This window comes from Schistocerca cancellata, chromosome 3 (assembly GCF_023864275.1).
Source record: "Schistocerca cancellata isolate TAMUIC-IGC-003103 chromosome 3, iqSchCanc2.1, whole genome shotgun sequence".
NCBI classification, from domain to species: domain Eukaryota; kingdom Metazoa; phylum Arthropoda; class Insecta; order Orthoptera; family Acrididae; genus Schistocerca; species Schistocerca cancellata.
The window spans coordinates 561,887,720-562,031,898 of NC_064628.1; the positions used below are offsets into that span (position 1 = coordinate 561,887,720).

General features: G+C 41.0%; 1 protein-coding gene across 1 annotated transcript; it reads right to left on the reverse strand.

Moving 5' to 3' along the window:
* Positions 1-6,909: 6,909 nt before the first annotated feature.
* On the reverse strand, positions 6,910-102,418 carry LOC126175414 (cholinesterase-like). Its single transcript, XM_049922212.1, has 11 exons — positions 102,302-102,418; positions 98,209-98,343; positions 93,170-93,446; positions 76,820-77,005; positions 59,015-59,217; positions 56,731-56,881; positions 53,951-54,132; positions 47,770-47,899; positions 15,725-15,857; positions 8,570-8,751; positions 6,910-7,182 (listed from the first exon to the last, which is right to left on the reverse strand). The coding sequence occupies exons 1-10, from the start codon at positions 102,362-102,364 to the stop codon at positions 8,583-8,585; spliced, it is 1,629 nt and encodes a 542-aa protein (XP_049778169.1). The 5' UTR covers positions 102,365-102,418; the 3' UTR covers positions 6,910-7,182; positions 8,570-8,582.
* Between the last annotated feature and the right edge of the window lie 41,761 nt (positions 102,419-144,179).

Here is a 144,179-nt window from a genome sequence, read left to right on the forward strand (position 1 = left end):
TACTACATCGCTCAGGCACCACCGTCGATCCCTACGACCGGCCCAGCCAACTCGATACACCAGAACTGCTCGCTACTACTTACTCCTACTGCCACACAGATTCTCTTATGGCTTACATATCGCAGGCAGCGCGTGAGCAATCCATCGAAATAACTTCTGCTCAAGTGCGCTAGCAATAAATTCCTCAGTCATGGATCTCTTACAATATGATGGCGATAATGTTTGAAGACCAACACTGACGCATATGAGCAACCTACTACGCAATTCGTTACTTTGTCATATGTGGAAATTTAATACCAAAATCATTCTATGGCCTGAAGAACACTTCAACTGAGTTCCTCGACATTTGCGATCTTGATTCGAACTTTTTGACTCAGGGCAGCATGATACCCTTTTGAAATTTGTTAAAACTAAGACAGTGGGCCCAGCAAGCAGCATGTTGTTGGTCAGAGATCTAGGTGCTGTTTGGTGAGATGTGCATGCCATATTAGTAGATAACTATGCCGCCAAAAGACCATTTGACTTCTATGCTTGTCAGATGTTTGGAAGTCAGCAGTAATGAGGGCAATGTACAGAACAGTAGGGTTCAAGGTTGAATGCAGTGCAACACCACGATAGAGGCTATCAAAGGCACCATATGAGAACTTCGACTTGGAAGGCAGCCTTGCGCTCATTTGAAGTTATCCAAGGCTTTTACGACGCAGTGAGCAGTTAACGCTAGCAGAGGCTATAGAGATCGCTCTGACAGAGGAAAGCGCTATAGCCTCAGCCAGAGAAAAGATGGTAGAGGCAATGGTGGTGTGCTGCAGGGCCACGAAGTGCTTCACATGAGGAGAGCCAGGTCATACGATGTGAGACTGTCGCACAGATAAAGGAATTAAGAAAGTAGTTCTTGTTGCAGAAATAAACTACAGGGAAACTGATCGACAGCGATTAGTGACGTGCTCACAATGCAATTTACCAAGTCACAGAGGCCCATGTGTGGAGCATAACTCGATAACGCGCTTTAAATGAAAACGAAGCCTTTATAAAGCAAAAGAATGCCCAGAGAGCGCATTCCATATATGAAAGTAAAAGACAGGAAAACTAAGTAATGGCGAAAGAAAGCAGCCTTACCTGGAAAGATATTAACAGTCGATTGTGGAAACAAAAATGAGTATAAAACCAGACTGTCAGGAAGGCACCAACATTGCCCGCCACGAATTCCTTTCCTGTGCTAACCTCTTCATCTCAGAGTAGCACTTGCAACCTACGTCCTCAATTATTTGATTGACGTATTCCAATCTCTGCCTTCCTCTACAGTTTTTGCCCTCTACAGCTCCCTCTAGTACCATGGAAGTCATTCCCTCATGTCTTAGCAGATGTCCTATCATCCTGTCCCTTCTCCTTATCAGTGTTTTCCACATATTCCTTTCCTCTCCGATTCTGCGTAGAACCTCCTCATTCCTTACCTTATCAGTCCACCTTATTTTCAACATTCGTCTGTAGCACCACATCTCAAATACTTCGATTCTCTTCTGTTCCGGTTTTCCCACAGTCCATGTTTCACTACCATACAATCTTCAGAAATTTCTTCCTCAAATTAAGGCCGGTATTTGATATTAGTAGACTTCTCTTGGCCAGAAATGCCTTTTTTGCCATAGCGAGTCTGCTTTTGATGTCCTCCTTGCTCCGTCCGTCATTGGTTATTTTACTGCCTAGGTAGCAGAATTCCTTAACTTCCCCCCATGAACCATGGACCTTGCCGTTGGTGGGGAGGCTTGCGTGCCTCAGCGATACAGATAGCCGTACCGTAGGTACAACCACAACGGAGGGGTATCTATTGAGAGGCCAGACAAACGTGTGGTTCCTGAAGAGGGGCAGCAGCCTTTTCAGTAGTTGCAGGGGCAACAGTCTGGATGACTGACTGATCTGGCCTTGTAACAATAACCAAAACGGCCTTGCTGTGCTGGTACTGCGAACGGCTGAAAGCAAGGGAAAACTAAGGCCGTAATTTTTCCCGAGGGCATGCAGCTTTACTGTATGATTAAATGATGATGGCATCTTCTTGGGTAAAATATTCCGGAGGTAAAATAGTCCCCCATTCGGATCTCCGGGCGGGGACTACTCAAGAGGATGTCGTCATCAGGAGAAAAAGTAGTAAAGGAGTTTTGCTATTTGGGGAGCAAAATAACTGATGATGGTCGAAGTAGAGAGGATATAAAATGTAGACTGGCAATGGCAAGGAAAGCGTTTCTGAAGAAGAGAAATTTGTTAACATCGAGTATAGATTTAAGTGTCAGGAAGTCATTTCTGAAAGTATTTGTATGGAGTGTAGCCATGTATGGAAGTGAAACATGGACGATAAATAGTTTGGACAAGAAGAGAATAGAAGCTTTTGAAATGTGGTGCTACAGAAGAATGCTGAAGATTAGATGGGTAGATCACATAACTAATGAGGAAGTATTGAATAGGATTGGGGAGAAGAGAAGTTTGTGGCACAACTTGACCAGAAGAAGGGATCGGTTGGTAGGACATGTTCTGAGGCATCAAGGGATCACCAATTTAGTATTGGAAGGCAGCGTGGAGGGTAAAAATCGCAGGGGGAGACCAAGAGATGAATACACTAAGCAGATTCAGAAGGATGTAGGTTGCATTAGGTACTGGGAGATGAAGAAGCTTGCACAGGATAGAGTAGCATGGAGAGCTGCATCAAACCAGTCTCAGGACTGAAGACAACAACAACAACAACATTGACTTCGTGACCATCAATCCCGATGTTAAGTTTCTCGCTGTTCTTATTTCCACTACTTCTCATAACCTTCGTCTTTCTCCGATTTACTCTCAAACCATACTGTGTACTCATTAGACTGTTCATTCCGTTCAGCAGATCATTTAATTCTTCTTCACTTTCACTCAGGATAGCAATGTCATCAGCGAATCGAATCATTGATATCCTTTCGCCTTGTATTTTAATTCCACTCCTGAACCTTTCTTTTATTTCCATCATTTATTTCCTCGATGTAGAGATTGAAGAGTAGGGGCGAAAGGCTACAGCCTTGTCTTACACCCTTCTTAATACGAGGACTTCGTTCTTGATCGTCCACTCTTATTATTCCCTCTTGCTTGTTGTACATATTGTATATGACCCGTCTCTCCCTATAGCTTACCCCTACTTTTTTCAGAATCTCGAACAGCTTGCACCATTTTATATTGTCGAACGCTTTTTCCAGGTTGACAAATCCTATGAAAGTGTCTTGATTTTTCTTTAGCCTTGCTTCCATTATTAGCCGCAATGTCAGAATTGCCTCTCTCGTCCCTTTACTTTTCCTAAAATCAAACTGATCGTCACCTAGCGCATTCTCAATTTTCTTTTCCATTCCTCTGTATATTATTCTTGTAATCAGCTTCGATGCATGAGTCAGATGGTATGTCGCCAGACTCATATATTCTACACACCAACGTGAATAGGAGAGTGCAAATAAGCCTACTTCGTAGAATTTGTCTGAGAAGCGTTGGAAAGCGTAATGCAGCTGAATGTACTAGGATTCGGGGAATCCCTAATATGGTTGCGAGGACACAGGACACCGTAACCAAAATAATGGTTCAAATGGCTCTGAGCACTATGGGACTTAACATCTGTGGTCGTCAGTCCCCTAGAACTTAGAACTACTTAAATCTAACTAACCTAAGGACATCACACACATCCGTGCCCGAGGCAGGATTCAAACCTGCGACCGTAGCGGTCACGCGGTTCCAGTTTGTAGCGCCTAGAACCGCATGGCCACACCGGCCGGCGACACCGTAACCCTCTGATTATGAATGGGGATTGGTATGCAAGCGAAGCAGTGCTTCCTCTTAAGTGGTAGGATGATCTTCCGTTTGACGCGTTGGTGGCTCGAGACTATTTCAAGGAAAATAGAGCCGTAATTAGTTATGCCTCGGAAGCCTGTGGGTTCTTGGCAAGCGTATTCAAATGAAGACTGATCAAGGATGGCAGTTAGGCATTAGAAGGCGGGGACTCTCTAGTACGATTTCAACAGTAGGGGAAAGAGAAGGTTCTTTCCGGGAAAACCTCACACGCGGAGTGAAAAGTGCTCCAAGCCACGAAGACGGACCCACAGAGTTAGCTCCCCACAACAAAATTCAACAGAAAGAGAAGGCGCTTTTCCGGCAGCTGTGGCCGAGCGGCTGAGGCCCTTCAGTCCAGAACCGCGCTGCTGCTACGGTCGCAGTTTCGAATCCGGCCTCAGGCATGGATCTGTGGGAAGCCCTTAGGTTAGTTGGGTTTAAATAGTTATAAGTGTAGGGGACTGATGACCTCAGATGTTAAGTCCTATAGTGCTCAGAGCTATTTGAACCATTTTTAGAAGGCGCTTTCGAGGGAGGCTCAAGCGCGAAGTGAGAAAAGCCTTGGATAGAAAGTCATTAACAATCGAAATCCTGCATAAGTCAGCAACAGGAACTGCCGGAGAGAGGCAAAAAGGAAGCCAATTGTTAGCAGTGTTTCAACACTAAAAATCGTATGCTGTGAGGAAAGAGTGTCACGAATAAAAATAGAGACGCCGACACAAAACAAAAATTAATAAAAAAATTGATCAATTTACTGAAAGATAAGTATGGCAAAATACGTTCGGACAAAATGAAACGTTAAAATTCGCATTTACACGGATATAATGCGCTTATAAATGTTACTGTATCAGTACTGCTTATCATATCTAATAAATAGCTTTTCACCGCTATTTAAAAACATCTTTTATAATTATTAGCGGCTCCCTTGGGTCTGGGTTGCCAGGCAAAGCTTTTCGAAGGAAGGGCTGAATATAGGAAATAAACACTGTAAGCTGTCTTTTGATAATTAGCTGAGATTTTTATTTTCTCTTAAAAGCAGCCAACGCATCGTGGTAGCATACGAAATGCTCATGTTTTCAGTGCCCAAAGCTCAACAATCCACTCTCCCCAAACTTCAGTCTTCAGCAGGTGAGAGACCTTCGGGAGTATGTTCGCGCGCTGCCTCTGCGAGAGAGAGAGAGCAATAAAGTGCCATCGATTCTGTTTTTGACATTGTAGCGGATAGATATTGTGAAATGGCAACAGATTTGCTTATTTTGGTAAGTTTCAAAATCAGCAACTTTCTAGCTTTATCGTCGAATTATATTGTATTAGGAAAATGGGAGGAATTAAGATTATCACTGAAAATAGAGTAACAAATGGTGGAAGATTTAGAAATGCTGCTCTACTGCAGTGATGGGAAAAAATTTCGTATCCACCAACCACCGTTAATAGTTTGTGAGAGAAGTGATTTTAAAAATATGTTAAATGTAATTGAGGTTTGATAATGGCACAGTATTCTTTGTTACAAATTTTCAAGTAACTGCCGTTATTATAAATCGACTTGTCGAAGACGTCTCGGAAAAAGCAGGCTGTAGCTATAGTCAACAGACACCACAACAATGACAGTAAATTTCAGTCTCAGTCTATAGTGAGGAGAGAATGTGTATAATGATCCAAAAGAATTTCCTACTTGTCTTTGCTCTGAGTATATATGAAGACAAGCTGTCATGTTAGAAGTTTTGTATTAGAACTTAGAAATTCCAAGCGTGTAATGAGTAGCTGAGGTTCTAAGAAGAATGTTTTGCTTTACCCAAGCCTGTGTACACGGTATCACAACAGAGAATAGAGTGAATTGAGATCGTCCGGATGAAGCCAATGAGAAGGAAAATCCACAGTATCTTACCTGTTACTTGGACAGAGGCATTGTGATTAAGAGTATGATGCAAATGGCGTTAGGCGTCACTTTCATATGAAACTATGATATGCTTCTTTATTTCATAGAAGAGTTGGACATGGTCCTGAGGAATCAATTTTGTTGATACACAGAGAATCAACATGTTTTTTTATCGCTGAGAACAGCGATATTAATAAAAGTAGCTCCTGATACTTTTACAAAGACATGCAATCTAAATGAGCATTTTTGTGAAGAACGAATCAGTGAAAACATTTTCTCCTTGCTGCTATCCACATTTCTGTATGGACTGACACCCAGTGTCAGAGAATTGCATGCCTAAGTATTTATAGTGTTGACGGAATTTGACATGTTCACGAGCTACTCGCGAATGTTCCAAATGCCTACCGTTGTTTGTATTGTCTGAACCGACAATAGTAGCAGGTTTCAAAATGGAGAGCATCCGTCAATGAACCTGGCTCCCCTCAACTGTAACTTCATTCGTACTAAAAGGTTTAGACAAATCTCTAGCCTAATTTGAAAAGGACACTGAGCGTACGTTGAACATACAGAAAGAATTAGGTAACTTTAAAACATATTAGCAAATTTTCATTTACCTTGTTTATTATGTCTGTATATGCTGGAAAGTATGTCAAAACGTTTTTACACTTCACTACTCTCAGGTATTTCGGCACCACATTTCTTTTTTAAATTCATACATTAACTTTAATAATGCAATTGTTCTTCACCATTCGAGAATACTTGGTGGTCAATGTAATCAACCTTTTGTGCCTTCCATTCTATAATCTTATCCTCCACTGGTAACTAAATAACTATTTACTTAAAACAAGATATGTGACTACATTTTCAATAAATTGCTAACTTTAATTTAAGAAGTTACTCTGACGGGCAGCATTAAAACACTGCATAAGACCGCCAGCGACGAGTGCTGAGGTATGTCGTATTTCCAACAAAAGAAGAAACGATCTGCGCAATCATTGGCCGTGTAGACCTATTTATTGTTTCTGTGCTGACAGTGCTGTAAATTAACAATCAATCATCTTGGTCTGTCGTCTGCAAAGGTTGTTCACAGACAACTCGTTTCAGTTGTATCGTGTAACAGTAAATAAGAACTGACACTGTAAATTAATGCATAGTGTTTTTATTAATAATTTCTTCAAGTTCAGACATTGAGGAACTGAAAACAAATCTGAGGCCAATAGGTTTTTGGCAGGTGTAAGTATTCAGCTTCACTTGTTGGTGTCCTCCGAAATTTCTTTGCATTTCTGAGATGAAGGTGTGAATTATACGTAGAAATGTCTACATCCACATTTCTGACAAACTTAAAAGTATGACATTCCCGATTCAGTAGATATGCATCACAAATTTTGAATCAAATTCTTTGAGAAATCCATTTTAACAGTCATTATTCACCCATAGTGTGCTGTTTTTTCCTCTTCTTCTGTGTTAGCGAATGTCTGCAAAAGGAAAAAAAAATAGTATATAAACATTTGGTGAAAATTAATTGGCTTTGCGGCAATGTCGGCCTATCAAATAAAATAATCGGCGGATTCACAATACTTATAAATACGTGTTGGAGAGCACATTCCACTGTAGTGGAAGCATAGAATGAGACTCTTTGTAGTCAAGACAGAAGGCGGGTCGAAATGATTTGTGAGAGCGATCTTCACCTGAACATACTGAATAGAACAGACAAAGAAAACTGCAAAATTTTTAAAACAGGATTCAAGAAAAATTCTTAATTCACTTTCAAGGAGCAATCCGGATTCATGAGAGGGAAGACCTGTTCATGACACAACTAGCGTGGTTAAGTTTATGAAAAACGTATGTAGTACTGTAAGCAAACACATATAATCTTCGTCGATTTCATTGAAGATTCCAATCGTGTTAAAAGACGCAGTTTCTTCCAAACACTTGAAAGCATGAATTTTTCTTAAATATTTAACAGACGTCATGAAGAGCAAATACGAAAAGTCACATACGTCTACCGGCGGCAAAACTAATGGAGAGAGCATCAATCTATCTAGATTTAAGGCAAGGGCAGTATTTTTCATAACTAACTGTGGATATATACATAGCCGAAATCCTATTGAAAATGCAGACTATATACTATTCCAGAAAATCCAGATTATATACTCGCAGTGGTATAGCAGATGACGTAATTATTTTTAACAGAAAATGGTTTTCAGCGAACACTGCATCAGTATCAAAGAATCTGTGCTTTAAACAAATTTTCGCTGTTTGCCAACAAAAAAAGGCGGTGGAATTTTATCGGAAAAGTAAAATTAAGTCTAAAAATGGGAAAGTAATGGAGCAGGATGCATTAAGAATGTGGAGTATGGTGATGAGATTCCTCAGACGTTGCCAGATACACAAGTCAAGATCGTTAAGGGAATCGCGAAATACGATGAGAATATTAATAAATGTCTCTGAATGAGAATAAGTATAACTACAAAGAAGGAAATACCTAAAACACATCACTAGTATGGAGGACGAGAAATTACCAAAAATACTACAAAAATATAAACATATAGGACGAAGAAACACAGCTAGACCCAAAATTAGACGGAATGATTTACTGTAGTTCTTGTAAGTTCGCATCAAAGTCAAATTCTAACACATAATGAAAATTTTGATGATGAGTACATCCCAAGCATACGTAATAATACACCGCCAATTGTATGAGTACTTCCGCTGATTCTTTGATTTAGGGGTTTAGTCAAGACTTCTTCGTAATTGTTCCCGCTAGGATCTTCGACTACAATTGTTCCGACACACGACCAAACGGTTTCACCCATCGTTAACAGTTCACCAGAAAGATTTTTTATCCATGTCGGTTTTTACCTCTTGTGGTGTATCACAAGGTGTCGGGAAACGGGAGCAGTGGCACGTTCTCACGCCAAAAGTCCATGCGCTCGCCAAGCCTGTCGTGTGCGAGCGAGAAGTTGGCCTGCATCAGCAGGTAGCTGCGGCTGCTCAGGTCGTACGGCTCCCACACCACAGGGTCCGCCTCAGGGGTGGGGTTCCTATTCAGACACACAATAGATGCACGATAGCACATCCTCAGAGGTAAACGCAAATAAGACAAAAAATAATTTACTCATAACATATTCAAGAGTGATTACATTAAGGTATATCTCTAATATGGTCAATCCAAAGATATTGAGCAGTATAATTATATATTATCCCATGCATAATCAAATTATGAGATATGACTTTCTATATTCCTGTTTTTAAACAGGAAACACAAACTGAGTTCGCGTCAAGAGATGTGGGTGTTGCAATTCATGTGTTAACGTAAGAAAAGAGATCTAAGCTCTGTAGTACACCGTAGAGCAGTGTCCAGTAACTGGAAGAAATCTCAGGTCGTAAACATTCCGAGCTGCACGTTCGTTTGACGATTGTATGAACTGTTTATTGGCTCATTAAGACTTTGGACCAGTTGTTAGCTATCGCACTGATCTTGCATAGGACTATTTGTAGACAGCGTTAGTGGAATACTTACTCCCGAGATATACATATCACTGCAGTAACTTCCATACCTGTACACCTATGTGACACGTGTCCTCTCAGTCGTGACTCTTTAGCATGACTTTCTAAACATACTTTAATGAGAATCGATCGTAAAATTAATATTAAACAATTCATGATAAACACTAAGTTCTCTGCCTTGTGTTGATAAAATGTCTCAATGTCCATCTCTAGTCCGTACAGAATACATGAGCACACAAGTATTCATCATTTAAGTTGGGTTAGCCACTGCCGCTTAAGATTTCCTATGTACGTCATAAATAAAAGTATACTGTTCCGTATTGCAAAATATTAATCAAGCAGCAAATAATTCTCGCAGTATTCGCGACAACGTTTCTGAGCTTCTACTCATACTTGTTCATTCCGTGAACTGATTCCGCGAATTGTCTACTTGCCCTTGTTGTAGGCGACAAAACTGCACATCACTGCCTAGCCGAAAGGGCATCCCCGTGCCACCTATGATCTTGAGCCGGCAAAGATGATAAGGTAAAATTCGACAGATCGTACGGGTATATACTCTTATACAGTATGCAAGATTGGTAGGAGAGGTGATCCGGAAAGCTTATGTCCATTCTCATTTATATCTAACTCTTACATAATCCTGGAACACATTCAGAGCTCAGACATAATGAGGTATATCAGACTCAATATATGAAACCAAATATGTGACATTTAAAATACAATACCAGGATGTATAATACAACATGCAGATGCGGTGCCGCCTTCTTTTGTATTTTTACTCTGTCATAATTTTTGTATAAATTAATGCACAGGTGTTGCTTCTAGTAATTATATCTTATAAATGTTTTATGTGCATTAGATTTATGAAGTTCTTAGTGGCAGCGTGTATCCTGTTTACGATCTCTCATTCTTACCAGCAGCGGCGTGGCAGTGCCATCTAATGAGGTCAGTACTAGCACACGATGCTGTGGTGCATTATGCTAACTACTTAAGCCCCATCTTATTCTATTATTTGCTCCTGTGAAGGCGTACACGGTATGCGGGTTTGGAGTCACTCACGTCCATCTAGAAAGGTAAGGCCTTATCAGAAGGCTTCAGCAATATGATTACATTCTGAGTGTTCTATCATTGATCAATTCTCTTATCCGTTTCTAAGATCTGTCTAAAAGATCCTCCTAAGAAATACCGAATTAAGGTATTTGCTCTTTCCGTATTTGATCTGTTTATACATGCTTTTAGTTATCCAAGTCTGCACAACGAGACCGCGATCCTTAAATAGATGCATTTGTTCTCTGTTTTCTATGTATATAAGCCTGAAGATGCCGAAATAAGGGGAAACTCGTAGCTGATAAATACAGAAAACTAAAATTGCAACGAAGACTGTTTTCAACTAATACTATTAAACACTGGTTTACCAATTCATGCCACAGATAGATTGGAAGAATTTCTGTTGTCTCTGTAAGGTAAAAATACGATTTCTCCCATTCGAAACAAAAAGAAAACTCAGAAAGTAATCAGGTACAATCAGACAGGATCAATATTACAACAGAAATAAGGTAAACATTTAAAGAAGAAATTGAGACCAGTAAACGAGTCAAATGAAACAAGGCACTGGAGCAACAGAGAAAAGACTAGTATTGGCCAACTATAAAAGAGCGCACATGAAGAAACACTAGAACAAACAGCCCAAAAATGGAGGAAACGCAGATGTTAAAGAAACACTGGAACAACTCAGTCAACAAAGAAAATAAACATAAAATATAATGCCGAAAATCAAAATGCATTTGAAAAATTACATCGAAAATTATATAATAAATTTGTATCAGCCTTTCTTTCAGGATTTCTTTCAAAGAAGAAGAAGGCAAGGTAGGATTAAATAACAAGTGGGTGCGTGAAATGTTAACTAATTTCAGACAAGTTCTTGTAAACTCTCCAGCTACAACAATTTAACTGAAACATCCTTCAACACCAAGAAAGCATGAGGAAGATTTTCCACCAACAGGGATAAAAACTCATTAAGCCATAAGAACACTCAAAGACAACAAATCACGCCGAGCGCAGTGGCTGCGCTGTTTGAGGCGTCATGTCACGATCGGCGCGGCCCCTCCCCCCGTGGTTCGACTCCTCCCTCGGACATGGGTGTGTGTGTTGTTCTTAGCATAAGTTCGTTTAAGTTAGTTTACATAGTGTTTAAGTCTAGGGACCGATGACTAAAGCAGTTTGGTCCCTTAGTAATTTACACACATTTGAACATTTTGAAAAACAAAGCACGTGGAAAACTCCTTACAGCAGAATGATTGAAGTAGTCTCAAAACAAGGTTATAAATGTACTACACTTGTTTTTGAGAACAATTGCAAAATAAGAAAAAATGCCAGAAACTTGGAAAATAGCAGTGCTCCAGCCATTACTTCAAAAGGGAGACAGCCAAATTTCACCAATTACAAAACTATGTCAGCTCTGCCAGTGATATACAAAATATTATCTAAGAGATGAGGCCCCGTCCAGGGAAGTTCGGCTGCCAAGTGAAAGTCTTATTTCAGTCGACGCCACATTGGGTGACTTGCGAGCAGGTGATGAGGATGAAATGATGATGAGGACAACACAAAACACAGTCTCCGAGCGGAGAAAATCTCCAACCCGGCCACGGATCGAACATGGCCCGTTGCACAGAAGGCGAGCACGTTTCCAACCAGCCAAGAAGGCGGACAATATTACCAAAAATTACCCTGGACAGGAACTTAATACAAACAAGTGGGAGAAGATCAGGGTAATTTTAGAAACAAAGATGTAGCACAGGACAGCGTTTTTATTTAAAAGCAAACCTATAACAGTGTCATCTTTACTGAATTCTCGAAAATATTGGTTCAGTAGACAGAGAATCACTAAATTAAACCATTAGAAAATTTGGTGTTACAGCAAAGTTAACGAACTAATTCTTGAAACTCTAAGAAATACGACACCTAAAGTTAAATCTATGGGATAAGTATCTCAATCACTGGAACACAATTTAGTGATAGACAGTGGATGGCTTAACACCTTTACCATTCAACCGCGTTTTAGAAAAAAACAAGGAGATCTGTAAAACATTGTACATAATAATCTGCAATTTGGGGCTAAAACTCACTGAAACTCAGCCAACAATTCTAGGAAGGAAAAAAATGTAATGAAAGTATACTACCTGGTTTTTGCAGACGATTTTGCTATACTTTCAGTTAATCTTCTTGAAAAACGGCTAACAGAACTGGTCTCAAAATATCAGTGGGAACGATTCGTAACACGCATAAAAAATCTAGGAAAGAACACACACAGAGAAACAAGTAAAATAAAGCGATCTAGCTGATTTAAGTATCTGGGAGGAATAATACAGTAGAACTGACTGGAAAAATTGTCAGTAGGAATGACAGTTAATAAAATGGAAAAAGCGTAGGGTCAGAAAAAAGATATCTCCAACAAGAAAGGCTTATTCAGAAAAAGAAAAGTAAAACACTGCATCACTTCGATATGACCAGAGTGTTTGTAAACAGGGTACCCCAGGAGGAATGGTCAATATCCGACTTTGTGACAGGAACCTTCAATCGAAGCCAAAGAGCGTAATAGACATGGACTCTGGAATACATAACTTAAGAGCTATGAGCTCTTGTTCAGTTTGAAGAGGTGTGTTTCACAGTAGCGAAGACGAACAAGTTCTCATAGCCCTGAAGGTATGCACTCAAGAGACCATGTTTACTGGACACTTTTTCTTGTTTTGGTCTGTAACACAACCTCTCAAAACGTGGAAGACAAAGAGCTTGCAGTAGAAGACATTTCTTTGTCAGTATCGAAGGTGAAGAAGTACCGATAGCTTTCAAGACATGTGTTTTAGAGCCAAAGTTTACTAGAATTTTTTGCTTCACATGATCGTTCCTGTCATATCCCTGAATATAGACCATTCATCATTGGACACCATATACATCGACAGTATCACAGATAATGAAAGCACTGAAGAAAAACAGTAAAGGCTCGGAAACAGCAGAAAGAAATTTTAAAAAATGAAGTACTGATTTTAAAAGACGTTCAAGCCATTAGAAGTAAGCAGTAAGAGAACATGGGGAGAACACGAAGGAGTACTGGAAAAACAGAAAACAGGGAAGACGACGAAATGAAGTTGTTACGTGATCCTAATTGGTCAGTAGGAAGATGTAAAAAAGTTTCTGTCCGAATGCTGCATTGAATGGTGACCAAACCGTTATCTACTTATGGAGAGAAATCCTGAAAGCCAGAGATAATCTTGCCATAATCTGCAAGGTAGCAGTTCCTCAATGAGTAGCACCATCACTCTATAACTCCTTACCCAGGCTGTGCAACGAAGTTGCTGTTACAGTAACATTAATTACTTGGTATTGATGCTTTTACAAGTAGTAACTAACGACAGTATGTAGTTAATCTAGCAGAAAGGAATAATTTAATTATCGATTATGTGTTGCTTATTAACCTCATTTATAGTACCATCTAATCCCATTACTCAACATTGTAAGTCTCTGGTCGTCTCACACCAACTGACAGCTACTTGGGATGGTGTCACTGACACACCATTAACAGCTTTCATTTTCTAATTTACTTCTTCAATTAATTTTATAAATATTATGTAATTCGAAGTTACTAAACCTTTTTTTGCATTCTCCCTCGTTTTTAATAACCCAGCAGTACACATTACTTTCCTATATTTGTGCATTTACAGGGAATTATTTCTTAGGACGAGTGTTTAGATGCTTTTTACAGAGTGTACCTACTTCACATGGCGGCTCTTCTCCTGTGATTTCTAAATTTTCAAGTTTGTCGTCCTCTTAACTGTTCTGTGCCATTACCGTGGTTTTCCTTTGCTCTTTGCCACTAGTTACCTATTTAAAAATGCTTCTGTAATCTGTCGTTTTGCAACCGGAAGTATTTTCTTAATAACTGAGGAATTTTTGGGTATGTGATATAATAATGTCTTCGTAAAATTAGAATCGTTGTTATTTTTCATGGAGTAAAATACAAAATCGTAAACTGGAGTGACTCCCTTCTAGTTTTAATACATGTTGAGTTTTTAAACTGTAAGGTATGTATTCACGGGGACGTACAACTCGTTGAAAGTGTCAAAGATATAATTATCTTTAAATAATTATTCAACAAACCCGCATGTGACTGCATCTGTGAACGTGTTTTGTGCACTCCTCCATTTTGCCAGTAATGAAACATGTATTTGACTCAGCAATCAAGTTTAAGAGAATAATGCCGTTTGTGCAATGGCATTAAGGTGGTACTGAAAAATTTACTTTTGGCACTGAAGTTTACTTAATGAAATTATATCTTGACTTGAATAATGCCAGTTGTGGAATGGTACAAAATATTTATTTGAAATAACTTTGCTCTGCTAACTTCAGTTATACCAAAATCGATTTCAAACCATGAACTGCACACATATATTGCTTAGAGGCCTCATTTTCTTTACGTTCTTTCTTTGGTGGGTAACTTAACTTTACTACTCATTTTCATATTCGATACAAGCAAAGGATGTGGATTATGATTGGGCCTGTTAGATTTAAACACAATGTTGATCTCAATATATATATTGTTAAAATTTTAAGTTGTACACAAACTTACCATTTACAACATTTTTGAAGCACGAATTACTCTTACAAAAAATTTAAAAAAATGCTTACTGCGTCAAACCTTGCAAATACAAATCCTAACTCTGAACGTTATCTAACAAAAACCATTTTGAAATAATTATATAGCTTCTCCCATTAACCTGCTAATGTTTGCTCAGTGTAAGCTGCGCATTGCGAGTCATACCTTAAAGCTATGACCACACGTCGACTTCCTCCGGGCACCTGGCTGCGACTCCTCTGTTTTCTACTGCACGCATTCGGCTCTCTTAACCATCAAAGATCCTCCTACACAAAGATATTATACTCATTCCACCTTTCGATTGACAACTATCGACTTTATTTTCTGGATCTACCCTGACCAGACCTTAGCACATACATTTCAACGTGAATGGCGTTTGTAAATATCATTTGTTCCAAATTCTTTGGTACAGTACGAAGTATCCTGCCAAGCAGCTGACGGAATACCGTTACAGTAAAGGACTTCTTTTTTACATTGTGCCACTTTTGAAGCTTTTGCTTTCCAAGCAATTTTCCCGACTTTTCTGTCCTCCATCTTTATTTTATTACTGCTAACGTGATTTTCGGGTACGAAGTTCCAGGTATCAAGTGAGTGAAAGCTGGGATGATGTTAATTTCTTGTCTAAAATACAATCATCGTATTCCATCGGTGAAATGAGTCGATATGGGGGACAAATTCACAGCTCTGAACCATAGACTTGCTGCGTTCAGACTGGTGATGGTATTAATCTCAAATTCACCTGCTTCCTCCAATTCTGCCAGTATGCTATTGCTAGTGACTTAATTGTTGATAAAGCGCACTCTAATTACGCGATTTTAGTTTTCAGATTCCCAGTTTTAATCAACAAAAACACTTACCCATATTTTGCAAAGTTCGTCCAAACACGCAGTGTATTCCTGCGCACTTTGTCTTCTTCTGATTCAGGATCTAAGTTATAGTCTTTATCTTTTCTCATGAAAAGAAGAGCTAGCTCTCCTCCGTGTGAAACTCCTGAAAAGAAGAAAAGAAAAATGGCACACAGAAAAGGTACGGTTATGTTCACATTGAAACTAGTGTACTGGATATGGCAGTATTCTGACAAAGAATGACAGAAACAAACAATAGACTTTCAAATTTTTCTCTCTCTTTCCACAGAAACAAATTAAAAATTTGTCCCCCATGATCTTACAAAAGTGTTCAGGGGTTACCATTGTTACAAGGAAACCCTTCGGCGTCATTCCTACCTCGCTGGAATAAAGAATCAGCCTCTATCTTGGGATGGATCACAAACAGACCATCCAAAGCTTCGTTACTGAAAAACGTATCCCGCATCTTTTGTCTTTTTAAAAATATTTTTCTTACAGAAGAGTTCTAATTGTGAGATTTCAGATAATTTTACTTAACGTGTAGAGTAATGACATACTCTGAGACAGAATTTAATGTACTTGCTTTAACCGAACTATTTTTAAGCTAAAATAGAAGAAAATAAGGTGGCCACTATTCCACATGGTATAAACAGGTGTCTTACCACCCTATGGAGAGGCTTGACTTGACTTGGGGAAACTAAAGAGGGTCCATTAATTACGTCATATACGAAAATACACTGACGAGAATGGACAGTGTAGCACCATGAAAATTTTATCTCTGTCGAACACTATCTTACTGAAATTCACGCATTTCGAAGTCTGTGGGACATGTTGATTAAAATTTGATCTTTGCACACGCTTATTTGCTTTTTTTCTATTTTTGGCACAGAAAAAAGTAATTTCTATCGATGGAGAAGAATTTGGGTACGTTATGGTTATTTTGTGTCTAACGTGCTTCCATTGCCATGTGAAAATAGCAACAGTGCGTGTACAGAGGACGGGATAAGAAGTTTGTCGTCATGTTTCGGAATTCGACAAGGGTCAGTTCATTGCCATAAGTAACATGAAATGTAATATGCCAAAATATACACGGCGTTCCTCACGATAAAGGGAAAAATATGTCACCCAACACTGTTCACCAATTATTGTTGTAGATGGAGGGACGGAAACTCCACCCTTCCATCTGCTGCAGTTTTGTACAACAGCTCGAAGTTAGTGGCATCCTGCTATGCTGAAACTCCGCGCCGACAAAGAATACAGAACGAACCAGCAGTCGACCGCTGAAAGAACGATCGTCGATCCCTATGTATTAATATTTGTATTAAGGATTAAAAATCCTCGAAGCCAAGTTCGCAAATAAATTTTTACTTCGGCTGCTTAGCTTCACATCGAGCCGTCTTCAGGCCTCGGGTATATAACTGCACATAAGAATGTAGCAATGTACAACTGCTTACAGGAAACTAAATTACAGATCCAAAATAAAAAAATGTACATAAAATTTTAGCAGAGTTCAAAAATAAATACGAAATTGTAATTACCGGATACATACTATAAAAATTTCTTGAGTAGTGCAATTGCTGTAACGGCATAACATATTCTTGGAATATTTTTATAAATGATACCTTCCATATAGAATGTATACGTAAAATAGCTTTATATCGTTTGTAACCAGTCAAGTAGAACGGAGGTCTTAAAACTGAAAAATGTACTTTCAGATAAGGAGGAAAACTTATTGACATAAACCAAAACAACCCTTTAGAATGAATATGCATGTAAAAGGTATCGTGTTGCCAAATGCGTCAAGTCGTTAAAACTTAGTAACTGACACATTTTATTTCATATTCGTGTTATCTAATAACAGCTGTCATCATAGGTAATTTATTATGAAGTGTTGTTGTTGTTGTTATCTTCAGTCCTGAGACTGGTTTGATGCAGCTCTCCAAGCTACTCTGTCCTGTGCAAGCTTCTTCATCTCCCAGTACCTACTGCAACCTACATCCTTCTAAATCTGCTTAGTGTATTCATCTCTTGGTCTCCCTCTACGATTTTTACCCTCCACACTGCCCTCCAATACTAAATTGGTGATCCACTGATGCCTCAGAACATGTCCTACCAACTGATCCCTTCTTCTAGTCAAGTTGTGCCACAATCTTCTCTTCTCCCCAATCATATTCAATACTTCCTCATTAGTTATGTGATCTACCCATCTAATCTTCAGCATTCTTCTGTAGCACCACATTTCGAAAGCTTCTATTCTCTTCTTGTCCAAACTATTTATCGTCCATGTTTCCCTTCCATACATGCCTACACTCCATACAAATCCTTTCAGAAACGACTTCCTGACACTTAAATCTATACTCGATGTTAACAAATTACTCTTCTTCAGAAATGCTTTCCCTGCCATTGCCAGTCTACATTTTATATCCTCTCTACTTCGACCATCATCAGTTATTTTGCTCCCCAAATTGCAAAACTCCTTTACCACGTTAAGTATCTCATTTCCTAATCTAATTCCCTCAGCATCACCCGACTTACTTCGACTACATTCCATTATCCTCGTTTTGCTTTTGTTCATGTTCATCTTATATCCTCCCTTCAAAAAATTCTCCATTCCGTTCAACTGCTCTTCCAAGTCTTTTGTTGTCTCTGACAGAATTACAATATCATCGGCGAACCTCAAAGTTTTTATTTCTTCTCAATGGATTTTAATACCTGCTCCGAATTTTTCTTTTGTTTCCTTCACTGCTTGCTCAATATACAGATTGAATAACATCTGGCAGAGGCTACAAACCTGTCTCACTCCCTTCCCAACCACTGCTTCCCTTTCATGTCCCTCGACTCTTATAAGACCCATCTGGTTTCTGTACAAATTGTAAATAGCCTTTCGCTCCCTATATTTTACCCCTGCCGCCTTCAGAATTTGAAAGAGAGTATTCCAGTCAACATTGTCAAAAGCTTTCTCTAAGTCTACAAATGCTAGAAACGTGGATTTGCCCTACCTTAATCTAGCTTCGCGTTAGTATTTTGCAGCTGTGACTTATTAAACTGATGGTTCTGTAATTTTGACATCTGTCGACACCTGCTTTCTTTGGGATTGGAATTATTATATTCTTCTTGAAGTCTGAGGGAATTTCGCCTGTTTCATACATCTTGCTCACCAGATGGTAGAGTTTTGTCAGGACTGGCTCTCCCAAGGCCGTCAGTAGTTCCAATGGAATGTTGTCTACTCTGGGGGCCTTGTTTCGACTCAGGTCTTTCAGTGCTCTGTCAAACTCTTCACGCAGTATCGTATCTCTCATTTCACTTTCACCTACATCCTCTTCCATTTCCATAATTTTGTCCTTAAGTACATTGCCCTTGTATAGACCCTATATATACTGCTTCCACCTTTCTGCTTTCCCTTCTTTGCTTAGAACTGGGTTTCCATCTGAGCTCTTGATGTTCATACAAGTGGTTCTCTTATCTCCAAAGGTCTCTTTAATTTTCCTGTAGGCAGTATCTATCCTACCCCTAGTGAGATAAGCATCTACATCCTTACATTTGTCCTCTAGCCATCCCTGCTTAGCCATTTTGCGCTTCCTGTCGATCTCATTTTTGAGACGTTTGTATTCCTTTTTGCCTGCTTCATTTACTGCATTTTTATATTTACTCCTTTCATCAATTAAATTCAATATTTCTTGTGTTACCCAAGGATTTCTACTAGCCCTCGTCTTTTTACCTACTTGATCCTCTGCTGCCTTCACTACATCATCCCTCAAAGCTACCCATTCTCCTTCTACTGCATTTCTTTCCCCAATTCCTGTCAATTGTCCCCTTATGCTCTCCCTGAAACTCTGTACAACCTCTGGTTCTTTCAGTTTATCTAGGTCCCACCTACTTCAATTCCCACCTTTTTGCAATTTCTTCAGTTTTAATCTACAGGTCATAACCAATAGATTGTGGTCAGAGTCCACATCTGCCCCTGGAAATGTCTTACAATTTAAAACCTGGTTCCTAAATCTCTGTCTTACCATTATATAATCTATCTGAAACCTGTCAGTATCTCCAGGCTTCTTCCATGTATACAGCCGTCTTTTATGATTCTTGAACCAAGTGTTAGCTATGATTAAGCTATGCTCTGTGGAAAATTCTACCAAGCGGCTTCCTCTTTCATTTCTTAGCCCCAATCCATATTCACCTACTACGTTTACTTCTCTCTCTTTTCCTACTACCGAATTCCAGTCACCCATGACTATTAAATTTTGGTCACCCTTCACTATCTGAATAATTTCTTTTATTTCATCATACATTTCTTCAATTTCTTCGTCATCTGCAGAGCTAGTTGGCATATAAACATGTACTACTGTAGTAGGTGTGGGCTTCGTATCTATCTTGGCCACAGTAATGCGTTCACTATACTGTTTGCAATAGCTTACCCGCATTCCTATTTTCCTATTCATTATTAAACCTACTCCTGCATTACCCCTATATGATTTTGTGTTTATAACCCTGTAGTCACCTGACCAGAAGTCTTGTTCCTCCTGCCACCGAACTTCACTAATTCCCACTATATCTAACTTTAACATATCCATTTCCCTTTTTAAATTTTCTAACCTACCTGCCCGGTAAGGGATCTGACATTCCACGCTCCAATCCGTAGAACACCTGTTTTCTTTCTCCTGATAACGACATCCTCTTGAGTAGTCCTCGCCCGGAGATCCGAATGGGGGACTATTTTACCTCCGGAATATTTTACTCAAGAGGACGCCATCATCATTTAATCCTACAGTAAAGCTGCATGCCCTCGGGAAAAAATACGGCCGTAGTTTCCCCTTGCTTTCCGCCGTTTGCAGTACCAGCACAGCCAGACCGTTTTGGTTATTGTTACAAGGCCAGATCAGTCAATCATACAGACTGTTGCCCTTGCAACTACTGAAAAGGCTGCTGCCCCTCTTCACGAACCACACGTTTGTGTGGCCTCTCAACAGATACCCCTCCGTTGTGGTTGCACCTACGGTACGGCTATCTGTATCGCTGAGGCACGCAAGCCTCCCCACCAACGGCAAGGTCCATGGTTCATGGGGGGAAGTGTATGAGGGCAGTATTGCTGTCATTAGTCAATACAACGATCAGGAAACACAGCATTTCAAATAGACAATGTGTAAGTGCTACGGCGTAAAGTCAACACCGGCAAGCCAGTCGGTAACCACATGGAAAAGACGGCTGTGAGAAGTCAGCCAACAGCGAATCTTACGCTAACCGACCTCCCTTCCAGAACACAACGGGACAGCTACGGCACCTAGGTGAAGAGGACATAAGCGCCGTGGCCGACTGGTGACGCCCCACCTAAGTAGCAGCGTCAACGATTGGCAATAGCAGCTTCAAGATTAGCCACTTGATTAGCAGCTTCAGTGCTAGGCAATTCGATAGCAGTGCCAATGACAGACACTTCGTTAGCTAGCTCTACGTATCACAGACTTGTATTTGTCTATTCTGAAGAAGAGAAATTATTTTGTTTGACGCCCTTTGCTTGCGACACATTGGTCAAAGTTAAGTATTGTAATTTTCCTATTTTAATAAAACTCATTAATAAAAGTTGTTTGATTGTTTGTCTAGCGAAGCGAGTAGGCAGGATTCCTAGCCACAACAGTAAGCAAGTATGGCCACTACTGAATTGAAACGAAATTGACGACCACTACGTTCGATAGGTTACTTGAGGCGACGATAGCTAGACAGCACTGGCAGACGACTACATAACTTACGTAAAATCAAATAGTCTAAAAAAATAATGTAACATAATTGTCTAACAAAATTTAAAATAAATAGGGGCATAAACCTATTTACAACTGAGTGAATGACAACTTAATTCGATCTTTACGAATGCTAGTTGCTTTCAGCATACGCTTTATATTTTGTGCTCTTTATATGCTCGTGGATGTTCAGATATGTAAATAAGAGTAACAATAATATAATTGTTCTACGATTTATTATTCAGTAACTCCCAATAACTCAGGTCTCGCTTCTTCACATCCAGCCCTCGAAGAACCAATTTCTATAGTTTTTTTCAAATACGTATATATTACATACAATATGGAGAGACAGGGATATAGTATTATACTTTGTCTTAACCAGACAATGTGAGCATATCATTTCCTGTGTTGTACTCCTTTTAATCTAGGTTTCGGACAACATTACCCTATAGAATTAAATGACTACAACGACTCATTATTGAGAACTACATTCTGCATAACATACATAACACATAATTACGTACTCTACTTGTTTTTGCTTTTAAGACCGATAGTGTGAACCTTCTGGTCGAGAGTGCTGTTGTAGGGAAGCAGCCTACTCACGCCTTATAAAATTCACATCAGTCTTTCCATTGTGTGCCAGCCTAGTCCGCTTTAGCTAGCTCTGACGTCATAAGTATTGCGCAGTACTTTAAAATGAAGTAAATAACCTGAAACGTGTCTAGCGTGTCAGGAGTAATACAAAATCAATATGTGTTGGATATCAGTTCAATAACTTTAATCATTTTCGAAATTTGGATGTTTTTCTGTAAGAATCATTGGCGCAACAGAAAAGAGCTAGAAACTTAAAAATTTATATTTCGATTCTTTTCCATAATAATTTAGTATAAACAGTATTATGGATCTCACAAATTAAAATTTTAGTTGAAATTCATGATTTTCTGGTTTTTGTCTTAGAAATTAAGGAAGCGAGATAAATTAAGTAGGCGAATAAATAAAGCTGGGATGTTTCAATTTCAGTAGAAGGGAGATCCGCTATAATCATAAAAATGTGAGAAGTTTCAACAGAATAACTATAAAACTATAACTATAGCGTATCTCCAAAGAGCAAGTTCAGAGCTCGTCTACCGCGTGTAGTGTGATTAAATTAATTCTCTCGCCCAAAATATTTGACTTAGCCACGTCAGACTTTTATTATGATTACTTACTTGTGCGCTGATTGCACAATTAAATTGAAAGCTTCATTGGCCATCAGCAAAGGAAGCAATGATTTATTCGATCACTTAAAGTGGAGCATTACTAGCCCAGCGGCTAGTCGGGAGAGCAGATTTGATCAGGCATTCCCTTAGCCGTCCGCACATCGGCTTTATATGTAAGAACGCTGCGCGAGAAGAAAGAAAGGCCCCAGTTCTCTCCTGACGCTGATTAGCGCACCACCTGTGCCGGGATTCGCGTCGCGTCGGTATCGTTGATATAAACAGCCTCGGATGCAGTAATAAGTTACTCAGGATACGCGTAACCATGAAATCATTTTCGAGTGAAGCGTTAATTTTGGGGTGACGTTAATGATCTACCTTTAGTTTGCGTATGTCGTATTTTCACGTGCTGCCGCAGGACAGACATTCTACCATTATTTAGCGTGGCATTTGATGAACATTATCATCAAATTAGGGCGAGCATTCACTTAAACATTTAATTTGAACAGTTATAGTTGCATCAGTGCATTAGACTCTGAACTGCTTTGGTAGTTGGGTTGTGTGGATTGTTTTTGGTCTGTGACTTTAAGAATATAGTGAACATTTTAGAGAGAATCGTTTTTAATTATGAATCCCAGACAATCTCCTAATTCCTCAGAGCTATATGCTGTAGCTATATATGTATTTCACAGATGAAGTGGGCACTAGGAATTCTAATTACAGGCTTCACGTTTTTCTAATCACTTTCTGGTTGCCAATATTGTAGTTACAGAGCCAGTGTTGAGAACAGCAAACAACAGCATTAAATAAATAATAGGAACATTAACAATTATTCCACCCGCCGCCCCACATATTGTGCATTTGTCGGGAAAGAAACTGAGTAAAAGTGAAACTGATTTTTAAATATTCAGATTCGGGAGTGAAATGCGACATGCAACTGAGCAATGGAATAGTGATAGACAGTGTTACGTGTGCATGTGGACGACGCAATTGGATTAACAACGCATCTGGATTGACGGAGTTGGCGCTGAGTCTAGCTGCACTGCTGGCATCGCAAGAAGCCAGTTTCACCTCACCGCAGTCGTCCGCCGGAGCAACCGGAGCCGTGCCTGCAGTTGCGGGCCACGCAAACACACAGCAGCTGTCGAAGTTCCGTCTGCAGTTCAATGCGCTGCGTCGCATCAGTAATCCTGGTACGCCGCGCCGGCAACGCCATACGTCGTGCAGAAGGAACTAAGTTAAGTGAAAAGCTGTTAAATTTTTTACTAAGCTGCACTAAAAGACTGTCGGCGATGGAACTGCCAGAAGAAACTAAGGTTAAACTAAAATCAGAACCTATGTCTGTTGAGGGAACTGTAAATCCAGACAACGGTTCAAGTGTAAATATGCATGAAAATAGTAATGTTAAAGTGAAATATGAGATATTGTCTCCTGACAGTAGTGTGAAAAGGAGCAATGATTCAATAATAGAGCACAAATAAAGCACAAATCAGAAATTGTTAATTTATTGGATGATAGTTTATCTGATGAGTTAAAAACGAGACAGTCATCAGAGGCGGTAGAGTTTAAAAAGGATAAGTTAAATATGATTGATCAATCAGATGTTTCATTTCGTTTTGATGATTGTGGTATTGGAGCTAGTTTTTCGTCACCTGAGTGTGATAAAAAGCCAGCTAGTGAGCAACCCAAAGATACTGGGGCTATTGATTTAAATGTAATATAACAAGCAATAGCTGCCAGTAATGCAAAAATGTCAGCCAGTAATGCTAGAATGACAGCTGAGTAAAAATCTGATATAATTGAGGTAAATAACAGGATTGTGGCCAGCAAAACCAATTTTAATAAACGGTTTGAGGCAATGGACAATAAATTAGAACCAAATAAAGCTGAATTAGAAACTTCCTTCAAGACTGGCTGCAATAAGTTGAAAGAGGATCTGGACAGTTTAAATTATAAAACTGATTACAACCATGAGGATATTAAGAAAAAGGTTGCTCAACAGTTATCTGAAATGTATAAAATAGTAAAATCCGAAGTTTCTGAGGTTCGCAAAGACTTCCAAATGGAAGATGCGAAGCTGGAGCACAAGTTAACAGAAAAGATCGAGGCGGAATCTGAACTGTGCTCAGGTGGGTTTAAAGATGTTAATATAAAAGTAAACGTATGTCAAGCAGAAGTAGATGCAATCAAAACTGATACTACACATATTGTGCAAAGAGTAGATAATGTCGAAATGAGAGTAGAAAATATTAGTACTAACATTGCTAACATTGAGAGTAAAGTAGCTTCGGTAACTTCTGGTAGTATGCAACAAGTTGTAGCAGCAAACGCCGCTTTTATCGGGTGTCGGCAGTTCTTGTGGTTCGATCAAGATAAAAATATCCACTCGCTAGATTTCTGGAACGATTTTGAAGATGTGGTTCCACCAACTTGGTCTGAACGAGAGAAAATCTCATTTATTAGAAGCCATTTAGCGGGTGACGCCATGCGTTGGTCAGCTGATGTTATGTTGAAGTGTAAAACATTAGCGGAATTTAAAACAGGTTTCATTAATGAGTATTGGTCTAGCAATAAGCATAATGGAGTGTTGAGGGAATTTTGGAGTGGAAAACGCTTCAATGCAGGCAAGAAATCTATTAAAGAGTTTGTCAGGTCATGGATCTCACGTTTGTCACATTTGGCCGAAAAGCTAAAACCTGAAATGATAATACTAGGTCTTGAAGCCAAACTGCCATGGTATGGGCAAACTAGAATTATATCTGCCCCTAGAGACAATCTTGATCGTTTCATTGAGTATTTGGAACGTGTAGAGCATGTTGCTGCCAATGAGGAGCAAGCACGTAATAACAGAAATGGTAATAACACTAGTAGTAATTTTAAGAACGAGCAGAATGACAATGTAAACATCACAACAGTAGGTTTTCGCCATCCTAAGAGAGGTAGGAATTGTAGAAATAATTATCAGAACCAACAATGGCATCCAAATGATAGTAATTTTGTTCCGAACAAAATTATGCAGTTAAACAACAGTGCGGAAAGCAATGCTGTGCCAGTTAACAATAATGGAAATAAAGGAAACAGTAGTAGGCCGAGGCAGGAAAACTAGTTCCCGTCTATGAGGGCACTGGCGCTCACCAGGCGGTTACTTTTCCTAAGCCAGTAATTACAGTAACTGGTAAGACAGATCAGAATACTCAGACTGAACATGTGGATGAGGGGTCGGTAGCATCTAAGGATACAGCAGACATATTAGATCACTCACAGTATTTAATAGATACCATGTTAGAGACGCTTTCTAAGTGGGAAGAGAAAGAGAAGGCGCAGCAGCGTAACGGTAGGGGAGAGCTACAAAATACTGAATTGTCAGGTGAAGAAGCAGTAGAAATTCATGCTTATATTTACGATAAGGATGATGTGCTCTTATCTAAAGTGCCTGTGCAGGATGTTGATACTGTACTAATAGATTTAGGACAGGAGGTAAGTGAGAATGTAGAGGATAGCCAGTTGTGGGTCGATGAACCCAGTAGCTGTGACCAGTTGTCACCTGAGAAGGAACCTGACGATAATAGTAAAAGTGGTTTAGCTGTAACTAGTGTTATGCCCGGTCTGGAGGCGCCGAATCGCTCAGACTACAGTAATTTGGGTCATGTTCAGCAAACTAAATGTAATGAAGTCGTGCGGTGTTTCGATTTAAAATTAATAGACCGACTGGAAAAGGCAGCTGAAAATGTAATGCAGGAAACCCCTACACAATTTGACCTAAATGTAATGAAGATAGATGTCGATCACTCTAGTTGGAGACAAATCCAAAAGGAACTATTGGATGAGTTTGAGGAACCACCTGTACAACCTAGAATAATCCACCCTATAATAATAGTGAATATGTTGGGTATCAATGTACGTTGTCTCTTAGACAGTGGAAGTGAGGTGAGTGCGATATCTCAGTCCTTCTTTGATGCATTACCTAGTAAAGAGAAGCTTACCGTAATGAGGGTATCAGGACTAAGAATAATTGGTGCTACTAGCAAGGTGTCAAAAACGGTAAAACAAGAAGCTTTGCTGCCTTTTAACATTAACGGTAATTTAATTGATCATCCATGCTTAATTCTAAATAATCTCACTATTGAGGTTTTAACTGGCATAGATTTCTTGTCAAAATATCAGTGTGTTGTTGACTTTGAAAGAAGCCAGTTAAAAATGGTCTTGCCGATAACAGGAGTAATCACGGTACCTTTTATTGACAAACATGTAGTAACTAATGATGAAACTTGGGAGCTGCCTATACGAGTTCTGAAAAATAGAAGGTATTGGGACGAAGGTGTTAATCTTAGTAAAAGTAAGCTAAACATAGAAGAAGAAGCAAGAAGCAGCTGAGATCGATGTTCGTGCTTTTCGGCTTCTATAGGCGTTTTGTTAGTGATCAGGCTTTTAATGCGTCCTGTCTTCACCTGCTGAAAACGAATACCCCATGGGTTTCGACAGCAGAATGCCAACAGGCGTTCGAGGTGCTTAAACAATCTTTCATTAATTGTCCTAGTTTACACCATCCTGATTTTGAAAAACCATTCTGTATGTCTGTTGATGCTAGTGGCTATGGTATAGCTGTGGAGATATTCCAAGTAGAAATAGAGAACGAACAAGAAATGCACAAGAATATAGCTTTCGCAAGTCGATCTTCACAGGCAGCAGAGAGAAATTATGGCATCTCAGAACTGGAAGCATTGGCAATTGTATTTGGGGTACAGAAATTTAAGCAGTATCTATTAGGTCACAACATCATTGTTTACAGTGACCATAAGGCGTTGACCTTTTTAAAGACCTGTAAGCTGAGGAATGCTCGTTTGATAAGATGGTCATTGTATCTCCAGCAGTTTGACGTTGAGGTTAGATATATTCAAGGGAAAGACAATCTGGTAGCTGATGGGTTATCTAGAAGTGCTGAGCTATGTGATGACGCGGGAATTGTAGCAACTGACATAAGTTAAGTGCGAATGTTTGCGTTGCACGAAGTAAAGGAAGAAAGTGCATTAAAGAGGGTGATTAAGAACTTGAGACGTGAGCAGAATGCAGATGACCAACTGAAATTAGTGAAGAGCTATTTAGGAAATGCGAATATCCTAAGGTTTTGCAATACTATTGTCTGCATAAAGGTATTCTGTTTAGAAGGAAAAATGTAGGAGTTTCAGAGTGGAAGCTGTGCTTTCCCTCACAACATGTAGACTTACTAATCGACTATTTACACCTGAGGTATGGGCACTACGGTGTAAAGAAGTGCATTGCCAAATTAAAAGAGAAGGTTGTGTTTGACAACATGTACCGCCGTGTTGTCAAGCGTCTAGCATCTTGTGTAGTGTGCCAGAAATTCCGTGTTGCTAACACCAGAATACAAGGGGATATGCATTCAGTAGAGCCAACTGAAACCCTAGAATTACTGGCTTGTGATTTGTTTGGCCCTCTTCCTGCTTCGAGAGGTGGGTGAACCCATGTTTTTGTTGTTGTGGATGGATTTAGTAAATATGTTAAGCTATACCCAATTAAAAGAGCAAATGCAAAAACGTTGGTAGAAAAGTTGGAAAAAGATTTCTTCGTGAACGTTGGCGCTCCGAAGAATATGCTGTCAGACAATGGGCCTCAATTTACTTCTGATAGATTTAAAGAATGTCTGGATAAAGCCGGAGTGAAACATCTGAAATTATCTGCGTATTTCCCCCAAGGAAATATGAGTGAACGTATTATGAGAGAATTGAATAGGCTTTTCTGGACTTATTGTGCTCGGAAACACTCAAGTTGGGCAGAGCACATGAAGTATTTTGAGAATGTAATTAACAACTTAAGGCATGATGCAACTGATTTTGCGCCTTGCGAATTGATGTTTGGCCAAGAACCGCACAATGTGATTGCAGATATGGTAGAATTCCCTATTATAACGCAAATATCCACAGACGAGAAGTTAAGGGCTAGGGCAAATATAAGGAAAAGAACATTAGAATGAAAGAAGCGTCATGACGCAAAAGCTGTACCCACCAGTTTTGAAATAGTTCAGTTAGTCCTTGTCAAAACCAAGGAAAAATCAAAGAAAATAAATGCAGAAACAAAGAAATTCATGTTCGTATACCAAGGACCTTTCAGGATCATAGGAAAACGACATACCAATGCATATAGGCTAGAGTACCCTAAGAGTAAAAAGCTATTCGGTCTCAGGAACGTGATCGACCTAAAGAAGTTCATAGGTAGTGAATGAATTCTGTAGGGAGGAGGTTGTTCTGTAACCTCTACACAGTGTGGTAGCTGTGCAGTCCCATCTGTGTGAGATCTTCTTTCCTTTTCAGGTCTCACTCATTCTTCATCTTTCCTATCCACCAAAATTTCGGCTCTTACTCTCAAATACTAAAATCTTCCGGTATGACTATCAAGCCAGCATTAAGCTAATGAATTCTGTAGGGAGGAGGTTGTTCTGTAACCTCTACACAGTGTGGCAGCTGTGCAGTCTCAGCTGGGTGAGATCTTGTTTCCCATTTCAGATCTCACTCTGTCGTCATCTTTCCTATCCACCAAAGTTTCGACTCCTTCTTTGCAATACAAAAAATTTTCCGTCATGGCTAGCAAGCCATGAGTTCTGTAACCATTCTATCCACCGATTAGTGAAGAAAATACCTAATGTGACAAACCTAACAGTTACGTAAACAACAGAGCAGTATGATGTAATTAAGATACAAATGTATTTGAGTAACAAGTATGTATAGAACCCTGGTAATATGGTAAGTACAAAGTGTTGTTTTATTGGAAATGGTCCCACAATAATATTAAAAAAGATATACAAGTTCGTTTATAAGCAGGATCTGAAGTGGCAATGAGACCTAGTGTATGCATTAGAGCTAACTAATAAATAGTAAGAGAAAGTGCTTAGTGTTATGAAAAATAGACAGATAAGTTGTAAAAATGAACTCACCTTGTGTAGCAAGGAATAGCAGTGTAATAGAATTGAGTAGAATTTGTGGTTGAGACGTGAAGGACACGTCCCTGAAGTATTTATAAGGTTGGAGCTGGCCACTATTTTGGTGTTGGGTGTGCAGTGACACACCTACGTGTATTGAGGTTATGAGCTGGAGGCGTGAATGCGACCATATGTTAGATGAGACAGAGCAGTTCATGGTGTCCTATAGGTTTAAGGAATTTAGCATTACGCTCGTCCATAATTACTTAATGCACTTTAGTGGTAGGTCGAGAGAGATTACCTGTGGTTTCAGCGTCCGATCGAGTGGAAATGGATTGCCACGTGAGCAAACTGATCATCTGCAATACACTATAGATATGAAATAAATGTGCTATCCCATGCTTTAAATTTTAATGGAGTGAGTATTACTTAAGTTCATACACTAGCAAAGTAAGTAAGTACATAATTGCAGATGTGGAACTGACACAGCAGCAGAAGACCTATAAGTGGATTTAGTAGTCAACTAAACGTAGTTTGTTTTGAACACTCAGAACTGTACTATTACCATAAGTTAGTCACATGTACAAAGAGGCTGAGAAGACAACTGCTAAACAAATATACTCATACTATCTCTAAGAATAAGGTAATCGAAGATGAGTCAGCTAAGTAAATAAAATACAAATTTATCAAGAAATTACCGAGCATTGGTTCAGTGTTCTGGCCTAGAAATAGTAAATTAAGATTAAATAGGATTCATGATTGTATGCTTTGAGCATAAATTTTCTCTAGTATGTGACTAACGGCGTTTCGAGCCATTTTTTACCGATTTTATGACAGTTAAGTAACCGCGAGAGTAAAATTGAAAAAGTTCTGTTAACTTTGTTCCAGTGACATATTGAAAGATAAAATGTATATTTCCCCATTTCATTGTGATCCACCCTTAGATATTAAGTGAACAGAGTCTAAGCATTCTTTTTGTTTGTTCTACAGGACAAACCAGAAAATGGCAGCCTGGTAGCTGCGTGAAAGCGTGGAGTGACTTGGACACAACGCAAAGTGACCCCTCCCCTTTCCCCATGTAATTTAGAGTGAACATGAAGGACGCACACCATAGCAACTTCCCCTCCTCTACCCTTGTGAATGGAAGTGTGGAACGCCAGCCAAAGCGGCTATAGCCACGTGTGTAAAAATTAAATTGTCATGATTTGTGAAATTTTCTTTCAGTTTAGAAAAGACTGCTAAGATATAATTATCTGTTTATGTATAATGAATAACTGTGTTCTTTTCTTTGAATTTATGTATGTAAAAAAATATTTACAGACAATTTAATGAATTTAAGATTTTCATAATTTTACAAATTTTCATGTGTTTGTCTGTCTAAGGCAATATGTATGCCAAAGCGTTTCATTGATTTTTGCTTAAATTTTGAGTGATAATGTTGCTTAAGAGGCAATGAACATCCCAGCAATTTAAAATAAGTGAAGTAGGTAATAAGTTTTCTTTTAATATTTCAATATGTTTACATTTCAATTTTAATTTTTCATAGGGAGTGAATCTGTACTCTTCTACATCAGTGGTGCAACTATGCTAGTACCAGTGGTCACGTGAACATTCTCATACCCACAGGCGACGTTCTGGACGTCCATGCAGCACAGACGGCAGTTGCAACACACGTAAGATGGCTTTTGAGCCCACACGTGTCAATACTTACCATTGAAAACTGGATATTAGCAGTGGGACTACAGCATGCACACCTGTAGCCTGTCTTACATTCACGTCGCAGCATCGACGTGCATGGTTCGACTGGTACCGTCAGAGGACAACTTGTAAAATGGAATGGTGTGCCGTAGTCTTCATAAGTGAAAGTAGATTCAGTCTGCATGCGTATACTACAGACCTCCTGAGCCCCGTCAAAGACACACAGTCCCCATCTCAGGTCTTATGGTTGAAGGACTCGAGGCTGGCATACACACATACATTTCAGACACGACAGTCACAGTAGCTTTTAGTTTGGGAGAGAAACCACACAACAGGATGTTGGTCCCTTCAGATGACGACCTAGCCTATGTCGGCCAGTGACCGCCTGTGTAGCGGACAGCGTGGGCCCGAGTGAAAGGGGTGAACAACCCCGTGTTCGGCTTAAAAGCAAATTCCGCTACATTGTGTGGGAGTGGCCAGCCTATGCATTCTTTACACATAGCACGCAGTTTCAGAGATTTTCAGAGGGAGACAGCAAACGCCAAAGGTACAGGGTTCTAGATTGGTCGCCTTAAACGAAACGTCATTCTCCCATTTTAGAAGAGCAATGCTGATTGGTAGACGATATTTCTGACGCCTTGAGCTGAAGGAATAATGGAGGAGACCGAAACATATACCCCTTCACGTCTGGCGTGGAGAGGCCCCGTTCCGTTGTCGCTCTTGGAGTGAGGAACAAGTCTCTCCTCAGTACTTTACTGGGAGAGCACTTCTGTCGAGAGCGAATCGAAGTGCTACTCTATATTGAGTCCTTGCAATTAAGCGTTGTTCACTGTGTTTGCCAACACACTTATTGTGCGGTGTGAATGGACAGAGTTATAGTTAAACGTCTGCGAGCGAATTTTTGAGTGGCATCGTGGCGGACTGGTTATCTGACCAGTGTACCACGCCAATAGTTAGACCAGGGGTGAATAGGAATCCTTGACTTCATCAAGGCATAGGGAGAGTGATTAGCGAAGGTCAATCCAGATAGAACGAGAGTTATCTTATTTATCAGCAGCGAGTGGCGCAGACAGCAGTCATCACAGCTTATGGTATTGTGCGCTACAGCTATTGCGAGCCCCATATTTCCTCCACAACAGTACACTTCACTGCATTTCACACGTGACAGCCTCGACCGTACCTAGCAACATTCTAAGGGATAATTATTCAAGTTGAGTAGGCGCACCTCTCAGCCATTCTGCCAAGTAACAACCATCTTAAAAAACTTTGTGTAGAAATTTCATTAGCGAATCGTATCCTTGAGAGATAACTTCACATTCAGAAAAGAACCAGGATATAACTTGTTCAATTCATAACTAAAAGTGCTATTGTGATTACTCAGAATTTTTGCAAAATAAATAATAACTTTCGTTAGTTTCATGTTTTTCTTACACTAATTAGCACTACTCCAGTACCCAAGGATCCCACTAGTTACGTAAGAAATTTTGTGAATTGTTGTGTCATTTCCTTATAGCGGACGACTCCAGAAGATATTTATTGCGGAAAGTTTTTCAGGCATTTCTCTTTAGAATGTTAGGAGCGTCTGTCTGACTTCTGCAGTAGTGTGGGGATGGAAATTGCATCTTGCAGGAGCCACAGGGTAAAGGGTACATCTCAGATTAATCCACTGCGCAGAAGAACAGATTAACGCCACACCTCAGAGGTTTTTCTATTGTTCTTGCAACAGGTGTTGTTTCCACAGAATAATGCTCTCCCGTTGACTGTTCTCGAAACACAATGTGCTCTGAAAGACGTGCTGACGTTTCCCAACGTGCTGAAGCTTCCCTAGACAGCTAGAGTCACCAGACCTGTCGCCAGTCGAGAACGTGTGGAATAAGGTGAGACTCATGAGTCTGTCCTTCGAATAACTCTTGCAGAACTATGTGAACAGGTCGCGTAGGTGTGATATAACGTATCCCAGGACAGTGTTCGTTATCTGTGCTATTATCTGGATTCAGCGCCTGCATTCCCATCCGTGTTTCAGCATGAATCGATACCCAGTACCTCATAACCGCTTGTGCTATTGATACTATTGATGTTATTGATGCTATTGATGTAGTAATTTCTTTTACTCCATACGCACTGTTGCAACAATAAATATTGAACTATCGCAAATTCCGTATATATATCCTTTTTAGTAATTGACTAATCATTTATTTCTTACTGCCACCATTATGATGAAAATCGTTTACCGTTATTTAGACCTCAGTTATGGTATATAATGTTGTATGTAAACGATCTTTCTTGTGCTTCAGTTTGTTATGGAGATTTGTTGTTTACTTTCTTAAAAATAGTGATGTATCGGCTAAGGCCGATAAACCTTTGTAAATTTCCAGTTTGATAGAATTTTACGTGAAAATTGGATCCCTTCGCTTATATTTTAGTAGGCTCTTATTGTCATGTCATGTTTTTACCCGTGAAAGCCCTGTTCGTTCAGTTATAAGATGTACTTTACTTATGTTAATTATTTACTTATAAATACGTTTACATTCTGTATTTCCTTTAAATTTGATTAGAATGTTAAGATTTTACGTACGTTACATAGTCGACTGCTAGCGCCATCTATCGATCATGGCCTCAAGCACCTTATTAATCTTAGTGGCCGTCAGCCCTTCACTGCAGTACTGGCCACACATGTTTACGCGATGTGTATTTAAAATATGGTGTTTCTTGGTCGTTGTAATGGTCATCGACTGCAATACTATTCTCATACACCACACTGTAGAAACATACCTGTGATGATCACTGTTGTGAGACAACGCAAATACTGGTAAGCTGTGTCAGTCAACGCCTTTGGTAAGACGATACCTTTTACATACATATTCATTCCAGTGGATCGTTTTCATTTATGTAAATATGGTATCTCTGTCCCACTATCATTTCCTCATGGTAATGTTCGTTTTTCAGTCTTAGCACCTTCGATATACTTGACTGGCTACAAACGATGTAAAGCTATTTTACCTGTATGTTCTGTATGGATATCGTCATTTCTAAAAAAAAAATATTTTAACGGTGTGTTAAGCCGTTGGGGCAGTTGCACTAATAAAGCATGTATTATCGTATGTAACCTGTAATTATTTTTTTGTATACTTTAGAACTTTTCTACGATTTTATGTACAGATTTGTATTTTGCATCTGTAATTTGGATTCCTGTAAGCTGTTGTACGTTGTCATATTCTAAAGTGTAATTATATATCCTACATCTGAAGAAGTTAAACTGAAACTAGTAAACACAGTAAAATTTTTTTGCAATAAAGACTTGTGCGATTTTCAGTTCTTAAAAATTACTACAGATCGCTTGTTCACAGCGTTGCAGTGTCAGTTATCATGAATTAATTGTTAATGAATACATCTTGTTCTGTTTTTATGTCGAATTTTAATGGATTCTGAGTTTTATTATGGTTTAGATCTTGGCGTTGTCGAGTTGGTCCCTTCTTTTAGTCAGGTTGTACCGCAATTTCCTCTTCTCCTCAATTATATTCAGTACCTCCTCATTACTTACGTGATCTACCCATCTAATCTTCATCATTCTTCTGTAGCACCACATTTCGAAGGCTTCAATTCTCTTCTTCTATAAACTATTTACCGTCCACGCTTCACTTTATACTCGATGTTAGTAAATTTCTCTTCTTCAGATACGCTTTCCTTGCCATAGCCAGTCTACATTTTATCCTCTCTATTTCGACTATCATCAGTTAATTTGCTACCAAAATAGCAAAACTCATGTACTACTTTATGTGTCTCATTTCCAAATTTAATTCCGTCAGCATCATCCGACTTAATTCTTTCATTATACTCGTTTTGCTTTTGTTGATGTTCATCTTATATCCTCCTGTCAAGACACTGTGCATTCCGTTCAACTGCTCTTCCCGCTCCTTTGCTGTCTCTGACACAGTTACAACGTCATCTGCGAACCTCAAAGTTTTTATTTCTTCTCCATGGATTTTAATACCTACTCCGAATTTTTCTTTTGTTTCCTTTACTGCTTGCTCAATAAACAGACTGAATGACATCGGGGATAGGCTACAACCCTGTCGCACTCCCTCCTCAACCTGTGCTTCCCTTTCATGCCCCTCGACTCTTATAACTGCCATATAGTTTCTGTATAGATTGTAACTAGCCTTTCGCTCCCTGTATTTTACCCCTTCCACCTTCAGAACTGGAAAGAGAGTATTCCAGTCAACATTGTCAAAAGCTTTCTCCAAGTCCACATATGCTAGTAGCGTAGGTTTGCCTTTCCTTAATCAATCTCCTAAGATACGTCGTAGGGCCAGTATTGGCACACGTGTTCCAACATTTCTACGGAATCCAAACTGATCTTTCCCGAGGTCGGCTTCTGCCAGGTTTTCCATTCGTCTGTAAAGAATTCGTGTTAGTATTTTGCACCCATGACTTATTAAACTGACAGTTCGGTAATTTTCACACCTCTCGACACCAGCCCGTTGGACACTATGAACCGGCAGTATACCCGTGGACTGTTCGAGCAAAAACATAAGTGTCCGTCGAAGCTCTAACATTAGCCAAAAACTGAATTTTGGTATGTGCAACCGTTCACGAAATATAATGGGTGTTTACATCTGATGTGACTCACGTTCTATAGAGAGGCCCTGCAAGGGAAATAACGTGTAACCAGTATTATGAAAACGGAAGAGAAGTACATAAAGTTGATGTGGGAGTTATGATTTTTTCTTCGAGTCATCATCAGTCTTCTGACTGGTTTGATGCGACCCACCACGAATTCCTCTCCTATACCAATCTCTTCATCTCAGTTTAGCACTTACAACCTACGTCCTGAAGGTTTTGATGGATGTATTCCACTCTCTGTCTTCCTCTACAGTTTTTGCTCTCTATAGCTCTCTCTAGTACCTGATGTCTGAACAGATCTCCTACGAGTTGTGGTATTATTACAACACTGAAATAGCAAAGTGGAAACATGGCAACTGAAACATTTTCTTAGAATTAATAAAATTCTTGGGAGAGCCATCCATGACAGAATTATTTTACCTTATGTGCGAAGTATGTGAGACAGGGGAAATGTCCTCGGACATTTGGATGAATAGTAATTCCAAGAAGACAGGTGCTGACAGGTGTGAATACTAGCTATCTGTAATTCACGGTTGGAAAATGTTGATACAGTTATTTATTGCAAAATGGAAAAATTGGTAGAGGCTGACCTTGGAGAAGATGAGTTTGGGATCCGGAGAAATGTAGAAACGGCCGATATTCATTTGTCGTTGAAGATAGGTTAACGAAAGTCAAACCTAAGTTTATAGCATTTGTGCATTTAGGGAACAGTTTTGACTATGTGGACTGGACTACAGTCTTTGAAATTTTAAAGGCAGCAGGGATAAAATATAGGGACAGAAAGGTTATTTGCACCTTATACAGAAACCATGTGTGTGAATTCCTTGGGGACTAAACTGCTGAGAGTTTGGATCCCTAGACTTACAGACTACTTAAACTAACCTATGCTGAGGACAACACACACACCCATGCCCGAGGGAGGACTCGCACGTCCGGCGGGAGTGGTCGCGAAATCCGTGACATGGCGCACCCAACCGTGCGGCATAGAAACCATACTGCAAGTGTAAGAATCGAAAGAGATGAAAGGGAAGCAGTATTTGAGAAAGGAGTGAGACAAGGGTCTAGCCTATCCTCGATGTTATCCAGACTGTACATTGAGCAAGCAGCAAGGAGAACCAAAGATATCTTTACGGAAGCAATTAAAGTTCAAAGAGAAGAAACAAACGCTTTGATGTTTGCGAGTGACATAGTAATTATGTTACAGACAGCGAAGAACTTGGAAGAACAGTTAAACGGAATGAATAGTGCGTTAAAAAGTGTTTATAGTAAGGACATCGACAAAAATATGAAAAAGGTAATGGAATTTAGTCAAAGTAATTTAGACGATACCGAGGGTATTTGGAAATAAGACAGTAAATGCAGTATATAAGTTTCGTTATTTTGGCAGCAACGTAACTGATTGTGACAGAAGCACGGAAGTAATAAAATGGAGACTGGTAATAACAAGAAAAGCATTTCTGAAAAAGACTAATTTCTCCACATATGTATGCGCTGATGAGACAGAAGCACCCTGTCAACAGTTACACCCCCTAAATTTTCCGCTTGTGTAAATTGTGAATTTACGTCCCTGTTTCAAAACAAAAAATTTTCTCTTATTGTTTAACACTAACTCTCCTTTAGCCGCTAAGTCCCCTATCCGTGCAACCCATCTTTCAAAGGGAGCATTTGTCTACCTTTTCAATACTTCCTCAGTCACCATTCCGCTTGAAGGGGACGGTTGTGCATATTATCTACTGTTTAGAGGAGTTTGAGAGTGTTTTATTCATATTTGGATTACCAGATTTCCCTTCTCTCAGCGTCAGAGTTGACTTATACTTGCAAAACCAGCCGCATGACTTTCGAACTGGGGTCAGCCGATGTCGCAGAAGCAAAGTATGACCAGATACTGCTAATTATGGACCCTTTACCAATGTCGCCTCCAGCACCCAATAGAAATGTGGAAGAGACGTCAATGTGCCTTTGGGGATTATTGATTTGACTGCCAACCCGACAAAATGCACTTCTCTTCCTCTCCTGTCCCATTCTTTGGACTTCCGTGAATCGTAAACCAGCTGTGGTTGCTCCTATTAGTAGCTGATGCCCTGTTCGCCTACGTCAGGTGCGCCCCTTGTATTCTGAGGTATATTGAAGTACGATTTTTTCTCTATTCGTTTGCCTGTTACCATCTGAAAATATTGTATATTGTTACTGGATGCACAAACCCTCACCCTACCTAATGTCTGGAACAGGAAATTTTTTGTGTGTCGGCAATTTGTTACAATTTTGTTGATGCTGATGTGTAACTGAATATGAGATAGCAATCTATGGTAGCAATTTGTTACAATTTTGTGTAACAGTGGTGACGTATGTGGCAATTTGTTACAGTTTTGTTAGATATGGTCAAATAGGATGAAGTTGACAACTGGGCTGAAGTTGACTGAAAAGTTTAAAAAACTTCATGTTCAGAGGACTTATTTTTTAACTTTTTTATAAGGGAAAACTTTTATTCGCCTGACTGACGTAAAACAGCTTTGTAACCAAGTCTTATGTGAGTCGTGCATTGACCCCTCGCAGTGTATGCAGCAGCACTTGTTTATAACAGCCTAGTGACAGAGTGAGGGAGTCATCGTTGAGGTGTCTGTATATTAACTTACGAATTTGTCATACATGCTGCAGTTTGTTCCACGAAACAATTCAGAACATAAGAGTTGTCAGAGTGCAAATGCTGTAAATGCGTGCAAATATGAATCAGGTGAGTTGAAGATACATAGCCTGGATGTTTATAATTACAAGTTCCTGTCAAACTGAGGTTGACCGCTGGTATGAAGCTGATTGAAAGGTTAGAAAAAGATTCCAGATGTAGCAAACATACTGCAAACTACACTCCTGGAAATGGAAAAAAGAACACATTGACACCGGTGTGTCAGACCCACCATACTTGCTCCGGACACTGCGAGAGGGCTGTACAAGCAATGATCACACGCACGGCACAGCGGACACACCAGGAACCGCGGTGTTGGCCGTCGAATGGCGCTAGCTGCGCAGCATTTGTGCACCGCCGCCGTCAGTGTCAGCCAGTTTGCCGTGGCATACGGAGCTCCATCGCAGTCTTTAACACTGGTAGCATGCCGCGACAGCGTGGACGTGAACCGTATGTGCAGTTGACGGACTTTGAGCGAGGGCGTATAGTGGGCATGCGGGAGGCCGGGTGGACGTACCGCCGAATTGCTCAACACGTGGGGCGTGAGGTCTCCACAGTACATCGATGTTGTCGCCAGTGGTCGGCGGAAGGTGCACGTGCCCGTCGACCTGGGATCGGACCGCAGCGACGCACGGATGCACGCCAAGACCGTAGGATCCTACGCAGTGCCGTAGGGGACCGCACCGCCACTTCCCAGCAAATTAGGGACACTGTTGCTCCTGGGGTATCGGCGAGGACCATTCGCAACCGTCTCCATGAAGCTGGGCTACGGTCCCGCACACCGTTAGGCCGTCTTCCGCTCACGCCCCAACATCGTGCAGCCCGCCTCCAGTGGCGTCGCGACAGGCGTGAATGGAGGGACGAATGGAGACGTGTCGTCTTCAGCGATGAGAGTCGCTTCTGCCTTGGTGCCAATGATGGTCGTATGCGTGTTTGGCGCCGTGCAGGTGAGCGCCACAATCAGGACTGCATACGACCGAGGCACACAGGGCCAACACCCGGCATCATGGTGTGGGGAGCGATCTCCTACACTGGCCGCACACCACTGGTGATCGCCGAGGGAACACTGAATAGTGCACGGTACATCCAAACCGTCATCGAACCCATCGTTCTACCATTCCTAGACCGACAAGGGAACTTGCTGTTACAACAGGACAATGCACGTCCGCATGTATCCCGTGCCACCCAACGTGCTCTAGAAGGTGTAAGTCAACTACCCTGGCCAGCAAGATCTCCGGATCTGTCCCCCATTGAGCATGTTTGGGACTGGATGAAGCGTCGTCTCACGCGGTCTGCACGTTCAGCACGAACGCTGGTCCAACTGAGGCGCCAGGTGGAAATGGCATGGCAAGCCGTTCACAGGACTACATCCAGCATCTGTACGATCGTCTCCATGGGAGAATAGCAGCCTGCATTGCTGCGAAAGGTGGATATACACTGTACTAGTGCCGACATTGTGCATGCTCTGTTGCCTGTGTCTATGTGCCTGTGGTTCTGTCAGTGTGATCATGTGATGTATCTGACCCCAGGAATGTGTCAATAAAGTTTCCCCTTCCTGGGACAATGAATTCACGGTGTTCTTATTTCAATTTCCAGGAGTGTAGAAGAAGAGGGATTTCTTTATTTCTAAGGTGACACGTCGGCGTTCAAAGTGCAGGGAAGACATTTTTTGTGTTTCATTCTTTGGAATTTCATACAGCAAATTAGTGCTTAAACTTTATTTGTGTGATACTCTAAAATTAGTACCAGGTGATTATAATTAGAGTGCTGCTAGTACCAGATGTCCTCTTTTCGCTTTAAATATCATTTGACAGTGAAGTTTGGTAGATGTTCTAATGTGTTAATACAAAAACGACTTGCACTGAAAAAACAGTTCCAGTTGTGGCCACCAGGTGCAGATCTATTGCAGTGAATGCAAGAAAATGCATATTATGATGGACTAGGAATGGAACATGGGCAGAAAAATAAAAACAAGAGAAAAGGCGTAATGTTGACTTTACTATTAATTGACATTTACGCAATTTGTTCAGTATGAGCACCAGAGATGTTGACTAGAAGCTACTTCTGTAAAATTAGATTATTAACAGTTGCTCCAGCAGTTTGTGTCAAATCTGAGCAACATGTTGATGCATTCTTCTAGATATGTGAAAAGCCAAAAATTGCATGGATTGAGATTGTGCCATATATCTGGAAAACATCTGGAGATAAAATGTTCATAGAAGGTTACATTAAGCAGAGGGGGGGGGGGGGGGAGTTACATGAGGTATTCCACGTCTCATGTAATAACAGTGGCTTCCATACAGTTGCTGTCTTCCAAATCAGGAATCTCATGCTGGACGAGGAGGTCTCAGTAACATGCTCACATCATAGCTCTCCTCTCAGACCGTCTGACGTATACTCTTCAAAGAAGAACAGAGTGAGAATAAAGATGGTTGTGAATCCATACCACACAGTACCATACGACAACGGTGCTTCATACGCAACAGTACCCAGAATTGGAAATTCTGTGTGTTCACTACTCCGAATAGTATAAAATGCGCCTTGGTGTTGCATAGAATATTGCTCAGCCAAATGTCATGAACTTCGATTCATGGCAGAACCTGAAGAGAAAATTCAGAACATTGTTGCAAACTGTGACGTTTCCGTTGCTGCATCTTCTTGATCTTGTATGAGTAACAGTGTAAAATAGACCGCAAAACTTTCTGTGCTGTTGACCATGGGGTGGACAAGGCTCGTAACACTGCTTGTGATGCATGGCTAGTCACAGCAGCACCTCTTCAATAACTTAGAGCAGGACCGGATGCGTTCCTCTTCCAGGTAACACACCAATCTCAACCACGTTTTCGAATTTATTATCGCCTCCTTTAAACCATTTAATGGCATTGGGGCTTTGTTCAGAACTTTCAGTTGGCGATACTCTCTCAATGCAGCACTCTAATTGCTGCCATTTAAATAAAAACAGAGTCTCTAATGGAGCAAAGTATATCTTCTCGACGGCCATACTCTTCACTCACGTTATGGCTTGTCAAATGATAGCATGGATGTCACACCGTCATAGAAACAGTACACAACGCCAGATTTACACCTGGTGGCCAAAATTGGAACTAATTTGCTTTCCAGTGTTAATCAGTTCAACATTAATACATTAGCATATCTACAAAGTTTGGCTGTCATACGATAATTACGGCACACACTGCACCTCCGTGAGTAGCAGAACATTAATTATAACCAACCAGATTTCAAATATAATTATTATTCTATATTTATTTTTCAATTACTGATAAAGTTTCAGAACAATTAAAGTCTCCCTGTAGTCGTAAAGAATCCATAATTATCATATAAAATACAATCGGTAAAATTCAAACCCCAAGCGATGTGAAGCGGACTGAAGCAACATGTTAGAGCAATGGGTAACAAAGACCAAAAATTTTATTACCACAGCTAAGTACCCATGCTCTGAAAGAAAAACCACTTCGTTAATTTAATTGAATTCAGAAATGTCTAAGATTAAATTCCAATCTTGGTCATCCTCAACCTATTTGACAGTATTTATATGTAACCAAATAAATAACAGCAATGTATGGGACGCGATGTGGCACAATTTTGTGTAACAATGTTAGTGTATAGCCTATTTGTGACAATTTTGCTGTAACGTGGGGCAGTTTGTAACAGTTTGCTGTAAGCTGTTGATCCATGTGGCAATTTGCTAAAATTTTATTGTAAAAGGAGGCAATATAATAGAATTTTACTGTAAATGTGGATAATTTCTTACGATTTTGATCTACCATTAGGCATTTTATTACTATTTTGCTGTAATCTGGGGCAATTTCATTAAATGTTTCTTCAAAATTGGACAGTTGGTTACAATTCTACTGTAAAGTGGGGCAGTTTGTTAACATTTTGCTGTAATATGTGACAAATTTGATAAAATTTGCTGACCATAGGACACTTTGCTACAATTTGGTCGTATCACGAGCAATTTACAATAGTTTTTCTATAACATGGTGATGTGTGTCAGAGCATCATGTAGTCGCCGCTGTGTGATTGCACAGGTCAGTGTTATCAGTAGATGACAATAATAATTTTTGTAACGCAAGATAAAGTTAGTAACGTAGCATTGAGTCCCTGTTGTCATGAACTGACTCTGAATGCAAAGCAACCCTCGTGATTACCAATATGAATGTTTATTTCTGCATTCCCCCCAATGAACCATAGACCTTGCAGTTGGTGAGGAGGCTTGCGTGTCCCAGCGATACAGATAGCCGCACCGTAGGTGCAACCACAACGGAGGGGTATCTGCTGAGAGGCCAGACAAACTTGTGGTTCCTGAAGAGGGGCAGCAGACTTTCCAGTAGTTACGGGGAAACAGTCTGGATGATTGACGGATCTGGTCTTGTAACACTATCCAAAACGGCCTTGCTGTGCTGGTACAGCGAACGGCTGAAAGCAAGTGGAAACTACAGCCGTAATTTTTCCCGAGGGCATGCAGCTTTATTGTTAAATGATGATGGCGTCCTCTTCGGTAAAATATTCCGGAGGTAAAATAGTCCACCATTCGGATCTCAGGGTTGGGGACTACTCAAGAGTACGTCCTTATCAGGATTAAGAAAACTGGCGTTCTACGGATCGGACCGTGGAATGTCAGATCCCTTAATCGGACAGGTAGGTTAGAAAATTTAAAAAGGGAAGTGGATAGGTTAAAGTTAGATATAGTGAGACTTAGCGAAGTTCGGTGGCAGGAGGAACAAGACTTTTGGTGAGGTGAATACAGAGTTATAAATACAAAATCAAATAGGGGTAATACAGGAGTAGGTTTAATAATGAATAAAAAAATAGGAGTGCGGTTAAGCTACTACAAACAGCATAGTGAACGCATTATTGTGGCCAAGATAGACACGAAGCCCACGCCTACTACAGTAGTACAAGTTTATACGCCAACTAGCTCTGCAAATTACGAAGGAATTGATGAAATGTATGATACGTTAAAAGAAATTATTCAGATAGTGAAGGGAGACGAAAACTTAATAGTCATGGGTGACTGGAATTCGATAGTAAGAAGAGGAAGAGAAGGTAACGTAGTAGGTGAATACGGATTGGGGGTAAGAAATGAAAGCGGAACCCGAATAGTAGAATTTTTCACAGAGCATAACTTAATCATAGCTCACACTTGGCTCAAGAATCATAAAAGAAAGTTGTAAACATGGAAGAAGCCTGGAGATACTGACAGGTTTCAGATATTTTATATAATGATAAGACAGAGATTTAGGAATCAGGTTTTAAATTGAAAGACATTTCCAGAGGAAGATATGGACTTTGACCACAATCTATTGGTTATGAACTGTAGATTAAAAACGGGAGAAACCGCAAAATGGTGGGAATCTAAGGTGATGGGACCTGGATAAACTGACTAAACCAGAGGTTGTACAGAGTTTCATGGAGAGCATAATGGAACAATTGACATGAATGGGGGAAGAAATACAGTAGACGAAGAATGTGTAGTTTTGGGGGATGAAGTAGTGAAGGCAGGAGAGGATCAAGTAGGTAAAAAAGACGAGGGCTAGTAGCAAACCTTGGGTGACAGAAGAAATATTGAATTTAATTGATGAAAGGAGAAAATATAAAACTGAAGCAGGCAAAAAGGAACACAAACGTCTCAAAAATTAGAACGATAGGAAGTGCAAAATGGCTAAACAGGCATGACTAGAGGACAAATGTAAGGAAGTTGGGGCTTATGTCACTAGAGGTAAGATAGATGCTGCCTACAGGAAAATTAATGAGACCTTTGGAGAAAAGAGAACCACTTGTATGAATATCAAGAGCTCAGATGGAAAACCCAGTTCTAAGCAAAGAAGGGAAAGCAGAAAGGTGGAAGGAGTATGTAGAGGGTCTATAGAAGGGCGAGGTACTTGAGGGCAATATTATGGAAATGAAAGAGGATGCAGATGAAATGGGAGAAATGATACTGCATGAAGAGTTTGACAGAGCACTGTAAGACCTGATTCGAAACAAGGCTTCGGGAGTAGACAACATTCCATTAGAAGTACTGACAGCCTTGGGTGAGCCATTCGTGACGAAACTCTACTATCTGGTGAGCATGATGTATGAGACAGGCGAAATACCCTCAGACTTCAAGAAGAATATATTATTCCAATCCCAAAGAAAGCCGTTGTGGACAGATGTGAAAATTATCGAACTATCAGTTTAATAAGTCACAGCTGCAAAATACTATCGCGAATTCTTTACAGACGAATGGAAAAATTGGTAGAAGCCGACCTCGGCGAAGATCAGTTTGGATTCCGCAGAAATGTTGGAACACGTGAGGCAATACTGACCCTACGACTTATCTTAGAAAATACATTAAGGAAAGGCAAACCTTCATTTCTAGCATTTGTAGACCTAGAGAAAGTTTTTGACAATGTTGACTGGAATACTCTCTTTCAAATTCTAAAGGTGGCAGGGGTAAAATACAGGGAGCGAAAGACTATTTACAATTTGTACAGAAACCAAATGGTAGTTATAAGAGCCGAGGGGCATTAAAGAGAAGCAGCGGTTGGGAAGGGAGTGAGACAGGGTTGTAGCCTTTCCCCGATGTTATTCAATCTGTATATTGAGCAAGCAGTGAAGGAAACAAAAGAAAAAATTCGGAGTAGGTATAACGCCCATGGAGAAAAAAACGTTAAGGTTCGCCGATGACATTGTAATTCTGTCAGAGACAGCAAAGGACTTGGAAGAGAAGTTGAACGGAATGGACAGTGTCTTGAAAGGAGGATACAAGATGAGCATCAACAAAAGCAAAACGAGGATATTGGAATGTAGTCAAATTAAGTCGGATGATGCTGAGGGAATCAGATTAGCCAATGAGACACTTAAAGTAGTAAAGGAGTTTTGCTATTTGGGGAGCAAAGTAACTGATGATGGTCGAAGTAGAGAGGATATAAAATGTAGACTGGCAATGGCAAGGAAAGCGTTTCTGAAGAAGAGAAATTTGTTAACATCGAGTATAGATTTGACAGGAAGTCGTTTCTGAGAGTATTTGTATGGAGTGTAGCCATGTATGGAAGTGAAACATGGACGATAAATAGTTCGGACAAGAAGAGAATAGAAGCTTTTGAAATGCGGTCCTATAGAAGAATGCTGACGATTAGATGGGTAGATCACATAACTAATGAGGAGGTATTGAATAGAATTGGGGACAAGAGGAGTTTGTGGCACACCTTGACTAGAATAAAGGATCTGTTGGTAGGACATATTCTGAGGCATCAAGGGATCATCAATTTAGTATTAGAAGGCAGCGTGAGGGAGACCAAGAGATGAATACACTAAGCAGATTCAGAAGGATGTAGGCTGCAGTACGTACAGGGAGATGAAGCAGCTTGCACAGGATAGAGTAGCCTGGAGAGCTGCATCAAACCAGTCTCATGACTGAAGACCACAACAACAACAACAACAACAACAACAATATTACTGCAGTTCAGTGAAATGTCATGATGTCAACTCTGTGAAGTACCACACATTAGTCCCTTTTTTGTATGAGAACATTACTGAGCTGTCCTTTCACTAAGTTATAAGGGCCCTTACACATATATATTACTTAATTGTGAAATGGTGAAGGCACTTAAGCAGAAGGCCTTCTCTTCAGCCAGCGTCCCACTTGATTGCAAGTCTGGAAATGGGAGCATAATATCTTTCTCAGATGTATGCAAGCTTGTGTGTGTTTGCTCGTATGTGTGTGTGTGTGTGTGTGTGTGTGTGTGTGTGTGTGTGTGGGTGGGTGGGTGCGTAAAATTTACTGAGGAGCCGAAATTTTAAGTGTTTACATAATAGTAATAGTAATAAGTTACTCCAATTACGTGTCTTTTGTGGTGTGTGCACACATGAGAGATGAAATTTACTGACAATGCAGAATTTTACATGCTTATTTGCATTTTTGCTATGGAAATACTCTGAGTTACACCCAGTATATATTCTGACGCTGAGTGCACATATGTGAGATAAAATTTATAGACCAAGCTTAATTTTATAAACATTGTTGGACATAAGAATTTTTAGGGAAGTACAAGCTCTAAGTTACATCATCGTTGTCTGTTTATTACGTATCTTTAATAAAGAATCGAATAATTTAGAACTTGACGAAAAATTCACATCATTCGCATACTTCTGAACTTGGTCAAGGTGGTGGCAACATACTAATGGCCCTCGTAATACTAGGCTTTCATTGTTTTTTTCGTTTGAATGCTTGGGCAAATATTGTGCTCTATTTGGGGGGGGGGGGGAGGGAGGAGATGAGGGATGAGGAGGGATTAAAGGGGCTATCAGGAGGGTTGGGTGTATTGTGACGTATATATCCAATGTCAATGATCGTATTCATGGCTGAATTGTATCCTGAGTCGCCATTGCATTCCTGTCAATGTTATTATTTACATAGATAACACCGGCACAATATAGATATGGCAGATTGGGTTTAATGTCCCATCGTTAACCACAAAAGTCTTCATTTGAGTGGAGACGGTTGAGAAATTATATCAGTTGTGTCTACTTCAATAGAACTGTCCCAACACTTGTGTTCATCAGTGCTATAAATCCAAGCCAGGATAGCCAATTAAGATTTCAGTGTGATAAAAGAGTCGTGAGAGTATGGAAGGTTAATGTGTCTTGCCAGCTTGTGGAAACTAATAACGTAACTAAGACCTAATAACGTAACTAACGGAAAACTAAATATGAGGAGAACAGCGAAACATTGTTTACATTTTGGTGTGCAGCTAAACAAAGATATTAGTGACCTTGTGATTTCTGAAGGAAGTGAGATGGGCAGGAGAAGCAGAAGTTCTGAGCAAAGCCGTCAACAGCCGACACTATTAGTCCATTTATACATAGCTGATCTCTTAAACCATCCTTGAGTTGATTGTTGTAATCGATACATGGACGGAAACTTGAACGAATAGTAGTCTTCTGTGAGCTAAACGTGTACAGAGGTAAAATTTGAAATTTTCCCGGCGAATCAACTGGTCAAAAAGAATTCGGGTTTGCAGCCGGTCGTCGTGAAGTTTACGAAGGCCGGCTGCAAACCCGAAATCTTTTTGCCCACGTGTACAGAGGATTGGCAAAACTATCTTCAGAGGTAAACAGTATTAGGAGTAAAAACCGACATCATTAATACAATAGGCAGTTACAGGTAACATAACAATTCGTTTACTTACCATATGGGTTAGTGAGCATGATGTCTCCTCTGTAGTCCACTACATAATAATAGACTGTCAGGTTGGAGACCTCGACGACTTTTCTAATGAAGGCATCATTGGGGTCGCAAAAGGAGATGTCTTCATTGAACTGCGACAGTGAAACAGTCTTTTTATATTCACATCGAAAAACACAAATAATCTCGATGAATGAGCTGCGAATATTTTTCATAGCAGAAGGACAGAAAAGATGATAAATAAATTTGAGAAAAAGTATTTATGGAATTTGCTGATTGAAACCAAAGGATCATTACGGGTCTAGCGTCACTTTGCTTTTATTAATCAACGCAGTTCTTCCCAGTAGTAGTCTAAAATATTGACCTGACTCTGTTTGTCTCATATACCTGTCCTGTAAAGTCAAAAATCATACACTGAAGTCTTTCACAGGTGGTTTTCTTAGCTAGTGATAAATATTCCTAATTGTATTTTTATGGTCCACAAAACGTATTTGTTGGTGATGTTTCGTCCAGAGTTGCTTTGGACATCCTCAGACCTGCTCGTGGAAACTTACTGATACGTAGAGAGTAGCTCTACAGAATCGACAGGTAAGATTCATCATTTCCAGACGACAATTCGAAAGGTTAATTTTACTTTTGACAAGAAATTGTTAGATCGTGCAAACATACACCATGCCCCTGTTTTACATTATTCTTGTTGCTCTTCGACGTCCGAAGAGTTAGTCGGCAAGAATTGTTGAAAGCAGGAGTACCTCATAAAATGTCCAACGCAGGTCTGGAGGAAACTTTAGCAACATAAATATTTCTTGGACCATGAAAATATAACTCAGAAAACTCATCAGTAGGAAAAGTTAAACATTTCAATGTTTTCATTCTGATGAATACCTGACAAATGGATATAAAAATGATACGTCATCTAGGAACGAACCTAATACTAATACATTGATAACGATCACCCCAGTGGAGATAAATTGCCAAGACTGGATTTTATATGACTCTATAAAAGTGCCAAAATAAAACTGTGCTTTTTCTTTGAAGACCGGTTTTATGCAGTTCTCCACGCTCGTCTATCCAGTGCAAGTCTCTTCACCTCGGAATAAATTCTGGAATTTGAAAACTTTTCAAAAAGGCCTATTGTAGCCAAGCCTTGGTCACCCTCTATTGCTGTCAGTAAACATAATTCCTTCCAGTACTATTGTTTTAGGCCTAAGGATGTGTTCTGTCGAACGGTCCCTTCTTTTATTCGCGTTGTGCTACATGTCTCTTTTCCACAGCAATTCGATTCGTTACCTCATCAGATTTTGTTATATCTACTCATCTAGTCTTTAGAAGTCTCCTATAGCACAAAATTTCTGTATAACTCACCCTCTTCTTGGCTAAACTTTACTCGTAATAGTCTACGTTTCACTTCTGTACAAAACTGCACTCAAGATAAACTCTTCAGAAAAGACGTCCTGACACTTAAATTTATACAGAATTTTGAGGATGTTCTGTTTTACAGAAATATTTTCCAGCTACTGCCGATATGCATTTTGTATCCTCTCTGCTTCAGTCCCTGTCTGTTATTTTGCTGCCCGACCAGCAGTACTCATATGCTATCTAAGTGCCCCAGTTCCTAATCTAATTCGCTCTGCATCTTCTGATTTAATTCGACTACATCACATTACCACTTATCTTAAATGTGTTCCTCCTTTCTAGGCACCATCATTGCCGTTCAACTGCTATCCTTTCTCCTCTCTGTGAGAGCTACAGTTTTTTCTATACGTGGTAGATTAATGGTGTTGATGCTCAGCCGAGATACTGATGCATTTTTACGCACTATATTTCGGCGACAGACGTAGTAATATTCTTCAGATAGTGCGAACTATGGTGACACACCTACTCGCTTGCTGAATTCATACCAAACTGTGAAGTATGGTTAGTGTCGCGGCACTATTTATAGCCGAATTCGGCTCCAGTTACACGCTGGTTCTGGTGACCTTCAACTTTTTAAGACTGTAGATTGATTTGTGTAAAAGTTGTAGATAAAGGTTCCCTCTCAGTAACATATGGCTGCTACTTTCAGAATTTCAAAGGGTGTACTCCAGTCAACACTCTCAGAATCATGCTCGAAGCAGGAAAATGCTGTAAATGCATATACACCTTCCTTTAATCTATCTTCTAAGATTAATGCCAACTCGTATTTAGCGTCCAAGTCTGTCTTCTAAGATAAGGCGTAGGGTCTACATTACCTCACGCTTTCCTGTATTGTTCTTGAAACCATACTGACCTTCCTCTAGGTTATTTTGTAAATAATTCTTGTACTATGCTACCATGCGTTGTTAAACTAATAGTTCGGTAATATTTATCTTTTTTAGCTCCTACCCTCTTTGGGATCGAATTTATTCTACTCTTCTTGAATTGTGAAGGTATTTCTTCAGGTTCATATATGTTGAATATAGGTGGAAAACTTTTGTCTTGGGATATTCTCGCAAAATACCAGTAATTCCAGGGGAATGTCTATAACTCCAGCTACAGTGTTTAGACTTAAGTCGTTCAATGATATTTCAAACTCTTTTCGCAATACTATATTTCCTACACCCTCAACGTATACTTCTGTCATTTTCTAAAAATTGCCTTCAATTCTCTTGTATAACCATTTTATACATCCTACCACATGTTGGGTCTTCCCTTCTTTGCCTGGTACTTGGTTTCTATCTCTTGATAGTATCCTTCTCTTTTCTCAAAGGATCTCTTTTATACCTTATTAGTGGTATCTATCTCTGCCTTAGTCATGCTTGCTATTCACCGATAAATAGCTTTGGATATCACCTCTAGCCATTACTGCTTTGCCATTCTGCGCTTCCCATCAGTGTCATTTGTTGTGTTTTTATATTTTCTCATTTCACCAATTATTATCAACACGAGTATATCAATGTGCTTCTACTGGGCCTAGTCTCGATGAATAGATTCTCACTTGCTGCTTCAACTATACTGTCTAGAATTTTTAGTATTTCTATTGTGTGGTTATGATCGAAAGATTTAGCACATAACACGTTGGAACTAGTAAGAAAACGCAATAAAAGATGCCATTTATCTCGTCAACAAATGTACTGAATAATAAAGTGTTAAATGCCCGATTGAGCATGGTAACAACTGGCCGCGGTGCCAACTACAAGCTGTTAGGCGGCGCCACTACCAAATTTATATTGGTGTACTAACTGCACATCAAACATTAAATCGCAAGCATGTGAAAAAACAACACAAGAGTACATTAATTGATGTGAAGCAGCGAGCACATTCACTCTCGATATTTAGTACATAAAAATATGAAGAGGTGTTTAGTAGTGAAGTATTACGTCTGTATTCTCATTTTTCTGTTATAAAATACGCAGTGAAGTTCAATGATCACTATCTTTTACAGGGAATTCCCACCCCTTGTAGGGAATCAGGGCAATGCTTTAATTCAAAGCTGTGGTTCAAGTTGGAACTTGTAATTTATCTGCGGTCTGTGGTCGACATTGTTACTTGGAGAAACGTTCAACCTTTCGTGCACAATGTTTACAGTCAAGTTGACAATGATACCCCGTGCTATGTGATCGAATAGTATCAAGGTTCGAAAGTACTATAAGTAATCCATGGCCATGATCGACCAATCAAAGTGAAGAATAATATCCGGAGTAATTACTTGCTGAGCAAGTGAGCGATAAGAATTTCGTCATGATGCGTGAGGACCCTCACGTCGACTTTCTTGTCGTAAATAGCGTACTACATCTACATCTATATTCATACTCTACAAGCCACCCAACGGTGTGTGGCTGAGGGTACTTTACGTGCCACTGTCATTACCTCCCTTCCTGTTCCAGTCGCGTATGGTTCGCGGGAAGAACGACTGCCGGAAAGCCTCCATGCGTGGTCGAATCTCTCTAGTTTTACATTCGTGGTATCCTCGAGGTGTATAAGTAGAGGGAAGCAATATATTCGATACCTCATCCAGAAACGCACCCTCTCGAAAGCTACACCACGATGCAGAGCGCCTCTCTTGCAGAGTCTGCCACTTGAGTTTGCTAAACATCTCCGTAACGCTATCACGCTTACCAAATAACCCTGTGACGTAACGCGCCGCTCTTATTTGGATCTTCTCTATTTACTCTGTCAACCCGACCTGGTACGGATCCCACACTGATGAGCAGTGCTCAAGTATAGGTCGCACGTGTGTTTTGTACGCCACCTCCTTTGTTGATGGACAACATTTTCTAAGGACTCTCCCAATGTATCTCAACCTGGCACCCGTCTTACCCACAGTTAATTTTATATGATCATTCCACTTCAAATCGTTCCGTACGCATACTCCCAGATATTTTACAGAAGTAGCTGCTACCAGAGTTTGTTCCGCTATCATATAATCATACAATAAAGTATCCTTGTTTCTATGTATTCGCAATACATTGTATTTGTCTATGTTATGGGTCGGTTGACACTCCTTGAACCAAGTGCCTATCCGCCGCAGATCTTCCTGCATTTCGCTGCAATTTTCTAATACAGCAACTTCTCTGTATACTACAGCATCATCCACGAAAAGCGGCATGGAACTTCCGACACTCTCTACTAGGTCATTTATATACATTGTGAAAAGCAATGGTCCCATAACACTCCCCTGTGGCACGCCAGAGGTCTTGAACCGTTCATTAGCTGGAAATGTTTATGTTTGGCTCTAGTTGGAGACCACCTGTAGCTATTCATGGACTTCATCTTCCCAAAAAACGAAGGAATTGTCTCCAGGCTGCAGTTGTACTAGATAGGTTTGAAGAATATTCTGGAAAATCGAATGATATGGCTACCCAGATAGGCCAACATGAATCTCATCGAACTTTTATGGGAAAGAGTCGAGCGGTCAGTTGATGTACAAAATCTCGCACCGGGAAGACATCCGCAATCATGATGGCTAAAGAAGCAGCATGGCTCAATGTGTCTGCAGGTGACTTACAAATACTTCTTGAGGGCATGCCACGTCGAGATGCTGCACTGCGCCGGGAACATTGTCTCTCTTATTCGGCTGTCACTTTTGGCCTCTCAGTGCATAATCGAAAAACTGCGTGCAATGAATTTCTTTTATTGGGGATTAACTGTTACCTTCAGCAGTCCTATAAGCACTAGTTTTGCAACCCTCCTCTATACTACAATATCCTCACCGCACAGCCTCACGGAAATTCAGCGATGTCCGTCAAATGAAATATATGTATATATAAATATATGAAGTGAAAATTAAGGTTCACATAACACTCCCTTAGGCTACGTCTGATGTTACTTTTAGACCTGACGGTTGTGCCACTTTAAGAACAACGTGTTGACTACCGTATGGCAGAAATTTCTGTAACCGGTTACTAAGCTGCTCAGGTGTTCCGTAAGATAGTATTTTATTCACTAAGGCAGCGTGTAATTGTATGCAATATCTTCCAAACATCGTTGTTAATTGCCTTTTAAATTTCACTGACGAAAACAGCGAACACAGTTTTGCAAGATGGTTATTTGTGGAATCCAGGTATATCCGAGCAGAAAAATTATCGATCTTCCAGAAGATCGTAACGCGGGATCATAAAATTCGTTCCATAATTCTACAGCAGACTGTCATTAGCGATTCTGGTTTACGCACACGGACATATCAGGCAAATAACCGTTCTTAGAGAACGAACCTCATTGTAATAGCTTGGTACAATCTATGTTCCAGCGAGGTAACCCACCTGCTGCTAGAGGGGATACAACTTCTTTTTTATTAGTCTACGTAGATACTTGGACGTGTTCCATGACTTTACCTGCGTCATTTTCCATCTCAGTGAGTGACTTTATAGATGTTTCTGATACGTTTTCTGTCTTTACGTGAGATGAAAACATCATATGGTTGTTCGACACATCGGTAGTAGGAATATGGCGTTTGATTTCACTCGGTGATTTTCGTACTGGAGTGCTTCAGTTCAGTTTGGTTTCATTGAGTTTTTGTTTGTCGACAACGTTTTGGCTTTCTGTAAATGTATGATGAAACTTTCTTTGAATATGTAGCCTTCCCTTTGACAGTCTGACTGGAAACACATCTATAGTGATGCGGCAGTTGTATACTCAGAAGTCTAGCCTTACATCACAATGAGCGTATTGACATTTAATAGACTACTAAGATAACTAGAAAGCAGTGGTAGCAATAACCAACTCACATAGACCAGAGGGTCAGGATTATCGGCTGAAATATTGTTGTTTCCGAAGTAAAAGCCCTTCAACTCGTAGGCGGCTTCTGTCTGCTGTTCCACAGTAGGCAGGTGCAGACTGGGACCCACCACGCCTGCAAAGTCTTCGTTTAGATTGGCGATGAGCTCCGAGTTCTCAAGTACGCCAGATCCTGTGACAGAACAATGAGCCATGAGTTAGAGCGAAAACCTCCAATGGGTGGTATGTAGGATTTACAGCGTATCAGATATATTTCAATGTTAAAGCAAATGAATCGCATTCTCTATCACAGAATCTGGAAGATATATTTTTACAAAGCACTTATTTATGAGAATCAAATTAATAACTGCAATATTTGCTATTAATTACGTTTGGCAGTGGGATAAGGTACTAAAAATATGCAAGAACTTATGTTCTTTTAGTTACCTTTCAAAACGTTTTAATAATTTGCCCGCGGCAGATGTGAATATCCCCGTAAGCCCAGTCAATGTGCAAAAGAAAGCGACGGTAATAATCATGTGGCATTAGTGGACTGCAGGTCTCTCGGTGTTGTTTAGCAGCGTAGGGGGAAATGACTTGTCCACTCCCTCGTGATATGTGACTTCTGTAGCTTAAGTTTGTCTGCGGAACCGTTGTGATTCATTAAGTAAAAACGTAGTTGAAAATGATCGAGGATACTGCTGAACTTAAAGACAACTGGGCTATTTTGTGAGTAATAAAATGAGGCTTGGTCACGTCTCTAAGAATCACACTGGTAACACTGCATCTGTTTCATCTATAGAGACAAATGAAGACAAGTTATAGTCTAGTTATTGAATACTGGCCATTAAAAAAATTGCTACACCAAGAGGAAATGCGGATGATAAACGGGTATCCATTGGACAAATATATTATACTAGAACTGACATGTGATTACATTTTCACGCAAATTGAGTGCATAGATCCTGAGAAATCAGTACCCAGAACAACCACCTCTGACCGTAATAACGGCCTTGATACGCCTGGACATTGAGTCAAACAGAGTTTGGGTGGCGTGTACAGGTATAGCTGCCCATGCAGCATCAACACGATACCACAGTTCATCATGAGTAGTGACTGGCGTATTGTGACGAACCAGTTGCTCGGCCACCATTGACCAGGCGTTTTCAATTGGTGAGAGATCTGGAGAATGTGGTGGCCACGGCAGCAGTCGAACATTTTCTGTATCCAGAAAGACACGTACAGGACCTGCAGCATGCGGTCGTGCATTATCCTGCTGAAATGTAGGGTTTCGCAGGGATCGAATGAAGGGTAGAGCCACGGGTCGTAACACATCTGAAATGTAACGTCCACTGTCCAAAGTGCCGTCAATGCGAATAAGAGGTGACCGAGACGTGTAACCAATGGCACCCCATACCATCACGCCGGGTGATACGCCAGTATGGCGATGACGAATACACGCTTCCAATGTGCGTTCACCGAGATGTCGCCAAACACGGATGCGACCATCATGATGCAGTAATCAGAACCAGGATTCATCTGAAAAAATGACGTTTCGCCATTCGTGCACTCAGATTCGTCTTTGAAAACACCATCGCAGGCGCTCCTGTCTGTGATGCAGCGTCAAGGGTAACCGCAGCCATGGTCTCCGAGCTGATAGTCCATGCTGCTGCAAACGTCGTCGAACTGTTCGTGCAGATGGTTGTCGTCTTGCAGACGTCCCCATCTGTTGACTCAGGGATCGAGATGTGGCTGCACGATCCGTTACAGTCATGCGGATAAGATGCCTGTTATCTCGACTGCTAGTGATACAATTCCGTGTGGATCCAGCACGGCGCTTCGTATTACCCTCCTGAACCCACCGATTCCATATTCTGCTAACAGTCATTGGATCTCGACCAACGCGAGCAGCAATGTCGCGATACGATAAACCGCAATCGCGATCGGCTACAATCCGACCTTTTTCAAAGTGATGGTACGCATTTCTCCTCCTTACACGAGGCATCACAACAACGTTTCACCAGGCAACGCCGGTCAACTGCTGTTTGTGTATGAGAAATCGGTTGGAAACTTTCCTCATGTCAGCACGTTGTAGGTGTCGCCACTGGCGCCAACCTTGTGTGAATGCTCTGAAAAGGTAATCATTTGCATATCACAGCATCTTCTTCCTGTCGGTTTAATTTCGCGTCTGTAGCACGTTATCTTCGTGGTGTAGCAATTTTAATGGCCAGTAGTGTACCTGCGTCGATGTGCATTCGATCTCTTTATATCTGTTTCACGTACTATCCAATATATATCTAATTATTGTGAATATATGGTGTATATTTTGAGCCCTTTGCTCTCAGGTGCATTGTGTATTTAAGTTGGCTTTTAGGAATGATGATCCAATTTCAGAAGGGGACTTTTAAGGAACGCATAATACTGACCGAAAATTATTAAATAGATTACATCGTTCATCCTGCTTTATTAAGGGGACGATACTGTTGGTGACAAATGTATTATAATCCGTGGTTTATTTAGAACTAGTAAGTGTGTAAGCATTAATGTACTAGGCCGATAACCTTGCTGTAAGTCCCATAATACCTGGAATGATGCTGAGTCACCTCAAAAGACATTTAAGACTCGGTAGATTTTTCATGTCTCATAGTATAAAAATAATGTACTGCCTTTCCCGGCTACGTTTCCTACGTGAGTTTAATACTCGTCCAACACTGATCAATAACGCACAGGTAGGGCAGCAGATGCTTTGTCAGCTAAAGCTGTTGAGATAAATCATGCACAGAATACGTACCGGACTCCGCAGAAGTAGTGCCTGTCATGACGGGCACTTTGCTGAAACGGCCGTCGATGAGCATCTGGATAGGGGAGTCAGAGAGGAAAGCACCCTCCATGTCGGGCTCGATGTTTGGCGCCCAGAGAACGCTAATAATGTGTTTCTTCTCCTAAAACCGAAAACCAAATTGTAGTTCTCATTTAAAATCTTAGAGAATGAACTGTTGTTGGACACCATGACCAGTGCCAGTTACCTATCGGCATTCTATAAACTTAAGAGATTTGTCAAAGCTCTGCTTAGCAGCAAATGTTACTTATCGTTACTCACGTGTTACTAAGACAATTTTGTCATGTAGAAACAATCAGTAGCACGAATGCGCTTGTTTGATTATAGAGAGTGTTTATTGCATCTAATTATTCGGAAATACAAGGAATCTGGACGCTGGGTAATGTTTTTCTCCATCAGGTCACTGGTTAACATTTGAGTTTACGCTTGCATTTGGTTTTCCCTGCTGGCTGGGAACAACTTCATGTCATTGTTGCACAGATTATAAGTAGATCAAGAAAAATTAGTACTACGCAGTAGCAGATGTCAGGACATACTATGAGCTGTCAGGCATTAGTCATACGATCATGTTTAAGAAGCTGAGGAAACAGACTTGTCGTAGGTCAGCTCTGTGTGTTAATAGGTGTTGTGACTCAAGAAATTACTCCACACTAGGTTACTGTCTTTGAAGAAATCATTTCGTCACATTTGAGTTCCTATTGAGAAGTGTTACCGTTAACCGCCCTATGCCATCTAGCAACGACCGCTGCCCTTCACTAACTTTTCACTAAAAATTATGCTATTTGTTATATATTTTATTGAAACACTCTTATATAAGACTTCGTTTATTTAATTTACGTCCGTTCCAATTTAATTTTCATTTTAATTACTTGCTGTTCTAACCAAAACATAAAATAAAATATGAGAAACAGGACGTTATACGTATTACCGAAGTGTAATCGTCTTCCGTCTTTATAAGACTAATTTTACAGCCACCACAATTTATTCAATTTTAGAATGATTTCTGTACTCAATTTATGTTCTTTGAACACTTCGTTAAATTCTGATCAGCTTCAGTATGTCAGCAGACGATTACATTTTTCATTTGGTTAAACATTTCTAAAAATATTTCTTTTCATACGATTAGAATATTTTTAAAAAACTGTGCTTTTAAATGGAATTCATTTTAATTACTTTGTAAGATTATTTGTTCATTATGCATGAATCAATAAAGTCTTGGATAGCTTTGCATCCCATATACAGGGTGTTACAAAAAGGTACGGCCAAACTTTCAGGAAACATTCCTCACACAGAAATAAAGAAAAGATGTTATGTGGACATGTGTCCGGAAACGCTTAATTTCCATGTTAGAGCTCATTTTAGTTTCGTCACCTACGCTTCCACCTACGCTCAATGGAGCACGTTATCATGATTTCATACGGGATACTCTACCTGTGCTGCTAGAACATGTGTCTTTACAAGTACGACACAACATGTGGTTCATGCACGACGGAGTTCCTGCACATTTCAGCTGAAGTGTTCGTACCCCTCTCATCAACAGATTCGGTGAGGACCAATTCCATGACCTCCACGCTCTCCTAACCTCAACACTCTTGACTTTCATTTATGGGGGCATTTGAAAGCTCTTACCCCCGGTATCAAATGTAGAGACTCTTCGTGCTCGTATTGTGGACGGCTGTGATACAATACGCCATTCTCCAGGGCTGCATCAGCGCGTCAGGGATTCTTTGCGACGGAGGGTGGATGCATGTATCCTCGCTAACGGAGGACATTTTGAACATTTCCTGTAACAAAGTGTTTGAAGTCACGCTGGTACGTTCTGTTGTTGTGTGTTTCCATTCCATGATTTATGTGACTTGAAGAGAAGTAATAAAATGAGCTCTAACATGAAAAGTAAGCGTTTCCGGACACATATCCACATAACATATTTTCTTTCTTTGTGTGTGAGGTATGTTTCCTGAAAGTTTGGCCGTACCTTTTTGTAACACCCTGTATAACTGGCTGAAGTACGCGTGACAGATTTGAATCCTGCCATTTTTACATGTTACGACTTGTTACAGTGCAGCAGAATGAAAGCTGTATCGTGTTTTTACTATAATCTGTTAGTGTAATAACTAGTAATGTATTTTATTTTACTTCCGTTCCAGATTCTGAAGATGGCTATTGCACAGCCAAAACCGGTAATTTTATTCCAAAATCAACACTATTAAATAGAAGAAGCGGCGATTCTACATACCTCATCTGTCTGGATGAGTGAATCGTCTACCAGAAGATCAGTAGAGTTCACAGATTGTAGGAAGTCGAGCAGCTGTTGCGAATCATTCGTTGTGTAGCCGAGTGCGGCCCCTAGTCTAAGAGTATGAGTCCGAGCTTCTTCAATTGTGCGCGGACGTACGGTGATGAAGTTTCCACTCTGAATGATGGCTCGTGAGAATAGACCTGCAAAATGAAGAATTGCACTCTGTAATTTAGGGTCTACGCTGGTAAAAAGGTCCGTAAGCAGTGCAGTCAGAAGAATGTGAGCTATTCACCTTCCTTCTGGCTTACAGAAAGTAGGCACGAAGTGACGCTACTCTTAAGACATTAGGAAAGTAGATAGTTATTCAATACAACTATTGTATCTCACCACACTGCCACATCTTCGTCCCTACACGGCTTTTTATATGCTTCTAGTCTTCCTAAAGTGTAACGAATTCATGTTTTAGAAAAATACTGGCTATCCCATGCAAGGGTGATCCAGTTCACTCGAACCTGTACCACTAATGAATCGGGCTCTTGAACGCGTCGCTGTGTCAAATAAATAAAAGCTATGCAAAGCAAAATCAGACTCACAATGGTGGTGGGAATAGTGACACTGAAGGTCAGGGTCACCCATAATCTATCATTCCATTCCTGTTCTACATGCTACAGTAGTTTCTCTGCCGTGATTTGCCTCTGATTCAGTGAATGATGTACACTTGGTTCCTAGGTATCATTTCGGAAGGTGATGTTTTGTTTAGGAAACCAAAGGTTTGTCTGGTCAATATAGATGCAGTTGTGTTATATTTAAAAGAACAGCTCCCGTCGCTGTAGCTGGTAAATGAAATGTTGGCCCCATAATGTCACACATGATTCCGTTAATTAATAACCCACAACCTCTTAGCCCTAAGTATCTTCCTCGTGTGGGCTTACATCGTTCATACCAGTTCTCCGCCACAGTTACATTGTCATACAATGTGTACACCCAACGTAGAACTGCTCGCTGGAAGTATAGGTTCGGTTTCATCACCTCCTTTTGACATGGTTGACCCTCTGTTTTGCCCGTGAACATATGCATGGCAAATGCCCTTTCTCCCGTCTGGATCTCAAGTGCAGAATATATGGTGACCACCCCACTTTGACACTACTGTATCTCTCCCTCGGTCACTGGTGTCTGCTGATTCCTATTTTCTGCTATCAGTAACAAAACTCCTTCATTTGCATAAACTTTCCCACTAAATTTTAACCTTACAGAGATCGTGCTACATCTTACTATGTGTCTACAATGCCGTTGGTTCTTAGGCCGAGGAATCGTCGTAAAGTAAATGAATAAGACTCTGTGTCCGTATGTTTTAAGGGTGCACTGAATTGTGCAAAGATTAAAGTTGTTGGTGATGTCATGCATTATTATAGAATGCATGTTTTCCACCACTGGAAACTTTCATAACGTGCACAACTGGCTGCATTCATGCTGCGTTCCACAGTTGCTCAATGACTGTAGGAAGTCACGTTTTGACTGTTAGGCTCGGCTATAAACTGCAGTTGTGGCGGTAGTTCTTGCTGTACTTTCCTCAGTCTATCCAGATGTTGCTCAGGTGACAATAGGATCAGACCCAATTATCCATGAATTCTGTCATGATTAGCTTCTTGGAAGCCCTTTAACGCCACTCTTACATCTCAAATACTACGGTATTCCCTACTGACTGCAGAAGTAATGTTAAATTTATTCTCAAATCCACCACTTGCATTAGTGTTTGGACGACCTCCAAATACTGGTTTAGAATTCTAGCTGATGCTCTGCCATAGTCCATTACCACTCTAATTAGTAGTCGACGCATACATGTGTTATTCAGCATGCCGCTCTCCAAACTCACAATCTGCTCTCGCGCCTTCCACTGTCCTATTTAGCTCACTTCCGACATCTGCATCCGCTGCTCTGGCATCTATGCATCCCTTTCTCTCCATCAGCAGTTCATGTGGCGCTACCCCCTACTGCTGCATGCATTTGCTTCCTCAATCACGCACATGCCACGAACGACTTCTTTTAACGATTTGACACATCATTAAGTGCTCCATTACTGCTCGTTAACTGTTTCAAACCCGAGAGTACCTCTTCCAAGCCCTTTAATTCGTTTTGTAGTTCCCACAGACTAAATAGCGAACAATGTCCACTTGTGGCTAGTTGATACCACAACATGCTGCCTGATAATGAAACTCCTCCATCCAGGTGATTGTTCCAGGAGAAGAGGTACAACACTGCCAAAACTGGCATCCTCACTTCCTCACCCTCGCTGAATGTCGCTCTGAGGACTGGAACCATTACCATTCCCCTCCTCCTAGAAACATGTTGTCTCCGATCAGCATCTCTCACACAATAATTCAAGATAATCCTTACCATAACTTGCACATATGATCCTACCCAAAACGATTTACACAGTACGGTTGCAAGAATAATAATACAACCATTGACTGCCTCCTAGGAATTAAAGTACAGGTCTTCCTTTTCCTGTTGTTCACTTTCCTCTTTGTCTTTTACTCTCTTCTTTGGTCTTACCGACATTCCCCCTCAGATCTATTCTGCTGCACTCTTGAATGGCCGTAAGGGTCAGACATGTACGATCGTTGACGTTATTGATAACTGTAGCTTCACATTCACAGGTGACGTGGTTTCAGTCTCTTGGCTCAAGCCCTGGTATTGTGTGAAAAGCTCTTTTTTTGCTCTCTTTCGTAGTATATGGATTCACAACAGCACCCACGACTGACTCACATTGTATTAAGGTAAAGTTCATGTGCGCTTTGCTGCACTATCCTGTATCTCCATTGCTTTGGTGTTTGTATTTTGGACTCTCTTCCAAACTCCTCTCACAGTTCTCGTAAACTCTCAGACCCACTCTCCACTCCTGCACCATTTCTGCTTAATCAGATCGTATGGCGATGTCATCGTTTTACTATACACCGCCTCTAATGGTGTGAACCCTGTGCTGGTACAGCACTGTGCTCGACTGCACTTTCGAATTATAAGCACTCAGCACAAAAGATAAACACATATCCCTGTCTATATGGGGGGAGTTGACATTATAACTAAGCGTCCTCTTGATCGACGAATCCGCTCCGTCCTTCTGTTTAACTGAGCATGAAGTACACAAGTCCTTCATCAGGTCTGACATGAAGTTCATTTCTTGATCCGTTATTATCTTGCTTCCCAAACTTCTCTTGATCCATTATTCTCGTCTCTTGCATCCCAAACTTCAATAACGATCTATTCACTAATGCTTGCATGACTGTGACTGCTTTCTGGTCCAAACTCGCCACTATCTCCATGTAACGAGAAAAATGGTCTGTTGTACTCGGCACAAATCGATTCCTTGCTGGTGTCCGGTTAAACAGTTCTAACAATGGGGATGGTCTCCAAGTAGTCGGGCATAGCGATTTCCAGTCATTGATCGGTTTAGTTGGACCAGCGGACCCAGTCATTCCATATAATTACAGCCTATACCACCAGCTTTCACTGTGACTTGTTGACAACTTACATCCATGGTTTCGTGGGTCAGAGCCACTCTCGAATCCTACCATCAGCTCTTACCAACTGACATCGAGATTCAGCTGAGGTCACAGTTTTCCAGTCGCCTAGGGTCCATCCAATATGGTCACGAGGCCAGGAAAGGCGCTGCAGCCCATGTCGTGCTATTAACAAAGGCAATCGCGTCGGTCGTCTGCTACCACGGCGCATTAAAGCCAAATTTTGCCACACTGTCCTCAGGTAAGTTTGTCTTAAGTCCCACATTCATTTCTACGGTTAGTTCACGCAGTGTTATTTGTCAAATGGTTCAAATGGCTCTGAGCACTATGGGACTTAACTTCTGAGGTCTTCAGTCGCCTAGAACTTAGAACTAATTAAACCTAACTAACCAAAGGACATCACACACATCCATGCCCGAGGCAGGATTCGAACCTGCGACCGTAGCGGGCGGTCGGTTCCAGACTGTAGCGCCTAGAACCGCATGGCCACTCCGGCCGGCCGTTATTTGTCTATTAGCACTGAAAACTCTATGCAAACGCCGCTTCTCTCGGTCGTTAAGTGAAGGCCACCGGCCACTGCGTTGTCCGTGGGGAGAGATAATGCCTGAAATTTGGTGTTGTAGGCATAGTCTTGAGACTGCGGATCTCGGAATACTGAGTTCCTCAACCATTTTACGAAATGGAATCTCCCATTCGTCTAGCTCCAACTGCCATTCCATGTTCAGTGTCTGTTAATTCCCGTCGTGTCACCATAACAACATCTCGTGAGCATAAATGAGAGCTCCACCAATTCACCGCCCTTTTGTGCCTTGTGCACGCGGTACAACCAGCCATCGCACATGTGCATATTGCTAGTTCATTACTTTAGTCACCTCAGTGAAATTAAAAGATTTATTTCAAGATTTTTGAGAAATGTACAGCTCATCGCATCATTACATGCTCCTTTTCTGTACTTTTTTCCTTGGTTATTAGTGTTTCGGTGTTACCCTCCTGTCACATATTTGAAGTACTCACTTTTTAGATCATATGCTGATTATGTACACTGAATAAAGCTAAACGGCTGTTGTTATATTCGACATCCATCTTTGTGTTCTTAAGATGGAAAACGAATATGGCAAGAGCCGTTTGGCTTTATTCAGTGTACACAATGAGCGTCTGATGTAACAAGTGCACACACATATTATATGATCATTTGCCTACAGTTATTATTTTGCTGTGTTTAAAATAGTTTGGTAATGATTAATTTAATTTTTAGGGTTCATTACACCATCTGAAGACGAAAATTTTCATATTGTTGAAACCTAGGCAAAAGGTTCCAATAAACCTCTATTTGCAACTAATTTAGCTGATGTTTTCAGTCTATCCAAAGATCGATAATAATGAATTTTTGATATGCGCCTTCGTTATTTGTTGCCAGCCGCGGTGGCCGAACGGTTCTAGGCGCTACATTCCGGAACCGCGCGACTGCTACGGTCACAGGTTCGAATCCTGCCTCGTGCATGGATATGTGTGATGTCCATAGGTTAGTTAGGTTTAAGTAGTTCTAAGTTCCAGGTGACTGATGACCTCAGATGTTAAGTCCCATAGTGCTCAGAGCCATTTGAACCAATTGAACCTTATTGGTTTGTGTGATTGATAAAATTCTAACGCCAAGGCATAGTACAAAGCTGTGAGTTTACTAGCGAGAAACAGCGATCTTAAAACCAGTAATTTGAAAGAGAATGTGTTGTAACACGCTGATAAACTTAAGTGATGCTGATGTGACAATGAAAGTCACATATGTCGAACGTTTCGAAACGGAAATTTACGTGAAATACTCATGTGAACTGACTGCCAAGGAAAAGAAACTCGCTTCACAGCAATATTTCTACGAGTCGCGCATTTTGTTTATGGAACAAGAGTTCCGCTGCTTCCCAAATCACAAGCTGCAGACAGTCCATTAGAGTCGCCACCTTTTGTTTCCTGTCTGTCACATTAAACAGGCTTCCGGCTCCCTCCACTACACGTTGCCACAGCTTCCACAGTTTTCCGAGGCCCTAAACAGAGAGAAACTACAGTAAACATAGCATTTATTTAGTGTCAACAGCAATATACAGCACTTGTAATATAGCGCTATGTCTGTTTATAGCGCAATGTGTTTTAGAGTTGCAACTTGTAGGCAGTTAGGTTGTTGTTGTACTTTGCATTTTTGTTAAATTTTACAAATAATTATCATCTAGAATGATGAGACTAGTAGTTTTGAGGAACCGATTTGTACAGTACTTGCTAGGAAGAGATGGTGATGACCACGCGCCGACTTACAAAACGAAGTATCACCACAAAAAATACTTCCGGAACTGCGAAGTTGGTGCCAGTGAACTAGAGGAACAACTGTTTGATGTCATTTCACATGGTATTTCGCAAGACGTTATTGACGTTTCCCCAAATATAACTTTTTAAACTCATGCTTCTGTGTCAGCAGATATAGTCGATATGGACAGCGACAGTAAAATATCAAATGTAAGTGCTACTAAAAGTCAAGATCATTTGACAATGTTCCAGAGGGATATCTGTGCAACGAGTCAAAATGCGTTGGAAGTGTACAAAAATACATCTAAGATTCCAATATGCAACGTGAAAAGACAACAAAGAGTTACAAATGAGCTATCAGTCAGGCCCAACTAAAATACAATACATCAATCAAAATATCAGTAAGTTTACTAAGAAAACCAATCAAAAATTAGTTACATTCAAACCGGAAATCCATATAGAAATCTAAAAGTTAATTAATGAAAGTGAACACAGCAAAAATCGGTAAATGGTGCAGAGCTTAAAGAATCGTCTATTGCTGAGCAGACATTAGAAGCTCGTGAAATCAAGATAAAGTGTATGGCATCCAATGGAGTTCATTTAAACATAAACACATTATTAAATTAATTATTAAAATATGATTCTAGTCACAAGAGACGGGATTCTGAAACAGAGAATATAGTCAAAAGTCACATAAAGCTCTAAAGTAGTGCAACGGGAAACTAAATGCAACGAGAATGTAGGTGAGATTCATCTCGAACTGAACGCAGTTTGGGGCAAAACTGAAAGCAGAGTAGTTTAGGAATTAAAATCAATTAACAGCAAACTGGTTTCATTCCACAGAAACAGCGACTAATTATGAAAAGCAGACGAAGGCAGAAATCAAGCATCGGCTTGAAGTTTGGTATGCACTGAGGGGACGATACGACAACTTAGAAAATTTTTGCAATTATCTCACAATTAGCAAATGTCGTAGCTTCTCGATCAGAGGAACAGACGTTGCATTTACTAAACAATCTGATGGCAAACTACTACCTGAAGTATGTGATGACAAAAAGCGTACTGTCTATGTCACAGCAGATTCCAAGAAGAAGCTCTGTCGAGGGTGATGAGAATAGGGTCACAATGTACAACTTATGAAACCAAAATGAATACAAGTACAGCAACGTACAAAACAGCAGCAGCTATGAAGAGTTTTTCCTAACTTATTTGTAATACAACCTGTACTTGCAAGACCTTCTTCAGGAAACCTATTTTATCTACATCATTATGATGACATTACAGGTAAAAACATTTAAAAAATTAACTGAAACGTGTAAAACTAATGTTAACATGAACACTGGATCAGTTAGATGGACTTGCTGGCAACAACAAGAACATAGAAGTTTGGCATAATTTTTGAGTGAATACGGAATGACGAAACGATCCTAACGATAGCGCCGCGCAGGGAAAGAGTAACACGCCGTCACCAGAGGGAATGACGCACCACCGACACAATATATCCGTCTTCATTCTTGGGAAGACAGGTCGCAGCATCATAATAACCAAGCAGCCGCGTAACTGTTGCTACAGTCCTCTAACACCAAAATGAAGAGGTCATAAGAAACCGAGGAAATGTCAGGATCATGGTGGTAGTGATGAGGAATAAAATTTAGATACGTAGCCTCATGGTAGTAACAGCTCGTTTGTGAGTATGTAATTGGTAATTATAGGGCCCGAACTACATTATTGTTTTTTCTGTTGTATATTTCTGCAGTAGAGTCCACTCTTCTACTTTCTAGATATCAATCAAGAAACCCTTTAATTATAGACCAATAGCAAGCGTGAGAGGATTTCAACGTACAAAACCCTATTATGTAGTGAAGGAAGCTACGGAGCCCAGCGAAGAGAATCAGATATAACTCCACATTACTTCAAAGATGATGCTACAGCAGTACCACATAATTTAAACAATAGCGTGACAGTAATCATACGTTATCCAGAAGATTAACCCAACACAAGGTCATGGGGATTACGCATTGAGAAAACAAATTGATTTTGCTACAAGCTTAAAATCATTGTTGAATACATTATTTCCAAGAAAGGAAGCTAACGTTTACCTATTGCTATTAGCAGGAACGAATTATTATTTTCAAAGAACATTAACAAGAGATGTTACGTTAAAGTCGAAATAAAAAGAAACTTAAAGGTTATTTACAATTTATTTTCAAATTTTGCTAAGAAAAAGATTAGAAAGGTAAACAAACAGACCGTTAGTTTGTCAAAGGGTAACATCCAGCTGATTATCATGGCCAGACAATGCAGGCTATACCATGGCACTCTAGATTCTGTTATACTTGCATGCGTAGAATGGAGTGAGTGCCCTAACCTCTCCAGAGTTTATTTAGCATGCAGGGTGATTCCGTGACTATGTTATGATCTTTCACGGATGATGAGAAGGGTAACTGTACCCATTTGCTATAAGGGGCCCTCGTTCGGAAACGATCGAGTATAAAGTTATAAGCAAAAAGCGTTCGGATACCTCTGATGGTGGACCTCTTCAGCCGAAAGGTCTTTGCTTCCATATTTTGGGAGGAGACAGTATGCACCAAAACTGGAAAAAAATTGGTTAGTAAACATGGGCTCTGAATACCATACTTTAAGTGCTACGAGCACTTATTCGGCAGAAATGTGTTTCACACTAGCGAAGATAAACAAACTCTCTATTCCTTCTTGTTGTTAGCGTATTCCATGTGTTCCTCTCTTCCACGATTCTGTGAAGAACGTCATTTATTATGTTTTCAATTCACATCTCGGACGCTTCGATTCTCTATTTCCCGTATCACACTGTCCATGATTTACTGCCATGTAATACTGTACTGCAAACATACAGCCTCAGAAATTTCTTCCTAAAATAAAGGCGTATATTTCATGCCAATAGACTCCTCTGGACCAGAAACATCCTCTTCGCCTGTGATAGTCTGCTTTTTATTTCCTGTTTGCTTCGTCCTCCATGGGTTATTTTGCTTCCTACGTAGCAGAATTCCATACCTCCATCTATTTCGTGATCATCAATTTTGATGTTAAGTTACTCGCTACTCTCATACCTGCTACATCTCAACACCTTTGTATGTTTCCGCTTTATTGTCAGTCCACATTCTGTACTCATCACACAGCTAATTCTGTCCAACCTGTCTTATAATTCTTCTTCACTTTCGGTGAAGATAGTAATGTCATCAGCGATACTTATTGATATCATTTAACGGAGAATATTTATTCCACTCCTGATCCTCTGTTTCATTTTCATCACTGCTTCTTTGACGAATAGGTTAAGTAGTAAGAGCGAAAGACTGCATCCCTTACTACATCATTGTTAATCCGACCTCTTCGTTTTTTGTCTTCCAATCTTACTGTCCCCTATTGGCTCTAGTACACATTGTTCATTGCCTGTCTTTCCCTAATGGCTTATTCCTATTTTTCTCAGTATTTCGAATATCTTGCTATATTTTACATTGTCGAATGCTTTTTCCAGATAGACATATTCTGTGAAGGAGTCTCGATTATTCCTCAACCTTACTGCTACTATCAAGCGCAATGTCAACACTACCTCTATGGTGACGTTAACTTTCCTAAAGCAAAGCTCATTGTTATATAACAGATCCTAAGTTTTCTTTTTCATCCTTCTCTATTTTATTCTTCTCAGCAGCCTGGATGGATGAGCAGTTATGCTGACTGTCAGATAAATCTCGCCTTACCTACCCTTTAGTTCTTCGGAATTGTATGAATGACATTTTTCCAAAAGTAGTATGGTATATCGCCAGTCTCATAGATTCTACGCACCAACCTGAATAGTTGTGTAGCTCACACTTCCCCCAAAGCTTTTAGAAATTCCGATGGAATGTTATCTGTCTCTTCTGATTTATTTGACATCAGTTCTTCCAAAGGTCTTTTTAATTCTGACATTGGATCACGTATGCCTGCGATATTGACACCAACTTCTTCTTCTGTCACGTCATCAGACAAATTCTCCTCTCCGTAGAGGCCTTCACTGCATTGTTCCTACAGAACTCTTCTGCGGTTAACAGTGGAATTCCCACTGCACTCTTAACGCTATCGCTGGTTCTTTTAATTTCACCAAAGGCTGTTTCGTCTTTTCTGCATTCTGACCCAGTCTTCCCGAAGATGATTTCTTTTTAGATTTCTTCTCATCTTTCCTATACCTATTTCGTCTTTGTTGTCTTGGCCCTCTATCTATTTCATTCCTAAATGACTTATATTGCTGTATTCTCCTCTTTCCATTAACATTTTTGTTCTTCTTTCTTTTGTGTATCAGTGGATATATTTCTTCTGTTACCGAAGCTTTCTTGGCAGTTACTTTCCTTGCACGCATGTCTGGCCAACATCCGTGACTGCCCTTTTCAGACGTCCCCTACTCTTCAACAGAACTGTGTACTCTGGTATTTCTTATCGCAGTATTCACATTATTAGCGAACTGCAAACGTGTCCCATCAGTCGTCAGCACCTCAGTATCACTCTTCCTTCCTCACTGATTCTTCCGGGTAACTCTCTTAAACCTTAGACTAATCTTCATCATTAGTAAATCGTGACCTGAATCTATATCTGCAACCGTGTACACCGTAGAATGCCGTATCTGATTTCGGAATCACTGTGTGACTACGATGTAATCTAGCTGGAATATTTCCCTGCCTCCGTGTCTTCTCCAAGTACACCTTCTCCCCTTGTGATTCTTGAACAGAGCAATCTCTATCAGATTCTGAAATTTATTGCAGAACTCAATTAGTCCTTCTACCCTATCATTACTACTGCCAAGCCCATAGCTGCCCGTAATTCTGTATTCTGTTCCTTCCCTAGAATCGTGTTCCAATCCCCCGACGATTATTACAATTTCCGGTTACGTATTGAATTATCCATTTAATATCCTAATATACTTTTGGCATCGCTTCGTTTCTGCTTGCGACGTTGGCATGTATACCTGAACTATCGTTGTCGGCGTTGGTTTTGTTATGGAATCTGATGAGAACAGCCCTACCATTAAAATGTTCTCATAGTACTACTTCTGTTATACCACAATATGCCTTTGTTCATATTATTCTATATTCGCCTGACCGGAAATCCTTATCCTCATTTCATTTCACTTCACTGATCCCCTATGTGTCTAGACTGAGCCTTTCCATTCCCCCTTGCCGGTTTTCTATATTTCCTGTTGCGTTCTAGGCGCTTCAGTCTGGAACCGCGCGACCGCTACGGTCGCAGGTTCGAATCCTGCCTCGGGCATGAATATGTGCAATGTCCTTAGGTCAGTTAGGTTTAAGTAGTTCTAAGTTCTAGGGGACTGATGACCTCAGATGTTGAGTCCCATAGTGCTCAAAGCCATTTGAACCATTTGAACCTGTTGCGTTGAAGCTTCTGACATAGCATGCTCCAACTCGTAGGATGTTATTACGTCTTTGGTAGTTTTATCTTCTTCTGACGGTCACCTCCCACTAGCAGAGCCCTTCCACATATCAGTGGGAGAGTCAACCGGAATATTTGGTAAAGAGGTCATCAGGACACTTCTCAGTTTCAGATGAGAAGCTCTGTGGATAGACTTTATGTGTCTTCAATTCAGTGATTTCCATTCTCTTCTGCACCCTAATGCTAGTGATCATTGCTGATTCCTGAAAGACAGTTTCGCTCACCAAGCCCAATAGAGTGACCTGAAGGTCTGTATGGTGTTCCGCCTTCTTAGACAAGGCCGTTGGCACAAAGAATGTGAATGGCTGGCTCTGAGTACTATGCGACTTAACTTCTGAGTCATCAGTCGCCAAGAACTTAGAACTAATTAAACCTAACTAACCTAAGGACATCGCACACATCCATGCCCGAGGAAGGAGTCGAACCTGCGACCGTAGCGGTCGCTCGGTTCCAGACTGTAGCGCCCAGAACCGCACGGCCACTCCGGCCGGCAAAGACGGTGATTTATTGTGGCGGATGTCTCGGCTGCTATTGGTGAATATTATTTGATCCATACACCGAAATTTCACGATCCTACATCTACTAAGATACTCAGCAAGCCACAGCACGGTGCGAGGTGGAGGGTACTTTGTACTAATACTAGTCATTTTCTTTCCTGTACAAAGCATGCGAAGTAGCTGTCACGATCAATTTCGTTAATTAGTCAATGAATTTGACATCAATGACATGCCTGGTGGGTGGAAGTTAGGGCTAGAGAACATGGACATGTTCCACGAGTTGAGCGGCTACAGTCATTTTTTCGTTGTGGCGTTATCTTTTAACGAAATTTCAGTCCCCAAGCTACACAGGGGGAGATGACCATCGGAATAAAGTCAGCTATATTACTGACTTTATTAAGTCGTACACACTATAAACGTGATATTTGCAACTCCTATGTTCTGCTACCTAAAACACTTCATATGTGACCAAGCATTTGGTTACTTTAAGTGAGTTCGAAAGTGAGGAGTGATCCTGTGAGAGAGGTAGAGCGTGCCCTTAGCACTTCGTGATGCGGCAAAAATGAGTTTAGTATTCTAGTCTTGTTATGTAGGACATGGCAGTTATGTTGGCTGAATAGCGAAGTAGCCAGTATACTGCTTGAGCTGTGACAGAAGCGAAAGTACGCGTTTCATGAGAAAATTCAAAATGACGAGTGTTTGCACTGCACGATTATTCCCCCCCACCCACCATGTAAATTGTTCTGGTTGGAATTCCCACAGTCTGGTTTGTGTCTTGGCCTCCATGGTTCCCTGCAAGCCTGAAGTAGCTCAAGTTTCGTGATCGTGAGTGTGTGCAATCAGGAGGCATTTTTCTCCAGATATGTTTCATGTAAGGTGAGAACGTTGTGGTGGAGAACGGTGCTTGTGTTCTCAAATGTCAGTGCACAAAAGACCTCGAATAAATTTACTGCTACGATCTACTTGTGACGGAAATTTAATTACTTGATTTGCTTTTGTCTTCGCACATACATAGGGGTGGACCATGTCAGTCATTGTAATATGATCACCGATGTCACGTGGGCTGCTGGGATCCTTTGCTATTCGTCCGTGGGCCTGGATGCAAGGTTTATGGATACTGTGGCAAGCAGACACGTTGTCGCGATGGTTCCAGTGAAGTCCAGGAAGGGACTTATTTTTCTAGCACGTAGCATCTCTTTGAAGCTGTTAATGGGTGTGTATTTTATAGAGTCTGTTTGAGGTATTCATGCTAGACAGAGTGGAATTTGAAATGTTTAGGCCTTTGTTAGCGATATTCTTGTATGTGATATGTTATTCCCACCATCAAACGGTTGCACTGTAATCAGGGCAGGACATCACGCCTGATATTTGTGGCAGTAGAAAGCTAATAATTCGTACAACCTCTTCCCTGTTGGCACAACTGCGCAAGTGGTTTCTGTCTCCTGATGCTTTGTTTTTGGATTAGCACAACTTTTGGTCTGTGCTCCACATGAGCCAGTCCTGTGTGCGGGTAAGTCTCCCAACCTGTGCCCACGGGAAACCGACGTGTCCAGCGCGGCTGAGATTCCTGGTTTGTTTGCCCTGTGGTGCAAAGATGTGATTGAAAGACTTTTTTTCGCCACATATGGGCCATGGTGGGAGAGAAGGGTGCTTGTGTAAACACTAGCCAGTCTACATAAAACCTTGGACGTATGACGTGTGTTTGTCCTGCAAATTGCATTATTCCGCACAATCAATCATTTTGATGAGATAGGTCCTGCCAAATATGCAAGCGATCAATCAAAAGGACCTCAATAGTTTCGGAAAACATTGGCATCAATACAGTAAGGATTCTGACATAACTGCACTACTATCAGAAGTACGATGCGGGATGACATCATATTAGGGGAGGTACTGCAACTTAATTATTTCCTACCAGGGAGGAGCCTTATCTCCCACAATCTGAATATGGAGTAATATGCTATTGACATTGATTTGAATTTTCTGTCGTGAGATCCTTCCTCGCTAGCACAGACTGAGTCTTTCTGCATCAGTTTCCAGATGGAGTTTGGAGGGTGAAGTGAGGGAGGGGAGGGGATGGCTGTGGGATTTCCTAGGACTGGTGGCTCAGAACTGAACAAGTGCGCCTTTTCACAGAGTGACAGTGGGAGAGGAGTGGGAGAGGGAGGGGTGGGGGTACCTGAGGACTGATCGTCCCTAATTGATCATAACTTCACTTAGTAGGCTGATAGGTTAATGGGACTGAGAGATGGAGGGGTGGTTTGATTTATCAGTTTAATTAGTTAGCATATCAATCTGATATCACGAGTGCACCAGGATCGGCTTTAGTCCATCCTCTCCCTATGGTCATAGATCATCATCATTTAATCTTTTACCAATTTGTCCATTTCAGTCCAGTTTTACTAAAAATTACTATCCCTCTAGACATTCATCAATTATGTCTTGTAAATCATCTAAGAAATCCCTCTCCTTATCAGGCACATCGTCGATAGGGATGTACATCCCAAATTAATTCCAATTTTCTTCCATGAATTTTTATTTTTAGACTTATTGTCGTTTCATTCATTCATTTCCAATTAACTATTCTTTGTTTCCATTTTCTTCTAATTAGAACTGCTATGGCTGCTTCTGCTCTGTCAGTTTTTTCCACATCAACCCAAAGCAGAATTTAATTACCAATTACTTCTTGTCCAGATTTTTCTTTTTTCTTTTTGCCGTTACCAGGATATACATTTGCAGTACTTCCATTTCTTTAATGAATTTCTTAATTTCTCCTGCTAACCCCTGTTTATTCCATGTCCCACAAATCAGTCCTTGTTCTTAACCAGAATTGATGCCTTTTGATCTGTCAGGCTTTTTATTTTCTTTGGGAAACATAGCAAAAGTTGTTTATGCTGAGGTAGGATGTCAAACCCACGGCAAACCCACAACCTGGAGTACCGGGATTTTCCCTCAGTGTTTACTCCATTGGAGAGGCTGTTCCCCCTGTACTATGTTACCAGTTCAAGAAGGATAAACATAGGGCTGAGTAAAGGGAAATATGAGACGTTGTATGACACTCTTTGCCTGAATCCTCTGCAAGAGGCTTGTCTGGCATACGAGACCCTACCATAAGCTACGCTACTACCAGTATTGCTCTCTGCTTCATTGGAACATGCGAACCTTCTTGCCCGCAGGCAGAGTGCTACTTTAAGTCGATGTCTCCTCGAGAGAACATGACAACACTCGCAATTATGGACGGCTATAGAGACAGTATCACTCAATATTCCTGCAGTGGACTTCCTGGCATTTATTCAGTCCGTACCTCATCGAGCTGCTGCAATACGCCAGGCAAAAGGACGTCCGGCACAATATTAGGAGGCATTCCATGCCTTTTTCACGTGAGTATATTTCAGTACTGGCAATAAATAAGCCACATTTACTACAAACAGTTTAAATGTGGAAATATTCAATTTGGAAGGGCTTTGCGATTGCAACATCTGGTACTACAATCAAACTTTAGTCATCAACACGTGCTGCTTATCTATAATTTTTTGTCACTAAAACAATACGGAAGCCTTGTGTATTTCTCGAAAACCTTATGGAATAATTAATTTATGACAACAGTGCCACATGTGGTTTGAACTCAAAAATTTACATATTTTGGTTGCAAGCATATCTGATCGGTACCTTGTTGCACCATCATCTTCAGCTATGTTTAACCTCTGTCTTGTTCCATCACTGTCTTTTGTCGAGTTGTGATTAATGTACTTATTAAAGGAGGTCTCCTAGCGTATTACGAATCGATGCAGTTTAAGTGCTGTATCATAGTTAAAAGCACATCAAAACAACTCTTTCTTCCTTCCTAAATTATTGTTTAGTCATTTCGTTTCGCTTTTGGCTACTCTGAATGTGCTTTCATTTTTATTTTTATCTTTTTCTTACACTGAACATTTTGTTTAGATTTTGGTGTTATTTGATAGTTGCTTGTAGAAAATGCAGTCTGTAATCGATTCAGAGAGTTCTGCACTGTTCTGCTGATTGGTAAATGTCGCAGAATACTTCAAATGTTCGATTTGTACATAACTTCCGTTACATTTCCTTTAATTGCAAATAAAAGACAGTCTTATTGTGTTAATAGCATCGCTTATATTTTCTACTGTAGTACTCGCTAAGATGGTGTTCGCTAAGGTGTAGCATTCCTCAAAATCTTGTAAAACCGCTACGTGATATGATTTCCTTCTATGAACCGCCAATTACGTACTCACATTTAAATGACACCCTTTACATGTTTTGGACGTGCAGATACTATTGTCAGACTTGAAAAGCATCATAGAACCACTCAGATGTAGAAATATATAATTTGAGGGTGCACTGTATCTGACATCATGTGTGAGCCTAAAAAGCTGAATTACTTAAATTGTTTTATTTAGGCATGAAAACAGCATTGGGCACGTAATTTCAGAGCTACAATCATGTTATATGCTAAGTTTGACAAGTGTGTGTGTGTATGTGTGTGTGTGTGTGTGTGTGTGTGTGTGTGTGTGTGTGTGTGTGTGTGTGTGTGTGTGTGTGTGTGGAAAATAACATTGTGGCACTTAATGCAAGAAATGCCTTTGTTATATATCTGCCGTATTTTTTGAAACATTTTAAACTTGTAAAGAACATTGTGAAGTAAATCAAACTTTGCACATCCACTAGTGCTGCGTAACATGTACATATCTAGATTATTGTGTATGTGTATGTATGTATGTGTGTGTGTAGCTAATGTATTTTAAATATGCAACGTTTATGTAAGATGTAAGTTCTTACAAAAAAAAAAAAAAGACAGTAGACTGGCAGCTGCTTTGGATGGCTACTCTGGGGCTACATTTTGCTACATTTTGATTTAATTTTGATTTACAGTGAAATGCCGTAGGGTGATTGGTTGTTTAGTTTCAATATTATGGGAGAATAGATGGAGACGAGATGGGAAGGGGGAGGCGGAGGGAGGGGGAGGGGAAGGTAAGATCTAGGTTTGTTATTTGATGATGGTGAAGTCATTGCTACACAATCTTGGATTGTGACGTCATTGTCCTACCTGTAGGAAACTCGCATTAACACGTACACTTAAAGTCAGTGGCATTTCTGTACCGTATTTGAGGGCAAAGGGAGCCAGTAATCTCCTCCATAGATACACTACTGACACATAAAAGGACCTAGGATCACTCTCTGCTTTGCTATAAGGAACAAACTAATTTGCAAGATTCGACGAGAGTGGGAAAGAACTTGTGACGTGTATCAGTGCTACATTCTGCACCACCCCATGTGAACTATTACATAAGAATCAAGGTGACAGCACTTTCAAGCCTTTGACAGTGGTAAGGTTGCAATGTGTGATCCGTAGTTGGCTGCTTGGTCTCTGGTCGTAGGACGTGTTGTGCTGGTTGGATGTCTTCGAGCATTTAGGGCAACGGGTATGGCTTTCCATTGCATTGTCACATGAAGTCGGCCGTAGACGTTCGACTACTGAATGTTTATGATTTCTTGGAATATTGTTCTGAATCATGAGACGAAGCTACAGGTTCTATACTACTCCTACCCAATCACTCTTGGACTGTCGATAATCTTGCATTCCCGCCGGAGGTTCGAGTCCTCCCTCGGGCATGGGTGTGTGTGTTGTCCTTAGCATAAGTTAGTTTAAGCAGTGTGTAAGTCTATGGACCGATGACCTAAGCAGTTTAGTCCCTTATGAATTCACACACATTTGAACACACATTTAATCTTGCATAATATTATTGTACGAAACGTATACTGTGCGCTATGTGCACGTAAAACTGCCGTAGCAACAACCCAACCCAGTATCTAGTTCAACAGGATGGCTGTCGATACAGCATATCTTCAAGCTATCCCGGCATTTTTTGTTGACCCAGTGTCGGCAAGACGCTATGATCGATACGTAGCATGCTCCTTTATCTAGAGTTCGTATTCGGAATTTAGAACCACATCAAAGGAACAGCTGTTGTGAAATCTTCAGACGAAACTCTGTAAAGGTGGAAAGAGACGCTGCTAGAAGTTCTCCTGACCTGCGGACATCGGTGAGACGAAGTGCAGAGAGATAGACATCCCACCGGCGCTGTGTCCGAATATCGTGATCTGTTGTGGGTCGCCGCCAAAGCTGGCGATGTTTCTCTGTACCCAGGTCAGCGCCAGCCTCTGGTCCTTAAGGCCCGCGTTGCCAGGGGCGACAGCGTCCCCCGTGCTCAGGAAACCTGGAATCAGCCATGAGATTCATGACATGAGAACGTAATTCACAGCAGAAATCCGCATTGCTGACTGATAGTTACTGACGCATGGAAATGTCCTTATTGCAGTTCTTTTGTTGATTATTCACATAACAATTCAGCCTGTAAGATCTGTTTCCAGTAATTACTTGAAATGTAGTTGTCGTTTGCACTGGATGGCAGTTCCGAAAAGAGAGGAAGGGGTTTTTCAGGTACGTGCGTTCAGGATGTGAGGGATCGTGTGATCGGGTGTCACAGAGAGAAAGAGAGAGAGGGAGAGGCGTAAGCCAGATGTACGAAAAGTTCGGCCACATAGTTGGGGAATACTCTGCTGAGTGCCAGTGGTCGCTCTTACTGCTGCATACAGGTTTCAGCAGTTGTTATTACATAATGTCTTCACGGGTTTGAGCATTTTCATCGATATTTCAAACAACAAAAGGTTAAAACAGGACTGTATAAACATCTATTGTCTTCACTTGTAAATAATGCACTAGCCTATTGCATTTGGTGTCTATGACCACTTGCAGTGGTTTCAGTTATACAATACCAACATCTATGAATAATCTGAATAATCGTGAAAGAGAGTGATGGAATTTAGGCAGGGATGTCTACTTTCCCATCGATGACAGGATTGTCGCAGTCTAAGATCTGTGATGTTGTCCAAAAGTACTTGAACTATTCATGCACCATATACAAAGCAAGGTCAAGCAAGAAATATCGTCGCAGAATGCAGCATTCCGAAAAATAATTAGAATACAATATTTCATAATATAAAATGAAAAGCCTGGTGTATCCAACACGGTAGTCGAATGACAAGAATAGACAAACATGTACGTAAACATGGAAAACAAGTTCTGATCGGCTGGCAGTGTTGTGAGATCCCTAAAAAAAAATCTTAACAAGCACTAGAAGGCAGTTCGTTACCAAATCACCTTAACAAATAAAATGTAGAGATCCATGTAGCGGATGTGTTTCATATGTAAAAGTATATTTCTATAGCACAGGTATCAATATGATGTTTTTGAAACTTGGTGTGAATATTAAGGTAAAATTTTTGATCAAGATATTCCTATGTAACACTGAGTGCCGAAAAATGACGTTTAATCCCAGTTATAATGCAACACTTTTTTCTGGAAGCAGGCCAGTTTTATTTAGAATTCAAATACATTATATCACTCCACATATTTTCGGCTACAAAACACTATTTTCAAACAAAATCTTCGTTCAATGCGACAGCCTGACGCCACCTCACTGGATGGGCCGGTATACTGCATAGTACCACTCTACTTGTCGATATCGGGGGCAATGTTTTGCCTCATGAGTAGTCTCCCAATCATCCACGTGCTACTTCCCACGGACTAATTAGGCCAGACAGATGAAAGTCGGAAGGTGGAACAACCAAGTGGGAAAACACCTTTGGGTACCCCAACTGGTGGACGAGTGTGTCTATCGATAAAGAAGTCCAGTTGTGCAGCGAGGTGTTTGACTAGGATCCGTGGATCACCTTGAATGAGAATGTCCGCACTTTCCAACATTGCACCACTCACAGCTGTATGGGGCCAAGCAGCACGCGGGTGATCGGACAGGTTTGCCCGACTTTGTTGGGATGATACCAGGTGCATCTCCCAACGGCTCACTAAGCTTTTGTGCACTGCAAGGTCCCCGTAGACGTTCTGCAACAGCATACGAATATTTACGGCGTTCTGGTTTTCCACCAAACGAAAGTCAGTGACTGCTTTCGGCTTGGAACGCATCTCCGCTGCAGAAACCATTGTGAAGGCTACGTATAGCGCCGCCCCCTATCGGAATTTCATGAAACTATAGGGGCTGAAGTGAGAATATTCCACGATACTCCACAAGCAGTTCCGTACTACTCAACCGTAACTGGCCAATAAAAATATTCTGTTGCATTAATTATTAAACGTTCCTCGTAATTCCTCATTCTTGTGACATTTCTTGAAGCGAAGCGCCACTTTATTTACGCAGTTAAGGCTGTTGGAGAAAAACAATGAAAAGTCTCAATGACGGCAGTATAATGCACAAGGATGGTCTGAGCTTCTGTCTTTTTGGTGTCTCCCATGTATGTACTTACTAGTTCATTTACACTGCCAAGTTTCCAGCTGCTTTCAAAAGAAAAGAAAATAACTACCGAGTATTGAGTGTGGTGATATGGTGGCTTGCTAAGGGAAGAAAATACCGTTTATGAGTTTCTGCGAGCGTTAGGCACGTATGAAACATGTAAGTATTACATAAAAATTACGAATTAAGGACATGGTTGAGACCAAATGTACGTTACTCGCTGCGGACTCGTCATCCACAATCTGTACAGATACTGCGCTGTTTGTCAGGAAACCTACACTTGCTGTTGACGGAATTAAATGTATTATGCTTCTTATCGCCAGATCACCTAAGATACTTGAAGATGATCTAACAGTGAGACTGTTTTCATTAGTTCTATTGGCTGTCCCAAGCATACGTTAAGAAATGCTTTTCCACCCTACTACCTTTACAATCATCATATCCATATGTCCTTTACTTGTCATGATTGCGGTTGTTTGTCTTCTTCTCGTCTTGACTGGCACCACTCGTTTCGCAAGCGTTGCCTGTCCGTTAGTGGCAGCAGTGTCGGTAATCGATATGTAATAACTGATGCCCTATCTTTTGGGCGACGTCGTTTTTTTCCGAGTGTGGCAGTTCGGTTGGGGACTCAGGAGGAGCCAGGTGCGCGCAGTGCGAGAACACGCAGGCACCGATGGCGGCGCGTATGGACTGCGGGATGGAAGGGATGTGGTCACGAGGGCGCACGACGTCGTCGTAAACCAGATCCTGCACCCTTTAAGATGAGTGCATTTCAGTTCAAGTAGAGAAACCTCCACCACTGTGAAATCCCGCGCTTCTCCAGTGACTTGGGTTCGGGTTGCTGCTCGTAGTGTCGCCGATGCGAAGAGCAGCGACTGGAGTGCTTGGGGAAGGCGGATCTGATTAGCCTTCCTCGATTTTATTACTATATACTGTGTTCAGCTTGTTAGGCTTTGTTAAGTTCAACCAGCGGTGTTTTTTTCTGCCTGGTGTTCGCTAACGCCACTGTTACCTGCCCTGGGTGTTAGTGTATGTAACGGCGGTGTACGTTTCCTCGCCTTGCCGCCGCTGTCCGGTAAGGCGCGTAGTTTTGATAGCTTTCTTGATTATAGCCCGTTTGTGATTCTTATATTCTGATGGTAATGATCCCTTTCTCGTTCCGGGCGCTCTAAGCACAGTATTATGGGGAGTAGTGCAGTCCGCCGGTTCCGGCTTTGGCGTGTTGTTCCATACTTGCATTTGGTGTGTTGGACGTCAGGTAGCTTCACTAAGATTGTCATTAGTCATTCGTTAGACTGCCACTAATCTCAGTTACCATCTTGTGAAGTGAATGCAACTCTTGGCTGTCTATCTCACCGCTCGGAAAAGTGTTTGTTGCCGGACCTTCTCAGTGGTTGATTCCTGGAGCATCGTCTGTGACTGGTCCTTGAGTTTTAGTATTATATTATTTATTACCATACCTTGTAATGCCTACATTACAGGTTATGTACGTCTAGTTAATAGTTCCGGCCGCCTTCTGGAATCAATCTAGTAGTGTAAGGGTTGTGTTACAAGGTAACCATCATCTTATTTCACCGTTTTGTGGTCAGTTGCTTGTTTCTTTTAAATAACCTCTGCTTGTATTTGCTGTTTTACAGCAGGTGTGAAATTTTTTTTATTTAATTGCCTTTTCTGGCGTGTAAGGCCTTCAGCCGTGATTGTGGTCATTTGCATTGAAAAAAAAATTCGATATTTGTATTTTAGCAGTAAGTCTTAAAACCTTATTTACTGCCATTCGTGGCGTCTGGTACCTTCTGCTGTGTTTGTGGCCACTTACTTTTTTATATTTTAATACCTGTAAGTTGTAATTGCTGCGAGTTCTTAAACATTCTTAATTTATGGTAATTCTTGGCGTGTAAGGCCTTCAGCCGTGATCGTAGGGGCTTGTTTTTTTTAAACATTGTCTGTAGCTGTATTTTATGGTGATTTGCTAAATTGTGTCCCACTGACAACACTATTATTCACACAGTTGTTTATTTCTTCATTACTAAGGTGTGGTATTTTTTGTTTATTGTCGAATCTGGAATTACTGTTTTAAAAATAAATGTGTGTAGGTGTAGAAGGCAACCAGTAGTAAACGATTACGGCCCTGACCATAATCGTAACCGAATCCTGCCTTCCCTTGACTGTAAGGTCACAAAACGGTAGAGTTTACCTCAAATGACATTAAAGTGAACCTAGACGTGATGTCTTCATGTACTGGATGATGGACTAGCGACCCTAGACCAAGCACTATCGAAATCTTATGCAACTTGTTTCATCAATGCTTAACTTATTGCACGATACGACCATTTATATCTATTATCTGTACTGTATATATCAGGTTTCATCTCCCTTTACACACTGAGTTTCCCATTCACTTCCCTAACATGCTCTACGTTTTCCATCTTCTGCTTGACACTAGGCAAGCGACTTTCAATTAAAATTTCTTCCATGCACAGGATCATATATAATAGATGTACGAGGAATATTCGCAATGGATGTACGTGTACGGGTTGGTTAATTGGTTGAATTTTTTTTTTTTTTTTGGGGGGGGGGGAGCAAACAGCGAGGCTATCGGTCCCATCGAATTAGGGAAGGACGGGGAAGCAATTCACCGTACACTTTCACTGGAATCATACCAGCATTTGTCTGAAGTGATTTAGGGAAATCACGAAAAACCTTCATCAATATGGACGGACGGGTGTTTGAACCGTCGTCCTCCCGAATACGAGTCCAGTGTGCTAACCGCTGAGACACCTCGCTCGGTTTATTGGTTGTAGACGCATGGTTGACGATATGTGGAAGTTTAAGTCTGGTCGTGAGACGCCCTTGGGTACTCTAATGGTTGGGCGACTGCTCGCGATAAGCGAGGGGGGTTCGAGTCCTGGTTTGGTACAAATTTTCATTATCGTTGTTCCATTACACACCTCATGGTTGTCCATATTCGTGACTACGAAAGCATTTCATGTCTGCTTGTGACGTCGGCGTGTATGCATGACATATAATTGTCGTTCCCGTTTGGTTGTTACTCTTGTGGGAACAGCCCTATCAATGAACAGAATTAATTTTCCTTCGAATTAGTTCATTGTTACGTAAAACATTTAAAGGATATTATCGTCATTTTATTTATAAATTCCGCAACTTCACATCCATGTTAGGACAATTATAGGTGGAATAGATCGAAAATATCATGGCGAAACTTTATTGGAACATTAATTTCTCCCTTTTTCCTACATGAATATGGCTACCAGTCGTAAATGAAATTGTGGATTTTATAAATGAACAAGCTAAGAAAGGCGATGAGAATATCTTTTTAAAAATATTACTTAGCTCATCACAGTAACTCACTCTTTGCTGACCTTCCTACTCTTAACATATGCTGTTACCATTTCACCATTTTCAGCTCGCGCTTGTATTCTATTTTCATCTCAGCGAAAACCCTTACCTTCTTTATAGTTCAATTCACAGACACCTTCCACAACTAGATTCAACTATTTCATATCAGTTTCAGATTTGAAAGTATAGCGTCTCCAGTGCAATATTACGAAAAGACTTAAAAAACAGTATTTATAAAGAAGAGACATTAAAAAATTGAATAATATTTTTTTTTATCATGTAGCCGTAAAATAATAATTTCTCTTTGTAGGTTTAGATTGCAAAGAAATAATTTATGACAAAATGATCAAAAAAGAGACGACAAGATACGCTCTTTTCTTAATTTTTTAGTCGACTTCACTTCCTCTTTTGTCTTGAGTGTGTATAGACGGACATCTTTCGAGTGCTGACAAATTACCGTAGCCGACAGCCAGAGCCAGGACTCCGACTACAATACAATGGTTAACGGAGGTAAGAAAAATACTCTCGCGCGTGTGTGGGCCGCAATTATAATTAATAACTAAAGATCTTTTGCTTTAAAATGGACTGACTAGCCGAGGAAATTAATATGAAAAGTTTATTACATTGTTCAGCTTGTATGCTCATGTTTTAAGATGCAGCAAGTCTAACATTCATTAACGTAACAAATAATTTGAGATTAATATTGTTAAAAAGGAGAACTTCAGGAAAGCATTTAACCGTAAAATCAAAATGAAATGGAATATCATTTTTATTAAGGCCCACCACGTAAGTCGGCAACAATCAAAAAATAATAATAATAACAATAAAAATATATTAAATTACGACGGCCGACGGACGCGAGATTGGCGCCCAACGTGGGGCCCGATCAGTATGATTCTATTGTAATGAATGTAATTATGTATGTGTCTAATTGTTGTAAAATATTAAAGATTATATGAATTCTTTTACATGTACAACAACAAAACCACACCCTGAGGAGATCTGGAGAAGAAAAAGTGTAGAAAAGAAAAAGGATTGCGAGAAAGAAAAATAAGTAAGGTAGGCCTATTGTGCAAGTATCCCGTGTAGCCTTGTGCGGAACATCGAACCCATGTGCACATGAGATACCTTCGTTGTTTTGTGTATTTATGTGTTTATTTTTGGAGGGGATAATTGTTCGTGTGTGTATCAGTGTTAAAGATTCGTCAGTGGCTTAAAGTGAATTTATTATGGGTAAGATAGGACAAGCTACAGCATCCGTACCAGACGAACAAAATTTTGTTAATATGGAAAGTGAGGGTCATTTGAAATACGTAAAGGAATCCCAAGCCACCGCCTCGGATAATTTCCGGGGCGGGGGGCGAGGATCTGTGGACGGTGAATGACGCTCCACAGCAGAATGGGAATAAAGTAACAACTCCACTGCCTGGGCAGGGGGGCCAATCGAGTGCTAGATTAAGCGGGGCACCAGTATGCTCACCGATTGCAGACCCATTTGCAGAATTTCTGCGCAGGTTAGAAGAAAGAGATAGGGAAAGAGATCAGAAACTGGCTCAGATTCTCTATGAGCAAGAGCAACAAAGAGAACAGAAAGAGAGGGAAAAAGAAAGAATGTCAGAACAGAGGGAAAAACAAAGAAACGAAAAACTGGCTCAGATTCTCTATGAGCAAGAGTAACAAAGAGAACAGAAAGAAAGGGAAAAAGAAAGAATATCAGAACAGAGGGAAAAACAAAGAGACGAAAAACTGGCTCAGATGCTATATGAGCAGGAGAAAAAATTAACGCAAATGCTACATGACCAAGGGAAAGAATTTACGCAAAAGCTCAGTGAGCAAGAGGAGCGCAGTGAAGCGAAACTAGACAGTATCCAAAGCGAACTTGCCGAGATGCGGGACGCATGCAAAGAAATACCCGATCTTGTGCAAAGCTTAGCCGGCGAGATGCAAAAATTGCAGATATCGCAGGCTAGGCTTGAAGACAATGTCCAGACTTTAACCACCCGCGTGGATAATGTGGAGATAGATGAACGGAAAAGTATTGATACATATTTGGAAGTGCAAGCTCAAAAAGTCGACAAAGAATTCAATGAATGGCTGGATGTAAAGGATCGCGAGATATCTGCAAAGATTGAAAGCGATGTAAAAACAGCTGTAGAACAAGCGACTGCGGCCGCGAGTGTAAATATTGACGCTAGCGCTGCCGCACTGCACGCCGAATTAACACAGATCAAATCCTGTGTGACAGCGGAGTTGCCAAATTGGCAACAGGAGGTCGTGCGGAGTGTGTTGGAAAGAAATGTAAACAGTGGCGGACAGATGAGTCCGACTCCGCGTACTGACTGCTATAATAACGCAGACTGTATGCAGGGTGCGAGTGCGCAACCGCAACCTAATGTGAATTACGGGCACGAACAACATGCGATACCGTGCAGCGCACATCACGAAGTAATGAATGTCACAGAATGTAGCTATCAGATGTGCAAAAAAGAGGACAATCTAATAAAACACAGAACATTCCAACCCTTCAATAGCGAAAAACGAAATGTCCACCCTGTGGTATTTATTAAGAGCTTCAGGAATGTGTTTCCCAGGACATGGACGGAAAGACAAAGAATACAGTTCGTGGTCTCCTTTATTCGAGGTGACGCGGCACTGTGGGCCACCGACGTGTCCGAAAAATGTCTAACGATGCAACAGTTTGTAGGTGCATTCTTGAAACAATTCTGGTCCGATAGCGTCCAAGAAAGACTACGAAAGGAGTTGTACAGTCCAGAAATGTACAATCCTAAGACGGGAACGTTACGCAAATATTTCGAAAAGTATATAAACAAAACCAGGTACTGGGACGAGCCAATGTCCGATCGTGACATAATCAGATTGATAAAAATGAAGTTGCCCAGTGAAATTAAAAGATATTTCATCAATGTGCCGGAATACGATATAGAACAATTCATGGAGATAGTGGATTCTGTTGACTTATTGATCGAAGATATGAAAACCGAAAACAAGTGGAACCATGCAGGCTGTAATCAACAAAAAGCCGATTACAATAGCAGCCACAGTAACGGTAGTAACAACGGGAATAAGCAAGAGCACCGGCAACAGAATCGAGGCACAAACAATGGCAATGGTTATAAAGGCAACGGTTATAATCGTCAAAATCGGAAGAGACATCATGATGGACGCATTACTAATGGATATAATGGTAACGGCAATCCGCAATGGCGGAACAACCGAAACCAGTGGCGTGGTTGTAATGAACCGACACCACAGTGGCAACAAAACACAGCGCCACAATGGAACGCCAACCCAGGTCCGTCACAGAACATGTCAGGGAGCTAAACCGACCACCGCAAAACCAGAGCCATACACAATATCAAATTACACCATCGCGGAGGCAGGGTGGCCAACCCAACAGTAGCAACAACAACAACCAGAACCACAATGTGAGGTTAGTGGAAGTGACAGACTACTGTCAACCCACTAATGCTCATCCGTTAAACTAAAGACAGCCACAATACGCTCTCCGTTGTTGGCTGCAGGACGGTGTAGTGAGGGCACATCCACGGATGACAGCCATAAACTTTTGTATGCTGAGATACAATGAGGGAACAAAAATAGAAAAGGAACTTGTAGACATACCGCAGAAATGTAACCGAACCGACAAAAGTGTTGTGCAGGCTACATTGCAAGCAGATATGTACGGAGCACCAATACAGATAATAGTCGATACCGGCGCTTCAACCAATGTCATGAGTGCAAATTTTTACAAGTACTTGAGTCAAAATAATAGAATACCAGTATTGCCAGTGAAGAATTGTCGTGTAACAGGTGCAATAGGTGCACAATCTCATATCATAAAGCACCAGGTGCAAGTCGAGTTTACGGTAGGAAATGAAGCAATGAAAAGATCGTTCCTAGTAGTTAAAGGATTAGGTGTTGCTTGCATCCTGGGGATGGAATTTTTACGCCAGAGGGACGCAAAAATCGACCTTTTGTGCTGCGAAGTAAGCCTTATGAATGAGGGTAGACGGGTAATTTTGCCGTTGTTGAGGACACGGGAAGTGCACGGTAAATATTGCCGGAGCTTTCAGTCGAGATTCGAAGGAATACAGGTAATGAATTTATATTCTGACTTAAGTACAAGACAAGTATGTTATAAAGAGTTTATTACTGAAGACAGAGAGGAAAAAAGGTAACTGATAGCCATGAAAGTCAGGGAGTCAGAACATTTGACTGAAGCTCAACAAAACGAATTGACACAGCTACTTACAGATTATGAGAATGTGTTTTCGGAAAAACCCGGTGTTATCGAGGGCTACACCTATAACATCGAAGTGGTACCTCACGATACTTTCTGTCACCCAAACTACACCATCCCGTGGTCAAAGAAGGAGGCAGTTACGAAGGAAATAAGAAAAATGCATGATTGGGGGATAATTGAACCATCTCTATCCCCGTACAGCAGTCCACTCGTGGCCGTAGCGAAAGCGGACGGCAGTATACGTCTCGTGCTTGATGCGCGCGATATTAACAAAATAATTGTACCTGTCAGAACGCGACCAGAAAACCTGGATGAACAGATGCAGAAGTTTTATGGAGTTAAATATCTGACCTATGCGGTCGTCGTATTGACAAATCCCACTAACTGAATCATCAAGAAAGTACACTGCCTTTGTGTTTGCCGGCAGAAGTTACCAATTTAAAGTTTTACCATTTGGATTAAATGTTAGTGCAGGTCTCTTCATTGCAGCGCTCGATACAGTATTAGGACCAGATTTGTTGGACCGAGTAACGTTGTATGTCGATGACTTATTAATAGCTACTCCCGATTGGGAAAGCCACATGGACACGCTGAGATGCGTACTAAAAAGATTTTCTGAGGTAGGCGTAACAGCAAACCTCGCAAAATCCAAATTTGGCAGGGAGAGAAAATTTCATGGTCATGTAATATCACCTACAGTTATTGTGCCCGATCCGAAGAAAATGGCAGCAATCTAGAGCTTCCCTCCTCCTAGAACCAAGAAACAGTTAAAGGCATTTATGGGTCTAGTGTCATTTTTCAGACGATTCATACCTGACCAGCTTTTAAATGATAATACCCTGTTAAACTTGTTGAGAAAGAATACACCCTGGATATGGAATGAACTGTGCCAGCAGTCATTTGAGCAAATACGACAAGCCCTTCTAAACGCTAATCTACTGTCACATCCTGACATGTCAAAAGAATTTTGCCTTGCTACAGACGCTTCCACTGTCGGACTAGGCGCTTGTTTATTCCAAATCGATGAGGAAGGTGGAGACAAGAACGTAAGAATAATCGGTTTCGCAAGCCGAGTGTTGGCAAGTTGTGAACGATCATATACAGTCACTGAACTCGAAACACTAGCAGTAGTATGGGCCATGAAGAAGTTCAGATACTATGTGTACGGAAAAAATGTAAAAATTTTCTGTGATCATCAGGCCTTAAGTTTTTTGCTGACATGCAAGTTAATGCACGACAGGTTGACTAGGTGGGTGCTTGCTCTGCAGGAATATCTGTTTCAAATAATGTATATAAAAGGTTGTGACAACGTAGTACCTGATGCTTTGTCACGGTTGCCGCAAGGTCTGCCGGAGTTAACAACAACACTAGAACAGGCAACAGAGTACAAAATTTTAGTTATGAAAGACCCTACTTGTCGAAAAAAGTTCCTGCAGACGTGCAAGCAACTGCCTAGTTTACAGGACGAAGATCCCACCTTGGGAAAACTCAAACAAGAACTCCTATCTTCGGGTGGAAATCAGATAGGTAGCCATTATTCTGTTCAAAATGGGGTATTATATCACCGGAAGGATGTTAACAAGGACTTGTGGTGTATCTGTGTACCGGAAGTATGTATCAATGATTTAATCTGGCACGTGCACCTTTCGTGGGGACACGTGGGTATTGAAAAATGTAGAGCACTTCTTGCAAGACAATGTCATTTTAAGCATATGAAAAGAATAATTCAGAATGTTATAAGGACATGTGTAGTTTGTCAAAGGACGAAACCTACGAATCTGCCCACTGTAAGTGAATTGCACCCTGTTGTTCCTAACAAACCATAACGACTAGTTTCTGTTGACATTCTAGGGCCACTACCCACTGGCAGAGGTGGTGTGAAATATTTATTTGCTGTATATGATGCCTTTTCCAAATTTCTAACATTGTATCCTGTAAAAGCTTCAACGGCCACACCCCTCATTCAGAAATTACGAACAGATTATTTTGTTAATGTTGGCAAACCACAGATCATATTATCCGATAATGCCACCTATTTTACTGGTCTCAAATGGAAAACGTTTCTACAAGAGCAAGGTATTAAACACATTTTTGTAGCTCGATTTCACCCGGAGAGCAGTCTTGTAGAGAGTACCTTTAAGGAGTTGAACAGGTTCATGAGAACTTACATTCCGAATCGCCACACCAAGTGGGCAGAATACGTTTCGAATTTTGAGGAACTCCACAATAGATTGCCACATTCAGCCACCGGTTATACTCCACTAGAAGTCATGTATGGAAAGAATGAAACCGGCAGCTGGCTGTCACCATTACCAACTGTACCACGACAAGTTGTACCTCACGAACAAATTATAGCTGAGACTTTAAATAACTGAACGAGGTGCGCGGAGCGCCGAAAGGAGAAGCATGACAAGAAAATAAAGAAGGTAACAGTGTACCAACCAGGTGACTTGGTGCTAATAAGGACTCATCCCAAGTCATCTCTGTTAGCGAAAAAGAATAAGAAATGGCAGCCGGTGTATGCCGGGCCCTACAAAATCATAGACATACCACACGGATGTAGCTATTTGTTGGGTGACGTAGAATCGGAGGAGATTAAAGGACTCTATCCATACAAAGACTTAAAGAAGTTCGTTCAGTAGAGCAACGTTTACATATGTGTGTAGTAGGTTAAGTTTAGAGCGTATTTTTTTCTGTGTGTAAATGTTCAGATTTTAGTGTAACATTAAAAGACAATGAGGCGCACAAGATTAGTGTGATTCAATTTTGTAGATGTTAAGGAATAACAGTATTTTTAAGCAATTGCATTTTGAAGAAAAAAAATGAACTTAGGTTTAAGAATATTTTACAAATTTCATGTTTAAAAATGCTTTAAAAATATTTTTAAAAAATTCAACAGCATGTAATGATGAAAGAATTTTTCATTAGTGTGTCGAATATTTTTGAACTGTAGTAGTAATGAAACTTATGAAAATTCAGTATTATAGTGTATATGTTGTTCCATGTATTTATGTCTATACCGATCCTGAAATATGCTCAATCATAATTTACTTAACAATATGAGTTCAGGGTGTACATCACCCAAGGTACCTCATGTGTTGTGGACAAGGTACAAAGCAAATCAGTAAACGCGACTACCGCTAAGCACTGTTAAAATATATTGTCATCTGCTAAGGCAGAGATTTGCACGAATTTGTAGTGTAAACAAAAGTCACAAATCTAACATTAATCTAGGAACTTGCACGCTAGGCCTAGATTATAAAATGTCTACAATAATGCGAGAGGCAAAGTTTTGTAAAGTCGAGCCTGGCTCTGGAGGGCAAGTACGCAATGAGTGGCCAGACATGGCATGGGGACTTACCTCAGATGAGACGGAACTACAATTGTATAGTCAAAAAGTCTGAAGGCAAGTACCACTCTAAGTGGAAAATGAAAAGAGATAATTAGTGCGAGAGACTGGTAAAATCCAGCACTGGCCAAAATCCAGTTCAGACTGAATGAAATACATTAGTGTTTGTGAACTAATCGAAACAGTTATTTTAAGCAGTGTGAAAAACTGTGGATCTGAAACTGTGATACGGACAGTGAAGTGCTAGTATTGAACGTTCAACAGCGGTAAGGACGCCAAACGCCAATATCATGCACGAAAAACTGTGAATTTGCTTATAAATGTGAACTGTTAACGTGAAGTGAACCCACAGTCAATATTTTTGGGACAGTCTGTAATTTCAGTGAGTACAATAATGCGAGATTGGAATGCGATGCGTGGACTGTTGCAAAACAGCGACCGCAGAAACGGCGAATGTTTGTGCTAAGCTCGTACTGGGACACTCACCGGTGCCTGCGAGTGCGGCGAAAACATAAATAATTTTATCAAGACAAAAACTGACGTGTAACGGAAACAGTGGCGCATCAAAACTTCATTCACGGGAGAAGATCCATGTCATGTATTCTGCAAGACAGTGCTAGCTTGACACTCGGAAACTGGCGAAAACTTAACAATAACTGCCGCACTAACAAATGCTTCTTTCCCACTAGCGTAACCATCTGCAGCGGGAAACAAATATTACGTTGGTTGTGTGTATGTTTCATGTACTACGTCGGAGATGCGTAGCAGAGCTGACTCCTGCCAACAAGCGCGGGGGGCGGATATTATCCCATTCCGCCACGCCTGGGCGAGACAGAAGCGCATCGCCAACCGTGCAGCCGATCAGCTGATTCTGACGTTCCGCGACGGCGAGAGAGACGCTGGCGACGAGCGGGCATTGACCTCTCCGCAGCCGCCGCGGACGCCGAGCAACGAACACACCAACCGGCGCCGTCGCAAGCTAAACGTCGCGACGTAGATCATCGACACCGCAACCAATTGCTACAATGACCTCATTCTTTGCATAGTGCAACAAAAAAATGTTTGTAATGTATGCACATCTTGTACTCCAATGACATCCCAGAAACAATTAAGTGAAAGTGACCAAAGCAGTTAGTCTGTCGCTCCGCCGAGGTTTTTCCCCAGGGCTTCCCTACGGCCGCGCCAAATGGGGAGCGAACAGTTGACAGCCCTGGGACTTCTACAGACTAACTCGTGATTGTATACCTTGAACACTGCAAAAGTTGCAACCCTAAAAAGAAGCAGCCAAAATGAAACTAATTTTATTCTATGTCCTTTTCTTTTGTACATGACTGTATACGTAACCAATTGTATATTTTATTCTTATGTAAATAACTTCATCTGTATTACACCTTGTGTGCAACACGCCTCAGTAATTACTACGGTGTAAACATACGATGTGACATATGTAGACTGTGAAAGAAAAATCTGCGTGTGGACACTGTGGACATGAAAGAGGAAATATTTATGTCAAAAAACACGAACATTTTTTATGACATAAACATTTCGGGGGGCAATATAGCGTCCCCAGTGCTATATTACGAAAAGACTTAAATAACTGTATTTATAAAGAAGAGACATTAAAAAATTGAATAATATATTTTTATCATGTAGCCGTAAAATAATATTTTCTCTGTGTAGGTTTAGATTGCAAAGAAATAATTTATGACAAAATGATCTAAAGAGACGACAAGATACGCTCTTTTCTTAATTTTTTAGTCAACTTCACTTCCTCTTTTGTCTTGAGTGTGTATAGACGGACATCTTTCGAGTGCTGACAAATTACCGTAGCCGACAGCCAGAGCCAGGACTCCGACTACAATACAATGGTTAACGGAGGTAAGAAAAATACTCTCGCGCGTGTGTGGGCCGCAATTATAATTAATAACTAAAGATCTTTTGCTTTAAAGTGAACTGACTAGCCGACGAAATTAATATGAAAAGTTTATTACATTGTTCAGCTTGTATGCTCATGTTTTAAGATGCAGCAAGTCTAACATTCATTAACGTAACAAATAATTTGAGATTAATATTGTTAAAAAGGAGAACTTCAGGAAAGCATTTAACCGTAAAATCAAAATGAAATGGAATATCATTTTTTATTAAGGCCCACCACGTAAGTCGGCAACAATCAAAAAATAATAATAATAACAATAATAATATATTAAATTACGACGGCCGACGGACGCGAGTGCTGTACTCTTAACATATGCTGTTACCATTTCACCATTTTCAGCTTGCGCTTGTATTCTACTTTCATCTCAGCGAAAACCCTTACCTTCTTTACAGTTCAATTCACAGACACCTTCCACAACTAGATTCAACTATTTCATATCAGTTTCAGATTTGAAAGCTTCCCTGCCACATTCAGACTTCTGGCGTTCCACACTCCGACTAGTCGAAGTTTTGTTGGTTTGTCAATTTTTCTGCCAAGATCATCTCACTCTCTGCAGTCTCGTCTGAGAGATCCAAATAGAGGACTAACCCGGAAATTTTTGACAATGGAGAGATTGTCATGGCGATTTGTAAATTAGTGATCATAAATCCTGCAGATACAAATTACATGTTATGATTCTTCAAATTTTCCCGGTGTAAGTCATGACAAAGTAGACAACGGGTGACTGGCTGAAAAGGCGTTCAGCGTACCTGAAGATGGCATTGGGTTCACATGCCGAAATATTGTTCCCGTTGGCCAATGACGTCCGGCCTTCCACACGTGAATTATTTTGCCTAATTATTTCGTTAAATTAAGTCCATAATGCAGTGGTTTCAATCGGCTTCACCACTCTCTTATTGACGATTTTTCAATCATTAGTGGCAGTTTCACCTCCAACCCCCTTACCCCCCCCCCCCCCCCCCCTCCCAAGAGCAGCTGAGGCCCTAAAATTCCATCCATTGCTTTTCCCTCTTTGATAAGGCCGTTAAGAGAGTAAAGGTAACTCTTATAAGCAGTTACCTTCGGCCTCAATTGTTGATGACTTTATACGATATGTAAGCAGTGGCTGCACTCAAAGCTGGGATCATTGGCAGCAACTAATGGAGAATATCAGAAAACAATACTTACCAAGTTGTCCCAGGCGATAATTAATAGTGACGAGTATGACACCGTAAGAGACGAGGAAGTCTGGGCCGTATTCCTCGTCAGAACCACTGCCACCTCTGAACCCACCGCCGTACACCCAGAACATGACAGGCAGCTGCGCGCCCTCCTCCGGAACACCAGGTACGTACACGTTCAGGTAGAGGCAGTCTTCGGAGCCGCTGCCGTCAGGTTGGATACAGTCACTGCCATACTGGGTGGCATTACGCACTCCTTCCCAGTTTCCAGCCGGCTGTGGAGCCTGCAGTGCAGTTATTTTTAATTCGTTAGTGGAGCTTGAAACGTCCCCTTTTAAAAATTACTGAGTGACAGTGCAGGAAAAACTCTTACGTTATCTGATACAGAAACAGCTGAGTAATACACAACATACTCAGACAGTTCTCTCTTTACTTATTCCGATTATCACTAAACTCACACACAAGATTTTTAGCTCAACGCAATCTGACATTCAATAATTCCTATAAAAGAATGGCCCTAACTAACAATAACCTATACCTTTCATGAATCACGTACCTCACAAAAATCTTTGTTACTCGAACAACTGCTATACAACGAGCGCCAATACTGCCAGCTAAATAAAAGATTCTAACTACTGAAGGCACTAACTACTGATAGGCATAGTAAGCAAATGAAAGATTTTGATAGAGAACAAACAATGTATTTACCTTAATAATGTTTAAAAGTCATCATATATATATCTATCAATTCATAACATCCATCTTTACAAATTTCCTTTTTCTGGCGGACACACGTCCAGATCGTCCGTTTATATTATCCTCTCAAAACTCTGTCATCTCTGTCTCTACATCCACCACTGCTGGCGGCTTACCTCCAACTGCACAACGCTACGTGCTGTTCACTTCCAACTGCCCAACACTACACAGAGGAGTATTCCAACAACGAGTCCAACCAGCCACAGACTGCACAGAGCGCAGTCAGCGATTTTCATACACAGCATTACATGGCGTTACCAACATAAAACCCTCAACAGCCTACTTACAAACTTAAGCTTTTCGTAATGAAACGTTTCAGGGAAGCGGAAGTGCAACGACTGGCATAAAAATATCGAAGAGACGATACATCTCTATTTCCTTTCATTGTTTAAGCTTGTCAGGTCATTTTCACTGAAGAGAATGCATTTTTGTTAAGTCCTATTAGAATAAAAGACAATGCGGAAGCTCTGTTAGATTTATTTCATTTGTCAAATAACTCAAATACACTATTTGGTTAAAAGTATGCTGACACCCTTTGTAATGCGAAATTGTGCAGTAGTTGTGAAGAGAGGGGGACCAACCGATATAAAAGGAAGCGAGGAGTGTTGTGTTGTCAGTAGAGAAGCAGCAACAGCAGAATCGGTTAGTCGGTAGGGATCAGTAGTTTCAGATGTGGACCAGTCACCGTGTGTCACCTGAGTAACCAATACATCAGGGACCTTCCAAAGCGGAAACGCGAAGGATTAAACACAGATAAATCAAGGCCAGGTAGACCTCATTTACTGCCGGATAGGGACTGTCGAACATTTCGGAGGGTAGTTGCAAAAAACCTCTTGACATCGGCGAAAGGGATCACTTCTGCTTTCCAATGTCCTACCAACAGTCCAACTAGCACAATGCTGTGCATAGGAAGTTGAATGGAAGGGAGTGCAATGCTCGTGCTGCTCCTCATAAACCACACATTTGTACAGTCAGCTCTGAGGGCTGCTTAAGGCACTGAAAGGAGCGACACCGCTGGACGAATGATCACTAGAGGCGAGTGACTTAGAATGATGACTTACGCTATACCCTGTGGAAATCTGATAGAAGATTTTGGGCTTGGTGAATTTCTGGAGAACACTACTTGCCATCATGTGTACTGGAGGCAGTAACGTACAGAAGAGGTGGCGTTAGAGTATACGGGTTTTCGTTGTTAGGATATGGACCCCATATTTTGCTTCAGAAAATGCTAAATGAGGATACATACGAACACATTTTACACCTTTTTATTGCGTGCATTTGAGAAACAATTCAGAGACGATGACTGTGTAGGCATGACATGATTGTTCAAGGCAATGGACTGTGAATAATAACATTCCTTAAATGGAACGGCGTGGCTAGAGTCCCAAACTGAATCCATTTGGAAATCTTTGGCCACTAATATGATTTACAGCTTTTCATAGTATAATGTTCAGCGTTTTAGGACCCCCTCCCCCTGCTACGAGAAACGAACTAACAATTGGCGATGGTGTGGACATGTCAAGTGGCATGAATACATAATGCAGTTGCCGACTCCACTGGCCGAGAACGACGTTCTATTCCCCTCATCCTTGCCGTAGGAAACCCTCTGCTTGTCCTGTATCCTAGAAAAGGTTATCAGGTCTTAATATGCATCTGAGAAATCAGAATGAATAGTAAATTACTGAACTGTTAGGACAGATCTAAAGGTATAAGCTAATTAGCTTAGATGCTCTCCGATTGGCATACGTGCAATAAATGGTGAAGCGGGGGCTTTTGTAAGGTAACTGAGCTGCTGCTGGGTTAGCTAAGTCAGTGTGTTGGGTAATAATCACTGACTGGCTTTCTTCCAAAAACTGGGAACGCATGGTCTACGAAAAAGAGGATGTAATGTAGCTTAGAAAGTGGAGTGGGAGGCGGCGGGATTGATTGGTGGATGGGGACGGGGGTAGGATGTGGAAGAGCGGTGTTTAGGAAGAGGGCAAGGATTAGAAGATGGCTATGGCATGAAGCTATGAGTTTGCTCCTGCCCCTGGGTGTAGGCAATGGTGATAAAACAATTTTTGCCGTTTATTTAAGTACTATACGCAGATGTATTCATGTAGTTGACATCGATGCACGGTATTAAAGTTCATGGATTACTTTCTTTCTTCTTTTATACGAAACAAAGGAACTTCTTTGCAATACTACTTACTTCCCATTCCTTCTTATGTCTCGATATACATTAGAACGCGATATTTGTGTCTTTGAGCTATTTATGAATAATAATCTTATTTTTGAGCTAAAATGACTAACCATCTATTGAATACGTACCTTTAATATTACTAACTGTCTGTATAAGTTGTTATATTTTCTACAGCTTTATTCCGCTGGGACGATTACGCGCCATCAGCGTGGTACTATATGCATATTTGCTTCCTTTTTCTTAGCACCTGCAGTCTAGATTGTTTGTTACTCGGAGTCCGATTAATCTTGCTGCGCACCGCGACATACTTCATCCCATTGTGCTATATTTTAACACGATCAACCATCACTCAACTTGTCACTCTCGTACAGCGATCTCAACCCTTAGTTTCAGAACAACGGGAAGAAGAATAGTAAACTGTCCAGAGTCAGTTACAGCGGGAACTTGTTAAGATTATATCTTATATGAAAGCTGAACAGACTTCCACTGAAGCCGTTGTGATTTTCCCCACGTGACAACAATATTATTCTGAGGCAGAATTAAGTCTACCATTGTTCTGACTACATATAATATTTTTATGGGGAAATATCACACAACTTGATGGTCAGTGATTAAAAACGATGCAATGTCGCTTCGTATTCCTACTTGCTTTGTGTTGTTTACTGCTTGCTGAATGTGTAGACTGAATATATCGGGGACAGTCGTATTAACCATGAATTTTCTCAGAAAATAAATAACCTGCTGCCGTCATAACTTTTCACCACTGACAATAAAAACAGAAATATATTGTGCATGACATAATTACTTATTAAAAAAAGGTTTAGAGCCTTGAAAGCATTAAGTATACTAAAAATTGTGGAATAAGTAAACCTGCGAAAATATACAACACTGTATTCACATATATAGGCACCACCTCAAATGTCAGTTATTAACTAAGAGACAAGGTTTATGTAGAAAACTGCATGTTAAAGTTCCAGGAGTAAGAATTTTCGTAGAGATTGATTCTATATTCGTCATTCAGTTTATGAAGTATTTCAAGGTCAGGATTTGTTAAAATGGATAACGATGACAGGCTGTGTGTGGCACCGAGACTGAAGTAATTTATGTGTTTATTACACCATGTCCTGAAAGTTGTCGCTGTCTACGCTTCGTAGAATGGCTTCCTGTTGAAACATGTTATTTCGATAACATCAGTGTACGTATATTTGCTCATATGAGTTGTTTTTCTGTGCACTTGCCTTTACTTAATAGGGAAATTCCTATGTTGTGGATGTGAACAGGTTTACCATTACCTGTAACAAATGACCATGTGGAAGCAGCTACGTTCCTGTTTCTGCAACTTCTATAGCAGCTGTAACACCTTTCTTTATTACCAGTGAAGTTAATACCGTAACCACCTCATCTACATGCATTTTTATTTATGTTTTGTTGCATAGGTAGCTTAATTTTATTAAGTACAGGCGAGTATGCTGGGCGATCAGTGTTCAGTCGGATGCATTCTTCTGTGCTGAGTAACTTGAAATGTGAATGGGGCTATGATGGCTGTGTTTTATTTCATTTAATTTTTTTTATTTTAGAAATTCGTGTGTTTTGTATCTTGGGCTACTTTTATATTTAGTGCTTAATAGAATTGATTTTTGTCATTTTTTCTCTGTCTACAATTAAATATTAGCGATAATGTAACTAACTTAACGAATATCTCTGTCATATTAATAACTTCATTTTTATCACCACCGAACTGGAACAATGTACAACTTGTTTGAAAAAAGTACTTTGCACACCGTCTTTCAATAGTATCATACATCACAGAGCGTACAGAAATGTGCAGGATAGTCGCTCTTCGTACTGATATTACTTGTACTGTGCCAAACTGACGAACCCGATTTGATATGTTTGAAATATTTTCTAATGTATAACACGAATTCCTTGTATGAAACAGTGTTTTTGAAATTTCATTTTCACTAATTCGCTACGACGTAGCCAAGTTTCGCAACTTGTCTACCTTTGTTATTTGATTGTCGCTATTTACGTTAAGATTCCGTGATATATTGAGACCGATGTAGTTTCCATAAACATCCATCTGTGCTGCCAGTGACCTGAACACTTACCTGGAACCGCAGTCTCCCCAACGGCGGAGTGGCGTACGGGATGCCCAGAAACGCAGTGTAGGAGGTGTTGTAGACGCTCGTGGCTGTGGTACCTCGTAGACTGCCCTGCTCGACTGTCACCAACACTTCCTGTGCCTGAAACAAAGGTGGAATTTAATAGAAGCCATGCGAGAGACAATAAGGGGAAGATGATTACTCTTTAAAACTTGGCTGTCTTGTAAAATTTTGCGTCATCAAAAGAGTTCGATAAAATAAAACATCTCATTCCCCAAACTACTATCTTTCCGAAGCATTTTACCTCCGCAGTTCTTGGTTCTCTTCGTTGGATGCGAACAAATAATTTCAGTATCCTCATCAGTAGAACAACAAATTTGCCTTCATATCTCATGTGCATTTTTAAAAGTAACCTGCCTGAGATTTGAAATTATTGTTTTTTGAGGTTGTTTATGTTAAGCACCGTTTCTCTAAGAGTTTGATGATGGACTGAAACAGTCAAATATCTCTTAATGATAGGACGCTTTCAGTATACTTCGTGTTCCAGAGTAAAATGTTTAAGTCTAATCTGAGTATGGAGACGGTGATGTAATCGTTTCTTCGTTCACAGCAGATCATTCAGTTGCACTCTTACTGCAGCTCTAAGAAATTATGTTTGCTAAGAACATTCACTGATGCTTCTTAAACCAAAAGCAAACTGTGATGGGATAAATGGTTGCACTAAGAACTATCTTTTTGTTTCTAAATGGTTGCAGCTCCGTCATAAGCTGCACTGAGAAGTATCTTTTTTATTTCTTAATGCTTAATAGTTTCGGACACTTGTCTCCTTATCGTAAGTAGAACAATACAGACGATAGGCTACGCACAAAACTCTCCCATCAGTGATAATCAAAGCGGCACTATGGCCGACTCAACAACACACTCATAAAACGGACGTTAGAGAACTGCTTTTCTTATATCCGCCCTATGTAGTCTGAGTACTGTTGTTGAGTCGGCTGTAGTCGCACTTTGGTCATCACTCCAGGGACAGTTTTTGTATACAGGCTATCGCTTGTATTGTCCTACTTATGATACAGATGGTTTGAAAATAGACACTTTTATCCGAAACCAATCACAATCAAGAAAAAATAATGATACTCCTCAATACAACTGACGACGGAACTACATCCATTTATTTTAATTATAACAGAAGTTACGGACCTATTTTGAACCAATAGAATGCTGTAGGCTCGCAAATTGTGACGATCAGCTGACTGAAAACAACTATCACACAAACGGTGAATCGTTCAGATGTCCAGGTTGTAGAGTTATGCAAGCTCAGGGTCGATTAATAAATTTGAATACCCGTCAGCATAGCAGCACTACTATATAGATCGAACTTGTACATTACTTCAATGAAATGAGATGACATTAATGGCTACAACTGATTCCAAGTTCCGGATCGTGAAGTTGAACTGTGCTGATAAGTTTTATAGCCATGTGCATGGAAGGTACAGAAATAAAACTTCTCTTCGTAGCTCAGCCTTTATTTTCAAAACAACTAATCGCAGTTGCAGTAGAGTGTCTTCTGATATGTTCTCACACTATCACTCTACATTTCGCAAAAATCAAAGCATTATAGGTCTATGAGAACATACCCAGTCATCACAACTAAACTAAGTGTGCAGAAATGTATAACTTCCGGTGGCGTGATAAAACGAAGTATAGAACAACAATAGAACTACACTTCTTGAAAGCTAGCTCTTCCTCTTTTTATATATTATAGTTAACGTAGAAGAGTTTCTGTGTCTGTCGCATATGAAATTTGAATGTGTTTTAATGTGGTAGTAACCAGAGTTGAATCCAGTATTACACCCTGAAACCTGTCTGCCTTCTTATAAGAATTAGTAAGACTTTCCTGAAATTTAAAAGAATATTTTAAAAGTTATGGAGGATTTAAAATTATGATTTATATTTCAGTTACACTAATTCAGTTTTATGCGTTTGGATTACAGCTACATGTGTAAATCATGATATTTTCGTCTCCAACATCAACTGAATATTTTTCTTTCTTCTATTATTTCATTGAATATGAATATTACACAATGACTTCTGTGGTTCATATGCGATATAGTTTTGGAATTATCGAAATGAATTGCCTCCCCCGATGAAACTCATTACACTAAATGGTCTTTAGTTGCTATGAAGACTCAATTCATGATAGTATAGTGTGGGGTAATGCATTAAAGTGGTTTCAGCATTCGAGAAAAACGGATACCTTAGAGGAATCTATAACACAATTTCGGAAGGATAGTACTGCATCAATGGAGTTACCAAGCGATGAGTAATACTGAACTATTGTCACGTGCATGTATTATGTAAAGAGAAATGGAATTCGAGTGATGTAAATTTATAGTTAGGGTCAATAAGACCGTTGTTTTTTGTAGCGAATGGCTTTGCATCGATAGTCAATTATGAGATACTGTCGTCAATAGTATTGGGTGGCATATGTAGGTTATTTTGAAACCAGTAGTACAAGACACGGTGCTGGACGTTTATGATTCCTTTAAGAACGCCGTTGTTATTGGTTTAACAGTATCGTCGCAGATCAGTGGTGCGACTGGCAGTGGGATGCTAAACTACAGTAGGTACAAGTAGTTGATATACGTCATTAATCATAGACTACTGTAGCAGATAAGCTGCACTGGCACTATTGTTGAATGAATGAGGTTGTCAGTGAAGTAGCAGTGATCACGTTGCATCGATTTTTGAACAATTTAAAGATTTGCTTCGTCAAATGATTTTTGCTTTATGTTGATTATCAATCACACTAGGCTCAAGTTCTTTAAAGAAAACTGTTGGTCGACACATCCAGTACATTACCTTCGCAGGACCATGATGACGGCGATAAGCAATGGGCAGATTTTACCTGGCATACGCGACAATTACAGCTGGAACACAGACTGGTCGATATTATTATTGGATATATCAAGGACCTTGTCCATCTCTCTCTGTACGCCTGCCTAGTCGTTCCTTCTAGAAATGCTTCCTTTAAACCACAGAAGAAAATTAAAGTTATCTCAACTAATGACTGTCAAGGCTTGACTTCACAAAATGTTTGTTTATACTGTTACCTGTAACCCGTGCAAACAGTTTAACATCGTTGAGACGATATGCGAAAGTAGCAAAATTTGAAAAACGTCGTTAAGCATTCTCGAAAATGAAAGTGAACCGATCTCTTGCGAAACAAAAGTATCATACTATCGATGTTGAATCTTGTGAACAACATAACCTTATTAATGAAGTTTGGCGAATGACCCAACCAGCCACAAGCGCTTTTTAAATGTTTTATTTTAGTTCCATAACCGGTTTCGGACTACGATGCCCATCTTCAGATGGATATTTTTCTGTTACGTATACGTTTTGATCAGTAGCATGTTATCTGCTCCCACACTGCAAAAGAATATCTGAGCATTTAGAGTCACTTTATAAGTTGTTTCATTAATAAGAATACGCTGATGTGCTTGCATTTATTTAAATATAAAGCAATATAGTTATGTACACGTGCATAAGTGACACAGATCACAACAAAAGAAATCGCCATCTACTGAAACTTATGTAGCTGAACATAACTGTTTCACATCATATCTAAATAAATGCAATCATTTTAAAGTATTTACATTAATGAACCAAGTTATAAAGTAGCAATGAATACTCAAATAATCTTGTGTAGTGTGGGAGCAGACGACATGCTGTTGATCGAAACATGTATGTAACAGAAAATAACAGACATATGAAGATGGGTATGACAGCCTGAAACCCCTTATGGCACTAAAATAAACCACTCAAAAAATATTTGTGCCTGGTTGAACCATTCACCATCTAAAACTAAACAGTTTTCAGTTTCATTGACATGCTCTATGTTTGTAACAGTACGAAGAATATACCAATATATTCCTAAAAGATAAACCCGTCTTCTCACTATTTTTTGTTATTCAGCTTCAGCACGAACATCTAAACAAACACTCCTAGAAGCCCATATAAAATGAAAACATCCCATAGTTCACTTTGTGAACTGATAATCGTTGCGACTTGAAAAATGGAGATACTGGTGTTTTACCTTGACGAGTACTGCTAAAGTAAGGAACATTAACGATATGCACGACAGACGGCTCGGCTCCATGGTTGTATGATCTCCCCACGGATGAGAACAGCAGCCGTTGCAAAACTGGGTATTGTCAGGGGGCGATCAGTGAAGTCGCTCAGTGACAGCACCTCTTATGTGGACATCGGCTTGAAGTGGCTATAACGTGATTAGATAGCCTGCCGGCCTGTGTTTTTTATCTGATACCTGAAACGCTACTGAGCTGAGAAAGGACAGTACGAATAGGAAAACGTAATGTCTTTTAATAAACACCAGATGCTGACAGAAGACTCAAAAGATACCTCATTCAGGCGCAAATCTTAACTTTTATAAGATTTCTTAGAAATTTTATCGCATTCTTTCTACGGTGCGCAAAATTTCCATTTTTTTCTCTTTTAGTGAATATATGTTACGTGATTTTTTTCCTGTTTCTATGATAATATATCACCTGTCGAATAGAAAACATCTTCGAAAAGCTTTGACGCGGAAAGAAAATCGAGACTGTTTTGTACACTCAATTAAGATAAGGGCTATCTGCATTTTCGCGTTAAGTAAAACAACGGTATAACACCTTTTGAGTTGTGAGAGGCTCTCTTTGGGTGTTTAGATATGCCTAATTTATTGACGCTAGTCATTTTCCAGAGCTACAAGTATATTAGCCTCCAGCTGTTGCATGAAATATGTAAAATTTACTGCTTTAAAAACGGAAATGGTATTACTTACTTACTGCAAAAGTACAGATCAACATGCTAGTTGTGACGCAGGCTGCCTGCTGTAAATTTTTGTCAGGACACAGATCATACCCTTCAAATACCGAAAAAAAACGAATAAGTTGAATGTTTCCTACGCCGTTGTATACGTGTGCGGAATAGGGGTTCCGTAGAAGAAAGCACACATATGTTCACCCGGCGGAAGGTGTCTTCTGCGTTCTCTGTCATATTAATAGACATTATCTTTGGCATATCGATGTTTATGTACAGCTTTAGCCACAATGTGCTACTGACAAATATTCGGAAACATTTGCGTATTCACCGAAACTGTACACCACTGTCAACTATACCATGAGGAAATTTCCATTTTGCTCTACAGACCAAGAAAGTGTCTACTAGTGATTTCGTTTTTTGCGTAGGGACGCTGTGCTGTCTTTAGACAGGAACAATTTGAGTCGTCCATTTTCAGTGACTACTCAAGAACTTAGGCATTTCCATACACTAAATTCAGTGCCCATTGTTCCGTACAGAGAAAATGGTACAAACCCTAGGCTGCAGGGCTGTATTAGTTCTGAGGGACTGATGTTGCAGAGAGATGGCTTACCCACAGTTCAAGCAGCGATCTATTTTCTGTAAGCACAAAGCTCAGTGTTACGACAAGAACAAGAACAGTCTTCCATCGAGATATAAACATGTGTCACTTATAAAATTTGAATTTAGATGGTTGGTTGGATTACATCACGTTTTCTGTTTCACAAACTGTGTTGAACATGACCAGGAAACAGAACTGTACAATTAATCCTGTAAGTCAGTTAAAGACGTGATTCGTTTTATTAGAAAGTTAATTTCGGCACTTGCTCAGAGACTTGATTTCCAGGAGTGAAGTCATTCGATAAGTTAAAATTATTGTAATTTCCACAGTATCGCCATCCTTGTGCAGAAGTAGAAGTGAAAACTGATTCAAAAATAATTTAAATGCTTCGCTAACTCAGCATGACAATCGCATTGTCGCCCTTGTCCCAATAAGTTGCGCCCCTCCTCAAGGAGCTGACACTAGTTTTAATAATGATAATTTTTCTTGCCCAGAGATAGTTCACTGCGTAGGAGCAGAGCACTGAGGCCTATTTTTAGACTACTTCACAAATTATAAAAATAAACAATGATTCAAATTTATCATTAAGTTAATATAAAATATCCAAGTAAAAGGATGGGACGTCAGATATAAATATGCGCATCTTTCAACGCTCATCACTAGCCTAAAATGTAAGTGGCAAGTTCTTCGGAGATAATTAAGACCCACGAAACATACACAAAACTTTTCCATGTTAATATAAACAGTATGTGTAGCTCTGACGTTTCTATCGCTCTTTATGACATCCACCAATTTCATAACCTGCCGTATAAATTTTAGTACTGCTATGTGAATCAACTCACTTCTGTTCACAAACTGTACGTTAGCACTATCCATTCTGCCATACAAAATAATAATAGTTATAACTATATTAATATGCTAAAAACCATTGTGAAGCGCAAGGCAGACGGTACTTTGTAACAACTACATGTTAAGATATCTTCCCGTTCCTACCGCGTATGCATGGCGTGAAAAACAGTTGAATTAATCCTCCGTAACTAATCTAATCTTACTTTTGCGGTTTCTGCTAGAGTACTAAGTAGATTTTTCACTTAATAGTTGTTCTTGGACTTTGTAAGTAGGCTTTTGTGTTTGTGTTTACGACAAGCACTTCTCGTATCAAGTATAAACGTACTGTAATGAGATATTGCGATTGGTAGCACTTGTTTTTACTGAAGTCTTAGAAACACAAGCTTTACTGACGTGGAAGTTTAGTCACTAATAGTCATCATATTTAATTTGTGACATTGTAAAGCTCTGTAGCTAGATGTGTTTGTAATTGAGGTTTTTATGAGCTGTGGAAACGGGAAATCTTGCTGTGATGTTATTCTGTTAATAACTCTTGCACACACTGTCACAAAAATTCACTGAAGTTTCATTCTAAGGACGCGTAAAATGATGTACCTGGATATTCTGTAGCTGTATTACAGCACGTGAAAACTGATACTGCACTGAAATCAATGTATTTGTATAGGAACTGTCTCAAGCGACTCTTTCCAAACGGGCCTTACGTTCTTTATGCTTCTGCCTGGGCCATAAGGTTTGCTGCAGCTCTCTTCTTTGTCCTCCCTTCATGTTAGGTTCTCAAGATAATCGCTGCCCCTCGAAGTCTCACACATTCAGCTTTGACAGATAGTCCTCATTTGTAATATATAGTGGCATATCTTTGTAAACTGTTTATTTTTTGATAGTAAACATCTTGACAACTGTCTTCTACGAAGGAATTTCTGTCTAGATACTCATAATGGATGACTCGTTTAGTTTCTCTGATTTCGGCGGCAGGGAGGGCGGCTGAAAACCGAATGACTTCGGAGAAGCACTTTGAAACGCTGCAGAGTGACCCTAATTATGGCAAGGGGTGGGGCTTCGTCCTGTTACTGCATGGTAGAATTGTCCTGTTCTTTGACTGCTTTCAGCGTAATAGCAGCGATTCTCAACCTTCTTAGCTCCGCCACCGCCCCCCCCCCCTGCCCCCCAACAGTAAACACAGGAACATTCTTATTAACATTTGAAAAACCTCGGAAAGACGTAGATAATACCCCAAAAGTGTTGACGAATGTTGAACATGTGACGTCATCAGATGATAAACGTCGCCGCACTTGCAGTGGTTGGGCTTGTCGATCCTACCCTCACCGGGAGGGGCCACTACTACACAACGTACAATGAGCCATGCTGTGCTTGCGTTCAAGCAGACAGTAGCAATTTCTCATACGTTTTGTAAACGTGATTTTTTTTAAACGCAAGAGTTACAAAATTATTGTCCTCGTTGTGACGAAGGAAAAGCTTTTCTTATTTGGTGTTTCTTTCCTTTTGTATATATACAGGGTGTTTCAAAAATGACCGGTATATTTGAAACGGCAATCAAAATTAAACGAGCAGCGATAGAAATACACCGTTTGTTGCAATATGCTTGGGACAACAGTACATTTTCAGGCGGACAAACTTTCGAAATGACAGTAGTTACAATTTTCAACAACAGATGGCGCTGCAAGTGATGTGAAAGATATAGAAGACAACGCAGTCTGTGGGTGCGCCATTCTGTACGTCGTCTTTCTGCTATAAGCGTGTGCTGTTCACAACGTGCAAGTGTGCTGTGGACTACATGGTTTATTCCTTAGAACAGAGGATTTTTCTGGTGTTGGAATTCCACCGCCTAGAACACAGTGTTGTTGCAACAAGACGAAGTTTTCAACGGAGGTTTAATGTAACCAAAGGACCGAAAAGCGATACAATAAAGGGTCTGTTTGAAAAATTTCAACGGACTGGTAACGTGACGGATGAACGTGCTGGAAAGGTAGGGCGACCGCGTACGGCAACCACAGAGGGCAACGTGCAGCTAGTGCAGCAGGTGATCCAACAGCGGCCTCGGGTTTCCGTTCGCCGTGTTGCAGCTGCGGTCCAAATGACGCCAACGTCCACGTATCGTCTCATGCGCCAGAGTTTACACCTCTATCCATACAAAATTCAAACGCGGCAACCCCTCAGCGCCGCTACCATTGCTGCACGAGAGACATTCGCTAACGATATAGTGCACAGGATTGATGACGGCGATATGCATGTGGGCAGCATTTGGTTTACTGACGAAGCTTATTTTTACCTGGACGGCTTCGTCAATAAACAGAACTGGCGCATATGGGGAACCGAAAAGCCCCATGTTGCAGTCCCATCGTCCCTGCATCCTCAAAAAGTACTGGTCTGGGCCGCCATTTCTTCCAAAGGAATCATTGGCCCATTTTTCAGATCCGAAACGATTACTGCATCACGCTATCTGGACATTCTTCGTGAATTTATGGCAGTACAAACTGCCTTAGACGACACTGCGAACACCTCGTGGTTTATGCAAGATGGTGCCCGGCCACATCGCACGGCCGACGTCTTTAATTTCCTGAATGAATATTTCGATGATCGTGTGATTGCTTTGGGCTATCCGAAACATACAGGAGGCGGCGTGGATTGGCCTCCCTATTCGCCAGACATGAACCCCTGTGACTTCTTTCTGTGGGGACACTTGAAAGACCAGGTGTACCGCCAGAATCCAGGAACAATTGAACAGCTGAAGCAGTACATCTCATCTGCATGTGAAGCCATTCCGCCAGACACGTTGTCAAAGGTTTCGGGTAATTTCATTCAGATACTACGCTATATTATTGCTACGCATGTTGGATATGTGGAAAATATCGTACTATAGAGTTTCCCAGACCGCAGCGCCATCTGTTGTTGACCATTGTAACTACTGTAATTTCGAAAGTTTGTATGCCTGAAAATGTACTGTTGTCCCAAGCATATTGCAACAAACGGTGTATTTCTATCGCTGCTCGTTTAGTTTTTATTACCGTTTCAAATATACCGGTCATTTTTGAAACACCCTTTACGTATAAAATCGTTCTTATCGTCTTCTTCCATCTTTTCGGCGTCCATGTCGTTCTTGCTTACAGGTCTGTCAGAATATGTTGGTTGCTGCATCTATTCTCGTTGAAGACGGATTCCAAGTGTTGCAGCTCTGCCGTCAGACTTCGTTCGTATGAAATGGAGTACGCCCCGTGACGGCCACACTGTTCTACTGCGAGGGAAGGTGACAGCTGTAGCCACGCAGATACTCATACTTACGCTTACATACACTGTTTGCGTACGGTATACACTGTGTGCAAGCAATACATCGGGCTTCCGCTGAACTAGGATGTCGGGTAAAGGAAGTTTGTTATCTTTTTCTATTTCCATGGTAAAATGGATGTTTTCATCGATAGAACTGAAATGCTATAAGAATTTGTGTGGTTTTTCGGGTCATGTGTCAAAATGTCAAAAACGTCACTGACGTGCCGAAAGAAACAAACAGATTTTAATTCGGCGGTTTCCAATTCTCTGTTCTCGAAGTACTCCATGAACAAGTTTGTTCATGAAAGCCGCATACAAGCCGGGAAAGCCTCAGATCACAGACTTGTATGTGCATCTGCAATGATGTGACAAAAACATTGCATTACTGACAGACCTAGTTCATTATTTCATTCAGAGGCTTGATATATCATTTTTCGATTTCAAAGCTAAAATTCAGATATGTTCCCACTCACTTCGGATTATACTGAGAAAAATTTTAATGAACAAGACGCTATTATACACGACAGTTTGGTCTGCGTAGGATGCTTTTGCGTGGTAGAAAACTTATGTGATGAGTATTTGTCGAAATGAAAAGTGATTCCTATAAGAGGTGGGTACTGAATCTGTTTAGTGAAAGCGTTGTTGCCGCTACTAGGGCACAAATTGAGATTCGCGACCAGCTCATAGAAGTATCTGCTGATTAAACGCTACAGCTGCATATTAAATGTGGACATTTAAATACGTTTTGGCTTGCTCGTCGAAAAGAATGTGGAAATTTAGTCACAGAAGCATTGAAAATATTAATCCCTCTCGTCAAGTCATATCTCAGTGGAAAAAGGTTTTCGTATATGGTTGCCCTATGAACTAAATACCTCAATAGTCCTCTATCACTCGAAAACAATTTGCTTTTGTATGTTTCTAACGTAGATCCACTTATGACAAAGCTTTTAAATGAAAAACAAATGCAACCATCACATTAATTTCTCTTCTTAACAATTGCAATAATTGTACAATAATGTTTAAGACAGATTATGTTTCTCATAAGAGATTTCATTATTGTTTAGCGTATTTGGCGACTCCCCACTTACACTCCTGGAAATTGAAATAAGAACACCGTGAATTCATTGTCCCAGGAAGGGGAAACTTTATTGACACATTCCTGGGGTCAGATACATCACATGATCACACTGACAGAACCACAGGCACATAGACACAGGCAACAGAGCATGCACAACGTCGGCACTAGTACAGTGTATATCCACCTTTCGCAGCAATGCAGGCTGCTATTCTCCCATGGAGAAGATCGTAGAGATGCTGGATGTAGTCCTGTGGAACGGCTTGCCATGCCATTTCCACCTGGCGCCTCAGTTGGACGAGCGTTCGTGCTGGACGTGCAGACCGCGTGAGACGACGCTTCATCCAATCCCAAACATGCTCAATGGGGGACAGACCCGGAGATCTTGCTGGCCAGGGTAGTTGACTTACACCTTCTAGAGCACGTTGGGTGGCACGGGATACATGCGGACGTGCATTGCCCTGTTGGAACAGCAAGTTCCCTTGCCGGTCTAGGAATGGTAGAACGATTTGTTCGATGACGGTTTGGATGTACCGTGCACTATTCAGTGTACCCTCGACGATCACCAGTGGTGTACGGCCAGTGTAGGAGATCGCTCCCCACACCATGATGCCGGGTGTTGGCCCTGTGTGCCTCGGTCGTATGCAGTCCTGATTGTGGCGCTCACGTGCATGGCGCCAAACACGCATACGACCATCATTGGCACCAAGGCAGAAGCGACTCTCATCGCTGAAGACGACACGTCTCCATTCGTCCCTCCATTCACGCCTGTCGCGACACCACTGGAGGCGGGCTGCACGATGTTGGGGCGTGAGCGGAAGACGAGCTAACGGTGTGCGGGACCGTAGCCCAGCTTCATGGAGACGGTTGCGAATGGTCCTCGCCGATATCCCAGGAGCAACAGTGTCCCTAATTTGCTGGGAAGTGGCGGTGCGGTCCCCTACGGCACTGCGTAGGTTCCTACGGTCTTGGCGTGCATCCGTGCGTCGCTGCGGTCCGGTCCCAGGTCGATGGGCACGTGCACCTTCCGCCGACCACTGGCGACAACATCGATGTACTGTGGAGACCTCACGCCCCACGTGTTGAGCAATTCGGCGGTACGTCCACCCGGCCTCCCGCATGCCCACTATACGCCCTCGCTCAAAGTCCGTCAACTGCACATACGGTTCACGTCCACGCTGTCGCGGCATGCTACCAGTGTTAAAGACTGCGATGGAGCTCCGTATGCCACGGCAAACTGGCTGACACTGACGGCGGCGGTGCACAAATGCTGCGCAGCTAGCGCCATTCGACGGCCAACACCGCGGTTCCTGGTGTGTGCGCTGTGCCGTGCGTGTGATCATTGCTTGTACAGCCCCCTCGCAGTGTCCGGAGCAAGTATGGTGGGTCTGACACACCGGTGTCAATGTGTTCTTTTTTCCATTTCCAGGAGGGTATATCACCTCCGTGGGGATGGAGAAACCCGAGCTCAGAAATGATTCTTTATAGAAACGGCATTCACAATGGAAACAAATCGAAGTGTTGCTCACGCTGTTTCCAATGTTAGTGTTTATTGGAGGCTGTCAAATTTGTGAGGGTACCAGCTGCAGCTGTTTCGTCGAAAACCTTTGATGTTGCCTGGGTGTTGAGCGTCATGTCCGGGGCTCCATTCTTGAATACGGTCTGCGTCGTAGAAACTGGTGCCGATGATCAGTGAACCACTCATCCAAATAGGGGTGCCACTCCTTTCTACCTTTATTCGTTATTCAATGGCGCTACTTACAGCCGTCTCGTTCCAAATTAACAGACATAACGAAGCCACGGCCTTTTACTATTGCCGTATTAGTGCTATGATTACGTGAAATCTTCCAGAACTCGCAACGATAGGGCATTCGTAAATTTGTCGAACGTCTTTCAGCAGATTCTTGTGTGGAGCAATGCCTTGATGCGTTGTTATCAGTTGATAAAGCCTCGGTTGGGATGACACATCCTTCAAACTGAATGTTTGATAAATGTCCTCCGCTATGTACTTCAAGAGATGTGAAACTTTGTAGGCCTCTGTGATAATGGTTTCACTGGGTAACGCAGTGGCAACCCATTCTACGCATGCGACTGTGTCGTCTCCCACTGGCGTTGGGCTCTTTCAACTGCTCTTCACTATACGACATGCTGCTCGTCGATAAGAACATGGAAATTTAGTCACAGGATTATTGAAAATATTGATACCCTTCCCCACGTCTTATCTCCGTGAAAAAAGGTTTTTTGTCTACGGATGCTCTATGAACTAATTACAGGAATCGTCTTTTACCATTCGAAAACAATCTGCTTTTGTATGTTTTCAACGAAGATCCACTTATAGCAAAGCTTTTAAATGAGAAACAACTGCAAGCATGACAGTAATTTAGGTTCGTAATATGTGTCCTTCCTTTAATCACAATGTTTATAATAAATTAAGTTTCTTACAAAATGATTTCATTATTGTTTAGGCTATTTTGCGACCCCATCTAACATCACCTGCGTGGGGTTGGGAATACCAGATTGAGAAATGATGCTTTTTAGTAACGGCATCCACAATTTTCCCCCAGATCATGAGCGTTTTGTCATTCTCAAACTTCTGCTCACCAATAACGTCTAAGGAACAGTAGGCACATCATGTCATTGACCTGTTACATTTCGAATATTTTGAGTCACTTCACTTAATAACGGACAGCGTCATCCATAAAAACTAGTGCGTGCATGATGTCCATCCGACTCAACCATGCTTTAATATGGGGTGCTTGTCGTTTAAGGGCACTCAGTGGCGGGGTTGTCAGTCGCTAACTTGTTAATTCGCACCGGGAGAGTGCGGGCAGAGAGAGGAAGACCTTTTTGCGTTCACGTAACTGCCATAGAAGGCCACGGGTTTGCTAAGTTATACTGAAGCCACGACAGTGTCAATATCTGAGATAACTGCTTTCTTTGCGTAGATTCCTGAATAGAGTACCAGTATACAAGCAGGTTCGATAACACGAACTAAGATTTGACACTGAAAGCGCATCTATGGAGCACAAATGAGAATAGAGGCTGATTACCTCAGTTCTTTTTATGCGTACATTGTAACTCCATCAAATTATAACATTTCATAGATAAGTATCAAAACTCACTGACGGAGAAAAATCGCAACACCAAGGAGTTGTGCAACATTAACGATAGCTGGTAGACGTGTTTCTACATCTGAAAGAAAATGGCCGGCCGGAGTGGCCGTGCGGCTATAGGCGCTACAGTCTGGAACCGCGTGACCGCTACGGTCACAGGTTCGAATCCTGCCTCGGGCATGGATGTGTGTGATGTCCTTAGGTTCGTTAGATTTAAGTAGTTCTAAGTTATAGGGGACTGATGACCACAGTAGTTAAGTCCCATAGTGCTCAGAGCCATTTTTTTTTTTTTTGAAAGAAAATGTCTTCAAATTTCTCGCCAGTCGTGCAAGAGTGGCGTTAGTAACACCACAGTGTGGATGGAAATCAGGTTTACCTTAAATACACCTTCCAATGGTCATGAGCGTTAGTTATCTTTGAGTCTGGATGTGTGAGCTGTTGTTAGTCAAGAATGCCTTTAAGGCGACAAAGACGCCATCATCAACAACACGCTGGGACTGAACGAGGTCGTGTAAGTGGGTTCGGAGAAACTGTATTTTCTTTCTGCGGTATTGTAGAAAGACTTGGCAGAATAAAGCCACCGTACGTCACTGCTGGCAGTTGTGGTCACGAGAATGTACGGTCGCTAGGAGACCGGACTCCATATGGCCACTTCGCACAACTGAGAGCGATGAACCCTAAATATATCTATCAGAAGATGTCACTATGTAGGAATAGTAATGATTATTTACGAGTTTTCGGGTCCAATTTTTATTAATTTCAGCTTCAGATAGTCCTGCATGTCCCAACTGATTATTTAACTACGTTGAATTTTGATTCTTTTGTATTTAGAAACACCATACAATAAAAGCTATTTATTTTATTTTAATGCGAAAACATTTACCTCATAATTATATGAACGCCTGAGGCAAGTCTAGGCCGCTTTCACTGCCATCAGAAATAGGAAATTTGTTGCGAATATCGTGAACCATATTTATAAGCAAATGTGAAAAACTAACTTTTCATGAATGTACCATATAATTGCAATCTTCGGCAATGCTTTCTACTACTGATCTGCAGCAGCCTATAAATGGTCGTTAATTGCTCGTACAATTTAACAGCAATCAGCACTCCTGGGCTTACATTATGTCGATAATTATGTACACCGGTGAAGTCCATGGAGTGTTTTTGAGGAAATAATCAACTTTTAACTTGAGTCCAAGTCATAACTTACATGATCATGAAGCCAGATGTTTTAAGGCTTGTTGTGTACATAGTTCCGCGTAGTCAGGTCGTACACAACTTACCCACTAGAGCCCGTCCCACTAAGCACAACAGGGCAGGCGCAGCGCTCGGCCGTCTCCACACTACGAGATGGCGCTACCTTAGAGACGGACCAAATTCTGCTTCCGCCGATCTGCGTATTAATATGTAATGCAGCCAATGAGATTGCTGCTAACGTAGAACCTTTTCTCCTCGTGGATCACACTCACGCATTGATACCTGAACGCGTGAGGTATTATAATGAGTGTACAGACCTCCGATTAGTCAGTCTACATTAGTCTGCATTTATCTGCACCAGTCTATATTAGTTTGTACCAGTTTAAAGTCAAGTTTCAGTCTGCGCCTAATAAGATTATCATATTCCTGTATATAGCCACGAAGAGAAATGTATAGGCACTTTGTCAAGTATCAGAGATATGTGAAAATAAGATTAACGTACCAAGACCAAAGGAACTTCAGATTGTGAATTGTAAATACATCCAGAATCAAGTTACGTAAGGTTTATGCTTGTTACTATTTTAATAAATGTGTGTGAAAATTAATCAAGTTCTGTTTAAAGTTGGTCACCGCCAATCTGCTACTCTATGCGTGCAAGTGGCATATCTATCGTCTGACCTAACGGCAGAAGATAAACACGCCAAGATAAGATCACGAGACATATTGCTGACACTCGCCTACTTCCTTAGAGCGACGAGTCAAATAATCTGATGGTGTGTGTACCGAAGGTCTTACAGTACGCACACCACAAGGCTCCGCTACAGACATCGTGAATACGATTAATCGTCGAGGGTTTGTTAGCTGGAGGGAATGAAAAAAAATACAGAGACTCTTCTTTGAGGTTTTTTCGTCTGTTCACATAGTACAATCGTGGTACGTCCGTTCTTGAGGACAAAAATACTGATAGCGCCCATTTGTACTACCCATCCATCCCTTTAGCATGGTTAAAAAAAAAAAAAAGCGAGCTGCGTGACAGGCACAATTGATCATCATAAGGAATAGACAATTCTGAGATAATCATGCCCATATGGTTGAATTACCTTCAAAATGGTTTTTATCGTAGTCTCTTAGCTTTGTGAACAGAAGTATTCTGTGTAACATCATCAGAGTTTGAAATCGTTTGTTGCATCTGGTCTAGACTGCACAACCCTGGGTATTTGAAGGCAAACTCTTTCAGCGTACCTGTACGGCGTTTATGTAATAATGGAGAGGTGGTTCAGGCTACAGACGCATTGCGACACACGACTGGATATCTCAGACAATATTACAACTGCCCACGAATCACAAGTGTCTGCCTTCGAGTTGCAGTCCGCCACAGCATTAATCTCTCAACAAATTTTTCGTAGGAGAGACTTACTGTGAGTAAGAAAATCATTGTGTAAATACAAGACCTTTATCATACAGTGGGGTATATTAATGGCAGAATTTAAGAAGCGATTCTACGAAAAGACCGGGATACTTCATAACCCCCTGTCTGTTTATAATCAAGTTTATGTGAAACAGCCGGAGAAATTTGCCGCTAAACAGGGTGGATTAATTTATGTGTGATTTTTAAGCAAGAAATTCTTCTTTCGGAACGTATGGGGTTCAGGTGGTAAGCGCTACAGTGGCCACTCCTAAGAATGAGATCATATAACGAGGCTGAATAATAAGATAAAAACATTGTGCAAGTATCTCTCATTAAGAGTGTTTTGTACTTAACGGAACTACACTCAAAGCAACGGTACTCTGCAAAAGAGCGCTTTTGATAAGAGCGTAACAAAAGTTTCACAATATGATCCAATCGGTGATAGATTTCGGTAAGTTCTTGTTTAATGACACAGCTTCTAAACCGTAGTACTAAAGACGAATAGTTCGTACGATTTGTGAAAATGGCTAAAACTGTAAGGGTACTTATTATCCAGTATATTCTGAGTTATTGGGAATCCCAAAGCGGGAGTTTCCGGCATACACCTGCAGAGCAACTTGTTACATAAATGAAAGTTTATATGATCCAGGCAAATAACCTTGTCGCATATCGTCAATAGGGGAGAGCGTTGCCCCAGATGATCATGCTACGATACGTTAACTAGTACCTCAAACACGCACCTCATCGGTTTAGTGACGCACTGAGATCAGATTATTAAAGCTAAGAGATATGTCCATTATAATTATCCGGGCTGTTATGCCGTGATCGGTTGATGAATTCTGTGTCGATTCCCAACGTTCGTCTCCGACTGCAGGAGACATCTTCAAGGGGATCCGTAGCCCGATGGAAGGTCCAACACACCCACGGGCTCGCTACTGACTGCCGCTAAATTCCGCGCCGCGGCGTGACGTCATGTGTTTGGAAACGTCAGTGGAATTAGCCGCTGTCCGTCGCTGTCGATTGTCGTTGCCATCACCCAGTAGTGGACGGGCCGTACACATCTTCTTTAACACCGGCATCCATATACCGTTTAATTTCACGCCCTCCTCCTTTCGATTGAAATCATTAGCGTGTTTAGCGATTTCGATTGCCTCCCTGTAGAGCCTTTCGTAATATCCGCTTGTGGCCGCTAGTACTTGCGTCTCCTCGAAACGAATATTGTGGTTCCCTGGGTGGAAAGCATGCTCCGCAACATCTGATCGTTCTGTTTCTCCTCCTCTGCAATTGCCCTTGTGCTCTTCCAAACGTTTAGAAACAGTTCTTTTAGTGGTACCCACATAAAATCTCCACATCTGCATGGCATCCTATACACTCCAGCTTTTTCCAATGGTTTGCGAGCATCCTTGCGAGGCTTAAGGTATTCCTGTATCTTCCTGGTCGGCTTGTAAATTACGGTAATATTCCGCTTCGTCAAGATCCTCGCTATTCTTTCCGTTACATTTTTAAGAAACGGCAGGAAAACCTTAGATTTTGTAGTAGCCTGTACGTCACTATGATTTCTGCGTGGCTACCTCAACGCACGTTTTATTTCGGCGGACGAATACCCGTTCTTCATTAGTGCATTGTGGAGATGTTCCATCTCAACGTCGAGCAACTCAGGTTGGATGCCGGTGTTGAAGAAGATGTGTACCACCCGTCCACTACTGGGTGATGGCAACGGCGATCGACGGCGACGGACAGCGGCCAATTGCACTGACGTTTCCAAAACACGTGACATCACGCCGCGGCGCGGGAGCGCGCGGACACGGAATTCAGCGGCAGTCAGTAGCGAGCCAGTGGGTGTGTTGGACTTTCCATCGAGCTACGGACCCCCTTGAAGATGTCTCCCGCAGTCGGAGACTAAACGTTGGGAATTGACACAGAATTCATCAAGCGACCACGGCATAACAGCCCGAATAATTATAATGGACATGATATTTCCGGCCGTGAAAGTCCACATTTTAGTAGCTAAGAGATACTCAAAACATTTGAACATGAAGAACTATTTTCGTCACAGTGCTTTGTGAGATTAGACAAAAGTCCTGTGTTTGTTGTGACCCGTTAGTAATGTCTTAAGCTTTCCTTACATCGAAGTGAATAGAACAATATGTGCAACAACGAATGAGAATCCTCTCTGGTGTAAACGCCATTCGCGCTTGAACAAATGACTTTCTGTCGTGTCCGGGTCGCATTTGCTTGCGCTCGTTCGTGCTCCATTGGTTCTCGGTCTATTCGCAAACCACCAAAGGAAGTTCAAGTCCGCTTCGGCGATAGCAGCACAAAAGCTTCCGCCCGGTGTCCTGTCTGCTTTTAATGTCGCTGCATGAGTTACGTGAGCAGTGAAACGGCCCTAAGAGAATTTAATATTGCTGAATCAAAACCACAGATGTGTGAGGAAAAATGTGAGATAAAATTACCGAAGCACTCAAAGATCGTATTGGGGTTTTGAAAAAGACCATAAATTTATTAGATTTATTCATTATGCAGGAACGGAGTGAATAAGCACCAGCTTTGTAATACTGTTCATTAAAAAGAAAAAGCACAATAAATTTCCTTTAAAGTAAAGAAATGCGAATACGTTTCTATTATGCTGATTAAAATTAAAAATATACGAAAGACTGATCATTGGTGTTACATGTATCTTTAATTACATTGTTTGTGTCTCTGTTTCATTAGAGACTGTTGATAATAAATAAAAATGGCTTAGCCCGGATGACGCTCGCTGTCTTCCAACGTACTATATAGCAGATTTTATCGTGCAGTCCATATCATGTGTTATGTGTACAATGTAAGACAAAAGAAAGGTACCACGAAGGGATTGTCCAGTGGGACGGATATCGATAGGTATGAAGTGCAGTGAAACAAATGATTACAATTTCAGAACTTCTTCAGAAGGAAGAACTTTACAAATTGAGCTAGTCAATAAGGCAGTGGTCCACCTCTGGCCCTTTATGCAAGCAGTTGACTGGCTTAGCGTTGATTGGCAGAGTTTATGGCTGTCCTCTTGAGGGATATTGTGCAAAATTCACTTCAATTGGCGCGTTAGAGTGTCAAAATGCCGAGCTGGTTTGAGGGTCCTGCCCATAATGCTCTAGACATTCTCTATTGAGGAGAGATTCTGTGATCTTGCAGGTCCAGGATAGCTTGCCTTGAAGGGAAACAAAATGGGGCGTGAGATATCGTTGACGTACCACTGTGCTGACTACCAAAGGGGTCCCCCTGTGGAAATAAATGTGCCCCTAGACCATCAATCCTGCTTGTCGGGACGTATGGCGGGCAATAGTGAGGTTGGTATCCCATTGCTGTCCGGGGCGTTTCCAGACACATCTTCGCTGGTTAATGGGACTAAGTGAAAGCGGAACCTATCACTGAAGACAATTCTACTCCAGTCAATAAGACTCTCTGTCTGGAGACGTCCTGGACAGAGGTGGAATACCAACCTGGCTGTCGTCTGCCTTACGGTCTGACCACAATGAGTGATGATCTGGGGCTTTATTTCTTTTCTTGGCGGTTATTTATCGCACACTTACAGCACAGAAGCAGGTCGACAACACTATACATCCTGTATTGTTGCCCATCAAGGCAAGCCTCCCTAGGTTTACTGTTCAACAATTGAAACGTCCCCTTAGAAAAATTATACAAGACTGTGCTTAAACTGACACACAATATTTTTAGCGCAACGCAATCTGACTTTCAAACATCCCTACAAAAGAATGGCCCTGACTAACATTAACCTATACCTTTCACAAATCACTTACCTCACCAAATATCTTCGTAACTCGAACTACTGTGATACAGCGAGCGCCACTAGTGCCAGCTAAATAAAAGATTAAAACTACTGAAGGCACTAACTACTAATAGGCATAGTTAGCAAATGAAAGATTTTGATAGAGAACAATCAATGTATTTACCTCAATAGCGTTCAAAAGTTATAATGTATATAGCAGTTCATGACATCCAGTCTTAAAAATTTCAAAACTCCGCCATCTCTCTCCCCACATCCACCACTGCTGGCGGCTCACCTCCAACTGCGCAACGCTACGCGCTGTTCACATCCAGCTGCCCAACACTACAATGGCAGACAACAATGCAAACTAGCCACAGACTGCACACAGCACAGCCAGTGATTTTCATACACAGCGCTACGTGGCTTTACCAATAAGAAAACCTAAACAGCCTACTTACATAGGCCCCATGCTCCCCATAAAAAATTTTACAAATTTTTTTGGGCAGTGGCCAATACAGATTTGAAAAAATTTTTCATAATTACAATAACAAAGAAATCAAATGCACACACTTATCGATACAATGTTGGTCAAAAGCTAAAATTTTCTCACAGTCCATAAAGACAGTCCTGATCATCCATCATAGGAAGATTGCAGTGTTTTTTTTTCTCAAAGTCTGAGCAGTGAAAGAAAATGCACACGGAAGTAGTGGATTTCCATGCAATCTTGAAGAAGTAGTGTTGTCTTTCCAATGGAAAGACAGTGCTGACTCTCGACATGCAGACAGGTAATGGACCACAACAGAGCAAACCCACAGCAGAGTCAGTCGAAGTTTTGAAGAATATTGGTAGGTAGGCCATCACAGAGCAGACCCACTGTAGTCCTGGTAGAGATCACGGTATTGGTGGGCCACCAGAGCTGCAGACCCACTGCAGTTCTTGTAGAAATAATGGTATTGGTGAGCATCAAAGGTGTAGACCCACTGTAGTCCTTGTAGAGATGGCCAGCAGCCATCTGCTGCGACTGTGCAGGTGCAAAATCACCATCGAAGAGTCTTGCGGACAATATAGCAAGTCCATAAACCATCACTTGTGCACTCACAAAGTTTTTGGAATTGTCCTTAGAACCAGCAATGCTGTTATCCAGTCCCTTGCTGAATTATCAACACACGTGCAAACACTAACAGTCCCTGCTTCTCACATATTGTCCATATACTATGACCAACAGAAACGTGTGCAGTGAAATGTAACTTACAAGTTACTTAATTTGATGAACTGGTGTCAAATTACAATTTTATAACATAAGAATACAATTACAAAGGTACAAAATACATCATTAAATAACATAACAATACAGATAACATTCGTAGTACAGGCTTTACAAAAGAATCGAAATAACATATACATCAGTGTTACAGGAATTATGACATGAGTACATACATAAAAGATCAGAATAACTTTCGAAACATCAACTTTACACATGAGCATTAAAACAAAACAGAATAAATAATGTCTAAGCATATTTACAAGGTAAATAACATATTATTAATGCCAATTATATTTGAGGATAACAGTATTCCTCATCATAGTGAATGTAGCTTATTATTAGAAGAAGAAAAAACTCTATGAAACTACACAGAGACAGGAAGAAAACAAATACACAAGGGTACACAAACACATAGTGGGATAACACAAAAGGAAAGGACAGGGTTTGTTTTACTGCAGTATCTTGCAAACAATAATTTCTTTACTTCTTGGAGATCTCCCTTCGTTCTTCATTATTTCAAAAAGTGCTATCTATACCTGCTTTCTTTACTTTTTTTGTAAAACTTCTCAATGCATTTCTTCCAAGTCATCATAGTTTCTTATATAGTCTACCCCCTCTTAAGCTAACTTAAATCTACTGAGCTCTGATGCTAAACTAAGGGACGAGGCAATGCAGCAGTACAAAACAATAAACACAAACATCAATGACAAAAAATTCAAATTGGCAAAGCAATTGCAATATTACAACTAATATAAGGCACTGTGCAGCGAACAAGAAAAATAAATCCGTAGTAAAACTGGCTTAACAGAGTAATACAGAGTCAAATTTAGTAACACTATGCCTGGCAAACAGCAGTAGCAAATGAAATAACTTATACCTAAACGTGACAAAGCTCAAGATAGTACACTAAAGACAACAATGTAGATAAGGGAAATGTCTATTCACATCTTAATGTCTATGTAATTAAAGTGGTGCACCACCAGATGTTATTCTACCAAAAAATTTACCAAATACTTGAAAAGAAATTTCCGTATGCAATTCCTGTGAAGGGAAATGTCTTTTTATGCTCCTTCGTTTTTTTGAATAGATCATAAAATTATTTACTGGATCTGTAGGCATAAAATATTTATATTAGTACATCTATAAAATTTTAGTTTAACCAATGCTGCAGGGCAGCTAGAAACTAGATATTAAACAAATTGAGCAATCTGTCAACTAGAAAGACAATAGATGTAAAAATGTTTCTCATCATTTCATTAGGCATTTTAGTAAATATCATAAATTAAGAGCTCCACAGTGTAATCATATGTTTTCAAGTTTGAGCGTGTCGTATTTGCGATGCTTTCAACAAAGAAATGTCAATAGCGATGATAATGGCTTCTTTTTTTTTTCTACCTGTGCCTATGAAAAGGCAAATACTAATGGCTTTTTCTCCAGGTGTCTGACACAGCTGGCTGCTCAAGATGCATTACATCAAGGTCACTTGGCTTTCTTACCGAAATATTTACGACACCAGTTTGCACTACAGTGACAGTCTCACATAAAAAAATTTCACAGGTCTAGAATTTGCGTTACAAATCTGTAGAAACCAAATCCTGTAAATATAACAGTGACCAAAAAATTGTCGTTGGCATTGTGGTACATTCACGCATTTACACACATTTCATAACTCTTAAAGTACGATTCTTGGTTTCCAACAACCTTTTTTCACAAACCAGAGTCCCTAACCACTACTCATTATTCCTTACCTTATTCGTCGACTCTTCTTCAATATTTCACCATAACAGATATGTAACATAATCAAATAACTCATATAGCATCCGCTTATTGATCATAAACATACCGCAACAGCATAATACACATAGTCATCGTAATAATAACATCATAACACCTCAGTCAACTCTCAAAATCGTCGTAGCTTCCTCCAATAATTTCAAAACAAAAAAAATTCTCTGTTCATGTCAAAAGTGTCATCTGCCTCAAACATACTTTAAAAATCGTGATCCAATACCAAATATATCATTCGAAGCTCTCATAATATCACAATGGGTCCGAAAAAATATGAACAGTTCACAAAGTACAGACAAAATACAATTTCGTAAGTGTGAAGTTATCCAACGGTGTAATTACATAAACATCTGTCACTGCCATAGTAAAAAAGTTTGTCTCTCTCAGTTAAATGATCAGATAGCTGTGTAATTATGTGTTAGAGAAATATGATACCGATGTGTAAAGTTGTATAAGCAAATACCATATTAGCTAGGGCTCCTTGTGCTTGCCAAACACATGGTACACAAAGTAAGCGTGTACCCCCCTGAGGATTAATGTAATTATACCCTCAGGTGCTACAGATTACAGCAATGGAATGAAATGTATCACGGAAAACCTTTGCATCATTGTACTTCAAATATCTTTAAAAATAAATGTTTTAAGTACAAAATTAATCAATCAAATACGTGTACTGTAGTGCTAAATGTGCATCTTGTTGTAAGATAATCTCTGTGGTAGTGTCGTCGTTATCGTCCTCCGAAAGCTAAGTTCTGCAGAAGTCAATGTACTTACCTCATGATAAACAAAAGTGAAAAATATCTTAGTTATTACGCTTATTGCCGTGATGAAGAAAGTACTGTGCTGTAACGTATTGTTGTGCTACGGAAAAGGCTGTCTCATTGTAGCTATACCACGAAAGTTACTACTAAAACATGTTTTACTTTCCAGAATAATTCAGAAAAACTGTGCAGATATAAAACAGAAACACCGCAAAAACAACATTGTAAATTGTCACTCATTAGTAGTGTCGTGATAAAATCGTGTAGCTGTCACATAAACTAACCACTGTGTCATCTGGTATCTCACAGAAAGTACTTTAAATCCAGACTGTATTTTCAAGTAAACCAAAATGTTGCATTAAAATCTCATTAGCAGTACTGGTAAATGTTCTAAGTATGTGATCCTTATAGTCGTTATGTAATCGTGCAACTAACAAGCAAGAATGTACACACACAATTACACTGTGTCGTCTGTTCGCAATAACAATGCATTCGTAATTTCTGTTTAAATAAGTTCTCTTGGTTCTTGACTGGATATTTAACTTCAAACATTGTTGCATGTTAACAGATTCTAAGTCTGACAAAGCATACTAGCAATGTAAAGTGAAAAGTTATATGGCAGAGGCAAAGTTAAAAAGCAGATTATCTTTCAATAAACGGTTTTACATGTGAAATGTGGTGTAAACCTTTACTCTTCCTAGTACGCAGAGTTTCAACTTCAACGCAATTATCATGTGGTATACGTCGGATTCTGTAAGGTCCATTGTAAACTAGAAAGGATTTGTGACTCAAGTGTTTCTTCTTATGTGACAATGAATGAGCTTTAATGAGAACTTTCTGACCAATACATAATTTCTTTGCATTTGCTTTACCGTGTAGTTTTCTCCTTTTGTCTCCTGCAGATTTTATATTTTTAAGAGCCAAATCAATTATGTCTTTGTGTCGAAGTTTACGTGTATTCGGGAAAGGTACAAGCTCTCTGATTCTGTTCGGTGGTTCTTCATTCTTCAGTACAAGAGTAGGTGGTAAAGCAGTGGAGTCATGAGGCATTTCATTCAGCACGTTTTGAAATAAGTGTAAATATCTGTCCCAATGCTGATGCTTTCTGTGACAATAAAGTCTGCAAAGCTTATTGATTTCTTTCATAATCCGTTCGGAGGGGTTACAATGTGGTGAGTACAGTGAAATAAAAACAGGTTTGATTTTATGATTCCGAAGCATGCGTGACCAAACAGCAGATCTGAATTGCGGTCCGTTATCTGAAATGACTTTACTAACGTGTCCAACTTCACGTAAGAAATTTTTAACAGAGGCGTTGGATACAGACCGTCCAGTGGCTTTACGTAACGGTGTGAAAGAAACAAATTTTGAAGTAAGTTCAACAACGACTAGAACGTACGAAAATCCATAAGATGTTCTGACAAGCGGTCCCAAGAGATCAACAGCAGCAAATTCTTTTAATTTAGAAGGAATGATAGAAAACAGGGGAGCACGATGGGAGATAGTAGATGGTTTCGCCTTTTGACAAAGTTTACAAATAGACAAGACTCTTTGAATTCTCTTTTCCATATTGTTAAAATAACAAGTCGTTCGAAGAATATGATAACATTTTCGTGGGCCAAAATGTGCATAGCTGAAATGAATGTACCAAATGAGCTTATTAACAAAATCGTCAGGAATGCAAAGTACCCATAGCTTGTCATCAACAGTGCAGCGTTTGAACAGTATGTTGTTTCTAACCAGATAATAATACCGAATCTGTGTGTGTGTCTTTTCATGCCATTTGCTCTTGATGTCTTTCCAAATCGGATTTTTATCTTGTTCATGAGCAATGTCCTTTAAAGATGTGGTGATGAAGTTTTCAAAGGCGACTTTCTGAATGCAAAGAATACTGAAATTATTCTCGAGGTTGCCTTCTGTGTTACTTTTCTCAAGCCCAGCCGGTGCGCGTGACAGTGCGTCCGCAACAATGTTCTCCTTGCCGGGAATATAGACTATTGTGAAGTGGAATTCTTGCAGAAACAATGCCCAACGTTTTAACCTGTCATGATTTAATTTTGAAGACATAAGAAATTGTAATGCGCGATGATCACTGTATACTTTTACGTGCTTACCAGAAAGAAAGAAACGGAATTTGTTAAATGCCCAAACGATAGCTAAAGCTTCTAATTCAGTAACAGAATAATTTTTTTCAGATTTTGTTAGCACTCGGCTAGCAAAAGCAATGGTTTTCTGAACAGTAGTGTCATTTTCTGTGGCTTCTTGAAATAAGTGGGCACCAAGACCGACTTTAGAAGAATCTGTGGTAAGGCAGAAATCTTGTGACAGATCTGGATGAGCTAGTATTGGCGCGTTAAGTAGCGATTCTTTCAAAGAATTGAATTCCAACTGTGCTTGTTCGTCCCAGTTCCAAATAGTATTTTTTCCAGTGAGAGAACAAAGTTTTGGTGTAACTAGAATTTGCATATTCAGAAAACGACGGTAAAAATTTACGAGACCTAGAAAACTGCGGACTTGTTTTTTTGTGGATGGAACTGGAATGGCTCTGATTGCTTCTGACTTTTCAGGATCCGGCTGAATGCCTTCAGAAGAAATAAAATGTCCCAAAAACCTCACCTTTGACCTACCGAGTTCAGACTTTTCCAAGTTAACTGTAATTCCAGATTCTGCAAAAATACGTAAAAAACTGTTGAGGATGCGATTATGTTGTTCCCATGAAGCTTCTGCTATTAGAATATCGTCCACATGTAAGGTGATGTGACGTTTTAAGAACTCAGGTAATATGGAATTTAGCCCGCGAATGAATGCTGCCGAAGAAATGTTCAAACCAAAAGGAAGTTTCCGAAACTGACAACAAACGCCGAAACAAAGGAAAGCTGTGTATTTTCTACATTCTGGATGAAGTTCGATCTGATAAAAGCTGGATCTGAGATCAATGGAAGACAACACTTTTACACCATAAAAATTTTGAAGAAGTTGTTCCAACGTTTGCGGCCTGTCTGTTTCAGGAATAATGATAGTATTGATTTGTCTAGAATCTAAGACAAGCCTGATCGATCCATTTTTCTTCTCAACAACATGTAATGGATTGTTGTATGCGCTTACTGCAGGCTCAATAATGCCCTCGTCAAGCATTGATTGTATTTCTGTTCTAACACTGTCCCTATAATGCGCTGGAATTACGTATGGTCTAACACGAAATTGGTATTGAAATCCCTTGATTGTTCCTGTTTTGTGAGTAAAAACTGTGGAATGTGCTTGTAAAATCTCAAAAAGGTCCTGCCTATCAGTGTCATTACAATTCTCAATTGTTTGAATTTTATTCTGAATTAACTCATTAGTTTCAAATATGCCGTCGATATCATCCCTGTCAGTACTTGCGGAGTGATTGTTAATGTCTAGTTCCATAGAAAATTCCGAACTGTTGTCTAACAGAAGGTAAAGCCGATTAATTTCCTCGTCATGGTTTGAGAGCCAATCTTCAAATTTCAAAGCTATTGACTTACCTTCTTTCTTTAAACTTATTTGAGCATCGTGAAACTTTAAGATTGCTTTGTATTAATTCAAAAAGTCTACTCCCAGTATAATTTCCGTCGACAATAATGGAACAATAAGAAAGTTCATAGAGAAGCTGTGGCTTTGACAAAAGAATTCTAAGTTGGTTTGTTGGCGTACATCTACACTTTTTCCAATGATTGCACCTTGTAATTTAATCTTACGTAACGGAAGTGTGGGGCAATCGTTCGATTTGTTGCATTTGCTAAAAGCTGTTTCACTAATTACTGAAATGGGACTGCCAGAGTCAAGTACTGCCGTAAATTTTACGTCATTTACAGTAATGTGAATCACAGGATATGCAATGTTGTTATTTTTTACGTCGTGTTCCTGGAGTAAGATGTCCCTAATGTCTTCCATTTTTACGTAACTACTAGCTACGGCAGCTGCGTCGTCAGTTTCATAAGTACGTTTTGTGGCTGCCAGCGGTATGAGTCATTGCCTTTTGTGTCTTTGTTGGCGCGTGTCGTTATTGGGATTTGGAGACCTAACTTCTACAAATTCACCTCGTCGAGAGGGCCCCACCCTGTTTAAATCCCGCCAGTTCTGATGCAATTGAGGTCTGTCGTTACGATCATATTGTCTGTCGTCATGTCAGTAGATTCCATAGTTTCTTTCTTGTCGGTCACGTGGTGGAGAATTTCTCCCTGAATCGTAACTGCGCGCTGGACCGTTGCATCTAAAGTTATTCTGTCTCTCTTGATAATAATTATTTTGGTTCCCATATTGTGTGTTTCTCTGATTGTCTCTGTGATAGTCATTACCGCAGAGAGGTGATCTTTCCCTGTAATTATTACTACTCTGCCAACGGTTGTCATACGGGTGGTGTCTGTTTTGGTCACGATTTACGTTGTAAGAATAGCCTTGTCGTGTATTATTTCTGTCATCGCGGAATTGTGACAGATGTGACCTGTAATTGTTGTGATCCTGTTTTCGCGTTCCGCGATTGTCAGTGTCAATTTCCAGTTCTTGTGACAGTCCCTGAAAAGCTTCAATGTCGTCTTTGCAACGTCCTGCTGAAATAATACGTCGTAAATGTTCAGGTAGTTTGATTAAGCAAATGCGGATGAGTTCTGAGGGGCTGTATGGGTTTGAAAGATACTGATTCTTATGCAACATGTCTTCAAAATATTTCATAAGACTGGAAATTTCAGATTGTTTGAAACGTTTCATCATTATGATGCTATGATTTACTCGGTCTTGTGTAGCTTGAGACCAATACGCTGAGAGGAAGGCATGATAAAATTCTCCTTCACTGTGACAATCGTGAATGACCGATCGCATTCTTACAGCTGGTTCATTCTAGTCGAAATCATCGTGTCGGCGCGTCGCACATCGCTCATTGTTACTTCGTTTCGGCGGTCCCATCTAAAAATCCAATGCGGCTTGCCCATTTCCTTCATAATTTCCTAAGTGTCCTGAGTTATTATTTTGTGGTTGTTCCGTATTTCTATGTCCCTCTTCCCGTACCGGAGCGCGAGTGTCCTGTGAAATATGTAATTCTTGTATTACCTGCGTCAACTGATCTTGTACTTCCCGGATTTCTCTTTTGTACTGTGTATTGATTTGCTTTTGATTTTGTTTGAATTTTCTAATTTGTTCGTACTCTTCTGTGTCAGTGAAGGCTACGGGTCTTGTGTCATTCAGACCATCATCTACCTTTGTAGATAAGTTAGTGAACTGATCCGAAAGTTCGGCTACTTTCCCCGATAGTGAACACATTTCCTCAGTGTGTTTTTCTAAACCAAGTTTCAGAGTGTCCATTTGTGTTGAAATCGAATCTACTGTGTCCTTTAAGATTTCCTGAGTTTTTGCAAGTTGCGTAACCGAATCGGTAGATGCAACTGAGTCAATTTTAGCTAACAAGGTCTCATGATTTTCATGAACAATGGTTTGCAGTTCTTTTATGGCTGCTTCGTGATTCTGTAATGCATTTTCATGCCGCGAAAAAATAGATTGAAAATGCTCAAAAATTTGTGTTTTTACGTCATTACAGACTTTTTGACATTTCGATTCAATGTTATGTAACTCAGTAGTTAAATCTTCACGTGTTTGTTCAAAAGATTTTGTTCCATTGTGTTTAACTTTTAAAGATTTTGTTCCATTGTGTCTAACTTTTGAAGCTTTTGCTGTGTTTGTCTCTGATTTTCTTTCATTGTGTCTAGCTTTTGTTGCTATGGCTGTGTTTGTCTCTGAATTTGTTCCATTTGTTGCATTAATTGCAATAATAATGTATTAGTGTCTGGAATCTGTTTCTCTATGCTTTTTGGCAGTGCATTTTCACCGGCAACATTCACATTTTGACAAGCAGAAAATGTGTTTTGACTCATTTGAGAAAACGGTGAGGACCCAAAATCTAAGTCTACGGAATTTGCTATATTGTGTTCTGTCATTTCGGATTCCTTAGGCGAGCTGTTGCCGACAGATCGATCGATAATGCTTCCCTGTTCACTACCTGTTTCACTGTCTACATCATTATTTGCCGCCCGCTCCATTTCCCTGTGCACAATTACCAAATTACTACTTCGAATGTCTGTTAATTCACTACACAGTGGTGCTGATAAGCTACGCTCGTCGTCACTAGTATTTCTCAGTTTACTTTGGAGCCTAGTGTTACGTTTTTCACACGCCATTATTGTCACAATATTCCACGCGATAACACAGAATATATACAAGACTGTGCTTAAACTGACACACAATATTTTTAGCGCAACGCAATCTGATTTTCAAAAATCCCTACAAAAGAACGGCCCTGACTAACATTAACCTATACCTTTCACAAATCACTTACCTCACAAAAAATCTTCATTACTCGAACTACTGCAATACAGCGAGCGCCACTACTGCCAGCTAAATAAAAGATTCAAACTACTGAAGGCACTAACTACTAAAGGCATAGTTAGCAAATGAAAGATTTTGATAGAGAACAAACAATGTATTTACCTCAATAATGTTCAAAAGTTATAATGTATACAGCAGTTCATGACATCCAGTTTTACAAATTTCAAAACTCCGCCATCTCTCTCCCCACATCCACCACTGCTGGCGGCTCACCTCCAACTGCGCAACGCTACGCGCTGTTCACATCCAGCTGCCCAACACTACAATGGCAGACAACAATGCAAACTAGCCACAGACTGCACACAGCACAGCCAGTGATTTTCATACAGAACGCTACGTAACGTTGCCAATAAGAAAACCTAAACAGCCTACTTACACAATAAAAAGTCACCCTGCACGCGATGTCAGGTTGTACTGTTTGTCTTCCCACTTGCCAAACCATACTTTGACCAGCACGATCGCCGGATCCGTGCCAAACCTGAGATAGTTTGTGTGTTTATGAACAGAACCCTCAAACCAGCTCGGGATTTCGACGATCTAAAACGCCAACTGAGCAGAATTTGGCATAACATGGGTCGGAGGATGTCCAACAACTCTATCAATCAATTCCCGGGTGATTAACTGCTTACATAAGGCCCAGAGGTAGACCAGCGCATTATTGACTTGCTCGACATGTGAAGCTCTTTCTCTTGAATAAATCACCCAATTCTTCTGAAGTTGTAATCATTTGTTTGTCTGTAAATGTACATCACATATACCGATTTCTGTCCCATTTGGATAATTTCTTAGTAGTGCGTTGCTTTTTTGTCTTAAAGTGTATTTTTCACTTTATGTTAATCATATTTCATTGGCATTATGGTCCTGATACTTCATTTAACAAAAACCTTGAAATTCTTCGCGTACGTTATGGTGAACATCAGAAAATATGGCGTACAGTAGTTAATGCAATTCTAAAAAATCACTAACTTAAATGTCCCATATTGCTAATAACTAGAGTATAAGTGCTAACACTTCTGCAGATCTTGTTTCTCGTCGGTAATTATAGTGTCTCCTTTCAAATATCCTCCTTTATCTTAATGAGAAGCCAACGAAAAGCGTCAACCGATATAGGCACAGAGCTTAAGAACTAATGATAATGAACACGAGACTTGCATGTCTGTATCAGATGCACTACGACCGTGCATCTCATGTTTACATACAAACTGAGATACCACGCCTTTTGGCTTCCTGCGTCAAAATCATTGCTCTCGCATTGCATAATAATCTTCTTTGAATATCGAAGTTTTGCGTTGTGGCCCTAACTATATACAAGATGTTGTACTCTGTGTGCCTATTCTTAGCGCAAAAAGAAACGTAGCTCAACGTTAATAGGCAATGTTTGTTATCTCGTGTTCTTTCGCTCGCCCTCTCTACCACGTATAAATATTGGTAAAGTGTCATCTTTTGACATTTACACATACGTCTAGTGCGGACATGCATAGGTTTGTCAATTAAAAAATTTGTAGACTGGTCCGTCTAGGTAGCAGCCCAGGACTGGAGTTGCAGACGTTGAGGCTGATTATAGTATGAATGTTGATGCTGCCAAAAGAATCGATGTTCTCCGTGGAAAGTTCACAAACTCTAGCGATTGTCGCGAACACTGGCGACTATCTGCAAATCCGCATTAGGATGTGTATATTTCCATTCACTCTGGTGTAAAGAGGGCTACAGATAAACACTTAGAAGTTTGGACGTGAAAAGTTGACAGCGTTTATACAAACACCACTCTCTGTATGTGACTAGAGGCAGAAGAAGCTCAAAAAACAGATATCACAGCTATAAACAGCCCGAAGGTTCGCGACGTAGCGTTACGCAGCATTCGTTAACATCTGTTACCTGTTGAGACCAGATAAACTCCACCTGTGCGATAATGTTGCCGAATCTCGCTCCGAAGCCGAGAACTACGTATTACATAAGATACAGTTCTTACATCACAAGCAATCAAGTTTCTTTTATTTCATCATCTTATCGACTGATTTGACGTTCAAGTCATCACCTTATTTTTCATTAACATAAAGGTTTTTTGTACTGGGCTTACACTCTGTCTGCCTGTTTCTCACCTTCCCTACTTGCCGTGAAGAACAATGTCGTATCCGAAGATGAGTATTTGTCTCTATTGGCTTTCAGTTTAATTGTTCTGAAAAATTTATTGCATTATATGCAGCTTATTCTTATTCACTGAAGTGGAACTACAGTGGCGAGAACCTGCTTATTTAGCTAAAAGTTTTCTAAACAAGAAATTTCCTATTACTATTTCCTACTGGTTTTTTTTTTTTTTTTTGTATATTGGAACCTTATCGTCATCAGCAATCTCTGGATTCTTTTACGTTGTCTTAAACTGTCTTTTTCCACAAATACACAACGTACTTCAAAAGAATGTCTGCTTCATCTCGGTTCCCAGAGTTCCGGAACCAGTACAGAAAATTGGAACATAGATCAGAATAAACATAATTTCCGCCCTATTTATTGCTAATGAAAACCACACATTGCATGTTGTACCATCACACAGCGAGACCTTCAGAGGTGGTGGTCCAGACTGCTCTAGACACCCGGTACCTCTCAAACCCAGTAGCACGTCCTCTTGCATTGATGCATACCTGTATTAGTCGTGGCATACTATCCACAAGTTCATCAAGGCACTGTTGGTCCAGATAGTCCCACTCCTCAAAGGCATTTCGGTGTAGATCCCTCAAAGTGGTTGGTCAGTCACGTCGTCCATAAATAGCCCTTTTCAATCTACCCCAGACATGATCGATAGGGTTCATGTCTGGAGAACATGATGGCCACTCTAGTCGAGCGATGTCGTTAACCAGAAGGAAGTCATTCACAAGATGTTCACGATGGGGGCGCGAATTGTCGTCCATGAAGACGAAAGCCTCGCCAATATGCTGCCGATATGGTATCACTATCGGTCGGAGGATGGCATTCACCTGTCGTACAGCCGTTACAGCGCCTTCCATGACCACAAGCGGCGTACGTCAGCCCCACATAATGCCACCTCAAAACAACAGGGACCTCCACCTTGCTGCACTAGCTGGACATTGTGTCTAAGGTGTTTAGCATGACCGGGTTGCCTCCAAACACGTCTCCGAGGACTGTCTGTATGATGGCATACACGACACTCATGGGTGAAGAGAACATGATGCCAATCCTGAGCGGTCCATTCGACATGTTGTTGGGTCCATCTGTACCGCGCTGCATAGTGTCGTGGTTGCAAAGATGGACCTCGCCATGGACGTCGGGAGTGAAGTTGCGCATCGTGCAGCCTATTTCCCACAGTTTGAGTCGTAACATGACGTCCTGTGGCTGCACGAAAAGCATTATTCAACGTGATGACGTTGCTGTTAGCGTTCCTCCTAGTCATAATCCGTACGTAGCGGTTGGGTGGCCTGAGCGAGGCATGTCATCGACAGTTTCTGTCTCGCTGTATCTCCTCCATGTCCGAACAACATCGCTTTGGTTCACTCCGAGACGCCAGCGCTCTTCCCTCGTTGATAGCCCTTCCTGGCACAAGTAACAATGCGGACGCGATCGCACCGCGGTATTGACCGTCTAGGCATGGTTGAGCTACAGAAAACATGAGACGTGTACCTCTTTCCTTGTGGAATGACTAGAACTGATCGGCTGTCGGATCCCCTCCGTCTAATAGGCGCTACCCAAGCATACTTGTTTACATCTTTGGGCGGGTTTAGTGACGTCTCCAAACAGTCAAAAGGACTGTGTCTTCGACACAGTATTCATCGTCCACATCTATCTTCAGGAATTCTGGGAACCAGGGTGATGCAAAACTTTTATTGATGTATTTAGCATGAACGTATCTTGGTGTTTATTAGCTCTTGCATTCACAACTAGATGCAAGTTGAGTTGCCTTTCCGGAATTTCTATTTACTCCACGACTGCTTCATTTTCACTTGGATTCGTGATGTTCATCTGATTCTACTTCCTTCTCTAGTGTTATCTCCATAAACTACAGAAAATTAGTTCCACAGAAGGTTAAATAGGTTTATACTTTTTATACGGAGAAACTGAGCTAAATTAAAAAAAAGTAGGACAAATTCTAGTTAGGATCGTATGAAGACACTGTCTGTGTTCATTTTTTTGACAGTTCAGACGGGCGAATTCCAATGCAGCAGAAGTGCAGAAATAGTGGTAAATACTGTTTAGAATTTATGCGGTGTGGCACGGTTCAAGTTCCGCCCCACTCGTCAGGTGGCCCGAAGGCTACTGCAATTTTTTTCTACTCGATACAGGGTGCTGGTAACAGGTAAGGAGACTGCACCAGTGCAACATGAAGCCAACAAGCAAATGACTTCGCTGTGTGGAGGATGTAACTTTTCTAGCAAATTGGTACCGAGCGAGTCCTAATGTTGTACAGTATATCACAAGTCGAATTGTGTGTGTAACATTCTGCGTTGTTGTGCCGTCTTGGTTGAGCGCTGAGGTGGAACTGTTCACTTGGAAACAGCGTCTCCTCTTTCTGATTGGGTCTTAGGAGTACCTCAGCGTATTGTAGCGTTGCTTGTCCGCAGCTCGTGGTCGTGCGGTAGCGTTCTCGCTTCCCACGCCCGGGTTCCCGGGTTCGATTCCCGGCGGGGTCAGGGATTTTCTCTGCCTCGTGATGACTGGGTGTTGTGTGATGTCCTTAGGTTAGTTAGGTTTAAGTAGTTCTAAGTTCTAGGGGACTGATGACCATAGATGTTAAGTCCCATAGTGCTCAGAGCCATGTAGCGTTGCTTCTCCTTAACGCTGATTGTTGAAAACGCTTAAGCCAGAAGCTCTACTGAATGGAGAATCTATCGCAGAGATAGGATGCAAAGTGGTCTGCTCTGCTCTGTCTGTCACGTAAGATATGGCTAAAGTGTGGAGAAGCGGGTAGCGAGTCACGGGGTTACTGCCAGTGAGACGATCGAATGCTTGTCAGTACTTGGAAGAGTTTATGGGGAGTGTAGTGTTGAGTATGGTACTTGTCTGGCGCCAGTCCCAGTGTTTTGTTTTGCGTTTTTGTGCTGTAGTAAATTCCATAATTGTCTCTGTACTTTCCGGTGGCCTGCGAGAGTATCCTGGTCAAGAGTACGCAGGAAGGAGCGGTACATGTGACGGGATTATCGATGGAAGAGTATGGTTTTGAGGGAAGGATGGAACTGTGAAGATATATGGTACTGATAAGAATGTGGGTGGATATGGCGTCTGACAAGGTCTCTTGCAGGATGGAAGTGGCATGAGGTATATCGTCAGGCTGCTGGAAGGTGAGATGGTGGCTTCCAATCTGGGTATCTACGGATTCTAATTGTCGTGGAAGTGTTCACGGCCGGACTGTTGGACGGAGATTGCGGTGGGATGAATGGGGATGAGATAGTGAGCAGGAGATGGTGAGGAGTACAGGTAGGTGGTCACTCCCAACAGGATCGAGAACCTCTGCTGCAAGGCGTCCAAAGAGGTAGGGAGATGCTAGGTTGACATTTGAGGTGATATTGCATTCATGATGGTGTGATGTGGGATGGGGTCAATGTCATCATGGAGGAAGCAGGTAAAATGACACCATAGCTGGAGCTCTGCGTGGGACCTGCTGTGGATATTGAGGCCAGCATTAGTAATACAGGTACGATCGATGTGGGAGAGCAAATCATTAGGCAACAGTGATTTGGTGTACAAAGATCGTACAGGTGACATTCAGGGTTTCGAAAAAAGTCTAAGGGTAATACGTTTCTTGAGTTTATCGAAAGAAGGTTGTGGCAGAAGAGGGGTGTTATCCTGGTTGGTGGCTGCAGCTCCATTTCTGGCTGTGAAAAAGGAGGATCTGTTAGATGACTGAAGGTGTGGCTTTAGGAAAGATAAAGGCACCAGAGAGGCAGTTCTGACGTTGGCTCGACAATGGAAGCAAGACCGAAGAAATATCGAGACACGTTCATTGAACTTGTCGACCTGGAAAAAGCGTCCGATGTGAAAATAATCGAAATTCAGAGAAAAGTAGGAGTAAGGTATAGGGGAAGACGGGTAACATACAGTATGTACAGAAACCATGAGGTAACATTAAGACTGGAAACTCAAGAACGAAGTGGTCGGATTGAAACGGGTGTAAGGCAGTGAGGTAGTCTTTCGCCACTACTGTTCAATCTGTACATCGAAAAAGCAATGATGGAAATAAAAGAAAGGTGTAAGGGTGGGATTAAAATTCCAGGTGAAAGGATATCAATGATAAGATCAACTGAACACATTGCTATCATTAGTGACATTGAAGAAGAATTACAGGATGGTTTTAATGGGATGAACAGTCTGTTGATTACAGAATATGGGTCGGGAGTAAATCGAAGAAAGACGACAGTAATGATAAACAGCAGAAGTGAGAGCAGTAAATAGTTCGTCAGAATTGTGGATCACGAATTGGAAGAATTTAAGGAATTCTGCTACTAAGGCAGCAAAATACCCATGAGGGGTAGCTGGGAGCTCCAATGTTAGGCGCGTAATGGGGCCCCTTAAGGATATGGCGGCTCAGGCGGAGAAGAAATCCAGTGTGCACTCCGTGTGCATTCCGGGTGAAGTCATTCCTGACGTAGAAAGGGTCCTTCCGGATGCCATGAAGAGCACAGGGTGCAGCCAGCTGCATGTGGTGGCACATGTCGGCACTAATGACGTGTGTCGCTTTAGATCTGAGGAAATTCTCTCTGGATTCCAGTGGCTATCTGATTTGGTGAAGGCTGCCGGTCTTGCTTACGGGATGAAGGCAGAGCTCACCATCTGCAGCATCGTTGACAGAACCGACTGCGGACCTTTGGTACAGAGCCGGGTGGAGGCTCAGACGGTTTTCAGACCGTGTTGGCTGCAGATTCCTTGACTTGCGCCATAGGGTGGTGGGGTTTCGGGTTCCGCTGAATAGGTCAGGAGTTCACTACACTCAGCTGGCGGCTACACGGGTAGCGGAGGCTGTGTGGCGTGGACTGGGCGGTTTTTTAGGTTAGAAGGCCTCGGGAAAGTACGGGGTGGGCTGCAATCTCAAAGGGTGCATGGCAAATACAGGACGTGCTTGGATCAAGGAACAGTCGGAATTGTAAATTGTTGTAGTTGTGCTGGGAAAGTCCCTGAGCTTCAAGCGCTAATAGAATGCACAGAGCCGGCAGGAGTGGCCGTGCGGTTCTAGGCGCTGCAGTCTGGAGCTGAGCGACCGCTGCGGTCGCAGGTTCGAATCCTGCCTCGGGCATGATGTGTGTGATGTGCTTAGGTTAGTTAGGTTTAATGAGTTCTAAGTTCTAGGCGACTGATGACCTCAGAAGTTAAGTCACATAGTGCTCAGAGCCATTTGAACCATTTAGAAAGCACAGAAGCTGAAATCGTTATAGGCACAGAAAGCTGGCTAAAGCCTGAAATAAGTTCTGCAGAAATTTTTACGAAGTCTCAGACGGTGTTCAGGAAAGAGAGATTAGGCAGAATTGGTGGTGGAGTGTTTGTGTCTGTCAGTAGTGGTTTATCTTCTAGTGAAGTCGAAGTAGATACTCCGTGCGAATTGGTATGGGTGGAGGTTATACTTAACAGCCGAACTAAATTAATAATTGGCTCCTTCTACCGACCCCCAGACCCCAATGATATAGTTGCTGAACAGTTCAGAGAAAATTTGAGTCTCGTAACAAATAAATACCCCACTCATACGGTTATAGTTGGTGGGGACTTCAACCTTCCCTCGATATGTTGGCAAAAATACTTGTTCAAAACCGGTGGTAGGCAGAAAACATCTTCCGAGATTGTCCTAAATGCTTTCTCCGAAAATTATTTCGAGCAATTAGTCCACGAACCTACGCGAATTGTAAATGGTTGCGAAAACTCACTTGACCTCTTAGCCACAAACAATCCAGAGCTAATAGAGAGCATCATGACTGATACAGGGATTAGTGATCATAAGGTCTTTGTAGCTAGGCTCAATACCGTTTCTTCCAAATCCACCAGAAACAAACGGAAAATAATTTTATTTAAAAAAGCGGATAAAGTGTCACTAGAAGCCTTCGTAAGAGACAATCTCTATTCCTTCCGAACTGACTATGCAAATGTAGTCGAGATGTGGCTCAAATTCAAAGATGTAGCAGCTACAGCAATTGAGAGATTCATACCCCATAAACTGGTAAGAGATGGAACTGATTCCCCATGGTACACAAAACAGGTCCGAACGCTGTTGCAGAGGCAACGGAAAAAGCATGCAAAGTTCAGAAGAACTCGAAGATTGGCTAAAATTTACAGACGCGCGAAATTTGGCACAGACTTCAATGCGAGATGCCTTAATAGGTTCCACAACGATACATTGTCTTGTAATTTGTTAGAAAATCCGAAGATATTCTGGTCGTATGTAAAGTACATAAGCGGGAAGACGCAGTCAATACCTTCGCTGCGCAGTGCCGATGGTACTGTTACCGACGACTGGCCGCTAAAGCGGAGTTATTGAACGCAGTTTTCCGAAATTACTTCACCAGGGAAGACAAATGGAATATTCCAGAATTTGAAACACGAACAGCTGCTAGCATGAGTTCCTTAGAAGTAGATAACTTAGGGGTTGCGAAGCAACTCAAATCGCTTCATACAAGCAAGTCGTCGGGTCCAGATTGTATACCGATTAGTTTCCTTTCAGATTACGCTGATACAATAGCTCCCTGCTTAGCACTCATATACAACCGATCATATACCGATCATATACCGATTGGAAAATTGCGCAGGTCGTATCAGTGTTTAAGAAGGGTAGTAGGAGTAATCCATCGAATTACAGACCTATATTATTGACGTCGGTTTGCAGTAGGGTTTTGGAGCATATACTGTATTCAAACATTGTGAATCACCTCGAATGGAACGATCTATTGATACGTAATCGGCATGGTTTCAGAAAACATCGTTCTTGTGCAACGCAGCTAGCTCTTTATTCGCACGAAGTAATGGCCGCTATCGACAGGGGATCTCAAGTTGATTCCGTATTTCTAGATTTCCGGAAAGCTTTTGACACCGTTCCTCACAAGCGACTTCTAATCAAGCTGCGGGCCTACGGGGTATCGTCTCAGTTGTGCGACTGGATTCGTGATTTCTTGTCAGGAAGGTCGCAGTTCGTAGTAATAGACGATCAGGTGTTCCCCAGGGAAGCGTCCTGGAACCTCTGCTGTTCCTGAGCTATATAAATGACCTGGGTGACAATCTGAGCAGTTCTCTTAGGTTGTTCGCAGATGATACTGTAATTTACCGTCTAGTAAGGTCATCCGAAGACCAGTATCAGTTGCAAAGTGATTTAGAAAAGATTGCTGTATGGTGTGGCAGGTGGCAGTTGACGCTAAATAACGAAAAGTGTGAGGTGATCCACAAGTTCCAAAAGAAATCCGTTGGAATTCGATTACTCGATAAATAGTACAATTCTCAAGGTTGTCAATTCAACTAAGTACCTGGGTGCTAAAATTACGAACAACTTCAGTTGGAAAGACCACATAGATAATATTGTGGGGCAGGCGAGCCAAAGGTTGCGTTTCATTGGCAGGCCACTTAGAAGACGCAACAAGTCCACTAAAGAGACAGCTTACACTACACTCGTTCGTCCTCTGTTAGAACATTGCTGCGCGGTGTGGGATCCTTACCAGGTGGGATTGACGGAGGACATCGAAAGGGTGCAAAAAAGAGCAGCTCGTTTTGTATTATCACGTAATAGGGGGGAGAGTGTGGCAGATATGATACGCGAGTTGGGATGGAAGTCATTAAAGCAAAGACGTTTTTCGTCGCGGCGAGATCTATTTACTAAATTTCAGTCACCAACTTTCTCTTCTGAATGCGAAAATATTTTGTTGAGCCCAACCTACAGAGGTAGGAATGATCATCAAAATAAAATAAGAGAAGTCAGAGCTCGAACAGAAAGGTTACGTGTTCCTTTTTTCCCGCGCGCTGATCGGGAGTGGAATGGTAGAGAGATAGTATGATTCTGGTTCGATGAACCCTCTGCCAAACACTTAAATGTGAATTGCAGAGTAATCATGTAGATGCAGATGTAGGAATGGAACAAGGAGACCATAAAAAAAAGATTAGCACTGGCGAAAACGGCATTCGGGCTAAGCCTCAAACATTCCTGCTAGCGCCAAACATAGACCTTAATTTGAGCAACAAAATTTTTGAGGATATACGTTTGGAGCACAGGATTCTGTGCGAAAAACGGAACAGAAGAAAATCGATGTCTTTGAGATGTGGTTCTACTAAAGAACGTTAAAAATGTGGTCTGCTAAGGTACCACAGAAGAAGAGTTTGCGACAGTTGGTACCGTAAATACCGTGGACCTTCATCCGCAGGAGAAACAAACCTGCGCTCAAACCAATCACGCTGCACGCGAGAATCACGCCACCTGGAGCGGCAGCGCCACCAGGAAGAGAGACGCACTCTTAACTATCCGTGCTCTCCTAGAGATTCTTCGTCCTAGTCTATCTAGGAAGTTCCTGCACAGTGTTGGTCGTATCAAGTCTACAAGTCCTCGACTGAGACAGAAACAGTGGCCGGTAGATAGACAATGGTTATTCTTCAGTAGAAACATAACAATGAATAGAATTATCGTGCACCGGCGGATACCGCCTACCAGAGATTTAACTGAGTACTATATTTTCGAACTGTTCTTCGAATTGTACATCAAGATAGAAGATTAGTTTCCTTCCGTCTTAGTTCAGAGAACATTATTTAATTTCTGTTCATGGAACTGTGGTCATCGCAGGGCGCATTAGTATTAACAAAGCTGAGTAGTATATTTTGATATTCACTTTTCCGTGTTACTTTTATTGAGTGTGTGCTGCCCTACAACCCAAGCATCTACCCTACCCGATTCAGCGGCAGAGAGATTTTCACCAAAGTAGATGCCCGCAGTCCACAACAGGAAATAAGGTGGACTGATAAGATTAGGAATGATGAGGTTTCCCTCAGGATCGGCAGGGAAGGAAATGTATGGAAAGTACTGACAAGAAGAAGAGACAGGAGAATAGGACATTTATTAAGACATTGGGGATTAACTTCCACGGTAAACACTGACAAGAACAAGGGACAGGGGTTCAGAGGAATCAGAAGATATCTTCGGGAGTAGGATTCGGGCTGAGTTATTCGGATGCACAGGATGACCAATAGGTTGGACGGGTATTGTTAATTCTGGTTTGGCGGGTGGCTGGTTAGCCTTAGCATAAACTTACCGTTCCTGTATACAGCAGTTATGTATCAAGCTCATAGGAGAATGAAAAACACTTATAATTACTTACAAGTCGAGTCTTTACCGTCAAAGGTACAGTAGATATAGACGATGGGAAAACAATGACATCTTATGAGAATAATGACCCGTACCCTTCCTAATCACTCTATTGCAACACGAAAAACTCACCAGTATCAAATGCTAGATCACAGCGCATCCTGTAGAGACGTTCCGGCAAGTGCGAGAGAACAGAATCCCACAGTCGTACGTGTAACGGAGGAGCATGTTGCTCACGGCACACGGGCTATGAAACATGCGGTGCGATGTGTAGAGAAGTTTGTTGGCGCCCGTCACCTACCCGACCACAGACGGTCTCAATCATGTAATTATTGTGCTCCTAAGCTTTTCACATGGACTCTGTGTGCAGTGTCGGACACACAAAAAATGCTTCAAATGGCTCTGAGCGCTATGGGACTCAACTGCTGTGGTTATAAGTCCCCTAGAACTTAGAACTACTTAAACCTAACTAACCTAAGGTCATCACACACATCCATGACCGAGGCAGGATTGGAACCTGCGACCGTAGCGGTCGTGCGGTTCCTGACTGTAGCGCCTTTAACCGCTCGGCCACTCCAGCCGGCCCGTAGGACACACAAACAATAAGATTATACCGACGTCTTCTATACCGTTCTCTTTACAGTATACAGCAGTCCCCCATTTCATGTCAGTTAGGAAAACATCGAAACAATTTTGGAAGCGTCGAATATAGTACCAAAATCAACGAAACTTTGTACCTACAGAAGCGTAAATCTCCCCCTCCACAACCTTTTGAAACGAGTGTTGTACCCACAACACTAAATTTTGTCGTGATGGTCCGCCTCTTTTCGCACCCAATACAGTGTCGTGGTTCTGTGCTACATGGACTGGACAAGATCTAGACAGATTGAAAAGGATGGAATACTTGTTGTTAATCTGTGCTCAGAAAGGGCGAAGGACGTTTCCCAAAACTGAACAGATTGCTAGTGCTAGTGATATAATAGACCTTTGGCTGTTTGCATCAACTCGATGATGTTTCACACAGCAGATTTTATATATGTATTTCATATCTATCAGGACACTTCACAAGAAGAGGCTTGTGCTATGAATTTGTAGCATGTCATTCACAAGTGACATTCCAACAGAGTAAAGCACTGAGCGGAGCGGTATTTCTGTCGCATCATGCTACAGGTACTAACCAGAATGGTTCTAAGCTTAGAGTCCAAGACCGCGATCCATGACATCTCTAAAGGCGTCAGAAGGTAAGATGGCTGATCTCGGGATATGAGCAGAGTCCAAACTAGTTCTTCCACTTCCTGTGCGGCTGCAGTTCTCTACCCCGACCACTCATCCTCAGCTCTGCCCAGCCCCTCTCCCCCACCCAATATGGGGGAGGGGGGAGGGGGGAGGGAGGGGATAAAGTAACCTGCACAAGAGAAACCCGAAAAGTGCAGAACTTCGGGCGGGGTACATGGAACTATAGAGCGACGGAAAGGCCACCACCCACCACTACCGTGGCCTCTAAGTAGCCGCAGTTACTCGGCGATCCACTGCTGTTATTTCCAAAACTCTGATCATTAACGAAAATTATCGAGGGAAAATTTCATAATAGACACAGCGGCTCAATTTTATTTTATGAGGTGCCATGTGGTCAAAAAAGAAAGTTTGTGGCGTACGATCTGTACAATTAAAAGGTTAAATAGCAATAGGCTGCACAGTTAAAGAGAAGTTGCGATTGACTTCGAGATAGGCCAAAATGAATATGTATCGGGAATGCAAATAATAAGTAACCGAGGTAAACGCGACGAAGGTATATTGGTGAAAGATTTCCTCATGGGTTACCACACTGACATAGATTACCATGGGTGCGAGGTAGCAAAATGGCCAATGATGTTTGCGGCATCCGACCTCCGACGTATCGTCTACCATGCAGCCATAATACTGGCTGTTAATTGCAACAGGGGGCGGGGCTGGAAGTGTCCCAGTATGAGTACAGCAGAGGCTACGGTGGATAGCTGAACTGCTTAGTCGACGAATAACTCACAAAATTGCTACAGTGCTAGTCGTGTTGGTACAAAGCAGGGTAATGGCAACGATAAACAAATCAAATATTACACTGTATCTACAGTAATAGTTCCCGAAGTTGACATTTTACCAGAAGGAAACCCAAGTAATTTCGCAGAGTGAGAAAGAAGTGGCAGATGAAACATTAGAGTTTCTACGAGATGAATCAGTGGAGTGTGTGCTGTAGTGTACGGTCGACAGTGCGTACAATGTACCTAAAGACTACAATGATGACGCTACGTGCTTAAAAAATGAATGTGTCATTGAAACGGGTGTCAGATCATGTATTTCATCATCCACTTCGGACAGGGAGTCACAGATTCAGTCTCCAGTGTAACGTAACAGAGGACAATCGTTGTCCATGCAGCGGGTACTGAACACAATCACGTATATGGAAGGTCATCCGCTGAGTTAAACGTTCTGTGCCGGCTGGAGTGGCCGAGCGGTTCAAGGCGCTACAGTCTGGAACCGCGCGACCGCTTCGGTCGCAAGTTCGAATCCTGCCTCGGGCATGGATGTGTGTCATGTCCTTAGGTTAGTTAGGTTTAAATAGTTCTAAGTTCTAGGGGACTGATGACCTCAGAAGTTAAGCCCCATAGTGCTCAGAGCCATTCGAAGCATTTTTTGAACGTTCTACACGGTTTGTAGCTCTCATAGAGTTCGCCTTCGATCTTGATGGCGCGAACCTGTGTGATCACTCTGGGGCGCAATTTTTTATTCTTTGTTCATGGTGCAAGTTAATAATTTGTTTTGAAGAATCCTTGAATGTCGACGATGTCCATTTTGAGAAGATAATACATGCACCCCACAGAAGATTGACCTCTGAACCTTCCTGACACTCATTTACTATCGTCTTCCTGATGTACATGATCAGTTACTGGCAATTAATATTTTCCCTTGTACAATTATTAATAGAAGACTTTCAAATGAGCATTACTAAAGACTAAAATTGCTCCCTCACACTCAATGGGTTCCTTGTCGGATTAATGTAGCAGAAATAGAAATCCGATTCGGTCATACTAACTGTGGCTGCAATGAGAACCTTAATATTCAGACACAGGAATAAGTATTAGTGCTGATGAGGTAATGCACTAACCGAATAGCAAAGTAGTTGTGCCGTTCCCAGTCGACGTATATATAATTGAATGTGAGTGCATCACCCTCGCGAACAGAAGAAACTCTGTAGACCTAAGTGACGATGCCGAAGTTCAGGGGATGTAATTCGTTGTAAACAGAGTCATCAGCAAACGGCGACTTGCTAGACCACAGGCATTAGTGTGTAACGAGAAGTGTCAGGGTCGTTAAAGAAGAGCCAAGTGGAGAACTGCGTATTCCAGAAAGCATTGTAGTTGCTACAGTGTGGAACATAGATCCAAAAGAAGTGATTGAAGTACTTACCAAGGAGCACGAGATGCAGGTTGTAAATCCCCGTAACGACAGTGCGAGTAAATTAACTGGTGACACTTGAACCAATCGAACAGAATCTGCTTGCCAAGTTAAATCATTCATTGCTGGAAGATCAGAGAATAGTTTCTCCCGCTACACATAGCCTCGTTGATAATTTCCGAGAATGGGGTAATCTTCCACAACTCCCTTAGTCCAACTCACAATACATACCGCGACTCAGGAAGCAGTGAGAGTAAGTCGCGACTGAGGGTTCTATTGGATTACATTCTTAATAAGTTTTACATGCACTTATTAATGAAGCCAAACCAGTATTAGCGTGTATAGAACGTGACGATAAGCAAATAATGCAGTACTCACTTTAAAAATACGATGCTACTATCTAGCACACTATAACACATCATGAAATTTTTTGCCACTCAGAATACTTCTAGTTGTACAACAAGAGGGCTTAAATCTGTATATCATAAATCACAGAACAATTTGAAAAGGATAACAAGAAAAGTTATATTATTTTAACCCCAAACACAATGCCGAAAACATACCTCACCAAAATCCGACTCCGTAAACTCATCACCATCAGCAGCATTTTCCTTTCTAGGATTAAGCTGTTGCCTGTTCCGAACCCCGTAACAAAATCTTTCCCACCTTTTTCGAGGTGTTCCAATACCTCTTTTCTCATTCGGCTTGAAGTTCAGAATTTTATGGACAATTCTGCGACATTCCATTCTTGCGAAGTGTTGTATCTAATCTTGCACGCTACCTCTCAAAATTTTGGCATTAATGTTGAAAATATTTTATTCTGTTCTAATATTTTCATTTCTAATCATCTCTCTTCTTGTGCAGCCCTTAGCCTTTCTTAGGAACCTCATGTGAATTGTTTTAATTTTTCTATAGTCATCCAGATTTCGCTTCCAACAATAACAGACGAACCGCAATTACT

What these genes read in the sequence shown, in the direction of transcription:
- LOC126175414 (XM_049922212.1), bottom strand. Translation starts at nt 102,364, where the DNA reads ATGGAGCCGAGCCGTCTGTCGTGCATATCGTTAATGTTCCTTACTTTA. An exon ending in CTTTAGCAGTACTCGTCAAG is followed by an intron (nt 98,344 to 102,301) that starts GTAAAACACCAG and finishes CCTTTGTTTCAG; the next exon opens with GCACAGGAAGTGTTGGTGAC. An exon ending in CATGCTCACTAACCCATATG is followed by an intron (nt 15,858 to 47,769) that starts GTAAGTAAACGA and finishes TCTTCTTTTCAG; the next exon opens with GAGTTTCACACGGAGGAGAG.